At 42.4% G+C, this 144,179-nt stretch overlaps 2 protein-coding genes across 9 annotated transcripts; both read right to left on the bottom strand.

The window, feature by feature from the left end:
* Window positions 1-17,013: 17,013 nt before the first annotated feature.
* SDC1 (syndecan 1) lies at window positions 17,014-43,664 on the bottom strand. The gene is made up of 5 exons (XM_032104095.1): window positions 43,385-43,664; window positions 21,734-21,815; window positions 20,193-20,686; window positions 19,843-19,972; window positions 17,014-19,306 (listed from the first exon to the last, which is right to left on the bottom strand). Exons 1-5 carry the CDS (start codon window positions 43,439-43,441, stop codon window positions 19,140-19,142), a joined length of 930 nt encoding a protein of 309 aa, XP_031959986.1. The 5' UTR covers window positions 43,442-43,664; the 3' UTR covers window positions 17,014-19,139.
* Window positions 43,665-55,247: 11,583 nt separating this feature from the next.
* On the bottom strand, window positions 55,248-133,884 carry PUM2 (pumilio RNA binding family member 2). Of its 8 annotated transcripts, XM_032104067.1 has the most exons (22): window positions 133,779-133,867; window positions 110,816-110,949; window positions 107,146-107,214; window positions 101,094-101,199; window positions 100,613-100,800; window positions 99,805-99,977; window positions 96,522-96,792; window positions 96,135-96,228; window positions 94,140-94,265; window positions 92,829-92,968; window positions 90,991-91,129; window positions 78,424-78,567; window positions 77,115-77,396; window positions 72,122-72,358; window positions 65,604-65,871; window positions 64,940-65,069; window positions 63,223-63,357; window positions 62,831-62,968; window positions 61,036-61,161; window positions 60,372-60,493; window positions 58,908-59,100; window positions 57,899-58,185 (listed from the first exon to the last, which is right to left on the bottom strand). In XM_032104067.1, exons 2-22 carry the CDS (start codon window positions 110,825-110,827, stop codon window positions 58,054-58,056), a joined length of 3,225 nt encoding a protein of 1,074 aa, XP_031959958.1. In that variant the 5' UTR covers window positions 110,828-110,949; window positions 133,779-133,867; the 3' UTR covers window positions 57,899-58,053. The 8 variants fall into 8 exon arrangements, with proteins under 8 accessions (XP_031959952.1, XP_031959958.1, XP_031959959.1 ...); XM_032104061.1 differs by lacking the exons at window positions 110,816-110,949; window positions 133,779-133,867 and adding an exon at window positions 133,519-133,540 and having other exon boundaries at window positions 55,248-58,185; XM_032104068.1 differs by lacking the exon at window positions 110,816-110,949 and having other exon boundaries at window positions 133,779-133,884.
* Window positions 133,885-144,179: the final 10,295 nt, after the last annotated feature.

The following is a 144,179-nucleotide window of genomic DNA, read 5'->3' as shown; positions in this document are numbered from 1 at the left end:
CTTCCATTCATGAGTCACTCTGACACTACACTGCTTTTTAGCTCTGAAACAATACAAAAACTGAGCTCCTAGCTACAAATAAGGAAGGAATTTAGAACATAATGTTTTTTATCAATGAAACATATTGACACATGACTATACTGTTGTCAGTCGTACTTCCATTGAAGTTAAAAGGAATAAGAGCAAGCCGATATTTGATAATCATTTCACAAATGTACTGCATAATCTGTGAAGACCAAGTCCTAACAGATACTGAACACAAGTGATTCTACCAATTAGTGGCAACTATGGATTTGCAGCACCCTTAATAATATACCATGATAAAGCTTCCAACAAAAAATGTGTACACTAACATAATGAAACACATTTTAAAGGCAAGCATAGTGCGTATAGTATGTGAGAATGTAATATATACTTTATTAAAAATGTTTCACCATTATTTAAAGTTAGAAATAAAGCAGTCATATAATGCTCATTCATGTTACAGATTTAGTATTATTATAAACAATAAATACTTTATTAAAGTTGAGGCAACAAGGAAGCGTAACACATTAAACTGAGAATTAAACTGAAGCACATTTATATACTATAAGGCTGAAATGTGCATTTGGGAGTGGCAAGCTCCCATCATTGAGTTCCTACCCCAGTAGGCAGGCAGGAAAGTCTTTTTAAAAGATGTAGTTCAGATCCACAGTCCCGGGGTGTGAGACTTCTGGAGATAAACAAAACTATCCAAGAGTAGATTTGGTCTGAATTCAGAGTCTGATCTCTAGGTCTGAGACGTGGTGTTACCTGTGCTCCTGCAATAGATCCCAGCCTTTCCCTGGACTCTAAAGGGCAAGCAGGCACAGGCATCACAGGGCTCCTTCCACACCTGGACTCAGTACAGCTCTTCTTGGTGCATGATTCTTGGGAAAATACCTGCTTGATTTCAGGAAAACTTACCCAAGTAACCCTGGTTTCACAGAATGCTTAGGGATAGATGAAAATGGGGGTAATTTGGCTGGTAATTGTCTGTGTCAGTAAAAAAGTGACAAATCATGAAATTGCATTGCTTTGCCAAAGGGAAAGGTTTAGGATAAGACCATGAAAATTGTGCCTGGATGCTGTGGCCATAGGAGCACCCAAGCCTATTTTTTGCACCAGGAGAATTCACTTGAGCTTCCTTCCTAGTACCCAGGTGGGTCCTTGCATGCAACCTGCTGGGTTCCTCCTGCAGTTCCAGGTAGGCAATTTATTTATTACTTCCTCTCCTGAACTGCTGGGAGCCTGATTATACACTGCTGATGTTTGCTTTCTCGGTTCAGGGTTTGGCTGCATTTCCAAAAGAGGTGCTGTTTGTGAATGGTCAAAATGATTTCTGGTGTCGTCTCTATACACAGCTAGAAACAATGCAGTAGTGGGGTAGAGATTTCTTGATGTGAAAATGTGACGAGCTTGGGAGTCCTGCCTCAATCCTGCCTCCAAACATACCATAAAATGCAGTATCCTTCACATTCTGTTACACCATATATAAAATAATGTAGTCCATACACTGTCAGAACACTATTAATGATACACCTTGCACCTTTACTCTCTGAGGTCTTAAAAAACACCACTGTGCAGACCTATGCTAACTGAATATCACTGATCAAGTCCATCAGCAGCTGATTATCCCACTAACCCAGACAAACATCAGGTTAGCAATAAATAATAAATAATAAATAATAGGCTGTTATTTGCTCTTTGACAGCAGATGTAATTTCTGAGAGGAGTTCACCCCTTGCCATGCTCATGTGTTAGATGAAAGGAGGAGGAGGAGATGCATGACAGAGAAGCTCCCTGCTCTGCTTCCATTGCTAAGGCAAGGAGCCCTCCAGGGAACTGTGAGGCTTCTTCAGGCTGCAGGAATGTCTGGGCTATATATCAGCTCATAGGCCATGAAATTTTACGCATAGGGGGTGTGTGATTCACTTCTGGGTATTGTCATACCCTCAGTGAAATCTCACCAGTGACTGCAGAAGCAGCAGGCTCAGGGATGGAGATGAGCACTTCATAAAATCCCATGTGTGACACCACTCATGGATCAGTTCCAGAAGCCTTTTAAGGAAGCACTTGGGCTGCCTGGAGCCTGCTTACTTGCCTGTCTTCCCAAGCAGGTTTTGCAACTTCCTGGGAACAAAGTTCCGCCAAGGATGGATGGTTACTGACATCCACTCTGGGAGCCCTTTGGGCTGTGCTTTTGCAAACTGGCCTGGCTGCAGCACAAGCACCCCAGGGGTCTGAACCCCACTGGGATTAGACAAAGATTCATGATTTGGCACAGGAAATAGCACAAAATGTGATCTCAGGTCTGCCATCTCCCTCCTTTCTTCTGCATGGTGGTTTGGAATGCCCGGCTGGACAGATGTTCCTGTGTATTTGCATCCTTCTGTCCCAAATCCCACATGCAGCAACCCACAGGGCCCACTGCCTGCCCAAGCCTTCCTGTTGCTCACTCTTTGGACTATAGAAAGTCTGCTGGGGAAACAGCTCCTGCCCTGGGGCACCCCCATCTTCATGGCTGAGATCCCAGCATGAGGAGGGGTGGAGCAGTGATCCCAGAAATTTGGGGCATGCCTCAAACTGGTGCTGCAGAGATGGAATTAAAATCATAGAATGATCTGAGTTGAAAAGGATCCACAAGGATTATCTAGTCCAACTCCTGGCCCTGCACAGGGTCAACACGAGTCACACCATGTGCCTGAGAGAGTTGTCCAGAACACTTCCTGAACTCTGGCAGTTTAAATCCCTCTGAATTGTGGAGGGATGGAAGTGCATGAAAAAATGAATAAATTATTTTCTTTCCTCTTCACTGCCTTACTAAAAGTGCCTGGGCACTTTTCGTTTCACCCCACAGGCTTGCTGTCCCTCTTTTCTGAAGTTCTGAGCCTTCCCACCTGCTAGACATCCATCTATCTGCTGGCACATCACAGACTGAAGGCACATCTTTTTCTACTTGCTCATATTGGGGGGAAAAACTCAGTTTGTTGAAAGATGCTTAGTTGAAAGATGTTTAACTGAGTTTTGTGAAAGAAAAACCTCTTCCAAACAAAGCTGCTGGAAAGATGAGGCTTGCATTTCTTATGGAAGATACAAGGGCAGATAAGCAAGCCCAGCATGTGTTTTGCAGTCTGGCTGCTGTAGGAAGGTACAACTAAAAAGTTCCTCAACAGCCACCACAGAAGCCACTGCACTGCCATTTTTAAAAAGGAAAATCTGCCTTGCTTTAAAAATTCACTCAATGTTCCCTTGATCACTCTGGCCACGGGTAGCTGGCAATGCTCCTGAACTCCTGGGCCAAGATGGATGTGTCCTGGAAATATCCTGGCTCCCAGTGGAAAGAGGGGCAGTGGGGACTCCAGTGGGAAACTGTGCCACCATCCAGCTGCTGCCCTATCATCACAGCAAGGGACAGGACACTGCAGTGCTCCACAATCTGCTCTGCCAGGGTCTCACCTTTCATCAATCCAGGCATTAAATGAAAGGATGGCTCTGGAATTTTGTGTTCTCAACATTTATCCCGGCTATGCTTGTCCTCTGCCAAAAACATGGCACAAGTGTGCTCACCCCAGTCTCTTCATGATGTCTATAGGTCAGAAATAATTTACCCTTTGTATTTTTTAAATTCCCAATTTCACGTTATCCTAATTTTGACCAAGGCCATGGTGGGGGGGGGGAGGGGGTAGAGCCTGGAGCTGTGTGAGCGTGTCTGGACTGTTATTCTACACCACTCACATCTCTGTAGACCTATGGAATTCTCACTTTGAGGGGAAGGGAGATGGCTTGCAGTCAGGAAGGAAAAGGTGCACGCAGAGGGTCTGGGGGATAATTTTTATTCTTCTCTCAGGAGATGTGCAGCATGGGCTCAGGTCAGTGAGAATTTTTCTTGTGTGTAAGTCACCCTCTTTTTGTATACTTTTGTTATTAATTTTGTTGCTGGTGCTGTTACTGTTTTCTTATCCCATTGCTGTTTCCAGTAAATTGTCCTCATCTCAACTCAGGATTTCTACCTTTTGTCTCTCTCATAGAGAGAGAGGGGATGGGGGGAGGGGAGCAGCTCCGTATGGGTCAATTTCCAGCTTAAACCATGGCACACATTTATGAGTTACTTCAATTTTAAAATCACTTAACAGCGTGTATCCAGGTTTTGCTTCTCTCTTCAATCTTTATTAATAAATAAAATAGGCCAGGGACCATTTGCTTGCTCTGGGGCAAAGCAGCACATCACAGCTCCCATCCACATGGCTGAGCTCTGTTCCTGCCCCTATGCACTGTGGCTGAGGGAAAACCATCTGCAGGGAAGAATCATCATCCTGTGGTGCTCCCTGGCTGGGTCAGGGTGCTGTTGGAACAGTGCTAGGCAGTGCAAGCCAGCAGTGATGGGGTCCATGTTAACAACCGGACATGCTGGTCTTGTGTGCCTGTACCCCTCCTCCAGCCTCATTTTATGTACCAGTATAGATGTACCTGGGGAGAATTAATTCATCCCAGTTTAGTTCTCTAAATCCTCATGCATTCTAGATACTTGTAGCATATGCTCCTAAATAGCATGGATGGGAAAAAGTGGACAATTTTATTTAATTTATGTCACATTTTATCTCATCAATTTTCAACTCAGGAACTTCATGGCTATAGCCAAGCAGAGTATCAAACTGTGCAAACTTGGCCTGTAAAACTTTAAGAACTGCATCTGCAAAGTTGATAAAGACAGAAGAAAAACACAGGCAGATGGCTCAGGGAACAGAGCACACTCAGACTACAAGGTCTAGGAAAACCTGACCAAACAAAAATCATCCTGACATGTAACACCCAAACAGCCACTCATGCTGTCACCATACAGCATCATAGACAATTGTTTTTTAATTTTCCTAAGTGATCCTGTCAACATCCTGGAGAACAAGAAAGCTAATCTGCATCATCCAATGGTCAAGGACCACAAGGGTTTCTTTAACAGGGCTAGACAAACATGATACATTTTCAGGAAGAAATAAGGCCCACAAAGACCATTACTTTGCTACTTATTCTTCACTAGACACCTTCATGTCTCGGATAGCTTCAGCCATGGGGTGAATGGGGGTGTGGGCAGGTGGTTTTCCAGGCAGCTCCTGCATAGCCAAAGCCCAAGGGTAGGTTCTTATGGGGACGGAGCACTGTAAAGCTTTTTGCCTGACTCTTGGGAAGCACTTTCTAAAGAATGAAACACTGCTCTGCTTAAAACCTTTTCCACAGGATTTATTCACCTGTGGCCTGGCCAGCAATTAACCAGCTGCATTGCTCCTGAGGCAAGTGATAGGCACTTGAAGCCTTGAGTGTGTCTCTATTAGTTCTTAGTTGTAAACATTTTTAGGACTCAGGAATTACTAGGGCTGAAAGCTTGGAGCTGTATTATCTGTCATTACCTGCATAATTCTTTTTCACAAAAAAGATGGCCTTACTGAACTTACACAGTTATATTATGGATAGCATCCCACATAGCAAATGCATTGTACACTAATGGCAAAGCAGGTATTAATGTCGTTTATTTAATTTTCTAGCAAAAACAATGAAGAGTCAGATTACAGTTCATGTAATTCACAATGTATGCCATTGAATTCTGAGCCTGTCAGCCCTGTGCCAATGAAAAACATTAGCATCTCTAGCCTGGTCATAGTAGTTTGAACTGCAGGATGTCGAGATTGAGCCCCAGAATTCAACTTTAAACTTTACATATATTAGGTAAAATGGGACCTACCACATCTGCCAGAGGAGGTGAGAGGTGAGCTGCCCCTCTGTTTCCCATGTGGGTTCCCCAGGAATCGCATCCCCTGTCAAATTCCTGCTTTCCAGGCAGATGGACAAGAAATATCTGGAGACTTCAGGAGCTCCGTGTGCTGCCATATTCTGCCACAAACACATCACTTACCCGGCTCACTGGTGTCAGAGGCCATGTAACCTCCGGGCTGTGAAAGGGCAGGAATCACCTGGGACCGTGGGCATTGGGATTGCCGCTCTCCAGGTCTGCAGCAGAGCTGGGTCTGTTGCTGGAGCCAAACATGCCCGCAGGTTTTATCTGACCTTTACAAATCGCTCCTGCCACTCCGTGTTAGGAGTCTTCAGAGCACTGACAGGAAAAACAAGTCACCCTGTGAGCAGCGGGACTAATTGGTCGTTTCCTGTGCTTGAAGCATTCATTACAAAGCTCTTTCTCTCTTCATTCAGTTATCTAATATGGGCTGAACTCTGCAGCCTCTCCCTCACTCAGGCACTAATGGAGTCTGCTTTCTTTTCCTTTTTCTTCGAAACCCGTGGAAAATAAAAACCTTTGCAACTGCTTTCTACTATCCTAACTGTCCTGTGAATGCAGGGTTTTGTGTAGGTGTTCTACTTGACTCAGCTTGTCGACACTGGGTTATCATAAATGTCAGGGTCTCTTCCCTAGGACAGGAGTACTGCTTAATCATGTTAATTTAATCCATTTTACCGTACTTCAAATCTTGGTCAGTGTAGGAGGACCTCTCAAAGTGCTCCTGTACGTAACAAGCACACGCTGTTTTCATCCAGCAGCCAGGAGTGCATAGAAGAGCTGTACTAGAATCCTGAAATGGTTACAGATGTCCTGGAAATTATTGCTGCTGAAATTTGGCTGCGTGTCCACCTGTTTTGCACATAGAATCAAAGAATGGTTTGGGTTGGAAGGGACCTTAAAGACATCTAGTTACAGCTCCACTGTCATGGCCAGGGGCACCTTCCACAAGACCAGGTTGCTCAAAGCCCCTCCTAGCCTGGCCTTGAACACTTCCAGTGATGGGACATCTGCAACCTCTCTGGGCAACCTGTGCCAGGGCCTCACCACCCTCACAGGAAAGAATTTTTTCTTAATATCAAACCTAAACCTACCCTCTGCCAGCTCAAAGCCATTCCCCCATGTCCAATCACTCCACACCCTTGTTAAAGGTCTGTCTTCAGCTCTTTTGAAGCCGTTTTTGGTACTGGAAGGTGCTATAAAATCTCCCCAGAGCCTTCTCTTCACTGGTTATTTTGACATGCTTACAGTCAAGCTGACTTTCCCCCTGGACTTGCTTTCCATCAGGAAGTCAGGCACACATGAAACTCCATCAGCCAGATTTTGCCTCCCAAATTCTGTTCCCAGGGAAGCATACAAAGGCCCAGGTTTCAGCAATTAAGACATTCAGAGCTGGTGTTGTATTGCACCATGCTTCTTGCTCCTGAAGGAATTTGGGCAACCCTTTGGCCTTCCTCCCTTGCATAAGCAGAGCCATGCAAGAACAACAGGAACATGAGAACCTGCATAGGACAAACTCCTTCAATCTGAGCTCTCCAGACTTTAAAACCACACGATGCCATTGACCACAGGACGGACAGACAAACAGGAAACTCTACCAACCACAGTGTCTGCTGGCATGAGCCTGCACTCCTGCCCCCTCAGCAGATTCCTTCCTGCCTGTTTCTGATTCATCACCACCAGCTGCTCACATCTTCATGCACTGTCCTGCATGGTGGCCCTGGTAAGCTATTCCAGAGGAGGAGTTCCATCTTGAACTTCACTTTTGGGGTCTTTTTCTTTTAATCACTTTGTTTTACAGAGATTATTGTAAAACTACTTCATTTCTTAACAACAACGTCAACAAGTACTGGCAGATCCTGGTGGTATGTGATGTTTTCCAACGAGTGAGCGTTAGCTACACCTGCATGGGGTCAGACCTCACACCACAGGTGATGCTCAATGGGTACATGAAACAGCACAAGGCTTCAACCAAACAGGGCAAAGGAAAAGCACTGCAAGCAGAGTGTGAATGGTCTCAGGTGTTGCATTCCTTTCTCTTTGTTATGGCCCATCACAATTTCTCAAGAAAAGAAAATGGCATTTGGTTCAGGTTTAGTAAGTTACATGAAACTTTTGTCCTTAATCTGTTTATTTATAAGATCTTTCTTGTTATCTATGTGCCTCATGTAAGCACCAATCAGGGTTTAGCTGAACTTCTTTTTCAACATAAATGTGATTTTCAAGCCCCCTTACAAACTTTCACACTCTGAGGTCACACAGGATGGGGCACCCGAGAGATGCCTCATTCTGGTCAAAGCCACCCATCCCTAGAGATGACCAAGTACCTCGTCAGTGCTGTAGGCAGGAGGCAAGGCAGGAAGATAACTCCACCAAAACCCAGCTGTTGGTTTCACACTGACCACAGATGTGGGGCTGGTAACTGAAGAATAATCCTTGTAGGAGCAGGGACTCACTCCCATTTTTGCTTCAGCAGTGGTGCCAGTTGCTGAGACTGTATTTAGGATTGAGCACAGATTCTTTCAAACAAATTTCTTTTATCAATTATATGCATATATACAGACTTTTGCTGTAAGATGGTAAAAACTTTTCAACCCTCTCTACTAACTTTTCAATCATTACTGTAAGGCAGCATTTTTTTCCCTTGATAGAGAGAGATCTTAAAGCACAGATGATGACCTTGGTGGAGAACAGCATTACCACATACAAGATCCAAAATATGTTCGTTGTGTATCAGAGAATCACGGAATATCAGGTTGGGAAGGGCTTCAAGGTTCATCTGGTCCAACCTTTCTTGGCAAAAGCATGGTGTAGGCAAGACGGCCCTGTGCCCTGTTGAACTGAATCTCAGAAGTGTCCAGTGCTGAGGAATCCACCACTTCCCTGGGGCAATTATTCCAATGGCTGGCCTAGACTGTAACACATCTGCTTCTCTACAAGGAGGCTGTGGGAAACTGTATCAAAAGCCTCCAAGAAATCCAGGTAAACAATGTCCACTGCTTGCCCTACATCAACCAAGCAGATTACTTTATTGTAGAAGGCAATCAGGTTTGTCAAGCACAGTTTGCCTGTGGTGAATCTTCTGGCTTTTCCCAATAACATGTTTCATCTGACTTGTGATAGCCCCCAGGAGGATTCACTCCATAACTTTCCCAGGGATTGAAGTAAGACTGAAAGGCCTATAATTTCCTGGGTCCTTCTTTAAGACCTTTTTGAAGATGGGGGTGACATTAACCTTCTTCCAGTCTTCTGGGATGTCCTTCAACCTTCATGACTTCTCAAAGATTACAGAGAGCAGCCTCACAATGATGACAGCCAGTCCTCTTGACACCCTTGGGTGGATGTTGTCAGGGCCCATTGATGTGCAGAGGCCAAACTCCTGGAATAGTTCTTCCTTCACCAACTGTGGGTCTGTGTTTGCTTCAGCCTGGACTTTTGTTCCCAAGGCCTGAGGTCCAGCAGTGCTGGTAAAGACAGGAGTGAAGAAAGTGTTGAGAATCTCTGCCTTTCCAATGTTGTTGGTGACTAATTCACCTCTCCCGTTAGACAGCAGGCCAATATTTTCTTTCTGTTTTCACTTGTTGTTTACTTACCTGGAGAACCTTTTCTTGTAGGTTTTGACTACAGCTTCTCTTGCCCATGGGGAGCCTGTCCCCATGCTGCTAGTTGGGAGTGCAAAGAGCAGCCCAGCCCTTGGAACATGACCATACTCTTCCTCTTGCAGGGGTAAGAGGGGTCTGTGATTTAGAGACCCTCAGCTCTGCCACCATCTTCAGACTGCAGGGAAGAGCCTTCAGATGCCTTTCTCTCCTATGTAGAGCAAGAAATTCTGAAAACATTTATTTGTTCTCTGCAATAAACAGGAGAATATTTGGCTCCAATATCGTCATTAATACTACAGTGGATGAGGGAAGGTGAGGGGACAGGAAAAATTTAAACACTCATTCCTGAAACTTCAGCATACTTTTCAGCCCCCTTCAGTCCTTGTGCTTGAAGAAGAACCACAGCACAGAAGGCTGTGTGACTGCCTTTGGAGGGGAAATGCCAGCAGTGCCGTGTGAAGGTTGTACCATGCTGTTTCTCATTGCTCATACCTCATTTAACATGGATGAGTGCAACAGAAAGGAGATGGAGGATTGATGGGAAGACAAGCAAACTTCTCAAGAGGCAGTGTGGAAATAACACGCAAAGTGCTCTAACTGGCCAAAGGAGCTGTGTTGTGCAGTTTCCCATTTATCTTCCCATTTATGAAACTGGGAATCAGTGTAGGAGCCCTCTGCATGGAATAATTTCAGATCTCTTTTTTCTGTAAGGTGTTTCCTAGGTCAATAGTAATGCCTCCTTGCTCAAGGCAACACTGGAGTTTATGCTGCCTCATGCAGAGAAAACGCGAAGAGCTCCAGGTAACCTTCTATTACTGCAGGTAGGTAAGGGGAGGGATGGTCTGAAACACGCTGCTGGGGTAACAGGACAACAAGCTGGAGCAGGTATTAGAGTCAGTGGTGTTTGGTAAGGAGGGAAATGGGCTCAGTGCGTAGACTACACGCATTGTCTCAGAGCAATACAACTTCTCATGTTATGGTATTATGTAAGTTCCTACCCCAGCCTAAATTCCCTTTCCAGACAGGAGTTAGCGTGAGGACACGGCTTCAGAAAGCCTAAGGGAACTACAGAAGCTGGCTGAGGATTCCCAGCTTCAGTTCCCAAACACAGAGACATCACTTTCAGCAACACCAGGAAGCTGGACTGCCTTGTTCCCAGTGCCCAGTTCTCCTTGAAGTACTCAATAGGAGTCTAAAGGAACCTCAATTATTTATGTGAAAGAGACTTTCTTGGTTGCTGACTTGCAATGGCACATGTGACACTGGCCCAAAGCAAATCAGTAAATACAGAAATTTTCTCTTGAGAAGACAAGGGCGGGGCAGAGGTAATGGTAATTACATGTTCTCCATGAGTGATGCTTTTCTTCGTTTGCCCAAAGCAGCTTTGGAGAAAGCATTCCAAATTGTGTATTTCTCATTTGCATTGCCTTCTTTGTTCCCCTCAACAAATATTCCCATTAAGAAGGTTTGTCATTCTTTCCATGGAATCCGGCAGCAGTGGGGGGATAACAGAATCCATGGTTGGTGGATGATGATCTGGGATGCTCTCCTGTAAGCCTTGACTAGTGTACTGTGATGTCAGCAGTATTCAGAGGCCAAAGCTCAATGTAGAGTGTCCCTAACAAGTCACAGGTTCCGAGGGGGTAGGCTGCTGTCCTCTTTCTCCTTCTTCTCTAAGCTCTCCAGCTTTACTACCTCTGAGAAGATCTGGAAGGAGGACTTGGAAACTGAGTGCAGGATCTATACTTTGCTGAGAACTCTGCAGTATGGGACATGTTGGGAGAAGGACAACAGTGATGAATGGAATTTCCTGTTGAGCAAAAAGCAACGGAACTTGCCTCTGCATTTAGCTGCCAGATTGGCAATGAGCAAGGGTGTTCTAGCTCTTCACAGGCCTAAAGTTGTTAACTCTAAGTCATCTTTTGACATCACCTGCTTTGCCTCAGGTAGCACTGGAATCATGTGGCTAAACACTGGATCAGTGTGAGTACCCCTTTCCCTGCCAGGACCTGCTGGTTTAGAGACACTGGCTGACTCAGCTCTACCTGTAAGACTTCTATCCACCATGGTCCATGGAAGCGGAGAAGGTATTGGTGTACCAGAGGAAAAGCTGCAGTGCACCTCAACAGCAAAGTGAACATGCCAATGAAGAGTCTGTTGCACAATGCTGGAGCAAAATGGAACAGAAATCCACCTCTTTGGAAATGAGCAGCAGCCTCAAAAGCCTCGGTGTTTGGCTGTGATTTTCCCATAGACGTGTTTTTACAGCTGTGGTTAATGTGTGACTAATCCTCACTGTGCAATAACCACACAACCACTCCTTAGAGTGATGCGAGTGCACGGTGGGTTTGGGTTGGAAGTAGAGATGGTAACATCTGAAAAGAATACTTAAAACTGACAACACTTCTGAGCAGGATTCTAATCATTTATGTCATGCCTGAGAAACTTGCAGCCAGGTCCAGTGTATATATATGTATAATAAAAAAGACAAACCACCTCCCGAGAACAATAAACAGTTCAAAGGCTTGTGTTCCCAGGCGGCTGCTATCAAACATTAACAGCACTATTTGAGCAGGAAGAGCAGACTCAACCAGCACTTTCAAGAGCATATGCAATTTGTCTTTTCCTTTAGTAGTACACTAACAGCAATAATAATAATAAAGCCACATTTTCAGTCTGAATAAAAGGCAGGTAATGTTGCTCCGAAGCAGCCATATTTTCCTCTGTGCCACCCTGAGAAGAATAAAACTCCTGGAAGTTCTTGAACCATTGCTCTCTGTTATGAAGACTGAATACTCAACTGTTGTTTCAAGTTATTCATAAAGGCAACTTCAGGCCTGGATGTACTGAATGAGAAATGACATCATCAGGGCTGTGTGCTGCATGTAGCTGCACGTACAGTACTACTCAGTCTGCGTGATAGTCCCTGAAGAGCTGGCCAGGCCCTGGTGTCCATTCAGAGGTGGGCTTTGAAAGCCACTGATCATGACAGGGATGATTTTTGATTGCCAGCAAAGTCAGCTTTTCGGATCTTCTCCAGGTATGGACAGATAAACAATTAGATGGGCCATCTGCTCCCTTGCTTAGATGCATGCCAACTCTTTCTTTTTATGCAATATCTGCTTTATTTTGAGGGGTCCTAGTCTGAGGGGGTTGTTAAAATACAACAATGATCCTTTATGGCCTGTTGAAGTTGTTTCAGTCTTAATTCCAATTGGTTTGATTTTGTTCTGCACAGACATCCTAAGTTTCAACACTTTTAAGCTTTCCTCAGCCAAGGTTTTGTATAAGGCAGTCTGTGTCTGTCTGTTAGAGTAACAAGCCATGTGATTCCTTCTGGTCACACACTGGCACCCAGCTCATCACCTGAGCACAGCAAGAGGTTCAAGAGCAAGAGTGCTCAGGCTTAGGGAGCATCTCCAGAGGAGCAGCCCCTTTCTCTCAGCATATGCTACTTCCAAATCTGATGGGAGTCAGGTGCCAGAAAAGAGAGGTATCTCATTCAGAACCTGCATTTCTCAGCTCCTGCTGAGTTTCCCCAGGCACTCAAACCCTCTCCTTTCAGAAAGAGATGCAACCTGGTTTGCCACATGAAGGACCATTCTCCTAAGGCACGGGTTCCCAGGCTTTGTTTAGAGGGAGAAATGCACTGGTGGCATCAGCCTAAGTTTCTTCCAGGCCCCACTCTTTTCCTCAGTGTCCCTGCCCTCACCTCAACCACCTGCAGCAGCCCCAGCCCTGTATACAAGAGGAATCCAGCTGGCTCCTGCCTATGACTTCCAGAGGTAAGGCAGGTGAGATAGGTTTTGGTGGTGGATTTTTTGAGGCTTGGGGGTTTGTGATTGTTTTTCTCTGCATGCTATTTTTGAATGCATTGCACATCAGAGGGGTACCACAGTTTGGGGACCCCTGGCCTGGTGGCACATATTAAGCATACCACTCTCTCCTACACAGGTTTTCAGGGGCCAGGAATGCTTTGATGGTTGGCTCAGACAAGTAGGGGTTCATGCTGAGGACATTTTTATACAACAGAGTCATGTGGCTTTGGTTAAACTGGAACAGCTGCACTCTGGGGTCTAGGATCTATCCAAATCCTAATCTTTATTTTTAAATCACACCTACTTATCCTTTGCTCTATGCCATTTTGAGGTAGGATTTTCTACTTTTAAAAGCACTTAATATTTTCTGACTTTTTAAAATTTAGTGATTTAGTGATTGCACTTCCCTAGTTCCTGTTTTAATTTCTCATTGGCACATAGTTGTGTATCCATGCAAATGCATACACATAATTACATGTACGTATACACATGTGCACGTGCACAAAGCAGAGTATAAATCACCTTTTGTTATCATCTCAAAGACTGCTCCAGAAGGCTGCCCATCTGCCTTTCTATGCTAAAGGAGGAGAGTAATAAACTAGAGTAAATAAAAAAAAAAAAACAAAACAGCCAGGGTAAGAAAAAGGAAGGGTTTTTAATTGATCTCTCTGTTCTTTGCATAGACTCTCGGCTGAAGGACATCCCACTAGCTCAGGAACATTTTATACTGTAATCTTCCTGAGCATCCAGCTTTGTTTTCAATACATTTTGATCTTTTCTCCCTACCATTACTGGAACGATTCTCAAAGTTTTTAATTTTTTAAATGTTTATACTGGCTAATTCTTTTTTTTCTTGTTGCCATATTATTCTTTTGCCTAAATTGCTCATCCCCATCCTTGGTACTGTCCTGTACCATGACAAGCATGCAGAAAGCAACTGTGTGACCTGTCACTCTGTGTTTTCCTGAGCTGGACAAACCTAACACCATTAGTTTACTATGGGAAGAGACTCTGTTCTCCCACATAATTTAAATGTTTTTCCTCTGTTCCTTCCCAGCATGAGTTAACCCTGGACTGTGTAGGTGATGGTAAGCAAAGGGCTCACTAGTTCTTTGTCTAATGACACCCATGATGCCAACAATTCGCTCTACTTGCTGGAAATATTTGCTGGCTACTACATCCTGTATTGACTTATTTTTTCCTTTCTTACAGCTACAGCACACATAATTATTCTAAAATTGACTAATTCACCTACCCCTTTCTTCCCCTCTTATTCCCAGGTTAGAACAGAAATTCCATTTGTTATCCCCTTCAAGCTTGACCTTGACCTGTTGAAGTTCACCCTAAATGTTACTTGTCAGAATATTAACATATCCTTCATACTCTAAACTGTCAAGGGGGCCCAAATTCCAAACAGCAAATGTAATTCTGTGTACTTCCTTCCATGTCAGACAGTATTTAGAAAGATGTCCCCAAAATGAGGTCTCTTCTCCCTCCTAACTCTCTGCCTTGCTCCTTAGCTCACTCTTCACCACTTTACAATTCTTCCGCTAATCCCTAGTTTCCTCCTTTTGATTATTCATTTTCTGTGTGGCACTGATAACTTGCTTTAGTGAAGTTCAATTACAAAAGACTGCCTTTGTCTGAAAAAAAACCCTGCTATCAAAAAGCAAGATATCTGATGAGTCAGGCACAATCTACTTTTGGTGAATCTATTTTGTATTTTGTCCTGTATATCATCATCCTACCTTTTAATTTCTCTATCCATCAAATCCTTTTGTAAGACCCTGCATACTGCTGAGGCTGCTCCTTTTCCTCTCCTCTCTCCCTTAGTGAAGGCACTGCACTTCATTTTCTGCAGTAAAATTGCTGTCCTCTAACTTGACAAACTTATTAAAAATTCTGTCCATCAGGCTTCCAGTTTTATGAGTTAAACACCACCCCAGAATGCTAAGTAACTATTTGGTTTTGAGCCTCTACCTCAGCTCTCGCATATTTAAAAGGTTGGGTTTTGGTTTTTTTTAGTTTTGCAGCTATCTCAAATGGAGCGAATTTCACCCTGCATCTTTATTCCATTCCTACTCGTTTTCATCAATATACACACTAGTCCTGATGAAGACTCAGATAAGGCATTTATGAAATGCCTGACATAGTTTTTCTTCTCAGCACCCCTGTAGAGTGGCTCTCTTTATTTCCTGTTCTCTATTTCAATTACAAGATTATACAGCCTTTTAGGTTTGCTTTAGCTTCCTTTATAGGCTCTAATACAACCTGACAAAGTGAGAATTGTGAAAAGTCCTCCTTCTCTCATAGTTTGCCTTCTTTGACATTCAGTGCATTTACACCCTCCAGCTCGTTTTTCCAGAACAAAGAAGGGGTCAAATTTTTCTGCCAGCCACATTCTTTGCATCTCACTTGTGAACAAGAGCAAATGTGATAATTGCTCCAGCATGGATGAAGAAGGAAGTCAGGAAGCACAGTGAACAGAAATGTGACTCAGGAAAACCCAGGCCAACCTGTGTCAGAGTACAGAGGCAGACCAGCCCTCCTGTAGATAATTCTCTCTTGCTACAACAAAATTTCTCTCAAGAGCACACTGAGGATCAGACAGGTGTTGCACTTGCAAGGATTTTCACACAGGAATTTCCCACTTCCCTTAGCACTTCATTTTATTCCCTCCCTGCCACCTTAACTTCACACATTATCACTGACTAGAAAAGGGGAAGCAAAAGTCTTGGTAGCCCCTAAGGAAGGGAATTCATAGCTGGTGAGGCAATGCAAACCAGCCAACTCTGATCTTACACAAGTCTTTTACCAGTTAAAGGGGCTGCCAAAGTGGGCATGAAGTTAAAAAGCACTTTTCAGCTGTGTTTAGCTATGGAAACAAGTATTCTAAACTCAGTCCTTCAATCCTTTTGCCTGATCTCAAAACTTTCTGATTACCAAGATTCCTCCAAACGTTTTTTTTTTTTGGTAAGCATAGCCCCCATGGTTCCAATGTAAGCAAGAGGAGTTCATAAACTCAAAATACAGTGGCTGATTTACAGAACAAAAAATAAGTTTCTTGCTGTTCAAAACCTTACAAAAGAAAATAATTGTAAAGCTGCAGTAAGACCCACCCAGACAGACAGCAGCTCCTGACTTCCCCATTTTGTGAAGGACATTTTCCTCTACTTCTGTGTGCCCCATCTCCTCCTACACAAGCCATAGTGCCCCAGAGTAATTGATGTTGCACAGCAGAATACCAAGGACAGGCCTGCTCTATTCTCCCTCTGGGGGTACAGTCTCCAATTTGTCTTGGAAAGCAGGTTTTAACAGAAAGGCTTGGAGCTGCCCTCCTACAGCTCTCTCTGCTGTCAAACTCCTGAGGGCAGAAGACAGGGAGCAAGAGGAAGCCCTGCGGAAGATTGGCAGCTTTTATCACCATTTTAGGGATGGTGACACGCTGTACAACGACAGGTCCCAAAATCAGAACCAACATGAAATGTTGCAGGGCTCTAACAAAGCCATTTCATTCAAGTCTCCACCAGAGCCCATTTGTATCCCACACCAGTGCCTCCAGCACGAGCAGCCCACTGCAACCAGGTAACCCAAGGTAGGGTGGGAGGGAAGCAGGCCACACTCTTACCCTTTAAATGCTGAACTGAATCTCTGTCTTTAGCCCCAAAATTCACAGTTCTGTAACCCAGTTCCAGTTCTGTAACCAAATTCCTTAAAGACCTAGGCAGTCTTAAAAAGAACATCTGTTTTTTGAAGTATTATACCTATCAGTGTTCACAGATCAGACACATTCTTGCCAAAATGCCATTTATTGCAGTATACCTTTACATGGCATACAGATAACCCAATGTTGCATCTCCGGTCAGAACTCATTTCATTTGTACCACTTAAATAACACAGAATGTCATGTTTGTTTCACAAACTGTCAGTTAAGACTACCAAAATATACAGTTTTTTCCTTTCCCCCTAACAAGGCTGTGAGGTACAACTGAATTTTACTACTTTATCTTCCTGTGCTTTACAAGAACCTTTTCATAGATAGACCTATCAAACATTTCTACATTCCTATACAAAGCAAAGAATTACAGCTGAAATTAACACCATCTGGTCATTGCATTAACCTATAAAAATTCATTCAGTAAAAAAAAAAAAACAAACAAAAAACCAACTGAAAACAAAACAACCCTAACAAAAAACATAATGGTCTTTGCAGCTTTACTTAAAAAAAAACCAGCCAGCTACACATATGCACAGGTTCTCCATGTGCATAAAGAAGAGTTTGGAATCAAGACATTTTGGGGTTTTTTTTCTTTTGTTTGAAGAGAAGGCACCAATTTTAGCTGCATGGCAGCTCAGGAGTGTTTTATACTTCATTTAAATTACACAGGTTTTTGAGTGTTAACATGCAACATTTGTACCAACTGTTGCAATATTCTCCAACATACTCTGATCATTCCCTCTGGCTCAACAGTACAAATATTTACATCAGTTGTAAACACTCCTCCACCCACCCCATACCTTCTGCACTGACTGACAAGGAACTGAAGTGGCAAGAAGCTACCCGAAGGCAGAGCAGAAGTAAGGCTTGCACAGAACACCACACTTGTGTTTGCTCAGTTTGAGATACTCTGGAGCCCCAGTGAGGCCCCAGTGCCTGACATGTGACAGCACACTGACCACACACAGCTTCAGGCATCCAGACTTTGCTCAGGAGGTGCTTTTCAGCCCTTACTAGTCTGACATCCCTGGAGTGGCTTCTCTCCAAAGTGCAGGAACAGCATCCGAGGAGCCGCTCCGGAGTAGTGAGAGTCAAGCACACCAACTGTTATATCTGTTTAAGGCCACCTACACTCAGCCTTCCCCAGGCTCATTTCAGATGCTTCTCTACTCCTTAGCTGCAGTCATGACATGCTGCTTCCCACTTCCCACCCCTGTGTACCACGGCATCCTGTGGCACAGAGGGCAGACCATGTTCTGAGACAACCACGGTGAGCAGAGGTGCTACAACACGCCCCCGGTCACCTGGGACTGCACGGCAGCACGGGGTGAGATCATCTACAGCAGGACAGCCCAGCCTCGACTTGGCACCTAGGAAAGGGAATGTCTGAGATGAGGCTGCTTGGAAAAATCTACTTCTTACCTAAGTCTTGAAAGAGAGAGAGACGGTAGTGGGACAGTCCAACACTATGGGTAAAATTAACTCTCCGCTCAGTTTTGGGGTTCTTGGGGTTTGGTTTTTGCTAGTGTGTGCACCAGCTGCTTAGGAGCTGGTTCTGAGTATGGGATAATGCTTCCAAAATACAAGTTATTTTAAACCACGTGACAGTCATTTGTTTACCCTGCCCCTCACACCTCCTTTCGGTAGAGATCAAGTTCAGCTTGATGTTTCATAGGCATTAAGTGCTCCAAATACAGCTGTCAGAAAGAGCTAGAGGATTGCAGTGTGCCAAATGTCTGCCCAGCACAGCCACTTGTTACACTCAAAACACATCTATGAGTTAAATAGGAAGGATCCCTGCTATACAGAATCTGAGCACTGCTAATTGGTTATTCTTGCTAGCCCTTTCCCTAAATATCAAGAGTTTTATACATACAGTGCTCCCTTATCTTCTCCCCACCGCCTGTCCCAGCAGTCTTTAGATAAACCAAAGTGAGTTTAGGAACTTGCAGTCCCAATTCAGTTAAAAAAAAAAAAAAAAGAAAAAAAAAAGAAAAAAAGTTGTGCAAGGAAGCAGGGAATGTTCAATGAATCCAGATCTACTTTGTAGTTATAAAATTTCCAATGGTAAAGTGGTAAGGGCAAATAACCCAATGATCATATGGCTTAAGTTTAATGCAAAGCACACTAAGAGGTCCACGTGCAGGGAGAGAAGAGTCCAAGAAAGATGGAATAAGAAGTGTCCTGAAGATCAGTGTTTATGCATAGAATTCCTCTTGTTTGTGTGGTTTTTGGTATCCTCCATTAGACTGTTTTGGTTCATCCAGTGAATAGCTGCCTTCATCTTTCTTCTTCATTCTGTACAGCATAAATACAACTAGAAACACTGCAAACACCAAGCCTACAAGTCCTCCAGCAATAACACCTGGAAGGGAAGAAAAAAGACACAGATTACTCTAGATGCCATACTGGACAGTGCTACTATGATTTTAAGTTCCAGACTGTTTCCTACCTGTCCCTGACTTAATTTGTCCTTCTGCCCCCTTCCAAGCCAGTCCCCCTGCCATTACCAAGCACCTGCTCAAATACACCAGCCAGTCCTAGGGACATGGATCTCCCACTGGGCCATGCTGCAAAGCACACAAGGCCATGGTGTTCAAACCTGGTAATTTAATGACTGAGGCAGCAACAGAGAAATGTTACTGTAATTTTTCAGAGGAGTGAGGGAATGGGTTTAAACAAAGTTGCAGGTAAAGCAGTCACTGCAAGCTGCTATTAGCAGACTAATATCTGCCCTGTTAGAGCTCTGACAACACAGAATCATCACCCTCATTTAAGAGATCTAACATAAAAGGTTGGCTTCCATGCTCAGAGATGTATTTGCAGAACTGCAGTTTCGGCTGCCTGGAGACTCCTACAGGAATCTACTTTTACCAACTAGAAATCCAGAATATCTGGTACCTCCAAGAACTTCTTTTCTGTCCATAATTCCCGAGGCTCCTGCTGCTTTGGCATTCCTCTCAGAGTCAGCCAGTACTTCTGAGCTCTGGGTGGGGACCAAATCCTCTTCTTTAGTCAAGATGAAGTCTCCCTGTTGGGACATACAAGGCAGGTTATTCATGTTTCTCACCATGTCTGTTTCTGGAGACTTTCCACAGCTTTGTTTTGCCTCATCTAAAACCCTCCACCAACATAACCTATTAAACCCATCACTGTTTTTGACAAATTAACACCCTTTCCCACCAAACCAACTTATTACATCCTACTAAAGCCATCTCCCTGGAAAGGGTGTCAGAACTATTAGTCCTCACCGGATCTCCAGAGCCATCTTCAGAAACCTCCTCATGTGTAGGAACGACGTCCTTTGGAGCTGTCGCCGCGGGGGTGGCAGCAATGTCTCCCTCACGAGGGACAGTAGAGTGGGGCTCGGGCACGTCCTTGGTGACTGGCACATCAGAGCTGGGCATTTTAGGTTCGAGCTCATGGACCACAGCTGAGGCTTCTGAAGGAGTTACATGAACCACAGAAGGAAAGTGAGCAGTGGGGCTTCTCACAGTTGTTGTGACCACATGGCTTGTTGGTTTCCCATCAGGTGAGCCCAGGATGGACACTTCGTCCTTCACAGCTACAACTGGTTCCTCTGTCACTAGATTACTGGTTGCAGAAGGAGATATTACTTCCTTTTCAGTTCGGCTCTCAATCCCAGGAAATGGCTGTTCACTGAAATCCACCGGTGCTGCCAGTACTGAGGAATTAGTTGGTTCTCCTGGGATTCTCCAGGCACGAGACTGGTCAGTCAGGGGACCTGCAAAACAAACAAACAAACAAATATTATCCTTGGCCAGTTTAGAGACCTATTAATAGTATCTTCAGGACACTGGTCTATAAGGAGGATGCCTAACCTGCATAGCCAATTTTCATAGTAACAGCAGTTCAGTTTGTAATTCCTCATCCTTTTCAGTGGAATAAGGAAGGGACAGACCAATCTGCTATTCATCAATACTTTGTCAGTCATCTGGTTCTCCCTAAGGCAAAAGTACCCATCTGTTTGTGGTGAGGTTGACAAGGAAAATCTGCTTTCAGCACACTGGTTCCTCAGGGTGGTTATCTGAGTCTTTTTCCATAAACCATTTTATTTGATTCAGAGCAGTGACACCTTCAGTCTCTACCACATTTGGCACTGATTTCAGGGTCTTAATTTCTGCAGAGTTTAATCTAAAATACAAGCCTGTGGCTAGAAAGAAGCAGAAGGATACCATGCTTCAGCTTTCAATAGATTGCTCTTTTCTTACTAGCATCCCCTCGACTGCAGCACTGAACACCAAAGGTTTCTCTCATGCAGTTTAGCAATCATTTTTATACACTTTTTCCCCTACCCTAAATCCCCTTTATCACTTATAAAAAATTATGGCCCATGGGAACATGCACACCTGATAACACATAAAGTTTGCACTTCATACATGTTGGTAGACTGGGGTTTACACACCCTCAAATGTTATCTCCTACCTGCTCATAAAGGTCTTGTTAAGATCTCTCTTCCCCACGAGTAAAGAATCACTCGTTTCATAACATTCTTCATACAACATCTCCCATTAGCAGCCACATGGCGTCTACCTCTGCTTCTGCTCCCTTTCAAGTCTCCTACAGCTCATTTTCTACTAATTGTTAGCATCTCAAGGAATAAAAGATTAATAGATTAGGCCCTTTCTCTGCTCCTAGCTCTCATATTCTGGGGCGGGGGTGTGTGTTTGGATTCCTCCCTCCACCTCCCTTCACCTGGGTGCTCACTGAGATCTCAATTGCCACATCCTAGAAGGATCAAGCACTGACAGTGCAAGCGCTAATAACTCACCTGCACCTGAACCTGAGAACACGTCGTCTTCATCACCAGATGAATCAAGGTCTTCAGGGGGAAGGTTCAGATTTGTAGTTTGCTTTAAAAACAAGAGCAAACAGATGAGTCAGTGGTGAGATTAAAGTTATCATGTTGCTTGCACAGAGTCCTCTAGGGGCTCCTAGAAGTCACACAAACTTTCTTTGTTCAGATTGCTTTTTCATCTTCCCTCATTCCAGCTCCCCTCCCCAAAAGAGTAGTTCTGGTTAGTCTGTTTGGTGTTGGAAAGGTCAGTCTTGCCATCTTCCCTTCTCTGCCCTGCTTCCAGGCTGCAGCTGCTTTGGGAAAGAAGAAAGCAAGGAATCCATTCTGTGCTGCGTCCCGGTAGCAGGCAATGCTCAGTCCTTACCACCAGCCTGTTTCAGGTGCTGACTGCTCGTGTCTTCCCTATCTACCAATCACTCCATCTGCAAATCATTGCATTAATTCTAACGAGCAGAAGGGAAGGGGAGGCAAAGTAGCTTGTCTTTTCTCCCTTTCTGACTCAAATACTGTTCACATATCTGAAACTACAGCACCTAGCTGGAAGGAGAATCAAAGTCCCTTTTTATTAAGTGTGGGCACTCAAAATAAGCTCAGAGGTAGAAGCCAGCCTTCCCTGTCAGAGAATAACCCAGAGCTTTGTCCATTTGCACTCCAAGGAGTACGCTAACCAGCACAGAAATTGAGCTGCTGAAACAAGAGGCCAAACCCCTGTTGTATGGCACTTATTTGTCAGAGCATACAACATTCAAAGCTGTTCAGGATCTCCAAAGACAACAACACTCTTTTAGTGTTTACTAATTTACTAATTACAGAGTGATAACTTCATGTATCTTGTTGGCCTGTGCTGTATGCACTTACTGCTCCAATCAGAACAACGTGCCTGACTGTCAGCTCATGACTAGCCCCAGGTTTATTTCTGCAGGGCTACCATTACCTAACCAGTCATTTTCCCTTCTCACATTTCAAACCAAAGCCCTGTAAGTCACTTCTTCCAAATTTCATCTTTTTGACATCCAACTACATTCCCTGTTTTCACAAATTTTGACTTCTATCCCATCCTCAAGTCACCTTTGTCACCCCTTTCCAGCACTGCCATCCACAAGTTTAGATGCTGCATTGAATCATCCAAGCTGTGGGATCCCTATGATCCCAAGAAGTGAGAAGTCTCATCTTATTATGTAAAAAGAGGACATACAATCTTTCCAGCTGTGCAGCAAGGCCCACTGTATTTCTCTAGCTTGCATTAACACAGTGTCACTTAAAAATTAATATAACACTCATCTTCATTCCAGAGTTAGCCAGAACTAGTATGGGCTGCCAAAGCAATCCAACTCCATAGTTGTTGCTCTTTTGCCTACAATGGATGTGTTTATTGGTCCTATCTCCTTTTCACTCTTTTAAAGATACCAGGTTTATCCAGTTTTCTCTTCCATCCTTAAAACCTTATCCATTCCCCACATTTCCACAGAACAATTAGTTTCCAAGGTGGTTAACTAGCCCATTAGAGTCCACCTCTCTGAAGACAAGTATCCAAACTGCCTCCAACCTTTTCAGCCCCAAGATCTTACCCCTTCTAGGCAATTATTGTAGTTATATGATTTTTTTTTTTAATAACAAGAAAGTAGGAACAGAAACCCCTCATATGGACATAAATTTTTTAGCTACTTTCTTCCCTACTGAAAATAAACCCCCAAAGCACTATTCCTTAAGCTTCTGCAAGCGTATTTCTAGAGTGAATTGCCCTTCGATCTCTTGCTTAATCGCAAGTCATGAGGTAATTTGGATTTTTAGATTTGTCCCTGCTTGTTTGCACTGTGCTTTTGCACCCTTCCACGGAAAGTAGGTCAGATAAGTACTTCCCGTGTGTTTTCCTTCTTGTGTGGAAGGGCAGTGACTCACACAGGCTGATCTCACCACACTTCAAATATTAAAGAGTATGAACTGTCAGTGCATAAAGAATAAAGAAGGAACTGCCAGGCTGACCAAACTTGGCTCCCTCGTGTGCCCTTTCCAGTATGTTCAGAAGGTAAGTGAGGCTTTAGAAATTGCACCATTTTTGTTGATGGGGGTTGGGGACCATATTTCTCCCTCACTTCTCACACCAGCAGCAGCAAGCGCAGTGCTTTGTTCTTCCACTCAGCCTGGCTGAGTGCAAAAGGGGAACGTGTTGCTAAAGGTGGGGGTTGCATTCTCCTCCCAGTGGGAAGATTTCCTTGAAGCAGCTAGAAAAACTCTCTGGCTTTTTACTGAAGTAAGGGACTGCCAATACAACTTAAGATTCTATCACCATACACCTTCACCTAGGATCAAGGCTGCCTTCCCCCCAAATCTGAATATTCAAGGTAGCTCATACAGATTTCTAACAACACCTGGACAGACTGATCGTCTGCAGACCTCAACAACCCTCCTGAACGGATCACAGACCATCAAGAAATAAAATGGCAACTCTTGATCTCAACTATTGAGCCTGTACCCCTTCCCCTTGTGGGGTTAAATAGATGAGGCCTGTTCAGTCATGCCCCACTTCCTTTGTTCTTACCAGGTGTGTCCAGCTACCCTACCCTTACACCTCCCCTCACACCTGAGCTCCGAGCCCCTTCCCGGGCCCCTGCAAGCTCTGCCTCTCCATAGCCTTTGTTATGTACCTGTTTGATTCCTAGTTTGATTTCTGTATCTGGGCAGGGATAGTGAGGTCCTCAGAGGAGGAGGGAAGCCCCATGCAGCCCAGTCTAAACCCATGGAGACCCATGCTGTTCCAGTGCACAGCTGTCCAGCAGCTGCTCAGCACCCACCCTCCAAACACGAAGGCAGACTCGGACCAGTCTGGGTCCCCTGAGGTTGGCTGCTGCACTTAAGAGAATAATAGAAAACATGAATCAGGACCAGTAAAGTCTGCTTTCCACAGTTTTATATGAGAACTTAGTGATGTTACATGTCCCAAAGCGTCTTGTCCCCAGCTGCTCCTCTGGGCATCGTGGCACCTCCCTTTGACCAGGCAGTCTGAGGCTTGGGATCTGGGAGGGACTTTCTTTGGCCCAAATACTCAATGGACAGTATAGGATTTTGTACATGTGGACAGCAGTCAGAATACCCACAAAGTGCTGTAACTTCATGACATCATCTAATTCCATGACACACGAGCATTAAAGAACATTTGCCCAATTTATGTAACTGTATGGTTATATAAAGACTACATGTCTCACTCCATAAATTACAGCTTCAACGGGCATAAAAGACAGTGCCCTCCTTCACAAAATACAAGTACTTCAGAAAGGCCATGCTTCTATAATGATCTGCTACTGAAGGATTTCAGACACAGCAAGGTTAGAAAACAGTGACTCAGGACAGCATCGAAAGGGACTGAACTAATTTGGGTTTGCATCAGGAAGACAGACCGTGCTGGTCAAGGTTTTTCCATGACCTTTTATTGAAGCTGAGTTACACCAATGGGAAAGGTTTTGATTAGCCAAGAGGATTAGCAGCACTGAACACTGGGTTGTGCTATCATACAAAAGAGCTGAAAATAAATTCCAGCTTAAAACAAGCTTGCTCTACCTTTCAGACAGTGGATCCTTTGAAGGATCTCTGATGGTGTCTCATATACTCTAGTCAAAAAATCTTTAAATTCTTATCATGCACCTACAACATGTTGCTTTTTTACCACTTAACAAGCTTGTATGGTTTTGTTGGGGTTTTTTTAGCAGTTCAGACGACTGGTTGAAAATACTTGTCCAGTCCTTTTGATTTGCTGCCACTGAATTCAGTTGCATGTGAGGCATAAAATTTTTAACAGTATTTTTGATACGCCTTAACCAGTTCTCATTAACCAGTGGAAGACCCTCTTCCCCAAGGATCAAAGCAGCCTGTTTAGGGGAAACCCTGGGGTGACTTAGCTTCTGCTCTTGCTGAGCACTGCATTGTTGCAGAACAATAGTTATTCAGTTCTGCTGGGACAACCAGAAATCTGCTTAGTGGCATCTTCAATTTAATCAACAATGGGCCAGACTTTCACAACTCATTAGTAATATTATTGGATCCAGAAGTCTGACATAGTCCAGACTTTTTTCTTTTTTAAAGTATCATTTTTAACTATTCTTCAGTCTTCATCTTGGTCAGAGTATCAAAACATGAGTCCTTCTGTGCTTATCCCATGACCTGCCACAGAGCTCACTCCTGCTACGGAAGAGATCTGAAGGACTCTCTCATGATGAAGGGAAGATTTGTAGTTGTTTAGTTGATCTAACCCTGCCCAAACTGGGAACCACATTTATTTAATTTGATACACGCAAAAAGAAAGAGCTTTTCTCAAATTGCTCTTTGAGGTAAGCAAAACCACTGGCTCTGCCACAAGCTGCTACAAGCCCTTAACTAGATTAAGGATGATTTGTATCCCATTCTTATTAATCCTAGTTAGTGATCTGCAGTGTCAAAAACACTTGAAATCCTCCATTATCTGAATAAAGCTGTTAAATTTGCACATTTATTTCTCCTAATAAATCCTTCTTACTCAGCTGAAAAGGAATGAACTGTAATGAGCTCTCCCACCTCAAACACCTCCCTAACTATCCTGCAAGAGTATTCCAACTGCATGGGAAGGAAAACCAATGTTTTGCTCTTGTTTAAGAGATACGTAAGAGAGAGACAAGGATTTGCCCTGTAATTTGGCTACAATAGAGCATCTAAAAGAATACTTTCACAAGGATTTGAACAATTAATTCTTAAATAAATTCAAACAGAAAGGTTTGTTTTTCACCTTTTCCTACCCACTGAAGAGCAGAAATGCTATCTGAGGCAGACTGGCCTGAAGAGCTTCTAACCTCAAAGTAATATTGTTACTAGTGTGGGGGGAAGACAAAACCACCTGCTGAAGGAAACTTTAGCTTTGTTAAACCTTGATATTCTGCAGTTAATAGCCCATGCACCATTAACCCCAATCCCAGATGTCCATGGTCTGGAGACAGCTTAAATGGTTAAGGAGGGAAAAAAATTAAGAAAAAAACCATGCAACGACAAAACTATCCCCATACAAAAACCACCTCCTATCCTCACCTATCCCCCTTCTTTTACAGGCATACAGACTGCTGGAATTAAGTTGGCCATGCACACCTTCACTTTTAACAGGCAGCCATAAATTCTGGAATAGCTTTTATATGGCAGGTCAAGAGTGAAGTTTGCATGCAAGCCTGTTACATCAGAACTCAGCAGCAGTGTGGCACCACCTCACCTAAATTCTCTGGCAGTTGTTCCTCCTGCTACTCCACTGCTCCAAATAAGCCCTGGTGCTGCTTGGTGACCATGCAGGTTAATGAAGTATTTCTCTTCCTAGGGGAGCCAAAGATGCAAACAGCACAGGCCAAAGAGTGCAAAGACAGACCACCCCACAAACAGTCCAGGGGCTGGACAGACTAGATTTAAGCATTTTACATTTTAACCCTGGCTAGTGTTCCAATCAAGGACTGCCTTGATGTCAGGGTGGTTGGAACAAGGTGACCTTTATGGTTCCTTCCAACCTAAACCCTTTTATGAGTCTACAAACAAAGTCACCAGCACTTCTTACTTCCTTATGCCCTCCCTGTTTCAGATGGTGGTGTTCCCCTGTGCCCTGAACTTTTTATGTGTATCAACAAGCATCCCCACCCTTCCATCCATCAATCTGTGTCATCTGGAGCAAGGCTGGTTAGTGGCTCTCAGGGTGCTCCTTCCAAAGGGAAGCAAGTGGAAAGCAAAGGATGCTCTTTCACTCAGCAAGGCAAGAACCATTTTAGCAGAAAGGGGGTAAGCAAGCCAGTTAATCTGGCTGCTTGTCTATCAGATCATTATTAGTATAAAGAAATATGGAAAATCTTGGTTAATTGTATTTTACTGGCCTTCTCCAAGCCTGGTGACTTGAGAGAAGAACTATCTTTGAGAGAGAAGTCCTGGTTGTGTTTGAACTCCCTGATCATCACACAGTATCTTCCTCCGGGCACTCAGCTCTTAAAGGCAGAAAAATACCTTCCAACAGCTGCTCAAAATAGGATGAGAGCTCTTAGGATCTATTCCACCATGGGCAGAACAAAACAGACTGTAGACTGCTCACTGTCCACTAGGCGTTGATCCTCCTTTTCTTCAAGCTGTAGGAGCATACCCTGATCTTTTGCACAAGATGCAGTGGCCAAGGAAGAGCATCCAGCTACTCCACAGGCAGAGCAGCCGGTGTCCCAATGCTTCTAGAGGCTCCCCACTATTGCCCAATCAATTTTACATTTTCTCCTTAGTGTGACAGGGCAACTTTTTTAATTAAGTAGGGCAGAAGCACAGCAATCAACATGCCAAGAGCAAAAATGAACCAGCCTGTCACCATCAGGTTGAGTTTCACATTGTACAGCGTGTCCCTTTAAACTCCCGCCTCCCACAAGAGCATGTCACTTCATGCTTCCTGGACCATCCCCTGCATGTCTGCTTGTGCACTCTCACAGTGAACCAGATCACGGAACTGGTCTTGTTAAACAAAACAAAAGAAAAAAAAACCAAAAAAAAAAAAAAAAAGAGGATAAAATACCATGCAAAGAATTTTCCAGCAGGACCAGTTTCCCAATCCTACTCAGTGCATGAATGCACAAGTGTTTGTGTTGGCACAGGGCAGAGTGTGGCAGCCAGGGCTGCTTAAGCATTCACACAGACTCACAGCCTGCGTTCTGGGATGCTGACACTCATTCCCCAACCCGCCATGCATTATGGAAATGCACATCACCAGACTGCAGGCAACATGCAAATCAGAGGCTGACTCAGAGGTCCACACAGGTTCATACAAAAATGAGCAAGGACAGGGGCTGTAAGGAGAGTTCTTTTCTGCACTATCTGTTCACGATGGATGATGTTTGTTCCAAGGTCTGACAGCAGTGCTTTTGAGTCCTCCCAGTCCTCCTGGGGGCAGGAGTACACAGTAGCAAAGGCTAGACAGATGTCTTGTTCAAACGGGAGCAGTTCTACTTCCATCCTGGGCCACCTGAACTTTACAGGATGCCCAGTGCAATTGCTGTTTAGTCCTGGACAAAAAGTACATTTAACATCCTTCAGCAGAGAGGGCTGAGCAAAGCTGGAGTAGCTGGAGGTCCAGAGGGCTATGAATTCCACAGCAGGGGAAGCTCATGGCCACACACACAGCAGCAGGGACAGCACACCAGCTGTGCATGGGAGTCCTCTGTGCCAGGAGGGCACAGAGCACTGTGCCAGCTCTGATGCAGAAGAGCTCAGCTGCCTCTCAACTCCCTCTCAGCCAGCTCCACTAGAAGCCTGGTCAGTCCTTCAGCAATACAGAGGAGCAAGTCACAGCCTGTGCTCCTGCTTTTACACCTGGACAATATATCAGGCAAGTAAGTTACTACATGCTGCTTTTACTCACACCAATTTGCTCCTTCCAGTCAAGCAATGCAGCCCAGGCCAGAGACTGAATCTCACCGCAGGTCAATGCATCCAGAGAGGGCACACAACAAGCACACAACTTAACTCTGTATCAGCAACAGGCTGTCACAATACGGCCAAAAGTGGGGTCCCTTTTGTCTCCCACGTTCAAGGCAGCCTGTGCTTTGAAGATGCAGTCTAATGAGAAAGCTCATTTCCCTGCAGCTAATCTCATGAGAAGCAGCCAGTTCAGTTTTATGCTATAAACCACTTTTCTTTAAAGATCCTTCCCTGCAGCTCTTTAACATACTTGATAGTTCAGGCATTTGTTTCTTGAGCTAGCACAAGAAAGCCACAGCCAATGTATAAGCTCAAAGGGTTGTGCAAAGTAGGTGCAGCTCACTGAGGCCATTCATCCTGGGAAATTAATTTCAATCTACTTCAGCTGGCTTGAGAGATGAGCAGTGAGCTGCCTAAATCAAGACCAGGCAAACCTAGCTTGTTTTAAAACCCTCTGACTTAAAGACCCCAGCACTTCTTACTTCCTAGTGTAGCAAAACCAGCAGAGAAGATTCATTCTTACAGCAACGGCCACTTCATGCACTTGTTTAGAAAGGAACAGACCAAGAATTGCTTGGTTTCATCGAAGGCTAGAGGTGGGCCACCCATCCCTGAAACCTGACGAAGTAAGGCTAAAGAGAGGAGCATGCTGGCAGGCAGAAAATCTTCATGAAATGGAAACCTATCCAGCAGAGGACTCCAGCAGCCCAAACCCCATTATCCACACATACTGGTAACTACAGCACGGATAAATGTGACCCTTTTGCCGACAGAAAAAATTAGAAGTGACGGTACCTAAATCCCCGCTGCCTCTTCCTCCTGCACACATAGCCCCTGCTGTGAAGTTCAGGCAGGTGAGGAAGAGCAACTTGCCTCAGCAGCCACAGCCACTTTAAATAAGAGACTGGACTTTGCAGTGTTGCCTCCAGCACATATAGACACACTGAGCTTATGTCTTCAGCATCCTTTGCCAACTATTCCCAACCAGCTGACCTGTGGTGGAGGCAAATTCCTTTCCTTGCCCCATCTCTTGACACCCACTCACCCTGTTCAGGGATCAGCACTGAGGACTGCCATTGGAGTTAAACTTGCTACAGAAACAGAGTTTCTGACAAGTACAACAGTGGGCTTGAGATTGCCTGATTGCTCCTTAACAGCATGTGTGGGCTGGAGAAGCCAGTCTCCTCTCTCCATACACCTGAGAAACCACCCAACTCCCAGTGAAGCAGACCAGATGGCATTACAGCCCTGAGGCTGCTGAATGGAGTCCAAGGCTGGGTTTGAGGGAAGAGCCGCAAGCAGTGAGTGCCCCATTTGTTGCCTTTGGGACTGGCTTCTCCCAGCAGCCCTGTGAGCTCAGAACAGTCAGCGTGGGGCTTGGCCCTGCACACTCCTCCTGCCGAGGCCATGGCTGCAGGACAGAGCATGAGCCTGAAGCACATCAGTGTCAGGACACAGCAGAGGCAGCTCAGGGACTTGGGTCCCACAGGAGCACAACTTGCTCTCGTCATCTTCAGCCACTCAGCTCGGGAAGTCCCAGCTCAGCAAGCAGAGGTGGGGCTATAGGAAAACAAGATGTGGTCTGTGGCATCTCAAGTCTTCAAATTAGGCTGGTGACCCTGTGCATTGCTGATGCCTCTCAGCAGCACCAGGAGAACACATGTGCCCCTGGCCTAGGGAAGCCTGTTTCCTGGAGACAAATGCTGTGCAATTTGGCTAGTGGAACTACTACCCATTTCAAATGAGCTCTATGCCAGCTTTTATGTGATCAGCGAACTACCACAAGCAATGCTGCAGCAGCACAAGTGCTCTGACCTGAGCACACATGGTCCCAGAAGTCAAAAACTACCTCATCACTATGCTGCACAGTATTGTGAGGAAGAAAGAAGCTGTCCTGCTTCACCTGAGGAAGGGAAGCCAACATGCAGCCAAGAACAATTGTCAGATAAGTAAATGCAACAGCCTTCAGTGTCCAGACACACGGACAGGAAAAGACTCAGGTTCTTATCTCAAGAGTTTCTCTCTTCTCCACCCTGAACTCTGGCAATTACCTAACATGAGATATGCCAAGGAGCCAGGATACAAAGCTCTAAGATTTCTTGATGGATCATAGAGATATTTTCAGTCTATTATTGATACATAGATGTTTCTAATTTTAGCAAATTGCTCTCAGCGCTCTACTGAATTAGTGAAATCCAAGTTTCAGATGAAAATCCCTACTGTACCAAACTAAGAGCTTGTACTTAGGGCAGGACTTGTGGTTCCTAGCAGCTAGGATGTTGTTTAAACCTCAGCAGAAAGATGAACTTGCAACCCTGGAGCACCAAAGGCCTCAGCGAAAGCCATTGGTAAGCTGAAGTGAGACTACTTAAACTTACAAATACTTGGCCTTACAACAACAAAAAAGCTGACCAGGTGTTCAGTTAGTTACACAGAGTTACAGGGGAAGTGCCCAGACAATGTTTTATAAGAGGATATATCCTATGGCAACCGGATATGCACAAGACTACAGAAGTTACCTTCTATTTGCTTACAATTCAGTGACAGAAACACCTGCCAGCTGCAAGGCCTGCTGCTATCAAACTCTGCTCTATCTTCCCAGCTGATCTGCTCACAGTCTACCTTACAGAACTTACATCAGCTCCTTCATATCATGACAACAGCCCAAGCCTCAAAAACCCAAGACAAGGCCTTCTTGATTGCTTTTGTAAATTCCACATTTTCATCAGAGGGATGCACAATGAAGTCTCCAATGCTTGTGAAATTATTTTTTGCTAACAATCTGTATTTTCCATACACACATCCCAGACGTGTTCCCTTGGAATACTGTATTTCACTACAAATCTCACACTCAACTTCTCAGTTGCAGCATTGCCACCAGCCCTCTCAACCACAGTCCTCAATGAAGAGCTGATGGATTAGGGAACTGAAAGCACTCAGAAGGAGCTGCCTGGCTTGAACAGGCATCAGCCCAATGTCTCTCTCACATGTGCACATCAGATGGCAGGACCAGGGATATCCCACAACCTGATCCCTTGGTGCTGTTACTTGTCAGTCTGCTACAGAAGACCTTGACTACTTGCAAGGGAGCTACGGAAGTGAAACTCAGGCAGCAAAATGAGCCAAGAGTTGGCATTCCACAGCACCCGTCTGATTCAGTTATAGCTAAGCTCCAACCAGTTCTCAGGGACTCTGTTCTTGCACAGCAGGGCTCACAGCAGTCAGCACCAGTCTGTTAAGAAGGAACTCAGGAGTCTTAATCAACAGCTAGTGACTGGACTCACACAGACCATGCAGGCAGCTTTACACTTGGGGTTTGACCCAATGCAAGGCAGTTCCTGCATCTTGGCAGGTCTTACACCAGCACACATTGGACTCAGTGATCCTTGTGGAGGTTCAACTCTATATTCTACGATTCTTGGTATTCTTTTTATGTTTGTTTCTACAGATCACCATAGCCAACTTGCACGTGATGAAATCAAGTCTCTCCCTACATTATGAGGTATGCTATCACATCTGTTTTACCCACAGGATCTCAGTGTTGACTAAACCGAGGTTGTTTATAGTGCAGAAGTCATCCCTGCTAACAGACCACCACAACTAAGCCATTCACAAAAGGGCTGAAACATCACCACATGCAGGAGGCACGTCTCAGATCAGGAATACCCTGTTCTCCTATTCCAAGAGCCTTCTCAAAGAGGCATTTTTCAGCATCACCCCCTCCTTCTACAACAGTCCTAGCAGCTGCTGAAGGAAAGCAGCAGACAAGTGTTTTGGGTGCTACTGGTCTCCTTGGAATAAGCAGCAGTAGCTCAGATGGTCTGTGGGCACAGGCTGGACCACATTTCACTGAGTTATTCTAAGGTAGAACAGTTCAGACTGCATGAATTCCCTTTGAGAAATCTGTGTGCTCACAACCACTGGAGCACACAGCCAGTGATCTACCCATATAAAATGGCACAGATCAAGCTCAGTGCTTCCTCCTAGGACACTACTGGTCTCTGTGTTCAGGTTTGCAAAAGCACTGCTAATCCTGCACATACTACAAAGTTCTAACAGCAGTTGCCCCATTCACAGTTAAATTATGCAACACCTCAGTGAGATTATGGGAGCTGACTGGTGTACTTCCATGCTGAGTCACGAGGGTGTTGAAGTATCACTTAAGTGATGAAGCACCAAGTGAAATCCTCCCATCAGAAACAGTCTTAAAAAAACCTGCTGCTGCAATTGTGCTCCAGTCACCTATTGTTCCACTCATTTAATTAATGGACAGTAGGCATTTCTTGGCCAAACATCTACTGGCTTAAACTAACTCTGACCTAGTCACCCAGTTACACTGTTTCATACCACATCTGTACAGCAGAGCCCTGAATAAGGGACTGTTACAAAGAAAAGATAAATCAGAGCTTCCCTTTGATCTCAGCTGTTATCCAAGTCTCACTTCATGCCCTCATTTTTGGGCATACAACTTGCTCATCTGTCTTCCCCATGGCCTTCTTTCAGAGCAGTCACCAGTCAGGTGCAGGCGAGCTGAGTTTAGTGGAAGATGCTACGATGTTTGTGCACTATAGATGCTCTCCTGCCACATATGGGCAACTGTAATATTTTAAGTTGTGATTTGGACACCCTTGTGTTTTACACATCTATACTGTGAAGAGACAAGAGACACCACTAATGCCACCACTGATAGATTGACAGGCACAAAGTCAAGTCAATAAAACAGTGCTAAAATTGCAAGGCAAGGTGAGTGCTTTACTGCCAAGTTACTCCTAGCACAGCATGTCACTTAGGTCAGAGCAGTTTCTGTCAAGAATTACCAGCAGGATAGCCAAGATGCTACATAACAACAGATCAAACCTGTAAGACACCTGTTCAAACATCACTAAGTTGAAGATATTTCATATATATGAATAAACTTCTGGGTCTACTCACTGACTACCGACTCTAGCCAGCACATTATCCCACTAAATACAGCAGAGCACAAAATGCTGAAGGCCCACTTTATGGGCCAAGTCTAAAAGCACAGGCAGAACCACTGGCATGTACCAGCACCATCACAACAACACTGAATGCTGTCCCAGGTGTGTCGTATTCACCTCACATTCACCTCATGATTGATTGCACAGGATTTCTCACACAACTATACTTGCTCATCTCTCTGAAGTATCCAAAACAGGTTCAGTTTGCAACAGAAGAGTTGTGATCTTCTATTGTGAACTTTCACTTTCTTTTACTGGATACTGCAGTTTTCTCAACTTCATAGTATTCTGGGCCTGCAGCCAGAGACCCACCAGCTACATCATACTAGTAAATTAAATAATATCAGAGAACATCCCCAGGCACTAGAACACAACCAATACCATAATATTATTGGAATGATTTATGGCATAGTTTTGAGCCTTGCCAACCAGTATGCCCCCAAATAAGCACAGAAAGGTTCTCAGCAGGCAGTCTGGTGAGGAGGGTGCATTACAGAATAGGTCAGAAAATGAGATTTCCTACACAATTGTGACTCTAGCATTTAAGTTGGCCACAGGATACCTTGTGTCTAATGTGCTTTGCTGTACTGGGCTTGTGTGGCAAGATTTTGATAGCAGGGGGACTTACAAGGGTGGCTTCTCTAACAAAACACAACTCCCCCCATGCCCGACAGACCCAGCGCCAGCTGGCCAGGACAGACCCATTGCTGGCCAAGGCTGAGCCCATCAGTGACAGTGCCTCTGGGATAATGCAGTTAAGAAGGGGAAAGAAGTTATTGCAGGAAGGGAAGAGGAAGGGAAGAGGAAGGGAAGAGGAAGGGAAGAGGAAGGGAAGAGGAAGGGAAGAGGAAGGGAAGAGGAAGGGAAGAGGAAGGGAAGAGGAAGGGAAGAGGAAGGGAAGAGGAAGGGAAGAGGAAGGGAAGAGGAAGGGAAGAGGAAGGGAAGAGGAAGGGAAGAGGAAGGGAAGAGGAAGGGAAGAGGAAGGGAAGAGGAAGGGAAGAGGAAGGGAAGAGGAAGGGAAGAGGAAGGGAAGAGGAAGGGAAGAGGAAGGGAAGAGGAAGGGAAGAGGAAGGGAAGAGGAAGGGAAGAGGAAGGGAAGAGGAAGGGAAGAGGAAGGGAAGAGGAAGGGAAGAGGAAGGGAAGAGGAAGGGAAGAGGAAGGGAAGAGGAAGGGAAGAGGAAGGGAAGAGGAAGGGAAGAGGAAGGGAAGAGGAAGGGAAGAGGAAGGGAAGAGGAAGGGAAGAGGAAGGGAAGAGGAAGGGAAGAGGAAGGGAAGAGGAAGGGAAGAGGAAGGGAAGAGGAAGGGAAGAGGAAGGGAAGAGGAAGGGAAGAGGAAGGGAAGAGGAAGGGAAGAGGAAGGGAAGAGGAAGGGAAGAGGAAGGGAAGAGGAAGGGAAGAGGAAGGGAAGAGGAAGGGAAGAGGAAGGGAAGAGGAAGGGAAGAGGAAGGGAAGAGGAAGGGAAGAGGAAGGGAAGAGGAAGGGAAGAGGAAGGGAAGAGGAAGGGAAGAGGAAGGGAAGAGGAAGGGAAGAGGAAGGGAAGAGGAAGGGAGAACACGTGAGAGCAGCAACCCTACAGACACCCAGGTCAGTGAAGAAGGAGGGGAAGGAAGGGCTCCAGGCCCCCGAGCAGAGATCCCCCTGCAGCCCCTGGTGAGGCAGCTGTGCCCCTGCAGCCCATGGAGGAGCAGAGATCCACCTTCAGCCTGTGGAAGATCCCACAATACAGCAGGAGGATGCCCAAAGGAGGGTCTGATCCCATGGGAAGCCCGTGCTGGAGCAGGCCCCTGGCAGGACCTGTGCCCCCGTGGAGAGGAGCCCACACCAGACCAAGTTTGCTGACAGGACCCGTGACTGTGGGGGACCCATGCTGGAGCAGCCTGTCCCTAGAGGACTGCATCCCATGGAGGGATTCAGACTGGAGCAGTTTGTTTAGATCTGCAGCCAATGGGAAAGACTAAGCTGGGGAAGTTTGTGGAGACTGTCTCCTGTGGCAAGGACCCCGTGCTGAAGCAGGGGAAGACTGTGAGGAGTCGTCCCCCTGAGGAGAAGGAGCAGCAGAGATGACATGTGATGAACCGACCACAGCCCCCGTTCCCCATACCCTTGAACTCCTGGGGGGAAAAGTTGGAAAATTTGGATTAAAGTGAAAAATTGAGGGGAAAATGGGGACAAGGTATTTATAAGATTTGGGTTCACTTCTCATTATCCTACTCTGAGTTGATGGGTAATAAATTCGATTCATTTTCCCAAGCTGAGTCTGTTTTGCCCGTGACAGTCACTGGTGAGGGATCTCTCCCCGTCCTCATCTCGACCCACGAGCCTTTTTTTGCGTTTTCTATCCCTGCGCAGCTGAGGAGGGCAGTGACAGAGCAACTTCGGTGGGCACCTGGTGCCCTCCCAGGGTCAACTCACCACATTTACTTACAGGCACCAGTGTAGGAAGGTTTGGTGAATCTTTTTAACCCCTTGCATGCTACAAGGCTGCATGCTGGGTGGGGGGAGGGCACACTGAGCATTTAGCACTTTTGAGCTACTAGAGTAATAACTTCTAATTGTTCATAATCGTATCTTCCAGCTTGTGTAAAAAGAAGCTCACCAGTGTTTCACAGCTCAGTGCAACTACAGATGCAGACTGGGGAACTTTCTGCAGGTTAAACACACTTCAGAGGGAGCCGGTGCTGCTGGAGGATTAAGCCAGCAGCTCTCCTCTGCAGGCCATGAGTCAGTCGATGTGAGCGCATGATAGCAGAGCACTCCTTGCCACTGCCCAGACATGCCAGAGTCAGCCTCTTTTGTTCCATGCTTTGTTCTCTGATGGGAAAGTAGTCACGATCTAGATGATTCCTCTGTTAGGACAGAAAGAGATTTAGAAGTCAAAGCTGTCTAGCTGCAGGCTGTTCAGCAAGTTTCGATGCAAGCCTCACCACCACTTTTCCACTGCATGCTACTAGAGCCAGTGAGGTGGACAAATCTCATTTGTCCATCAAATCTGCTGGTGTGAGAGTCTCTATCACAGTTTCATAAGCAACAGAGCACAGCAAGCAAGTGAAGAATATCACATACATTGGCATATTAGCATCTGTGCTAGATACAAATTCAAGCAAGCTTTGTAGTTCCTCCAGTTTGGGCTTTTACCCATCAGCTTCTTGACTGAAGAGAGCCTGGACTCTGTCCCTAAAGAATCAGATCCCCATTAGCTGGTCAATGGGATAACAGGTTCTATCCTCTGCAGACGCTTTTACCAGAGACTGATGTTTTGGTAGATCAAGAGGCTGCTCTGAGCTCCTGTGGTTGTGCAGAGCACAGGCATCAAATCTCCCAGATCACAATCCTGGGGCCAGGGCACACAGCCTCCAAACTCTGCTGTCAGCTGGATAACAGTTAGCACATGACAGGCATAGATGTCTAGATGTCTCTCTCTATAAATATATACATATCTATATTTGTATTTCTCCACTCTATTGGTCTCAAAGCATAGAAAAAGGCTGCATGGGATCCTGTTCTGGGACAGGAAAGAGCCAGGTAGTCTCTTCCTATAGCACTGTAGCTGCCAGCTCTGATCCCCAGAGAACATACAAAGGCTTCCTACCAGCACAGCCACAGCAGTACCACTGCTATGACATGGAGCTTCACAAGAGCTCTCATCTGGAACTCGTTACATTAATCACTGCTTGCTCTCTAGAAGGCAGACTGGCTCCACTCACCCCTGCCCACCTCTGGCTTCAATCTACAGTCTGCTCCTCCAGTAATCCCTATATGCAAGGGGCTGGACCGGAGCTGCTGCCTGGCTCTGACCAGGATGTGTACAGCCACCAGCATTAGAAACTAATTAGCAAGAGCTTTCCTGTGTACAGCGCAGGACAGTCATGGTCTGCAGTGCTGCCCAGAAAGCATTCAGCACGTGTCCTTCCAAGTGGAATGGAGTTCAAGTTTCCTCACATTTAAAAGAGGCAATAAGCTCCTTATCACGTGGCAGAGGCAGACAAAGAGCAACCCCCAGTCTCCAGCTATGGCTTGTGTGTGCTCAGGTGATGGAGCCAGAGCACTCGGAGGAGTTATTGTGTGAACTGGCTGCACTTTGCAGAAGGTTGGCTGACAGGAGTGTGTGCCTGGGACTGCCCACAGCCAAAAATCAAGACTGTCAGCATTTGTTTCCACGACAAGCAAGACATTGACATAACTGCACAGGCAGTAATGTAAAGTTACACAGTGGAGTACAACAACACAGAGCCTCCATGCAAGGCAGGATACCCATGAGTATTTTAAGCTGGTTGGCAGGCAGTTTCCTACCTGTTATATCAGCATCCTTGAGTTCATTAGGATGCATTCTGCAAGAGCAATCCAGATGACCCTTCAGTTATTAGAAAAATCTGAACACTAAGACACAAAATGAGTGGGCATTAAAGAGAACCATGCTGCAAAAACACAGGCTATGGAGAAGATAGTTCTGCTAGAGAGCACAGCAGCAAGACACGGAGGTAAAGCAGCAAGAGTTCTTCAATACCCCAAGGAGCTTCTACCTAGAAGTCCAGCAGAGTAAGCCATGACTTAGAACACCTCCATGACTCAGTGGTAACTGCAGCTCCAGTGACTCAACGGGAAGTTCTATTGCTAACTCCATCCAAATCCCACTAACACACTGGTTCCCATCCAGCAAAGCAAGCCTCACTGGTGAGACTGGTCTCAGCAGCAAGATACAAGCATTACAGCTGAGCATGGCAAGGAGCCCAAGCTAACAGACTCCATTGGACCTGTGCCGGTTCCACAAGACCCAGAACGCCGACTGCAGCCAAGCACTGCCTGAGAAACAGCTTGGGAAACCACCACATTAGCAGATGTTGCCCCACAAGAGTTGCTTGTAGGAGGTCCGAATGTTATCTCACCTTGAGGTGAGGCTTCAGAGAACTGTAACTTTTCCATTAGCATCACCACAGCAGAAAGTGCACTGTCCTGGGTTTCTAGCCAGGCCAGATAAGGCTCGTTGCTGCGGTATACCAGTAGCCAGCAGAGCAGCAGTTCAAGAGAAGTACACTTGTCAGCCCTAACTTAGAGACCTGTTAACAAAGCTGACACTCAGCACTCCAAAGGAGGCACCACATGCTTTCTGCATTTAAGAGTATCTTCTCAGCTCAGAAGTGACCCTATAAGAAACACCAGAAATCCTTGTACTGTCAGCTAAAACAACCTCCTCACTGTAAATTCAGTGCCTATATCAAAGTCTAGGGATTAACAAAAGCTCCTCACGTCCAATCCACAAATAAACAGTGTCTTTAAACATTACAATGTTCTGATGCCTACTCAACAGCTCACAGCCATCCCCCCCAAATACATGCACTTATGTTTCTGCTCATATATATTCTGCTCACAACGCTGAGACAGGACCCAACTATAATCCCCAATTTCTTCCACAACCTTTAGCAGAGCAAGACTACAGTTGCACTAGAACAGGAGAGAGCTGCTGTTCTAGCCAACAGCTGATGTTTCCCACTACTTTGCTAGTTCTCTTAGCACAAACACCACCTGTCCAGTCTGTTTGTTTATGGAGTTATCATAAAAGTTCCATGATAAAAAGTCCATCACTTCGAGCTAAATAGCTCTCAGATAAAGGCACCAAAGTAAAGGTGTCTGTGCTCCTCTTATAGGCAACTTGAGATCTAGCCAACACAGCCCTGACAAAGCAACTCACCTTGGAGAAGACGTGCAGGGGCTGGTCAGATAATCACTCTCCTTGGCTCCACTGATTACATCGCCTTGACTCTAATGAGGGCTTAAGCACCCAGCACACACAGACACCTACATTTAGGTGCCTTAGCATCAGCTGAATGCTGTCCTGAGGGACTAGTGCCATTTGAACACAGCAAGCCCATCAATCTTCAGCTGTCATGGAGTGCTGTCTTAGATGTCTTCTACTCTTTATTATCTCAAAGCTATTAGGATGAAAACACTAACGCTGCAATGCTGAAGCACTGCAATTTTATAATTGGCAGCACCCACTCAGGAAAATGCCCGATCTTCTCTCTCCCAAGAAGCTTCCTCCTCCCTGTAAGGAGGCCCTAAAATCCCAGTTCCTCAGATGCCAGAAACAAGTGTGGAATGTCCCTCTCAGGGGTATTAGTAAGGTTCTTGGACATAGGAATCATTTCAAACAAGGTTAGGACAAAGTGCTAGTATACAGGCCACCTGGAGACATCTGAGTACAGGCAATGCAAAACACATTACTTAAAATGGACTGATTTTGCTGCTAAAACAGCAGCCTACATTTCAGGTTCGTGCACTAACTTAATTTTAGAAGGCTTACAGGTTTCTTGCACTTGCTGTAACTTGTCTTGGGTTGTTAGAGAGGATTGTTTGGTTTCCAGAAGTTTCAGAGTGCTGCCATTAAAAATGTTAGTTCTTCTCATCACTTGAAACTGAGAGAAACCTGGAACAAAGACTACAAAACTGCACCAGAGCCCCCCTACACCATGCAAACTCCAGCTCATCTGTCACTGCTCTACTCAGAGCAGTCACCACTTCACCGGGAGGTGGCCCCAGCAAGTGAGTGTTCAGATGGAGAAGCTCTGTTTATAGTGCTTGATGAATATTGTGACACTGCTCTGTACATACCATAGAAGAAAGTGTTTCCTCCTTATCCACTGCCTGCATGTTTAACAAGCAAGATGGACTACCTAATTTCTTCTAATTAGTTTACGTTCAGATAGGAATGACATCACCCTTGGAAAAAGGTTTGGCCTGCTCTGCTAAGCCTGTGTCAGCCACCAGCATGCACCTACACGAGACAAAACAATCAGAACCCTACTTCCCCTCACCATAGGGGCTGGATTGCCCACTGCCCTGCTGCAGCAGGATGTGCTCCTTGGCTCAGTTGGCTTAATGGCAGTGTTACACTGTGTAAAAGTTGCCATTTGAGAGAATAACAAGGTTAAACTGTTAAAATGTTAAGATGTATCAGCCTTCTTATTTCAAGGAAGTCCATGCCCCCATCATAACAACAGAGGGCAATTAATCTGATAAAGTGTGTTTTAAGCAATGAAGTGTCACCTTGAAGGAGACCAAGAACCTCCCCAGTCATTCCTGAAGGTAAGAGTACTCGGGAAGAAAACAACTATTGTTTGGCCACTTTCTTGCTCCTGTTTATTATTCCAATGACAATATGCATAGATGAGTCACATTACACAGCAAGAGCCAAGGGCCAAGCCACGTGCCAGCAGCAGTGGCAGCCATCCCAACAATCAGACCACCAAGAACTCAACACAACCGTGGCAATGCCCACAGTACTGTAGTCTGGCACATTCAAAGTACTGTGCAAGGTCACTGTGCTTCTGTGCCCAACAAGAGGTTTTCAGCCACTTGATGCAAAATCATAATTATTCCAGATGGGTGGGAAAGGCAGAGTAGTCCCTGTCACTGACGTTTTGACACGGCGGAAAAAAGCTACGTGACCACCAGAAGGGAAACAGCCTCAGTGCTGAAGCACCCTGGAGAGCCCCGAGGACTTCTGCTCCTCCATGTGCTCACCCTGGAAACCCCTCCATCTGCAGTGTCACCCAGGCCTGAGTGTCTCTTAGGCACAGGAGAACTTCACAAAAGCATTTATTTTATGTTCTTATCATTTCTAGGAAGGAATATTTATCACAGGGGAATTTTATCCAAATACAGTACAAAGGCTGCAAATTAACTGCAGTTTTCCCACTTCATTAAGCAGAAGCTTACTCAGAAGTTGAGAGCAGAGCCCTCCTCCCATGGAACAGCGCTGCCCACACTCACATGTTTGTAATTTTTAGCCATTTCATAACGACTCACTGCCATGTGGGCTAGGAGGGTCCGTGTCCAGAGCTACAGGCAAAGTTCACAGCCAGAAAGGTACAGCAAAACCAGAGGTATTTTGAGCAGCTCAGATCCCACTATGCACTTTGTTCTGCCACTCCTTATCTGACTTGTGCTGCAGTTCATCCCTAGGCAAGTTTTAAATCAATTGTTCCATTTCAAAAAGAAAAAAAACCCTCCAGTTTTTACTTTGATGGGCCTGCCTGCTCACACACTACAGCATGCTTCACTTTTTCCTCCTAACTCATCTCAAGGGGAAGACTCCATAACTGGTGCACGCTCAGGTCTGGTGGAGGGCACATGGGAAGCAGGGGGGTGCGTGTCCCTTATGTCAGAAGAAAGGGATGGGATTGCGGCTTTGAGCCCCCCGAGGGGCTTTGTGCCTTCCTGCCCCGCACCCTCCGACCGCAGACGGGGCTCGACGGCGCCCAGGCTGCCAGCACAGACCTGGAGCAGCAAGCACAGCACTTCACGGGGCTGCGCAGCCAGGTTTCCGCGGAAAGGCGCTCGCAGGCGGGGCGGGAGCAGGAGCAGAGTCATCCCCTGTCCAGGGATGACACCTGGCGGCTGCTGCTGGGGGACCAGCGCTCCCCAGAGCTCGGCTGCCCCGAGAGCTGCTCCCGGGACGCGGCAGTCGGGACAGGCCTCGCTTCCGCGGGGCCACCACGCTCCGGGGAGCGTAGCCAGATCCGAGCACCGGCACCGGGGCGGCCGTGAGCCCAGCCGGGCACCGGGACCTTTGTTTCAGTGGGCAGAAAGCAGAGTCCGAGCGTAGCCTGCACTGGGCTTGGGCTCTCAGGCACAAAGGCGGCGGGGAGCCGCCGGTCCGCCCTCCCCGGGGCTGTTCCGGCCCACGGCAGGAGCGCCCCCGCTTCAGGAGTCACCCGTGACTTCGGCCACAGCCGAACCACAAAGGGCCACATGCCTGCGCTCACCCGGACCCGCCGCTCACCGCCTCCGGGGCGCGACACGCCGGAGGGACGGCGGGAGCATCCTACCCCCCCGGCCCTCCCCGGGCGCACCGAGGGGTCCCGCGGCCGGCGGGGGGTGCGGGGAGAGCCGCCCGCGGCGCCCCGGGGCGGAGCCGCCGGCAGGTCGGGAGCCGCCGCGGCGGGTCTGGTTTGAATTAAGGCTGCCGGGGCAGCCGGGCTGGAGCCCGCCGCCAGCACAAAGGCCACCGCAGCCCTCCACCCGGGGCAGGGCTGGGCACCGCTGCGCTCCCCTGCGGGAACCCGTCGAAGCGGAGAGCCGGGCGGTCTCCCCAGCCCGGCCCGGCCCGGCCCACCCTGCCCCGCCGGCCCCGGCCCCGGCCCCGCACCGCGCCCGGGCCCCGCCACCCCACGTGCGCCGCGCCCGCCCCGCTCCGCTCGGCTCACCGGGACAGCAGCCTGGAAGCAAAGGGCCACCAGCCACACGGCCACCACGTTTATCATCCTTACTCCTCGCCGGGCCTCGGGAGCGCGCAGCTTGCCCCTGCTTCCCGCCGCCGCTCTTGCTCCTCTCCTCTTAGAATTGTTTTAAGTAGCTGCGGGTTTGTCCCCTTTTCTGGTTTCTTTTTTCTTTTCTTTTTTTTTTTTTTTTTTCCCTTCGCACGCAGCCGAACCAGCCTCCCAGCAGCGATCTGCGATGGCGAGGAGTTGAACTCTGTCTTTTAATGAACCCACTGCAACAACCTTCACCTTACGGCCACCCCCCGGCCGGCCCCGCCTCCGCTCCGCTCCCCTCCCCTCGGCTCGGCTCGGCTCTCCTCAGCCCGGCTCCCGGCCCCAGCCCGGCCCGACCGGCACGCCCTGCCCCGCCGCCCGCCCCCGCTTCCTGCCGCCGCGGTACCTGCGCCGGTGCCCCCTTCCCGGCCGCTCTCCCCCCTCCCCGGCCGGTCCTCCGGCACCCGCCGCTTCCCTTCCACTGCATTCCCAGATTTCCTCTCTGGCAGAGGCATTGCTCCCGCCGGGCTTCCTTCCCTCTCGCTAAAAATAATAATTCATAATAATAATAATACTAATAATAATGATGCTGTTAAAAGCCCTCCCTTCCCGTTCCACTGTGGGAAAAGCCCGGGGGCATTCGGCCGTCTCCCCCCGGCGCTGCTCCGGAGAGAGGAGCGGGAGCGCTCTCCGGTGGCCCCGCACCCGGGGCAGCCCTCCCAGCTCCCGGTCACCTCCAGCGGAGGCTTCTCCCCCAGAAAATACGTGTTTAGGGAAGCGAGGTGTCTTCCCTCCTGCCCACGGGTCCCCGGGGCCGGCCCCACAGCCTCTGCCCGTGCCTCAGCGCACACGGTTTTTCTGCCGCGCGGAACAGGATTTCTGGCCGTGTAAAACGCTGCGAGAGGTTTGCGGCAAAAAAATGCTGTTTTGAAAGAAGCGCCCTCCTGCAACTCGCCCCTTTTTTCTGGAGTTAAAAGCGACTTCAGTACTGCTGCGGCTTGGTCTTCGCACGTCCCGCCGAGGATGGCAAAAATGAGGCAACAACCATCCCGCAAAAACACACCGCGGGACGAATTGTATCACTGCCACAGGGTCAGGGCTGGAGTTCCTGTTCCAGTCCATTCATTCGCCTTGGTTTATTTTCTCTGTCTGTGCCAGCCCATGTTGAAATGTTTGCTATAAACAATGCAGCTGAATGTGCGTGCAAATATTATTGAAAAAAAAAAAAAAAAAAGAGGGAGTTTTTAGGAATTTTTACAGCTGCTGGGAACTGTAGCTGTGCAGCATGGCCATGGGGCAGCTGGATGGATGAGGGATGTGGTTTAGGCTGCAGCCATTGGGCCCTGCTGCCCTGGGGCTGCTTGGGGGAGGGGTAACCAAAAAAGAGCCATAACTGGTGTTTCTTGGCTGCTCTGGAGGCTCTTGGTGGGTGTTGGTCAATCTGCCAGAGCCAGGATCCCTTCCCACAGCTGTGGCCCAAAGGCTTTATAGACCTAATTGGATATTCAATGTGGCTAAAACTGTTGAGATTTTATCACGTCTTTAATTAGCTTGCTTTCTTTCCCTCTCTCTTAAATTACTCATGCAGCTCCTACCACCCTGCCTTTCCCTCAGATGAGCCATGGCCACCATGTTCTTCTCCCTGCCATGTCTTGAACCTCATGCAACCAGAACATTGGAGATGGGACTTGGCGCTGGGCCTGCAGAGGTGCTTGGTGCTGGGCCTGCAGAGCACGAGGCTGAAAACATCACCCAGAATTGGTGGGCAGGTGGCGACATCCAGCTGCATGGTCATCACTGGGAATCAGGAAATGTATGCTGGGCACGGTCAGTCTTCTCAGCAGAATTTGGAGGAGCAGGAGTCAGCTTGGCCAAGGCTACATCTGGCGGACCCTGGCAGCATAGAGGAGAGAGGGAATCCTTCCACAAAGCTGCTCCTGGGAGCAGTGCTGGGGTGCTGCTGGGGTTGAGTGGCGCATGGGTTTCATGCCAACGCGGGCGTGTGTGCATGTTCGATCAAATAGCACTGTGGTGCTTCTTGTTGGATTGGCCAGAAAATGTTTAGAGCTGGATTGGGATGTTCTGGTTGGGATCTGTGAATGGGGTAAGGGAAGAACAATGCTGCGTTTGGAAGCCAAGTATTTTCAGTGACATTCCCGTGCCCTCCGCTTGATCATTGAAGCATGTTAAGTATTGTGGTTTCAGTCAAAAGAGCTCCATGCTGAAAAGCCAGATGAGACTTGTATGGAGAGGAGTTTCTTGGCAGCCTGGAGCTCAGGGGATCATAGGAGCTGGTTGCCTCTGCCTGGTACTGTGGAGCAGTGGGGATTTCCCAGAATTGGATCAAGGGCTTCCAGCAGTGTAGCCCAATTGAACTCAGTCTCCCTGGGGAAAAGGAGCTGGTTTGAACTGTGTGCTGCCATGGGAAGAGGGGAAACAGAGCTGCAGGAGGAATCCAGCCCACTGCTTCCGCCACCACCAGAGGCGAGTGGGGGAGAGGGATGGCAACAGTTGCTTTTGGGCAACCACCAGTCTTCTGCACTGGGTTCTGGACCAGAAGCCATTGTCCTCTACACCTGATGAATGTGAGCATCACGCAGCAGCAGGAGCTGCCTGCCTGGCTTTCCAGGTGTCAGACCTGCCCACAGGAGCGTGTGAGGATGTGCCACCATCACTGCGTGTCCTCCCCTTGCAGCTGCCCACCAGCAGCAGTGCAGCCTGCAGAGCAGATGACCGATGACTCCTGAAGCCTGGTGCCACGTGTCCTTAAATGGTTTATTAATGGACTGTGACCAGGTGGGATAGGGTTAGAAAAAACTGATTCTGCTCGGAGTTCCTTAACAAGGGCTGGATTGTACCTGTGGCATCAAGCTGGACAGACTCACACATCACATCTCAATGTCTTAATCAGCTGACAAACTTTTTAAAGTATGTTACAGCCTGACATCCTGGGATGGAGAACAGAAGTGTATTTCCTAACGCACAGTGGGAGGTTAGAGTATGTGCAAATATTGTGATTTCTCTAAGTGTCCAGGCTGCCTGCCTAGTGGAGTTGACACTCACTGCTCACATGTGCTATTGGTGTTTTGCTTCAGGTAGTTGACTTCCCTGCTAATGATTGCCATTTTCTCCATTGTTGCTTTTGTGACGGAGAAAAAAGTCTGGTTTTCCCCCTGTGTGGTACCTCAGTTGACTAAAGGGAATTTGTAAGAACAGGAAACCCATAGCTTTCATGTGCTTCACTTCTCAGGTACAATGTGTAGGCAAGGCTTCGGGTGAAACCCTGAATTTGTGTGGTGATTGCTGAACAGGACAGAGAGGAAAGAGGGTGCCTCTGGACACATGGAGCAGTTACAGGATGTTAAACATATCTAGTTAAATGCATTCAGATTCAGTCTGCCCTAGAAACTTCTTGGAGTGAGGTAGGAGATGCACCCACAACAAGGGATTGTATCTGGGAGGGGCTTTAAGTACTGTCACTGACAGTCCCTTTGACGTCAGGGTTTTTCCCATGGATGGTGCCTCAGAATGATGAGCTGGCAACAAGAAGCTTTGATCAGTGGGCTAAAACCTGGAGATGGAAGAGGAAGGATTGTCCTGACAGGAGGAGGTTAGGACAGTGTGTCTGGTGGCCTGTTTGGAGACTGTGTAGACCAGGAAGATTTGCAAAGTTTAATTTGCTCCTAGCCTGAATCTTTTCTTCTTCTTCCCCTTTCAAGTTCCTCAGGCCAGTGCCTCTATTATCCATGGCTCACACCACATCCTTCTCTTTCTAACTCCATGCAGTAACAAAGGAGCAATCTGCCCACTCATTAAACCAATTTGAGCATTAAGAACAAGTCTGCAGAGGAAGCAGGCTGGACCTTCAGCCTCGGATTACCAAGGGCTTGTCTGCCAGCAAGCAACATTTGTCATCCAGTCATTGTGCTACCCATCTTCTGGGTCCCCAGGCACAGGGCTCCCCTATTCACAAGGCCACTTCTCTTTTTTCCGGCTGGTGGCACCAAATACACTTAACTCTTCCCAACTCCTTGCATGCCTTGGCAAATCCTGTGCAGTTTGGTTTGGATATCCTTTCCCACTGATGTAGAAATAATTGATTCTGACCCTTTCACATGCAGCTGTGACTTGCAGCAGGATCACCTGAACACACCCAGTTTGGTTGCACAGTGATATCTGATTTTGCTTGTTCTGTCCAGCTGCCTTTGCAGTGAGTCAGACATCTCTGAGCAACTCCATCTGCCTCCTGGCTTTCACTCCCAGGAAGTGGAGACCTAAGGAGACTCCCCTGTGGCCCACCCTAAGGTGTGGAGTGTGAAGTTAGCCCGAGGCGATGTCTGCTCTCATCTCCTTTCTTCTCCCCAGTGTAATGCTCGGATGGAAAGGATGACCTTGCTTATTTGGACAGGAATGAGCCTTTCTTGCTAAAAGTCTGAGGTTGGATTTTTTTCAGTTTAAACAATGCAAAGTGTAATGGTCCAAGTGTCAGGGTAGCTGCAGTGTTGGCTTTATAGTTACCAACTGAATCCACTCGGCTGCCTCCCCCAAGAGTTTGGTGACCTTTTTCTTTCTCCTCTATCCCCTTTCCCTGCTAATGAGAACTTCTGTGTGGACACTGAAAACTATATCTAAATGTGTCTGTGCCACTAACCAAATAATTCTTGACCTAATTAAGCAGAGCTTCCTTTGGCAAAAGCCCAACTGGCAGTGGCATGCCACTTTTGGGATAGTTTTCATAAACAGCTGTAATAAAAGCAGCTGCATTGCTTTGATGCTCTGTGTGAGGGCCTGGTAGAATCCTGCATGCTCATTACAGAGAGCCTCAGAGCTGGATTTCAGGGGCTGGTGCATGAAAATCTACGGAGAGGTTTCCCATTTGCCTGAAGTTACACGGGTGCTGCCCACAAGAAAAGACTGACTTGCTCTCTCTTAACGAGGCCTTTTCCTGTAATACTGGCTGCTGCTTTCACTGTTCAACAATTTTGGCCCACCACTTTCAGAGCTTGTGGGCTGGGCAGGTACTCCTGAAAGCACTCACCTGAACAACCACTTTTTTGTTGTTCTTTCTCTTGCCCAGGGAGACGCTCTGCTGCCTTTCTGTGATGCACTTACCCCTGTGGTCAGCTCAGGGCAGCTCACTCACGGTGACTCATGCTGGCTTGCAGTTCGTGATCCCTCGACCTCCATGACCCTAAACAATCTGAGCACAGAATGGGGTTTACCCTGGCATGAAAATGAGCATGGAGAGAAGGGTATCACGACTCCCAGGAACATATGGGCAGGCGGCTGCTGGGAGCTTTGGAGAAAAAGCAAGCAGTGCAGGGAGGACAGAGCCACCCTGTTTCCACAGCACCCCTGGCTTGGTAGCTGCTGACTTTCCCCCTGGCAGCTGCCCAGCTTCTCCATGGGAGATGTCCCTGTGGTCTCCCTAGGCACAGGAGCTTTCTTCAGTGCATTCAGTGGGGAAATGCTGAGAAGAAGTTTCGCACGTTGGATGTCTGAGTTGCAAACTCTCTGACCACGAGAGAAGCTGGACCCTGTGCAGCTGCCTGCTACCCTGCAAAATAGGAACTGTGATACTTAGTGCCTTTATATACCTCAGTAAGTGCTATGATAATAAAATGTGTATTTTTAATCCTACAGCTGCCTCTGGCAGTGTCACAGAGACCCATTATTTGCCTGGGAGAGATGGGGACTCCCGGTCAAATTAGGTATATTCTCTTGTCAAAGGACTCCTGTATATTCTCTGTATTCCATTATTGTCCTGATTTGTGATAGGGGCTTACGTTCTGTCTTATGATAGGTTATACTTGAACAACTTGCACAAAACTTTAATAAAGGTTTTCCTTGTGGAATGTGGTCCCTGTTCCTCTCTGACCATACCCGATATACAATGTACTCCTGAAGTTAGTTATCAGTTTTTGCACAAACTAGAGCTGTACTGCTGGTAAAAAAGTTCCAGATGAAGCAGAAAATGAAAGAGTTTTAAGCAAAATACAGAAATATTCACTCCACATGAAACCTGTTAACTACTAGTTTCAAGACTGTCACTTTTAAACAGCCGAGTGTCTTGGGTTAGGTGTTTCTGCTACATGGAGAATTTGAGTAAGCACTTCTAACGCCAGGAATTCTGCCAAAGCAGGTTTAATACTCCTACGTATGCAAAAAAACTGTGGTCTTGGGAGAAACAGATGCTGCAGCAGAGCAGTTGTGAGAGCAGGGCTAGGCTGCATCACAGATTTCAGTTCCATTTCGGTAACAGCTGCTTAGAAAAGATATTTGGAACATCGTAAAAAATGCTGTTGGTTTTTTATGTATTCGTCAAGCTGATGTGATCTGGACCCCAGACTGGCTGAGGGTCTTTGAGGAATGATGGCTCTGGGGCCAGCCACAGGTTTTACCATTTCCTCCTGCTACCAAGAGTGACTATGCTGTGAAATTGATACGATGTAACATACAGGTTTTCTTCCTGATTAACCAAATGGATGCATCTTGCTGCAATTATCATCCTTCATTTAGCATTTCAAGGCCACTTACCCCTTTCCGCAGGCACCGACTGTCTGAGGGCTGAGTGCAGTCACTCCTGGCCGTACCCTCCAGGCAGTGACAGTGCCTCCCAGCCCTGCCTGTCAGAGCGCTGATTCACTCACCGATCCCACCCATCCTGTCTCACCCCTCACCCTGGCCCTTCTCATGCATTCATGAGGAGAATGCCTTTCCCCGGGTCCTGGGAGTGGGGTTGGGGTAGCCCCTACCCCGGGTAGGTTGGTGCTTGTGTGCTGCAGGGATGGAGCTGGTGCAAGGCTGAAGCAGAGACCAAGCTGTGCTCGAATGTCTACCTGTCAGCACCTTCCTGGTGGTGAAGCACCTCCATGGGAGCATCTGCCCGGGTGGGAGGCAGGCATAGGGCCAGGGAGGAGGGCAGGGGCACAATGGGGCACATACATGGGTGAGGAGCTGGAGGAAAGGAGGGGAGCAAGGGCTGTAACCCTGGTTGGGCAGTGGGGCGATTCCTGCAGCGCTGACCTACATGTCTGTGGCGAAGAGAAAGCTGTGGGTTTACCACGGGTTTAAGCTCAGCGTGGCATGTGTTCCTGCCCCACTCTGACAGCACTGACTTTGGCAGGGTGAACACAGATATTTTAATTACTTCATATTTTATGCTCTTTTGTTTCCTTTTTTTTAGTTTGGTTTCTTTTTAGGTGACTGTGAAATTAGCTATACTTCATAGGGAAGCCTGGAATGAAGGTTTTGCAAAGCATAAAGTGTCTTTTTACTATTATTACTATGTTATGTACTTTTTAAAGACACCATTTGGTTTTCAAGGTGCTCCTTCTGCCTTCCCCCTCCCCTTCTCCCATTATTTGTAATCCAAAAGGTCCTTATGGTTGTTTACTACACTGTGGTTACAGTAGCTTTGTGCGTGTGTGTGGATGTAGAGGCTTTGTTTGTCCACCTCTCATCCCATTACATTCTTCAGTATAAAGTTGTTCTCACTCCCACCCCAGCAAACCCTTTGGGCCTAATCCTGCCTTCTCTTCCCTCCCTCCCTCCCTCCCTCCCTCCCCTTTTAACCACTGATTTATAAAATGTTGGTTATTGGTTTCTGGTACATGCTAGGTGAAGAGACCCACTGTGTATATTAGGGTGTCCAGTGCCATCTAAGATGTTCTGCTGGAACAGAAGGTTTGGCTGAGGCAAGCTCCTAGGGAATTGTTCCCCTGCCCTGCCCAGGTGTCTTGGATGCTCAAGGATCCCTCCAATGGCACCAGATGCCTCAGTATGCAACAGGATTTGTTCCCAGCATATGAGTCTACATGAAGTGTCCACACCTAAACAGAGGTGGTTTTAAACCGGGGTGGTGTGTCCCCCATAGCCTTGCTGGTGGGGTGTACCTGTGTGGCCCTTGTGGGGGTATCCCTTCTCCAAGGGGCCAGTGGGGGCCATGCAACACTTCACAGAAATGTGGGGTGGGTCACCTTGAACACCCTCATCAGACCTCTGGACTTTTGGTTCCCTGCATGTGGCAGGGGTGGCACGTGGGGTAGGGCTGCACGACAGACCCTTTTCCAGCAGAATGTGAACTTGTATGACTCCCAAACTGGGATGAATAATCAAACTCTTAGTTCTCATGAGACACATGATGTTTCAAGGAAACAGGAGACATCATGTGAATTTTGGAGTACTTAAAATGGTGAGATTTTATACAAAAAGGCTTTTCAAGAGCCAAATGGCCCAGTTGAAAGAGATCAGTGTATAGCTTGGACCTCTGATAGGGGTGAACTCTGCTCCATTCATCCCATCCCTCCATGCAGGGGGTTGGAATTGACTCTGTGATTTGCATTGAGTTTTCCCATCCTCAGCTCCTCAGCCGAGCTTCAGCCCTCTGTAATTCTTGCTTATTGAGCAAGTGCTCTGATTGTTGTACCAGCCTCTGGATCCAGTTCACACACAGATGTGGAGCAAGGAAAGCATCTAGGCAGACCCTCCAGACCCGAGCCCAGGCAACTGGGCTGAATCCTTCTCCAAGATCCCAGCCTGTATGAACAGATGGCCTCCCAAAATCTCTCCTCCTGAACTGATGCTGTGGGGGGAGAAATGGAAATACTTTCTGATGCTGCATTTCAGATGTCTTAGAGAAAGGGAGATAAGGATTATACTGGGGAGGAAAGAGAGATCTTCATTCCCACCAGGGAACCTCTAATTTTGATCCTTCAGTTTAGACAAGGAATAGGGTCCCTATATTTGGGAGAAGAGAATATAGCTATGAATATAGCTGCGAAATGTGCTGTCATCCTCTCCCTTGCTGGCCAGGCTGGCTAGTGCTTTCTGCCACTACCTGTGTGTGTTCCCTTGCCATAACACTTCCCTTCTTACAGTTTCCATTAGCCCTCAGTAAGCAGTTGTATGTCTTTGGGGATCTTACTTTACTTTGGGACCTGACACCTGCAACTGTTCTGCTTCCCTGACACTGAGGAAAGCTCTTTGACAGGAGCAGACAGTGGCCTTGCAGCCTGAGAAGGCACAGCCAACGTCACCTGTAAGGAGAGGGACCTCAGCAGGCTTGGCCAATTCCTCACCAGTCCCCACCAGTGACATTCCTCTGCAGCAGTCAGGCACTGGGGCAGCTCTGTGCTGCTGTGGGTACGATCTGCAGGCAGTACCTGGAGCGAGTGTTTGTGAAACCGAAGCGTGTGAACCTGCCCTGTGAACAGCAGACAAGCAGGCTGCCTTCCCCGCCGCCTCCCCTGCCTGAGCACTGCTGTGCTGGGGAAGGGCTGCCTCCCTCCCCGAGGCTGGGCTGGGAAGAGATCCAGCAGCCAGGCTGAGGAAGGGCTGTGGTGCTGTGCGGCTGCCAGGAAATCTGAACCCTCCAGGCAGGTCTGAAGCTCGAACGAAGCTCGTTAGGGCTCAGCTATGTAAGGGGTTTCTCCCCGTCCGATGGTCTCGTACACCACCTGGGTCACTTGCAATGTGCCCCAGCTCTTGTTTGCAGATCTAGGGAGTTTAGGGTTGGGTAGCAAGCAGAGGAGGAAGAAACAGAGTGTGCCCTGAGTACTGATGCTGGTGAGAGGGTGAACGTTTTATTCCAGTGTTTGTTCTTACTAATAAAAGGAAGAGGGTCTTCCTGCATTTTTATAAAGCCTCTGGAAAGTTTCCAGTCTGATAATGATGGGGGAATGCTGCTCCCAAGATACATTTTGCATTAAGTGAGTCTGGGAGAATAGAAGTGGAGACAAGGATCTCAGGCACAGAACCTACCCACTCCCACCTGCGTGCTTTAGGAGTCATGCTCCATCTTGTGCTCTTTGTGACGCAATGAATGGTTCAAGCTGTGCTAAAAGCCCAGCCCAAATTCAGGAGTAGAAAGTGAACCCGCCCAGCTCCTTGTGGTTAGGAAAATGCCTGTGAAGTGAGGGAGGTAGGTTCAAAACCCTGAGGCTGGTAAAGGAAACTAATTCAAGCATCTCGTTTGCTGGGCAAGCTCCCTAACCACATAGCGAGCCTGCAGAGGGAGCAGGCTCTGTCCAACAGAGAAAACGCTCCTGCACCACCTCACTGAGGAGCACCAACAGTTCTGTTAAATCCCTGAGCTTGGTCTTCCCTACCACTACCTGCCTGGATGCAGGGTGGTCACTCCCCCACACCACAGCCTCTGTGTTCTGCCACCTAATGTGTGATGTTGGGATCTGGTTCATTCTCCTGACTAAAGCAGTCACCTCCTTTCCTGCACCAGCTTGGGAAAGCCCATGTCCTGTACCGGCTCTGGAGGGCTGTCAACACTGGACGGACGTCCTTCCCTCCTTTTAACATGCGACTCTTTCTGTGACAAGTGCTGGTTTTTAACCCCTTCTGATGACGGAGCTGGGGAGGCCTGGGCTGCTCTGCTGCACAGGAGAGCCAACACCCCAGGCTCACTCTGCAGCATCTCACAGATTGTCTCTTCCTGGGTGGCAGGATCTACACTTGCCAAGTTCTCCCACACCTCCAACACCAGGAACCAAGCACAGCCCCAAGAAGGATACATCCCTAACAGGAACCAAGCTTCCTCATTCCCAAGCCACGAGGTGCTTGAATCAGCATCCTTTGGGCACAGATAGTGCTTGTGTATCTGAAACTCTTTGGGCAGAGTAAAGCACTGCCTGTAGCTCATCACAGCATCAGTGCTGCCCACAGACTATTGAGACTTCAGGTGGTACCAGCAGCTTGGTACAATGTGAGCCACCACGTTAGCAAACCAACAGCCACTGCTGCCCTGCCGTGGGCTGCGACAGCTCAGATCAGCCAGCTCATGTGTTCCCCTTTCCTTACTCAACAGAGAACTGTGTCACCACAAGGGCAGGATCTGCTGCTCTCAGGACACGCGGTGCCCAGCCGCTGCTCCACACAGAATTTCGCACCAGAGCGCTGCGGCTGCCCTGACTGCAGGGGCAAAGTGCTGCTCTGTAGTTTACCCTGGGTTTCCCCCTAGGCGCATGACTTACATTTAATCTGCACTTTTAATGACCAGTCACTAGATCTTAAAATGCTTTTGCAATCATTGTCTCAGCTTTACTTCCCCAAATGACATAGTGGAAGTTGTCACCCCAATGTTAAACCGTTTTCCGAGTTACTGGAATGCTGAGCATCATTCTCATGGAGCCCAACCCCACTGCTGTGTTACTACACATGAGCCATGAGCATCTCTTCAAATGCCTGTTCCTTACAGCAGAGGGAACAGTGCTAAATCGGTTTCTGAATTTCCATCAGCACTTTCAAACATCTAGGCACCATGACCCCAGAACCTCAATTTTCTCCATGTTCTGATGGAAAAGTCAGGGATGGAGGGATGGGCATTATGACTGTTCTGTCCACAGGTGCCCCCTTAGGTATTTCCCACCAGGCTTGCTTCCTGTGCCGGAAGTCCACTCCACACCTTCAGCTAAAAATGGTCTTTTGAAAAAACTAGGCAGTAACAGAAATGAGTGTGGATCCAGGGATGACACAGAGCTAACAATTTCTTGTCTCATTTGAAAGCTAACCCTCTCAAATGCTCCAGAACTCATCCTGGATCCAGGGATGTATGAAGAAACTGTCACAAGGCTGTAGCCTTAACTAGACATCAGTAAAACCTTTTTATAAAACAGGAAGGTTTAGCTGCTCAGAGCCACCCTCTGGAAATTTAATGATCTAATCCAGGGTTCTTCAGTAATTGCCCAATTCCCATCAGATCAAATGAGTGAGCACCTTCCCAAAGCTGAGATTCACAGATACAGGTAAGTCAGATAACTGAGAATATGGCTGGTTTCCTACAGGAAAAACGCAAGACCAGATGTATTTCACACAGTGTTATTCACACATTTTCATTTTGATTTTTACAGTATATACATGTGAACATTACATTATTCAATACGAGCCACCTGGAGTCAAACCTAAACAAACTGGTCCGTAAACAATCTATATCAAAAAGCAATACTTGAGCAAAAAGTCTAGTGGTTCTACCCAAACCCTAAAATAGTTGAAAGGAAATCCAGTGATTTTCATGTTCCTGGATAGAATTTGTGCACAAATGATCTCAGGAGAGCAAGTGAAAGATTATACTCAAGATATTGAAAGCACCAAAGATGACAGTTACAGGACTGCTTAAATTCAACCATGGCATGAGTGCTGCAGGGACAAAGTACTGGGACATTATCAGATTCTGCCTGGACATCCCCGAAAGCCTGACGTACTGTCTTACGTGTTGAAGGAATGTCGGCTCTGTGGATTATAACACACGGCACAGGTACACAGGGTAAAGATAGTCACTGAGGAGAATTGATGTGTCCAAGGAAGTGGCTCAGAAGTCATCCTTTGGGCGACTATGGGAAAGCTCTGGCTCCAATGACAGGGTTGGTACCTCTGCAGAGGAATTTTGTGAACTGCCATGCAAAAACTACTTGGCAATTAGAATTGTGCTTACTCAAAATAACAAGGCCTACTACCTCACTTCATGCAGGCATTGGAAGTAGGCCAGAAGAAACTTTCCCATTTGCCTATTAATGAGTTATCACTACCATTAGAAACGCAGCACCTCAGATGTCTGCTTTAGTAACAGTTATGTAACCCTGGTATCAACAGTAACATGACAGAATTCCTCACACAAGTTTATACCACTACTGTTTTCTTTCTCATGATCACACCCCTACCAAAACAGCCTTTTATTTGATCAATGCTCAAGATGTTGTTTCCAAACTATCATGTTGATCAAAACTTTAGGTTAAGCCATCCAAATGAACATTTTACACAAAATACTTACTTCAACAACATACAAAGCACTTTCTTTATCTTTCAGAAACTGAATATACAAAGTAAGCTTTTTCCAAAATATTTCCATAGGCAAAGGATTAAAAAGGATTTTAATTATACACATATGGTCACAATTCTGCCTTAAAAAGATCATTGGGAAATGTACATAAGGCCGCTTGTATATGTACATCATCTTTATGTTACTGTTACAATGTCATATGTCCAGAGAAAAAAATCGACAGTTATCATACATATTTGCTTTACGCTGGGAGAAGGCTATTCAAAAATACAGTACTCTTCTGTACAAAAAAATCATGCCACATTTATTAAGATGGAAGAAGCATTGGTTTCTGTGATAACCAAATATTTCAGTCCACTTCTTACTATGCTTATTTATCCTGATTTAAAATTTGAACAGATTGATTTCCCAAAGTGTCCATATGAACAGAATCAACAGCTATGTTATAAACAAAACATAATGTTTCTCACAATAGATAAAAAGAAAGCCGGTTCATATTTTTGAAACCATATAAAGATAGAATTTTAAAAAAATCACTCTTGATTTGCTGAAATAAATTTACATTATACAACACTATATGCCAGGGGGAAAGAAGGGAATGGGGATATGAATATACACTAAAATGCAAATTTTTGTCCCAAAAAGGAGTAAAACAAATTACATTTACAGCATGAAGGTTTACAAATGTACATCTGTACAACCAAGGTAAGCATCACTACTAAATTAGCAAGGCTTTGTAATAAACATCGAAACGAGAGATTTGTTTTCAAACTGTAAACTTACACCTATTAACTACACGTATACAATGCATATATTTATAGGAAGCAAAAAGCTATCTGAATAGTTAATCAACCATGCTTAAATGTTGAGCTATCAAGTTTACTTTTCAGTGGCCCCTTCTCTTTATCATTACCTATTTTTCGCATCTACAGTGAGAAAGCAAAATAAATGCTCAACACTTTCAAATCCTTACAATTCTATATGCAAAATAAAAAAATACAAATCTCTACTCTTCCTGCGTTGTAAAACTGACTGTAAAGTTAATACAGGCTTTACTCCTTTTCCAACAGAGTACTTTGCTGAATGGAAGTACCACCATCATTTTAATCCTTCTACCTTGTACAACAATTACATATATAAGTATATACAGCACTTTATTTTTAATACATTGCTAGAGAAAACCTTAGGGCATGATTTAAAAAAACCTGTATCCACAGCAAGTGCCAAAACCTAGTATTTTAAAGTTTCCATTGTTTTGTTCTTCCCTACGTTAATTTGCTGTGCCCTTTTTGTTATTTGGATAGGATGTTGTGAACCACCAAAATACAACTTAACTTTTCAACATGTTAAATAATGTTTATGCAGCTGATCAATTTTAATCTGGTATAAAAGACTTCACACAAAGGGGAAAAATAAGGATTAATTCTATATACAACTCTATAAACCTGTTGTGCTATGATGCTGGGTAGACCTACCAGATTGCAAGCCAGTGTATTAAAAGAATACTGTACTTTTTCCCTTTAAAAACTATTTCAGTGACTTTACAAGGTAAAAATTTACAAAATATGTGACAGCTATTTTGATACAATTACATCATATACAGGCATTCTGTGCTTTGCCAGCCATCCAATCTGATAGGTCTCCGGATCAGGGCTGGAGATATTTTTTCTTTGTTTTCTAACAATTCACTCCCCAAAAATATACACAAGAATAAAAATTTTACAAATGGATGAACAAAGTCAATAAATAGATTTAAAAAAATCAGAACATTTAGAGTTAAGTTGTAGGTTTTGATAATTCACAATTTAATTTTTCTTCCATTTCTCTTTGTCTTTTACAGCATCCCATTTGGTGGTCCACCAATTGGCCCCAGATCAGCACTGTTCTTCAGGTAATACTTTTCCAGCTTGGCCAGAATGTGTTTGCCATAGGTGTATTTACGCAGAGTCGTGATGTGGGGTCGAATCTGTAATAAGAAACGTTTGGTTTTGTTAACATCCACAACACTTTCAAGTAGAAGTAACTACACTTTGAAAGAATTATGCAAAAAGATGCCAGAAGACAGAAGTATTTCAAAGTTTGGAAGTTTCTGGAAATATGCAAAACTGGTGATTTTGGCTCATCAAATAACTGATGTTCCTGCTGCAGGAAAAGGGAGGTAGTACTTTTGTGGGAGAGCCCTGTTGGTGACTGGGGGAAGCAGAGCTCCTGCAGGAATATCCTGGGCCCTGTGTTAAATAGCCTTGGGCCATTATGGCAACAACACTTTTCTCCATGTCTGGATATTCTTAAGTAGAAATGTGCTTCTATGCTAGGAAGCGTAGGAATCTCTTTAGGGGGAACTGCAGAATGGATTTATACCCACAACCAGAAAATAAAAAGAGAAACCTGTGTTTCTTCTGTTATATTAACAGTGATGACAGATACATTTTTCTGTTGAAAGTGTTTTCACATAAAAGCTGGCACAAAGACAGGAGATGAAATCCAACTTTTGAAACTTTCCTTTTTTAGCTCAGTGCTCAGAGATCTGAACGTTTTCTGCTTTGCCAAGCTCCACTGAATGCCACGGTTATACATCAAGTTCTAGATTATAGAAGCAGTGAGTCTTACACCTGCAGGGAAAGGTGCTCTGGCAGAAAAGCTCGCACAGATGGTATTTTTGCACCACCACAGCATGCACACACATACCTTGTGCATTATGATCTTCCTCTGGGCGGGCTCGGCCATGTCGATCATCTTCTGCACGACGTAGTTGGCGTACTGGTCCTTCATCATGGTGTATAAGGCACTGTGAGGGCCGTCGTTCTGGCAGCACACCTCGTCGATCAGCAGGGCGCGCTCGGCACGGGACGCGTGGGTCACGCATTTTTCTACCACGTTGCTGAAAAATAAGGCAAGTCCATGATGGGACTGGAGGTGTAACATTCTTTCAGGTAACCATTTTAAACCTATCTGGAAGTTTATCAGTTCTTCAGGGTTCTTAATGCCAGTAAAAAGTGTATTGCAAATGCATCAATTCCTCATTTCCAAATCTCCAGTCCGATGACTGAGGAAGTTACAAGATTATATATCCCTATTATTTCACCCATGTGAAAAGGTTATTTTCTGATACTTATTATTTTGTAGGAGAGACCTTTTCCACTGGACCTACATAGGTATACTGGACTTAAGGCTGCAGATGTGTTCTAGCACATCTATTTCGGTTGTGGGCCCTTTGAAAACACAACAGAGAAAGCCAAATATGTAGATTCCTGCTTTTTGAATAAATGCACTTTGCAGGAGCATGCCGACATCAGAGATTCCATCAAATATTCTTTTGTAGAGCAAGTCCCTAACCTTCCAGAAACTGGAAAGGCCATCAGCAAAATGATCCTGGTCCTAAATTTGTGCTTTAGAAATTAAACAAATTAGAGGATTATGAAGAGTTCTATTCAGGAAAAGAAAAATAAAATCCAGATAAACTAGTTTGCTAGCAATTTTTAAAACAAATGCCCCCATAATGTCACAAGGGATTTCCACTTCATTTTGGTGACAAGGCTAGTCTCACTAAATCACCCAGAATGAATTCTGAGGTCTATTTTTCCTTAGCAAAAGGCACATAATCCTTTCAGCAAAAATATTTCAGCAAAAAGCACGGAAGGATAAGTTTTGGGTTCTAAAGTCAGCATAGTTCAGGCCTCCTACAGCAGACTTTCAGACTAAGGCAGAAAATCCTTGTTAGACTGAACTACCACTTTTTAAAGCGAGCCTTGTTATACTTGCAAACTGCTAGACTGGATTGAGAGTCAGCAAGTCCCAACTTATCATCATCAGCACATCACCCAAGTTCCAGCAGAGCTTTTCACCTGGCTCTGGGCATCCTCACATGAAGGCTTGAAACCTGTTCCCTGCGCTTGCACGAAGTGAACAAAAGCCATATCCCATAAAGCCACAGAACCTCCTTTGTTTTGTTACAGAACATTTGCCTCTTCCCTTCCCCAAACCTAGTATAAAAATATCACTACCATTCATCTCTATAAAAGTACGAAATTATCAGGATGAAAGATACACAATAGAAAAAAAAAAATATTGCATCCCTTTTGTAACATATGAAACAAATCCAATACATTTACAAGGTTAATGAATCTTTAACATATGAAAGTTGTCCAGTACCTGGCAAATTTGTGCTGACTCAGAGCTAGAACTTTTCCTCTTATTTCTGAAACAATTTTGCTTTTGTCTTCAGGACGACCATGCTCCAGTACATGTTGAATAACGTAATTTCCATACTGATCCTGAAAATAAGATGACTTCAATTTTTTTTTGTGTTCATACCAAGTAATAAATACAGACAGCTTTTGTACATGAGCATTAAGTATGAAATTACTAATTGCATGAATATAAGGAAAATACAATAATGTCAACATTACAGTAGCAAAGTGATGCAAAACATACTTCATCAAGAATTACTTAATGGGCCACAAATTTTACATGAAAAATGTAAATAATCTGTAAAACCAGTGTTTTGCTAGAGTATCTTTTACGCTCTTAAAGAAAGAAGTCCTTAAATTTAAGATCATACTTTTTTAACAGCTGTAACATTCCCCTGAACACCAAGCTACAGTCAAAAGTGTAAGAAAAAGGCTTTTTATATCTTCTTTGCCTCCCAACTTCCAAATTCATTTTCATTAAAACTATGGAAGGAAAGAAAAACAAAAAATCAATGTCTACAAAACCAAAAAGAGAGGCAAACGCATTTAAACTAGGATACAGGAGTAAATTATGATAACAACAAAAAACTCTACAGTGCATTACAAACGAGTGTACGCGCACCAACCTGCACTAGCTGCTCTGTGTGTTGATGCAGTTCTTCTAAGATTGGCAAAGTCTGCTCAGCAGTGCAGTGCTCCAGAATACGCTGAATTACTCTACAACCATATGGATGAGTTGAAAGTACAAATACCTTGAAAATAGGATTGCAAACTGAAGTTAAACCAACCGAAGCTCACATCTATTGCAATTACTGTGTTCAAACTGGAACTGAACATACCAACTACTATTAAAAAAGTTTTGTCTGCCAAGACCAGAATTCCGTTTCCAGCAAAAGTCAGGAAAAGATGAAAAAGCAGGTTTTTGTGTGTCAAGGACTCCAGAAACCATGTAACTAAGAACCCAACTGTTCATTACAATGTTTCTAGCCTACACAGCTGCAAAGGAAAGCCTGGAAGCACCACCCTTAGTTAAGTGCTGTTCAACTTTCAGGCTTTCCTTTTTACTTAATTTTCAAATTTTAAGACTTTGACACTTATAAAAAGGAATTTGATAATGGTGGCTGATTTTCACCAATTTCATGTTCCAGCATACACAACAGGCTCCCAGTTACAAAGTTTGCAAATAACTACTCAAAACGTACAGCCAAATCTTGCTTATTCCTTCTGCTTGCTTCTCTAGAAGCTAGGTTTGTGGTTTGGGGATTAATTCCAAGAATTTCAGTGTTGGTCAGGACTGAACACAGAATCTTGTATGATTAGGCATCAATTCAAATGATGCAGGCAGGAGAAAATGGTAAGTAGTATCACATAAATGTATCATTTTTCATTTGCCATTTCATATTAGCTAATATTTTCTATATATAATTACTTGGCGCTCAGGATGGATGTTCAGTAAATAAACACACTCTCACTTTAGTCAAGGAGCTCTATTTACAGTTTAAAAAATGCATCTCATGTACCTCATACACACTTTTTGGTGTAAAAAGACACAACCGTAGAAACCTTGGTATGCAATTTAGTACTATGTACAACTATAATTCTGGTATTGCTGTTGTGTAAAATGAGAAAGATATTGTAGATTTTATGAGAAAATACACTTGGCCATCCATTAAAGTAAAATTTAGTTATATAGCCAAGTTAGTAAGATTTTTACAATTCTTCTCAAGACTATAAAAGTACACGCTTGTCTCAGAGGATTAAAATGTTATTTAGCTGCAGCATATTCACTAGCCTGCAGCACAATATCAATCTTATAGTAATAACTTTTTTTGGAAACAAAACAAAAACCCCAATCTGAAGTAAACAAATATGACACCCCCTTCACTCCACACTAGCCCATATGCAGGGAACAGATTAGTGTATTTCATCACTGCAGTTCCTTAAGGACTGACATTCATTGGGAAACACTGAAAGACACACGTGTAACACAAGCAACAGGAGAGGAAAATGTCATTTCTAACAAAAAATATATGCTAGAGAGCACATACTTTATTACTATATGAAAAATGGCCCTGACAAGAGTTGTGAAGGAAATGTGAAATGGTGTTATTACAAAACAGAAACACAAAGCCTGGGCACACGAGGTCCTTTGTATGTATTTATATGACACCCACTGTGTGTATTCATAATACATCCAAACAAGTCTTTCTAGAGCCTCCTCTCCCAACAAATTAATCTTTTTACAGCATGTTAACTGTCTCTCCAACAGCTTTTCCATGTCATCATCCCCTTTTTCATTCTACTTAAAATAACAAAGTGCCAAACACTATCTTGTACATGCAAATGATGGACAAAGACCTGCAAATCATCTTCTGTGAAATCTAAGCATCCTGCAAAGAGGAAATGAACCATTGACACTACCTGTCCTTTGAATGCATCAATGATGAACTGGAGTGACTGGGGCTGAACACACTCAATGCATTTTTGTACAACATGGTTTCCGTTTTGATCTTTCACGCATTTCAGAACATGGCCATCCAGCTCTTTCACCATTTCATTCTGGAAAAACAAAGATTATCCTTGTCTTTACGATGATATTTCCCCCCACTTAAACAAGGAAAAAGTTAATTTCATCCTGACTCCAATCTTCATATTCACTGGTGTTAACTGTGAACCTCAGTATTTTCATTTAAACAACTATTTTAGCCCATAGGATATTTCATGATGAAGGGAATAATAAACAATTTAATCAAGTAAAAAGATAGATACAATAAAAATAAATAAAATAAAATCAAATCATTGCTCTAACTTACAATTACCTGCTGGTCAGGTGAGATTGACTCGAGTGCTTTCTGGATAACACGACAGCCATACATCTGGAGGGCCAATGGCAGAACATGACCTCGGATGCGTGTTGCCAGGGCTAACTTTTGATCCAGACTTCCAAACTAAAAGAAAATAAATATGCTGTTAACAAATGAAGACATATTGCAGCATGCTGGAATTTACATGTCAGAGTAAGTATTTTCAAGATGTACGTGATTGTAATATTTGAATCATTTTTCACTTCGTTTTTTTGGTGGGTATAATTAGCAGAAGCTTTTCTTTTCTAAATGCAACATTTTGTAATATTCCATATCCAGTCACATACCTGCTATCAAATGCATGACCTTGAAAGACAACAGAAGAAATCTATGTAGTTTTCATTTGTCTGTCTGTAGGAATATTTAAGTGCAATGAGCCACTTCTTAAAATAAATTATACCAGGCACATGGATCACAGGTCATTATTAGGTATGAGTCCAAATCAGACTTTTCCTGCTATCTCAAAACTTGTACTGTCAGTGTATCTCACATCTTGTAAGAGAGGACACTGAAGTGACCACTGGGACAATCAGCTGCAGGCACAGTAATACTCCTGCAGCACTGCTGAGAACTGTCAAACTTCACACCTGTAGTCAGCTCTGAAGAAAGCGCGACCAACATCACCTGCCTACTTAAACATTGAACCGAGGTCCCCTTCTACAGGTAAGGCCATGCACGCTTTTTTCTGGACAGCTGTTCTGCAGAATTAAGATGAAAACACTCAACTGACAATGATTAACTGAGTATTCATCCAACTTAACATTATGAAAAAAACAGCAAATAATGACCCTTGAGCAAAATCAAGATCTTCCATATCATCATATGTCAGTGACACTTTTCAGAAGATATTTTGATTGGTTAACAAAAAAAAGTTAAAAAGTGAGCACATTGTTTCATAGATTACTCACTAAAAATGACATTCTTGTTTACAGCAAGTATCTTATTCCTTACTGGACATTTTCCAGCTTCACCTTCTCTCCGCCACTCTTTGATGTGGCCCTTGATTTAAAGTACACTATACTAGATACCCTTTCTACATATAACTTTTCCCAGGACACAGGTATTACTTTTTTCTTCTCTCTGCAAGCCAAATCTTGTAATTTTTTGATAAAGCCTTTTTTTACCACATATTTTTAAACAGAAAACAAATCTGTTTTAAATACTAGTTGTAGCAATATTGGCTGTATGTTATGATAGATACCCCTTACTCAAAATTCTTCTGCCTCAATATATTTTATGGGAGTTTCCTCATACAGTGCACTGGATAAAGTTCACACAGCTGTTTGAGTGCAAGGGTGTTTTCCAGACCCATTCTGTACCATGATCCAGTAACCAATAAAAAGCATCTTTCAAATATTTAAGTCCCCTGTCATCTCCTGAAAGTCTCTCTAAGTTCTGCTAAAAGGCTTGTGAAGCCTCAATGTGCAGCCTGTGCATTCACCAGTGTTCACCAATACATGCACCACCAGTGTAAGGAGAAACTGTGTCCATTATGACAAAAAGCACTGGATACAGAACAGAAAACATGTATGCAGAGTTACACACTTGGGCTCTGTGGAAGTCATGTAGAATTCTGCTATGGTGTTAAGAAAAAGACCAGTTAAATTTAATCAGATTTACAGCACTTCATTTGCATGTCCATCCATAGACTTAGTGCTATGCTTACCTCAAAGAACTTCTGTATTACATAGTTTCCAAACACATCAGTCATCAATTGATAGGCTGCTTGCAGGATCTCATTAAATACCATCTGGCGCTCAGCTGGAGTAGCTCGCTCCAGCTTCTGCTGTATAAATCTAAGGGCAAAAAAAGGTACATTATGCTTTGCATCAACAACAGGAAAACCTCTCAAACACTGTTTCAATGAGACACCTCAACACTCTAAAGAAAGCATTTATAAAATTTATTAAAATGAAAGTAGTGCCTTTGCATATAAAAGGATACATTTTTGTAAAATTGACTTAAAAACTTTCATTTGAAAAGCATTAAAGATGAAAAGAATAACAGTAACTAAGTACCTGATGATGTACTGACAAAAAAGTTTTACATTCCAGATGTCACATATTTTGTTTTCTTAATCAACGCCTTTTTTTGATACCTAAATACTAGAGTTTAAAAGTCTAATTATGAGGCTATTTCTACACTGAGAACTTCTACAGGCAGCTAAATTAGTACTACTTTTACAATGAAATTTTCTAGAGAAGGTCAGTGTGTGCTCCAATTAATGGCGTGCTTTGAATTAAGATGACAAGCACCTCATTCAAATGTTTGATGTTAATAAAGCAATATCAAAGCAGTGAAGTATTATTAACTAGTCTTATAAGAATTACCTAGAACCATGCTGGTCTTGGGAAAATTCAACAATATGTCCAAGAAGGTCCCTTAGCTGAAGATTAGGGAAACGATTGTTTCTGAAATCCTCTAGCAATCGGCTGCGTCCAGAAGGCATAATGTCAGACCTACTGTAGCGGAGGCGCGAAGGAGGGAAGAGCTGGCTGGTGGAGCTAAAGAGGCTGGAGGTGCTCGCCGCACTGCGATACTTGGCTTCGGCTCCGGGGGCTGCAGAAATATAGCGACCACTACCATTTGTCAGTCCTCCTACAAGGAAGCAGCTCTGTCAGCAACGGCCGTGAGGAAAACGAGCAACAGCAAAACAGCAAGTGCACTAAAACTACAGATACACCCTGGAGCCAAAGAAAACAACAGTGTTGTCTTGCTATTTACATTTACCTCATTATGGTTGCAGGAGTTAGATAGCTTTATCTTGCAATAAATAAAACCATTCTCCTCCTCATTTTTATTTTATGTGAGGGCACCAGGAAAAGAAATGTCATTAGAAGAATATATCAAGGCAGGTAAAGTGAGCACCCACTCAGCCTTACAGAAACTTTACAATTGAGTGGGCCTTAAGCTTAGTGGGCAGATTTCCACTTCATGAGTCATACTGGCTTATACCCTTGTTAGTAGTCTTGAAGTTAGCCAATTGTGTCAAAATAGACCATGAAATCTGAACTACCCTTCAGTCCCTACTGAGATACCTTTCCAACTTACAGCGTGTTAAGGGCATTTTTGGGGAGGCACGTGTGGTGCCTCTTGTCATGCTGTACCTGTCCTGCAGGTTATTTGATGACTTCAGCATCCCGAGCTTTCAATCTGGTACCTCTTCTAAGCACTAAATACGTCAAATTTCAAACCAGGTAACAAAAATACTCTACTTAATTCTCAAACAACCACAGATATATAAAATTGAAGCTCCTTTCAGAAACATGAAGTCCTTTCCTCGCTGCACAAACACTCATCACTCTCACTAACACTTCATCCTTCCTTACTTTTTAAGAACTGAATTGCCTTCCTATGTCAAGGGTCTACTCCTTTTCACTAGTGATTCCACCTACAGCTCTTGTCACCCCCCAGTCCTATGCATTTCTCCTCACACCCGGCACTCTGATCAGTTTGTGTCACTCTGAACTCCTCCAGCAGGCCTCTCCCCTCCACTTTACAACAGGCAGCAATTATCATAAAAAGCATCCAAAGCATCTTTCCCAACTGCTGTATTTTTTTAGAGGGATACCCTTACTATACTACAAGCAGAAATATTCAAAGACAATTCCCACACAAAAACCTCAATTCTACTACTAAAACCAAACTAAGCAAAGAAAAAACCAAACATTCCCTGAAAGTATTGACTATGAATTGGAAAAGGAAAGCATTTTGTTTCCCTGTCTAGAAAGTGACATTGTAATTAAAGCCCCTTCAAAATCAACAGAATAAATACCTACATTTGAATTTAAAACAAATTGCAGTATGTGCTGTTTGAATGGTGCTCTATTACAAACTTAATTAAAAAAAAAAGGCAAAAAAAGAAGAAAAAAAAAGAAAAAAAGAAAAAGAAAAAAGGTGACTGTGCCCCAGCCAAGCCTTCTCTTGGTTCCAAGTATTTATAAGGCCAGGCAACAACACTGTTACAGTGGACTGGCAATGTATTAATGGTAAAGTTATCTTTCTCAAAAGGTCAAATTCCAGTACCAGAACCTGAGATGTTAGTGCTCTGCAAGACACATCAAGCATCACATTGATTGCACTGTATGGTATTATGCCCTAAAATAGAAGTAATTAATATTTATTTTATAATTAGTCTTCAAAATTCGGTGACAAGCATCAATAAATACTTTATGCCCCACAATATCTTTTAAAAACCACTAGGTTTTCTTTTAAATTAAAGCCTCTTAATTCTTTACAGACAGGAAAATCAAGTTTTTGTAACTATCAGTTTTAGTTTCCATTGACAAACACTATTTTCAGAAAAGAACTGGCAGCAACATGGTACTAACAAACAAAAGAATAAAAAACCCCCAACATTCTGCAGGTGAAGCAGTATGCAGAGTGATGCTCTGCTGTAATTTCTCCTCTAGGAATGGCCTTCTAAAGAACAAAAAAAGTTATGCAGCTGAAATGATGGCATTTCTCATCTGGACTATGTAAACATATGAGTGCAATCCTGGCTTCCCTGTATCAGCTGTGCAGTAACACTATTTAATATCACGAGAGGGCACCAGAGCCCATCTGAAAGGAAGTTATAGGCTACTCTCCTGTTGCAGCATCTCTATTGCTCCACTGATCGCATGCTCAATTCTGTGCCAGAAACTAACAGGGCAGTTTTGATCATATGCTCACAGTCAACATATACAGTCACAGAATTGCACATGTGAATCAGGAATTGTTTCAGCTTGGTTTTTTTTAACTGAGCCTTCATCTCTAGAAATTAAATGCAACAATTTATCCAGAAACTAAAATAGAAATTAAGAAACATGGTAGCTTTTAACAAAAATGCTATATATGTGTAATATACATTTCCTGCTTAGAATTATCAAGCCTTTTTTCAGTCTAATTTGGGAACCATCACTTTTTAAGACTTGTAAGACAACTATGCTGCAACTGGGAGGCTCCTGTCTAGCCTGTGAAACTATTTCAGACAGTCACGTTAAGCAGGACAGTAACACAGGAAGGCTGTATTAAGAAAGCACATCCATTGTGCCTGTGATCTCAGAAGCACACAGAAAGCAGAACCTTGTAAAACACTGGACAATATTATAAAAAAGAGTCATTTAATAAGTAATTATCTTTTATTCTCTTTTAATCTTTAATTACAGAAATGTTACGGCTCAGTGGCAACCCTGAGATTTGAAAAATAGTAAAACTCCCAAAATATAAGCATATTGTCTTAGGTACTTATTACATGCAGACATAATTGTGAGTACAATGGCCTATTTTCTACTCCAAACTAGGAAAGTAACAGCCTAGGTCTTGTAAGTTATTTGGGGAACATACCCTACTGAATAAGGCACTGAAAAATTAAAACACTTATTAGACATTAGTATAGCCACATAGTTCCAAACTCTTGGGGAAAGAAGTGTGCATTTCATTCTTCAAATATCAATTAGCTATCACTTCTGATCTCATAAAACAAAGATCTCCAAAGCACTCAGTAGTATGAAGTTGTTCTACAATTTAATTGAACCTAAATCCCTGTGACTAATCCACAGGGAGGAAAAGGCATAGAGATATAAAGGGGATATAGATAATCTAAAACAAAGCCTAAGTTTCAAGGACACAAAGCATGTTAAATTACTGACTCCTTAACATAGGTAGCATATTATTATATGCTACAGAGAACATGAAAAAACATTAAAAACTAGATCTAGGCATATTTATTTTGACAGCATTAGTCTGTATTTATCAAAGCATCTTTTTGATTACTTTTAATAAAGACAGAAAATGTATCTACTGCATAGTAACTTATTTACATGTGTCAGCAGTATTTTCTAGTAAAACACTCGTGTATATAAATGTTTTGAACTTAATTTCTACAGAGTATTTTTTCATCTGTAAAAAAGGAGCTTCATCTCATCCTCAGATAAAAGTTTCATCTTCATATGGAAAATAGAATTATACATATCTATGTATATTTTAGGAATCATTGCAAGTGTTTATTATACCTGGTTTACTGAAGCCCTACAGAGGAGGGACACAGCAGAGGCAATGCAAAGCTCCCCATACTGCCTTGCCAAGGCGCCTTCCTTTACTCTTACCCAGAATGACCATCTCTGAAGGTAAAACATCAATCTGAACTGCTAACAAGCTTGGCTCACAACACACAGAAAATAATTACCTCCGAAAGCCCAGATTTTAGAAATCCTACCCTACACCAAAACTCTACTCTTAAAATGCTGCAATGTACCATCAAACAGGGTAAGGATTACCAATCTAAAAGGATTTTTTATGACAATGGAAAAACACTTCCTCCTGCAGTTCCTTGTACTTGGGAGTGAAAGGGTAGTTCAAATTCATGACCTTACTGCTCCAACTGATTACAGTAAAGAAGCAGTTACAGACAACTGACAAATCCCTTCAAATACAGGAAAACTGACACTAGCACAAAGTCATTAGCACATTGCTATTTTAGGATGTTGGAAAAAAGGTGGTGAGAAGAGATAAAAACAGTAAAATATCACAAATTTCTTGTAAAAGGGAAATCGTTCTTTTAAGCTACAAATTGCAGCAGTGTCTGACAAAGGGGTTATAAAACCATGCACCCTTTCCCAGTGTTGTGCTGTAGATTCTGGTGGCTGAAACAGGAGCAACCGAGTTTGATGCCCATTTTAAAACAGGAGTTAAACTTAGCTGAACCTGTTGATACAAGCAGGCAGGACAAGTTTGGAAGGTGGAGGGAGAGCTGCATTTGACAGGCATTATCAAAATACCAATGGAAACTGCATGCAGACATGAACTTACAATGTTCTACTCTGAAAAGTGACTGCATGATAAACATACCCTTCTTAAAATACACTCCCTGTTGATATCAGGTATAACTTCTCATTTGGTGAGAAAGCTTTTATTTTTTATTTTTTGTATCTGAGAACAAAACATGCTTCCAAGAGCAGCTGATGAACACACCAGAATAAATATAACAAGACTGACAACTGCAGAAATGGTCTTAAACTCTGAGATGGTGCACTTTGAATGTAACTGTGCAAAAATAAAGCACAGGGCAGAAAGGCTAAAAAAACACTGCATTTTTCTGCATTTTTTGTAAAAGCAAATATCCAGAAGATCTCACTTTCCCAATTTCAGGCTGATTTTGCAATGTAGCAAAACGTTTATCAGTAATCAAGGTCCACTTCACTTGGAAGACAAAGAGGACACAATGGAAGCCAACAAGCTTGTGTCAATTTTCAGAGTACAACTGTATATTCTGGCAGTTACACACTGATCTAGTACATGATTTTAACAAGCTATTAAGCTTAGTTCACACTGCCAAACAGTTCAAAATGGGTCAAAGTCAGTATTTAACAATTTCTGCTGATAGAGGCAATCCTCTATACTGATCACAGTCTATTTTCTTGTAACTGAAAAAAAAAAATCTTTTAACATTTATCAAACATGAAACAAACAAAACTTTGAATGTTTTAAATTTTAGATAATGCCTTCCAAAATTTGATTTAAGAATAGTTTTCAGCAATATGAAAACTATGGTGAGAGTACTTCGAAAAGAAAGAAAGAAAAAGATTTCCATGATAACCCCATTGTCAGATGTTCAGAACTTTCTCAAAAGCCTCCATTTGGGCTGAAACTTTCCATGCTTGGTCTCAGCCCAAAGGTGAACTTTGTAGACCTGAAAAAGGAAAAAAGGTAAGTAAAAAAAATAAAACGTGCTGAAACATCCCCTTGCCCAGTTTTACTTCGGGTATTCAGCACTTAACCTTGAAGGGGATACTGTACTGCAAATGTAATATATTTTAATTATTTAACCTTGTTATACAAATCACTCACACATTTCTCACTTAAGGTGTATTCTGGTAGGCATTTTAATTTTTTTTTTTTTCCTGTTTTATTTGCACTAAGAGAAGTATAGGGGATTAGGCTGCCTATTGCAAGCATGGGACTGTGCACTGAATAGTTACTGGAGCAACAGGCAACTCAATCTTGAATTACATCCAGTTTCACTGCATGACTTTAGCATCCAAATTAAGTGACTGCAAATATTTGCAGCAGGAAAGAAAAATTTTATTAGGTAACCTCAGGTTAGAGGCATTATCTTCTAAATACACTGTATACTGTGGTGGGGGTTCTTTAGATTTTTTATTTTAATTTTTTATTTAAAGAAAGGTTGAGCTCCCATGTCATCTAACTAGCCAAAAAAATTTAAGAAATTATTTTCAGCATTCCTTAAACAATACATCTGATAACAGAGAGCCACCACTGACAATGCCTTTGCTACTTCTTTGACAAATGCCTTTTTTTTTGTTTTTCCCTTCCACCAGCCTGGTGATAAACTACTGCCTTCCTGGCAAAGTATCTGGGCCATGAGGTTGACTGACTCAAAAATCACCTTTCGGTACGTTTTGCATTGTGAGCACTGCTCACTTTTCTACTTTATCATTAATGAAAGTCACTTCACTGTTGAACACATCACCTAAAATGTCCTTAAAGTGGTAACACAGTGGAGGAGAAACAAAAATAATGCACCTTCTTCGCTTGTCATACTGTGGAAATGTAATAGATAAAGGACCAATAATTCTTACTGGGCGCTCTACTGGGCTTCTGCAAGGGAAGAAAAATCAGTTGTTGGCCCGATACTGCCAAAAGGTGAGTGCCCTCCACTGTCAAATCAATGAGCATCTGAACATGCTCTTCACCTTTCAGGAATAGTCCCTCTTCATTACAAAACTGTTTAACAGCAAAGGTAATGTGACATCTCTTATGCAACATATATTTTACACATAGAAATACATACACACATACAAACAAAAAGTGTTTTTTTGGTTTTTTGTTTTTGTTTTTTTTTTACCTAAATGCAAACTGGATGAGGATCCATGTGATGAAAGTGATGGCGGTGGCGTAAGTGAATGTCCTGGCGTTTGGCTTGGCAGAGGCATGCCTATTGGACTTGGAGAGGAGGAAAATCCCAGACTATTGTAAAATGGCTGCCCTATGGGTGCTAGGCTGCTACTAGATCTTTTGTACAAGTCAGAGCTAGTAGATAGAGAATCTCTCCTTGTGGCACTACTACTTGCAGAACTGCCAACTGAAGAAGAAATAAAAAGACCCTAATTACACAGTGTCAACTGAATAAAACCTATCCCCAACTACAGCTGGGCAACAACAGATGTGATCACAATAATTACAGCAATCGTTATGACAAAGACAATTACTGTGATAACCACACATGCTTTCAAGTAAATCTAAGTGGGTATAAACATACCACTGGCAAGTAATTTCACCAATGTCTTTCAACATTTCACACTAGACTTCTCACAGTAATATTGCAGTACTCTTTTAAATGCCTGGCTTCAGGCTTTGGGACAAATATGGAATTTACAAGATTAGATTACACTGTCACTTTAAAGAATATATGATTCTAAAAATATCTCCACTAAATTATTTGATAAATTTTTTTCCACCAAAAATTATTAGTCAGACAGTGACACTCATTTCAGGAAAAGTCTAGAGGCAATTAGTTGTTGTTTAAGGGTTCACAAAATAATTTATATTGCTGTTCAGCTGTTTCTGAACTTCCTCGCTTGTGAATCCCTCACCTGTAGGAAAAAAATGACTACTTAAAATTCCCTATGAGAATTATGGCTCTCAAAGAAGTGAGAAGTGTTTTGAAAAGATATTATAAAGAGGAAATAGGCCAAGAAGAAGATGAGAAGCAGAGCAGAGATAGGAAAATTAGACGAGAAATTAAAAACGTCAGTTTACTGCTATCAGTGTTTCTGAAAGTCAAATTAGACTAGAGGCTTTGGATAACAGTGTATTAGTGAAGGACTGGTTATCCTGCACAGCATCATTCAGCAAGGCGATGAGTGGTCTAGGACAAATTAGGAGAACAATTAAAAGTTTTTAGAAATGTTAAATTCTGGTATCTGCTGCATACTAGTGAAATATTAAACTAGAATGCCTGTTTTAAACACTGGAACATTATTATACTCATGAACCAAACCAAGATTATGGATATTTTAATAACAAGTATCTTTATTAAGCTGAATTTGAAAAATTGATTATTACTATTGACTACTTCAACTTAAAAAGGAAAGGTCAGAATTTGTACTTCCATAACCTTTATCCTTTTCAAGTACCTTCCTATGAAAGCTAGCAGCATGGCCCAATATAAAGATCACCTAGAACTTCCCATTTTAAGACACTAATTTGTTTTCTCATTAACAACTTGGCTAATATTTTTCATGGCAGGAACTTGCTTGGACAAAATTTTTAATAGAACTTCTGTCTAAACACTGCCATTTCAGAAATACTGGCAAAGAAAGGTGCTTTATCCTTACCAAAACAATCTAGCTACCTCTTTGAGAAGTTAATGCTTTCACGTACTCAGACTAAATATGCCAGCAAAAGGAGACCTTCATTTCACTTTTGGATTGAACTAAAAATCTTTGCAAAATCACAGTTCATCCAAGTTCAGCACAGATCTGCTACAGACTCACAGCTGAAAACTTAAGCTCCTGACCATACACGGCACATCTGAGATGGCTGATTAAGGTTATGCCTGCAACTGAACTTCAGTGTGCTATGTCAAAAAAGACTCTGAAACTGCTGTCCAAGATTCCACCTTGTGTTGGAAAGGCCCGCGAGGCAATGTGGAAAGGAAGTTTTCTATTTCCAGTGCAGGGGAGACAAAAGCCAAACACAAGCAGTAGACTAGGGAAGGGGGAAAGAGAAAGGAAATCAGGAGGTAGAGAGAAAGGTCAGACAAAGCAGCCAAGAAAGAGACTGCAAGAGAAACTGGCAAGCACTTTCAGTGGGACTGAGGATGAGAAGAAAGCAGATCTGAAGAAAAGTTAGGCTGTAGAAGGTGTATGTGACTGTGGGGCAAAAAGGCTGGAATAAGTAAGCTGATGATGGGAACATCACACAGTACAAGTAGAAACAGAAACATACTTAGGAGAGGGAGGGAAGCAGGAGATAAATGTTGCCTGGAAACTGGGAAGGAAGACATACAAGAGGAGAAGCCAGAAGGAAAAGACACTGGACTAACTAGGCAAGGAGATTGAGAATAAGAAACCAGAAGAGCAAATTAAGGCAACAGTTGAAAGAAATCTCAAGCTTTGAGACCAGCTCTACAGGCTCTGGCTCAGTGAACTATATAAATGTTAATACAATGCTACACGATGGATTGTTTTTTCCATCTTTCAGGGTTTCTTACTCAGCTAACTTACTGCAGCTTAACAAGTTACCATGAACCAGCTGAACTGCATTTTCACACACAAGCCAAGCTCACAAACCCCAGAAGATAATTTGTGTTAGCTTACTCCTCTTTCCCCCACTTTAAGATAATCCAATTCCCTTACAGTTGTTACAAGACAGAAAGAAGGCATCTGGAAAGCTGCCATAGTTGATCTAATTCTTGGCTACCTGTTAAGCTGCAGTAACTTATCACCATGTACCTAAACCTTTAAAATGGAGTATGAATAACTTTATTATAAAAGAACAGAGACTGTAAGTACATACAGTCATTTATATGGTATGTTCGCTGCTTTCAGTTGTTACTTTGTTCAGGCATTCAAGCTAGAACATGCTCACCTTTGCATTTTTGCAGCTATTTTTGTTCCCTGCAAAAACTGAAAATATAAGGGCAAAATGTGTCCTGCCATCTATCAGTCTTCATGGCTATATTTTAACTGAAATTCAACCTTTTCAACATACTGACGGGAGTTACAAAGAAGCTGAAGCCTTGGCACATAAAAAATTAAACTTGTTTTCAATTTGCCTCGATATGCATGAATACCATTTGTTTAAGTGCTTATCTGTGTAATTCAATTCATATATACATAGAGGTCAGAACTCTAAAAAAATAAATAAATAACCAGGAGGAATTTTTTAAGTGGCTATTAGGGCAAGTACAATTCATACTTAGCAGAAGGGCACTTTCAATATACTTTTATTCTAATAATACTAAAAATAGTTCAGGTTTAGATAGCACCTTTCACCAGCACTTCTCAAACTGCAAAAGCATAGGGGTTCCTGCTTCCCTGTGCAAACCACCATGCTAATTAAATCACCCTGGATACTGCTGCAAGACTTCAGCATGTGCTCTCTGTGCTGAGGGCTTTGGACAAAGCTCTGGAACTGACCTTTGCTACAAGAAAAAGGCTTAATCTCCTGTGCCAGAAAAAGCTATGCTGATTTTTCTTAAGCAGATATGCAACTAAAATTTGTGTTCTATGGAGGTTCTTCAGATAATGCAGGATAAAAACTTTTATGACTTAAATCTATTCTATCTAGAGACCTTAAATAGTTCCACTGTATTAAATATATGTCTTTATTATCACTATCTACCAGTGTAACGAAATTGTACCTAGAGTGAAACACAGCTGCTAAGGATACACTGACACCCTACAAGTAGCTCAGGACAAGTTATATTACATAAGACACACTTAGCACATTTTGTAAATAATATTTACTTGCTGTGGCATTAAGGAAAATTAAGAAAACCTACACTACTGAGTAGCCTCAATTTTAATTTTTTTTTTTAATTAAACATGGGATGTTTTGAGTCTTCTCTTTAAAATCAAATATTGGACAGGATCTGTGCAAAATCCTGATTTTGGACTTCCTAGCATTAGTTTTGTTAAAGTAAACAATTTTTCCGATTATTTTATGAAAAACAACACTGAGAAAAACTCTGTGTTGGTATGCAGTATATTTGATGTCACTAGTCACACTTAGTTACCAAATAACAACTACCGTGTCTGAACACTGAAGGGTGTGTTTTTCCTTCTGTTTTTTCTCCCAAATATATTAAGCCATCTTGTAATAATTTTTTTAAAAAATTACTTTCCTTAGGGCTAATTTTCCTAAGTTTTGAAAAGAATACTGTTAGAGTACATACAATTCCCCCAATTTCTACCCATCTGCAAGATACACAAGATTAAACATGCTCCACTGATTTAATTAAAATACTATTAGTAATAAGATGCAATTCAGTGCTGTAAACGTAGAGATTAATAGTAAATGGAAATATCCTTCAAAAAGAATATTTCTCTTGCCTTACTAAAACTGAATCTGAAATACAAGAAAACCTATGTTGCACGTTTAAAAACTATGTGAATAGTTTTTATATATGTGAATATATGAATATATATGTGAATATGAAATTTCTGCTTTAGAGCAGAAACATGAAAAAATATTTTAAATATAAACAAGTCAATAATATTTAGGAGCATCTGTTGAAATAATTAAAGGCCCCAAACATGCACAGACCTATTTAGGCTTAACTATATCTAAGAATAAACATGCTAGAGTTAACAAGGACTATTCTTGGGTATTAAGACTTTTTGTTTTGTAAATCCTTTAAAAATGTTACAGAAACAAGCACTTCAATATTAGATCAAATTTAGAAAGTCATATGCTATTTAATTTGTTTGAAAAAAAATTAGGAATTTTTCTGATATGATAATTACAACAAAATAATGCATATCTTCAATATCATCAACTGTTATTTTAACCACAGAATGAAGACTTCCTTGAAAACAAAAGCAGCTTACTGAAAAACAGTAACAAACTTCTGGGGCAGAGTACAGTGATCAGTATGGAAAATTTGGAGATACCTGTGACTACAGGATATTGTTCAAAAATGCATCTTGTACACAGAACCCAAGTGAATATTAAAAACCTTTTTTATTCCCCTAAAATTTGTTTAAAACTTCAATAACCTATTTTTCCATTCTTTTTAGAAATGTATGTGTATATATGATGCCTGATACAGATACAATTTTTTGCTTAACACAAAAGTCTCACAGAATGTCCTCACTATATTAACAACCTACCTGATGAGCCAAATCCACCAAGTGCAGAGCCGATAGCTGCTCCTAAAGAGCTGCTACTTCCAAAGCCAAGAGATGTGCTTCCTGGTTGGCCAGGACCATGTGAAAAAAGGGAACTGCTCTGGGAGTTATTGGTCAAAGAGTTACTGCCATAAAATGAATTGGATTGTAGGCTACTATTTGTTTGCTGTTGCTGTTGTTGTGGCTGGGCACCAAGTGGCCGAAAAAGACCGTTCGTGGCTCCCGCGAGATTGTTTGCTGTTCCTCCAGCTGAAGCAGCTGCAGCTGTAAAACACATGTTTTCAATCATAATTACTCTCTCAAACATTTCTGACTGAAAATGGATTATTCAGAACTAAATTGTATTTTCTTGAAGCCCTCTTAAAACAAGCAGAAATTCACATATTAAAGAACAAAGAGACTTAATAGTATTACATAATCTTAATTACTCAAGGAAAAAAGGTGAAGACAGCACATGTTTTAGGCTAATCAAAGCTCCAGGACTGTTAATGTAATTGAGGGAGTTTTCAGTGTAAACATATAAGACATTACTGTTTACTGAACTTCTTATATCCAAAGTTGCAGTAGCAGAGTTGCAGCTAAGAGTCATTCAAAGACATCTTCAGCTACTGTCAGTAACAAGTTCTGACTAAAGAAAGAAGCTGATAGATTAACTTAAAATCTAATTTTCTGAACAAATTAAGTTAATTAATCCAGGGTTAATATTCTGGATTTTAATTTAACATGCAATAAATGGTTCAGTAATATTAGATCTTACAACTGGTAAAAAAGAAGAAGAAACTAGAGACTTTTGATATAACTAATTCTCCTCTTTTGCTTTCCATTCTATACACAGCTTTTTCCTTGTCACACTCTTCAGGAGAAAATACTTTCATGAGAAAAGCATAGCAAGGCTCTAGAGCAATCCATCTTCTGCCAGGCCGAAGCAATGAAATGATGCTTCCTAGAGGACACCATTTAGGGGACTGATGAGAAATGCATGTTATAATGCATGGGGAGAGGAAGGAGAAAATGTTCCTATCTGACAAGTAACATTTGCAGAAACATGCTTGTGTATGTATGGGAAGAGGACTGTAAATTCCAATTAAATATTGAAAACCCATCTCTGAGAAACAGCATTCTCAGAGAACAGGAGGAGAGTGAATAATAAAGCAAGCATGCACAGTATATCCTTCAAAACTAGAAAACTTCACAGATGCATAGAAAACAGTAATATCAAATACTAATCAACATTACTGTTAAGGCTCAGTAGAGAAGTGAAAGAAACCTCTGTACAGGGCAAAATATTTACCTGCTTGTGCTGCTGCAGAACTGATTAGAACAGGAGTTGAGGCAACCAATCTGACTGGTGCGCCAAGGCCAGTTCTCGCTCCAGGGCCTACTACTAAGGCACCAGTCTGATCATAATAGGCAGTGGGAGCCAGCACTTGGTAGCCTACACAACACAGGAGACAAGGATTAGTAGTACAGATAGTCTCATACAGTCAGCATTTCCTCTCTCCTTGAAATACTCTTAACCACAAACTACAAACCAGCATTTCTGCCACACTGTCTTTGAACATCAACTGGACGACAAAGAAAAAGCAGTAAACATCATAAAACACTGGAACAAAATCAGATGTAGAAAAGCTTCAAGAGATTTTTTACAACTAAAATAACTACTAAAATTAGTTGTCTTAAGTTGAACTTACGGTCAAGGTTAAAGTTTCTAATACCATAGGAGAAGGTACAGGTACAATCCAACTGACTGTATTAGGATCATTAACAAATCAATTTCTTTCAGCAGTTTAAAATACTTTACATTTCTCTTGTACTCATTTGTACATGGAAAAGCTATTGAAATGTGCACAATTAAAGAGCTGAGCTAAACGCAAGTCTGGCAATTCCATACATTACCTAGCCACACTTAAAAGACCATCTGCAAAAACACATTAGGAAATGAATGCTGTGTGTGCAGGAATACCTTGGAGCAGTCAGTTATACAGGAATAAAAGACTGTAATCCAAGCATAACATTTCATTCCGTTGACATTGAAGAATCGGAATTGATGAAGAAAAGGAGGAGGAGTTGAAAAAGGAGAAAAGCAAGCAGTAGGAAGGAGTACAGGATACAATATATGAATGAAGAAAAGCAAGAGAGACAAAAGAAAGCCAAGCAAAAAACCTTTATTTAGGACAAGAGCAAGAGAGTTAATTTTAAAGCTCTTGACACTTAGATGAATTGGAGTAAGAATCCCTAAAATCTGGAAGACAAGCTACAATAATCTAAGAAAAAAAAATCTAAAAAGACATTTAAAATACAACAGTTTCTAATTGTTAGGTTGACATTCTTATAAAGCAATAAACCAAAACTCAACGGAATTTCAATATTCCTCCCATGTTCAAATATACACTAGCACTATCAAGAAAAAAGTCAAGATTGCAAAAGTCGTGCGTCTGGTTTTGTACATGTAAGAACAAAGATTCTGCATTCCATTTTAAGTAAGCTGTTCACATCAGTTGCCTTGTACACTCAGAACTAGGTCTAGCAGAGCTCTTTCTGAAATACATAATGACCTAAACATACCTCATTTCAGGTAAGTACCACAATCACCAGCCTTCTAAGTCATATTTTCTCCTCCTCAATTTTTAAAACATCTCTGTAATCTCTTCTGCCTAGACATGCTCCAAAAAAAAGGAGCTGGAAACATCTGCCTTCTGGCCTGGTGCTTACAGTGCTCTGCAGGAAAGCTGGATACACAGGTCCAAATTCTCACACATTAAGAAAATCTGAAGATATGAAGAAGACTCAGGTAGTACTGAACAGGAGAGGAGCAATGAAAATCCAGATCTTTAGGTTCAATTCACAGTTCTGGAGGTGAATGCATTATACTGGTTACGAAAAATTGTCATTGCTATCATTCTATACCTGTTTGTTCTCACTGCTCACTAGTTGCTTTGCATTTCAGGCACATCTACCTCCTCTTTCCCACCAACAGTGCAAGAAGACAGTTGTCCTCCACATTGTTTGTTTGAAAATTTGGCTAGTTAAAGCCAACCAAAACAGGTTCTTACATCTGAACTGGTTAAAAAACCTTTGCTAGAGGTGCCGTTGCCTCTTCCACCTACAAAAATCTGCCCTGCTGCTCTACCGCTTCACCACCAAGAAAGGTTTCCCAAGGTAGGGAAAGGTGAGAAACTGTTGTCTGTTTTACCGTAGTTCTGTAGAGAACACAAAATATTAGTGACAGAATAGGAAAACTCTTTATAAAGACGTGTTCCTGCACACATCAGCAATGTTTAATTACTAGTACCTACATAATCTCTGCCTTTACTCACAGCAGGTTCAACTGATAATACCATGTTGGTTCTGCTCTTTCTGCTGTATCATAAAACCACTTTTTCAGAACTCAGAATTGGCTAATACTTATCAGTATTTACTCTGTCCACCCACCCTCTTCAAATGCACAAACCCATGGATAATGCTGTAACTGTGTAACTGTATAAAAAACCCACTGCTTTTATGTTTACACCCTTCCGCTCATCTGAAACTAATATACAGCTTTTTATATGACTTCAGACCCACGACATAAAGAAGCTTATTTTCCAATACAAAATACTTGGAAGGGGGGCAGGGGAGATAACTTACACTTTGCATAAATTAAAGTTCCTGAAATTAATACTAATGCAGTTTAATACATTAATACTAGATTTTCTAAAATAATTTACTTGTATGACTGGTAAATGAAAAAATGGAAGCAACCTGCCCATGCTCTTTACACTACAAGATGCCCAAGCCCTCCTGATACTTCCCTGATATTATCTGAACCTGTAATCCACCCACAGACAGTACATTTAAAATACATAATGACAAGCTAGGTCAATAGCATCCAGATATTGTCTGTCACAGAAGGTTAAAGTATGAGAACTGATGGGTTCATCTCTGTTTCCAGTCTCTGAAACACATTCGGAACCAAAACAGGCCTCAGCTTTCTACTTAATTCTACTACAACAAAGCAACATAGGACTATTTGTGAAACTGCTAAAACCTTGCTAAGCGCATCTGCAGCCTCAAAGGTATAACATTTTTTGCTTTGATGTCAAAAATAAAATTTCAGGGAGACCATCTCAGATCAGATTAAATAACTGAAAAACAGCTCTCACAGCAAAACTTAGATCTTCTCCTTTCCCTTCCTTTGCACTATTCCAAAAACTGTGCCTCATCCCAGAAAAGTGAACACAAAGCTGGAAGCTTCCCCCGCCTTCTCTCTTATCAAAGATAAGGTGGTGAGTTGGCAGATCTCTCTAATTCCCTCTCCTCCAGTTTCAGTTTTTATTACCTTTTTCACATCATCTTCTCTCCCTGTAGCTGTGCAATTTCCCCTCCAAATTAACAATTATCAAAGCTCACTTCAGTGCCTTCACATTCAAGTTCACTGTGGTGTTCCCATGCAGTCAGAAAACTAAAACATACTGTTTCCTAATCAGTTCCTGATCACACCTTTTATTTTAGAGTTCAATTGCTCTATCTACATTTACTGTCTCTGTATCAGCAGGGAATGTGAAAGCAAACAATCTAGTTTATCAGTGTGGTGTTTTGCTGAAATGATTTCTAAATAGCTCCAGAAACTGGACTCTGAAAAGCTTTCTGATTCTTATCACACAAACCTTGAATATACGTAAATAACAAGAGGAAATCTGTTCTCTTGGCTTATGCAGCTCATCCTTAGTGTTGCCCTTATCCACCCAGTAATGCAACTTCCCTCAGTGATGACATCTAAATGTATGTCAGTTTGTCACTTCTCTCTACACAATGTAAGTTAGCAGATGTTACACTTCTTACTGCCAACACTATTATCTGCCCTTTTAAAAATGCCATCCTCTCCCCTCCCCAACTCTCCTTCTCTAAAACCTGAACCCCTATAAGCTTTTGCTTGTTCTGATGAAGACATGCACAGCCTTATCTCTGCACATACTCTCACAAATCAAATACAGAACTTACTATCCAGCCAGTAAAATATTTATACTTTCTATAACCACTGTAACTTTGCCTATACTGTAACTCCCTGTATACCTGCCATAATGAAATTTTGACTTCTGTTTCATACTACCCACTGCAATGTCACACTTCAAATTCCTGTCGGTAATAAAACCAAAAAACGCTATGCCAGTGGATAGAAATTGATGATTTTAATGCTTTATACATGGGGATTTTTTTCCAGACTACTCATTTTACATGCTCACCTTCAAGCCAGATGAACCATGACAGCTTTACCGTGTCAGCTCCATAAAACTAAATTGTATCTGACCTAGTCAGTGCAGTCAATGGCATCTCTGGAGGGATTTGGCTGACCAGCTGTTACAGACATCTCTTTCAGGGTAAGCTGAGCAGCTCTGCAGCCTCTGTACAGCAACTGCACAAGGGAGATCTCCACTGAGCACAGTGACTCCTTAGACAGCTGAGGTCACAAGTACATTCCTGACTTTGGATGATTCAGCCAAGTCCAGATGTTGCCTGTGATGAGGACTGGTTTTACTCTTAAGCAGTTTATTAATACTCAATGTATACTGATTGTACTATGAAATTGGGAATACCCTCTGACTCTCTCTTACACATATATTCAAGCAGAAACACTCTGTTTTTAAAGAATCTTTATTATTGAATGACTTGCTCAATTAGGACAGGAACAATTTTAAATGGAATTGCATAACTCCAATACAAAACGGATTTCACATTTAATGCTTTTTAAAAAGATCCTGAAGTTTTACCTTTTATCAGCCTTCCAGTACCCAGAGGGGCCTACAGGAAGGCTGGAGACTTTTTACAACAGCATGAAGTGATAGAACAAGGGGGAATGGCTTTCAACTGAAAGAGTGTACCTTTGCATTGGATATGAGGAACAAATTCTTTACTGTGAGGGTGGTGGGGAACAGGTTGCCCAGAGAGGTTGTTGACACCTCACCCCTGGAGGTGTTCAAGACCAGGGTGGATGAGGCTCTGAGAAACCTGGTCTAGTGGAAGGCTCCCCATCCATGGCAAGGGGTTGGAATGAGATGATCTTTACGGCCCCTTCCAACCCAAACCATTCTATCACTCTATGATTTTCTGAAAGGAGACTTAACAGCAACATTATGTGAAAAGTAACCTAGATTTCAGACACTTTCTGCACGTAGAATGAAAAAAGTATCTTAAGTGATACAGGAACACACCTTCCTAAATAATTACTAAAAAGCACTTGAAATATCAAATTTGAAAAAAAAAATCAGATAATTTGGATAACATGAATTTCATCCAACACGAAGGCTGTGACAAGGAGAAAGCAGCTCAAATAATTTAAGGACAGCAGCATGGACAAGCTTAACAATATACTCTCACTTACTAGCTCACAGTGAAGCCAAAGTACAACTGTTCTCTCTGTAAAGAATATTCAAAAGCTTGAAACTCAATTTGGACCTTCACTTTCTTGTAAAACATCTCAGTGCACTGAAACACTTCTTAATCTTGCTTATGACATTGCATGTGTTGCTCAGGGGTTACTATCTGGGATTCACTGAATCACATTTTGGTAACTAGATATTATTCACTCATCTTGACTCAATTTTATAGTAAGGTAATAGAAAAAGGTATCTCTGGAGCAAAACTCACTTTATCCTAAATCAGGAAACTAAAACAGAGGCAGACAAATCAAGAGTAAAAGTTCCTATTTCTCTTTGCTTGCTATAAGTGCAAGCGCCTCTCTCAAATACAGACACCAAACCCAGTAACAAGATTCTCACATAAAAAGGCTTGTATTCATTTCCTCATCCTATATCCTTCTTACCCTAAAAAGAGGAATCACCAGCACTGCCTATGACTCACTACGAACCCATCTGATGATGACTGAAAAAATAAATGTCTTTGTTTATATTTTGAGCTCTATTCCCTGTAACAGTGTGGTTGGTAAGGCTGAAGTCAGTTGCACACAATTCCTATTATAGAACAGTCCGAAATATATTCACAAGAATAAAGTTCTAATCTGGCCATCCAGGCTTGCAGCATCAGATGGGATAAGGCAGCAACCTACAATGGAAACTGAATAAAAAGGCTCCTACCCTCACAGAAAACCTTTTGGAGCTCGTGGAAGAGGAAAAAAGGTCTTCAAGTACCTTCTTCAAAGGACAGGCTCTTGCACTACTGCGATTAACTATTTGACCACTCAGTATTACTTTCAATCATCCACCTGGAGTGGGGGCCTTTTTATGGGTTCTAAGAGCTACTCCTGAGTTAAGATACCACTCCAGATCCAAAGTAAAAACTAAAAAGTAATTATGAACAAACATACACCCTACCCCCTCTCAAAAAAAAAAGAGTTACAGCTAAGCCTTTGAGGCTTGTGCAAAGATGCTTCTAATATCTCTCACATGCCTCATTGTTTGCAGGCCTTATCCACTGCTTTGGTGAAGTGCAGAGGTACCACTTGGCAGGTGCTAGGACAGCACTTTGCTGATTCCTCATTTTAGGGGAAAGATGCTAAAAGCTGAAGATAACTACTACATGAGAAGAAATAGAAATTGCACTTCTAGAAGAAAATAGATGAGAAAAACACAATAGCCACTCAGTTCTGCAGCTGGAATATAAAATGTGCTCATGGGAGGCCAAGTGCACAGTGCAGCCCCAGAGCAGGCAGCAAACCACTCTTGACTTCTCCAGGCTACAGGACATCTCAGAGTGGTGCCATCCAAGTAGAGAACCTTGGTTCTTGGTACACATCAAAGGAATGCATCAACATTATCTAACTTAACTATGTAAAAACCTTAGCTTTCATACTGAAGAATAGCCAAGTACACTGAAATTGCTCTTGCTCAGGTAACTGTACCAAACACTTAGAATTGATGCTGAACTTCAAGCTAACCACTCCCCAACACATGAACCATTCCTTAGGAAGTCAGAAGCCATGAACACTAAAAGGATCTGAGGCTACACCCTTTGGAGTGTTCCCAAGTGTTTTGTGATCTTTAGATAAGATCAAGCAATAATTTTCTTTTAAATTTCTTAATTTTGAATTTTGAATTTTAGATATTATTATTATGTCCCAAATAAAAGTTCTAGCAAAACTTAATACCTCCTGTTGCAGAGGAACCAGAGAACACATGACTTTTTAAGACAGCATATAGTTGCTTCATTATATATGAAATTATCTTGCAAAAATCTAAGATATTCCTTGTGCACACATTTGTAACAGCAAACATAAAGAAAATGCTTCAAATAACAAATGCTAGAGGAGTTTCTTGTGCTCTAAAAATACTGTGCCAGTATTTTAAACCAACTGAAAACCATAAAACTGTAAAATTCAATTCATAAGTATAACAGGACTTTGTTAATATGTTACCTAGTAACACCAATATCACAGAATCACAGAGTGAACTAGGTTGGAAAAGACCTTTAAGATCATCTAGTCCAACCTATGACCTAACACCTCCTCATCAACTAAACCATGGCACTGAGTGCTATGTCCAGTCTTTTTTTAAAGACATCCAGGGACGGTGACTCCACCACCTCCCTGGGCAGACGATTCCAGTGCACAATCACTCTTTCAATGAAGAATTTTTTTCTAACGTCTAACCTTGGTACAGCTTATGACTGTATCCTCTTGTTCTGTCAGTTGTTGCCTGGGAGAAGAGACGGACCCCATCTGACTACAATCACCTTTCAGGAAGTTTTAGAGAGTGATAAGGTCACCCCTGAGTCTCCTTTTTTCCAGGCTAAACACCCCCAGCTCCCTCAGCTGTTCCTCATAAGGCTTGTGTTCCAAGCCCTTCACCAGCCTTGTTGCCCTTCTCTGGACATGTTCAAGCATCTCAATCTCCTTCCTGAACTGAGGGGCCCAGAGCTGGACACAGTACTCACGCTGGTGAGTACGGCCTCACCGGTGCCGAGTACAGGGGAAGAATGACTTCCCTGGTCCTGCTGGCCACACTATTCCTGATACAGGCCAGGATGCCATTGGCCTTTTTGGCCACCTGGGCACACTGCTGGCTCATTTTCAGTCAGCTGTCAACCAGTACCCCCAGGTCCCTTTCTATCTGGGCACTGTCCAGCCACTCTGTCCCCAGCCTGTAGCACTGTGGGGGGTTATTGTGGCCAAAATGCAGGACTTGGCACTTGGAACTCGTTAAACTTCATCTTATTGGACTCTGCCCATCTATCCAACCATTCCAGGTCTCTCTGAAGAGCCCTCCTACCTTCCAACAGATGGACACACGCTTCCAGCTTAGTGCCATCTGCAAATTTACTGATGGTGGACTCAATCCCCTCATCCAGGTCATCAATGAAGGTATTAAACAGGACTGGCCCCAGCACAGATCCCTGAGGGACACCACTACTGACTGGCCGCCAACTGGATGCAGCACCGTTCACCAGCACTGTCTGGGCCCGGCCATCCAGCCAGTTCTTACCCCAGCAAAGAGTGCACCTGTCCAAGCTGTGGGCTGACAGCTTTTCCAGGAGTTTACTGTGGACAGTATTAAAGGCCTTGCTGAAGTCCAAATAGCCAACATCCACAGCCTTTCCCGCATTCGCCAGGTGGGTCACCTGGTTATAAAAGGAGATGAGGTTGGTCAAGCAAGGACCTACCCCTTCTAAACCCGTGCTGGCTGGGTCTGATACCCTGGCGATCCTGTAGGTGCCATGTGACGGCACTCAAGATGATCTGTTCCATAACGTTGCCAGGTACCGCAGGCAGGCTGACTGGCCTGGAGTTTCCTGGATCCTACTTCTGGCCTTTCTTGTGGATGGGCATCACATTGGCCAGCTTCCAGTCATCTGGAACCTCCCCAGTGAGCCAGGACTGATGATAATGACGGAGAGCAGCTTCACACGCTCATCTGCCAGCTCCCTCATCACCCTGGGATGGATCCCTTCTGATACCATAAATTTATGAGCATCTAAGTGGCTCAGCAGGTCTTTGACTGCTTATCTGAGGCAGAATGACTGGAGAAGAGCGGTGTGTTGGTTTAACACAGCCTGGTTTTTGGTGGGGGTGGGAGAAAAGCTGCTCGAAACTTCTACGTCCGGCACAGAGCCAATCACTGTAGGCTCTGACAATGGGCAGGTTACTAGCCCAATTAGACAAGTACGTAACACCTCTGTGATGACATATTTAAGAAAGGAAAAACTGCGGGAAGCCCTCTCTTCTCTTCTCCTGAGGGATGGTGAGGCAGCTGCCATGACCTATCCCCGTGGGGGCCGCCGGGGCCCATCCCAGCGGGGGCTGCCAGGGGCCATACAGCCGGGGCTGTCCTGAGGCTGGGACTGCCCACGTGGTGCTGGTGAAGACCATGCAGTCGGGGCCAGCTGGGCAGTGCCGGCAGGGACCACGTGGCCAGCAGCGAGAGACATGGCGAGCAATTCCCCGATGTGGGGCCCAGAGGAGATCAAGCTCTCAACTGCAACTTACAGACACCAACTTTCTTCCAAGTCAGAGGAAAAGGAAAAGTGAGGATACGTGAGAAAAACCAACATGGCGGCACCAAGGTCAGTGAAAAAAAGGAGAAGGAGGAAGTGCTCCAAACACCGGAGCTGAGATTCTCCTGCAAGCTGCGGTGAGGACTCTAATACAACAAACTGTTTCCCTATAATTCATGAGGTGCATGGGGGGATGCAGAGACCCACACGCAGCCCGTGAAGAAGAGTACTCATGCTGGAGCATGTGGATGCTGAAAAGCTGTAATCTAGTGAGGAACTCAAACATACAGATGACCCTTGCTTTTAAGAGATAGAAGAAGAAAGCCTTCACTTCCAAACTAGAACAGCTCATCCTTAAAAGACTAAAATGACCCACACTAGGCAGTTGTGGGAAGACTGCTTGGCCCATGGGAGGGACTCACATTGCAGCAGGTTCAGGCAGGACTGCTGCTTGTGGAAGTTAAAACCATGCCAGAAAAGTTCGCAGAGAACTATCTCCCGTGGGAAGGATCCCATGGTACAGCAGAAGAAACTCTTTTCCTTAAGCATACTGAAGAAAGATTTTTAAGAAATGAAATACTGACCAAAACCTCATGTTTTGTTTCCTTGCGCAGTCGGTGGAAAGAGGGAGGGACTGGGAAAGAAAGGTGTTCTGAAGGTTTGCTGTCATTACCCTTTTTACTTTTAATTCTGTTAATAATAAATGCTCTTCATACTGCTTAAGTTTTGAACCTGTTTTGCCTTGAAGTTTTCAATTCCCCCTCCTCTGTTCAGCTATAGCAGAGGAAAATAAGTAGATGGTGTTTTTTTGTGAGTGCCTGGCATTAAGACAGCGTCAAACCACAACAGCAGGTGACTGGCCTGTTGGAATGAAAAATATCGGAAATACATATTGGTTTAGTGCTGTTATACTGTCTCTCTTTCAGTTGTCAGAACTCTGAAGGCTGTTCCTTGGGTACTCCCTCCCACAGAATGTGCTTGAAAGTTGGCGTCGTCACATTGGAAAAAGAAATACTGTGTTCATGCAAGAATTTCAGTGTCTGTTTGCATTAATGCTGGGGAGAGGGTTTAAGTTCGTAGACCCTTCTGCAGCACTGAAACTCTTGAAGGACATGTTTAGAACTGCTAAACAACCACAGCAAGACGTGAGTGAATTTACACACAAACTACTGGACTGGCTGGAGGATGCATTCCAGTTCACTGTGAATGCCATGAGCTTTGGGGACTAATTCGAAAACCCAATGGTGCAGTTCTTCCACAGGACCTTCCTGACTGAGGGTGTCCATGAGGGCAACACTTTTTCCAAGATTGAGACCTGTTGGGGTTTTAGGAGTTCTCCTTTTGTTTTTTGGGTTTTTTTACTTCTTTTTCCTCTTCAGGAATTTTCCCCTATATGTGTAGCTATGAGACAGTAACGACTGGATACTTAAGGGAGACAGAAGATACAGCCACAGCTCAGGGGAGGGGTCCAGCTGGCCATTCTCTTTTACCTGGGGTTTTCTCATGTAGGGCAGAGATGCCTCGAAATTTGGACTGGGAAAAGGGGGTTGGGTGAAGTCCCTAGCCCTCTTGTTCTCTTGGCATTCAGAGGGGAGAGAGGCTGCGGTCTCTGTGGGGAAAATTCATCACCACTGCAGGGTTCTGCCTCCTGCTGCCTTTCTGCCACCATGAGTGGAGCTCTGCTCGGGGGGAGCGGTCATTGCACTGGGACCTTATTAACACCCTACCTCACTAAAAGAGGGACTTTTCACCATCTGCTGGGGTGCCTCAAGGGAAAAACCCCGGGACCCTGAGCCCGCTTTGCCCTGCTGGGAGCCAGGGCGTGGCTGCCCTGCTCCTGCTGTTCCTTTGCCACTGCTCTGAGCCTTTGCTACACTGTAGCTCCACACACCCTGCCTACCAAGACCTCCTGGGGTTCCCGCTGCAGCTGTGGAGTTTGATGTATCTCCTACACTTTCCTGCTGTTCCAGCTTGCTGCTTCCAAGATTGGCTGAGATACCTGGACTGGCTCCCCAGGGGGTTTGCGAAGCTTTTCTTCCATCCCTTCCCGGGATCCCAGGGCACCAGTGCCGCGTGCTCCCCGAGCTCGCTCCGGAGCGCCCCCTGCAGCCGCGGGGGAACCATCGCACCTGCCCTGCTCACCGGGAGCCGCCAGCGCCCCTGCCGGCTGCAAGCGGAACTGCACCCGAGGGGAAAGGGCCTGACAGCCGAGAAGGCTGGCACTGGGTTTGTGATTGTTTGCTGTTACTGCCATAGTTATTGCTGTTTGTTTGACTTGTTTTATATATATACACACATATATATATGTAAAAAACTGTTACTCCTATTTCTCATATCTTTGCCTGAAAGTCCCCTTAATTCCAAAATTATAATTTGGAGGAAAGGGGGTTACATTTTCCATTCCAAAGGAGGCTTCTGCCTTCCTTAGCAGACACCTGTCTTTCAAACCAAGACAGACCTTTGCTCAGTATCCCCTTCAGGTAAATGGTTACCAGAACTTGAATGAGTGCTTAGAAGGAGCCATGGTGGAGGGAGAGATGGATGAAGCAACAGAATCTCTCAGTCAGTGAAATACGGACACAAGCACTGGTTTACAAAACTCCCACCAGTTTTGATCTTTGAACTCTCCCGATTTAAGTTCAATCAGTCACTAGGACAACCAGAGAAAATTCACACCAAGCTAGAGTTTCCCCAGACTATATATATGGACAGGTACCGCTACTGCAATAAAGATCTTTTTCAGACGAAAAGAGAGGAAATTAAGAGATTGAAGGAGAAAATGGTGACTCTGCAATAGGAACTGGAAAGGTACATGGAATATGGCTCTGGCCCAGCCAGCTTTCCAGTGCCTGACATGCTGCAGTACATGCTCGAGTTCATTGCTACAAAGCCAGCTGTGGCTGTTTCCTCTGCTCAGAGCTCTCAAACAACACTCCTGCACTCCCAAGCCAAGCCTCATGTTTTGGACGTGCTTTCACAGCCAAACGGCATACAAGAAAGGACCGATACTAGGATTGAAGATGAAGCATTCTTTGTGGCAAATTCTTCGCAGCAGCAAAACTCCAGTATGGAGGTCCAGCCTCCTGTTTCACCAGCAGAACTGTCTGAACGTCCAGCTCCTCACGTGGTCTCCGACGAAGAGCTGAACCTGGTTCAGATGTGTCTGCAGTGATGGAGAAATGAGATTGAACAAGACATGCAAGATCTGAAGGGAGTCTATTGCCAGAATCAACCTGTCCATCGAACAAATGTACTGTGACCCTCTCCTCCAACAGGTTCCCTATCGCTTGCACGCAGTCCCGGTCCATGAAGGGCAAGCAAATGCCAGGCACTACTGGGCCTTCATATATGACCAGCCTCGGAAAAAGATGGCTCAAGTACAAATACAATATTGTTACCTTCAGTGAGTCTTGTAATCCACTCATAACATACATACCTGGCATGCCTGTAGCAAGACCCTGACCAAAAGCCAAAGCTGGATTTGCTGCTGCAGCTGCTGCAAGTGACTCTGCCTGCTGCCCTTGCTGCCCCTGGTTGGGAGTGAGCGGGCGCTGAGTTGCTCCAGCTCGCAGGACCTGCAAAAGGCCGACACAACACCCCTTCCTTAAAAGGTAAGGAAGCCAATCTATTATGTGCTAACAAAGGTCTAGAACAGTTGCTTTGAGTATTTGATGCCTCATAGCCCCGATTTTCATTTCGGGAATACTACACCTTGTTGGTTTCAAGGATATACACATACAAAGAATAAAAGGTATATACTATTTTGCTGACAAACGTGACCATAAAGTACCTGCCCTGCTCTGGACAGCAGGACTCCTTTGTTCCATCAATGGTAATGAGTATAAAGGAAGGAAGAAAATCTGTAAGAGTGATACATTTTACAACCTGCATTATTTATTAACTGAACACCTGACCTTCCTTGATAAACACATTTGCTTACATTACTTCCAGGCAGCTGAATTATGTAAATCTGAGTGTTTCAGCACTTGTAGTAACTTGCCTAAATAACTAACACTCCACTGCCAACAGTGCTGTAAATAATGCACCCACTAAGTTTTAAACATTCACATAACACTCCATCACCATGCAACAGAGGCATATTTTACTATGTTCTGAGAACGAATCTCCGGGAATCTGATTGAAAAGCAATCTAAATTCTTGCAACTACTCTATTTCTCTTGGTTAAAATCAACTTTATCAGGTCCAAAATAAGGAAGAAATACAATTCACAATATACTCCCACATAGAATTGCGTATGTAATCTGCATAAATCGGATATTAATTTTATAGAGAAAACAAAAAGACACTGCAGAGACGATATACATTCAGTTACCAATGCAGGTCACTGATAAAAACAATCAGTAGGAAGAAATATCCACCGGAATATAAAAACAGTGATGAAACCTCTGGACTTACATGGTAACTCAGACTTTTTGTATTACATTTCTAAGAATGGCATTGAAACTAACCATATTGCTGGTAAAAGATTTGAAATATTTACATTAATTCAAGTGTAAAGTTATTGTAAAATTTGGTGTTTTCCTTTGTCAAAATTGCCATTTACTTATACTGAAAGATCATAAAATAGTTTAAAAATGCATCCAGAGTAACAATAGAAAATTATCATTTTTTTAAAATTACTTAAAGAAATGGAAATTTCAACAAGTTCTTGTAACAATTGCTCACTCTTGCTTTACCAAAGCAAAAATACCATATGGCACATGGTGATGCGGCAATACAATTAATGTCACAGAAAAATAAACTGGGCAATCCTTCCTCCCTATGAAGCAACAAAACTACTGATAATAGCTTTATTTCCTTACTTTTTTTCCCTAATTTTTGAAGAGATAAAAATGTGTAACATTCAATTTTCCAGCTAATTTATAAAAACACAATCAATTTCTTCCCAAGCTTAAAAGAAACAGTATCCTCCTAAAACTACCAATTATCTTTTCATTCCCATATGTCAGTTTTCTAGATTAAACTTTACAATAATTTAGTACACAGGAAGCATTACCTACACACACACACAACAGCACAGCAACCTGAATGAAAGGAACCATTTTTAATGCTTATTGCTTTAAGAAACGAGACTGTAAAATAACTTTAACATGGTGTAAGACAGTGTCAATCACTAAGAAAATTGAGAGTTTTTAATATTCATTTATTATATGATAAAATGCAACATCTAAATGACGTAAAATTTTCTAGCAGCTGACCCTTACACACTGAAATGTTAAGGTAAGGCACCTCTGCTTTTCATGCTGTACGTACCGGTTGCTGTCCCTGCTGTGCCTGGGAAGCTGCTTGCTGATTTGCTGTGGTATTTGCTGCTGCAGCTTGCTGCTGGAATAAATTGGCTGGATACACTCCCCATGGAACACCATAATACTGAGGAGGAACCACAGCAGGACCTAAAACCAGAAAGCATGATTATTCCATCTAGTGCAGCTGCTTAAAATACTGTTTGCAGCATCCCTCATTGATCCATCTTCTCAGTGTCAGAAGAGAAATCAGTTAAAAAGAAAGAATTCCCATACTAGCTAAAATGAAACATGAATACATACAGGTTAATTTTAAAAATTCACACCAAGTCATATCTCCTCTATGAAAAAATGAGTACCCTTGTGAGACTCAGATGACAAAGAAAAACCATAAAGCATTTCAGAGTCTGTGTACCAAAGAACACTCAAAATCAGTTTTCATGGCTGGAAGAAAAGATAATTTCAGAACATCACAGAATGAACAAAATTTATCCTCCTGATAGTGATGTACTGAGACTTCGATCATCTGTGATTCCTCCTTTCTGTATGATGCCCTTGCTTAATAAACACAACTATTGCCTTTGCCTCCCTGCACATACATGACGCCCTTCAAAGTGGGTGCACTTAGCTCTTCCAGTCTATTGATGAAGAACCTGTAGAAGAATAATCTCTCTGTATCATGGCATTGCACCTCTAACACATTAGGTGCATGTCTTTTAGTTTTTTCTACTGCCTTCCCCGTGAAACCAAGAGGTGGAAACAAAAGGGTTTTTTTAAAATGTTATGCTCAAGTCTGAGCACTAGCTGGGACTTGAATACTCAGTCATGTTTTTTCAGTGATATCTAAGAGCTTTTTAAAGAGTTTTTACTGGGCTTGGAGTTTCTCTGTTGGCTGGGCCTTTTAGCATGCTGGAGACCATCTTTATTCTCATGCCCACTGGGAATGAGAAAACCTGGAATTAGAAAATTAATGCACTGAATAAAAAACATACAAGGAAAGGTTAGCTGTCTCATCTTTCAAAAATAATACATACTATCAATGTCAGGTGCACCTTTTCAAGGATAAACACTTTTAGAACAGAAAAAAAGCTCTAATTTTTGTATATGAAAGTCCAGTAGCAACAGAAACTCAGAATCCATATATAACAAACTGAAATTCTTTCTATTTTAGTAAAAACTTTCAAAATGGCAATATTCATTTTCCCGCCAGTCTCTCCTTACTAGAACTACATTTGCAGAGAATAAACAGGACAGATTTAACTTTTTTTCTCTTTTCATTCAGTTGAATTATCAAGACAGACACTTTCTAGTGTCCAGTTACCTGCTAGGGTAGCTGCTGCAGCTAATCCAGCTGCGGTGTACGGGTCAGTCCCTGGAGGAGCAGCGCTGATAATATATGGGTTTGGCACAAAAGCAGCTGGGGCCAAGCCTGCGGAGAATACGCCTGCTGCAGTAACAAACAGAGTTTCATTACAGCCAACATTCTTAGCAAGCACCATCATATTCACACCACCCAAATCTCATAGCCTATCTGTTAAAATCAGAACTGCTTGTACTTTGGAAGCTTTTAACAGTAGGTGCATAATTACAGAAACAAACACTTCTATGTCTTCTCACCAGTTCTTTCTTAGTAATCCCAAGGCCTAACAGCTTTGTTTTGTTGGATTTACAGACTCCAAGGAGATTTATCTCGTATGTGTCTATCCATCCTTATAAAGAAGGGATTATTCAAAGTGGAATTTAACTTGCCCAACTCCTAACTATCTGAAAGTTACACTAATCTTGCAACAACATCTGCAGCAGACAAGTCATCCAGTGTCTGAAGTGAATCAGCCAGATGAAATGAACCACCTGCTAGAGACAAAAGCCTCTCTTCACTGACAATTAAGAAAAAATTCAACCAGCTAGTTTAAGTCTGATACCTAGCTTTTAAAAAGCCACTTATGAGATACTAATTTTACTTCCAAGAATCCTAATTTGATAGAGGAATTGTAATGGAAAGAGCCAACTGCAGAAACTCAGGCAAACAAAGCATCGCTATCCAGAGTTTCCCCCATCAGTCGGGTTCACTTACTTTATCCAACACTGAGTCAGCAACTGCTGCAGCAAGCAATGCACATCAAACTATATCCCTCCTTCCAAATATTTCTTGATAAATTTCTATTAATATGCACATCAGAAGAGTCTGCATTTTAAAGAGGAAAAATTCAGCTGACTACTCAGTCAGCACTTCACACGAAGTAGGGGCTTCTCTGCAGTTTAGAAGTCAAAGACAGGACCTGTGGACTCACACAAACAGCTCTCAGCCTGTACTCATCAGCTACGTAACAGTGATGAGCTCCCACTTTTCAGTCCCAGCTACAGGTTGCTGATCCCTGTCTGAGCAGCCCTGATGACCTACCTAAACAAGCTGGTGGGAAAACTTATTAGCAGGAGAGCACGGACACAAGCCACTGGAGATGCTTCCGACTTCTGCCTGCCCTTCTGATCCTGAGAACCCTTTTTTTCTCACAGAGGAAAGAGATTAGTGCACACATGTCAATAGCCCAGTGGAACTGGAGAGGGTGGAAATCTTTAAACCCTGACTATCTCCCTTCCTTAAACAAGGAATTGCTTCCATGTGTGTTCCAACCTCCCTCCCCTAAACACCGATAGCTTCCCCACAGTGGAAGATAAACTTGTTGTCACGAAATAAAGCCTCCTTGTTGAGTTGCAGCACACGAGGAACTTTATTCATTTAACTAACTCATTGAACTAAACGGACTGAAAAAATGCCTGCTAAAGAATTAGCTCTATCACAAAGGTACCTGCAAGAAGAAAGAGCTGCTTAAATGGTGCCATTAACAAGGAAAAATTAAAACTTAATCAACACAACAGTATGATTTCAAAATTCTACTCTACAGTGGTTTTTAACTGGATTACTAAAAATACTAAACTGCAATAGAATCTTAGAATTGCATATTGGTTTTTAGTATATAAAGCTAGTGTTTCTATTACTGCTTATAGCAGTAAACATTTTTAACTTTTACTCCCATCAAAATTCAACTACTATGCTACAGAAGCAAATATAAGTTTTATTTCTTTGTATAAAAGAAATGAAACTGCTCAAAGGGGAAAATTTACAACAGAAAACCTCCTCTAAGGACAGTACAGTCATAGGCAGCCTTTCTGAGCAGTTTTCATGAGAACCACTACAACGGGCCAAGTGATCAGTACCTATTTGAGTGAGAAGACTGTGGGTAAATGGATAGGATTCTATCAAAGCAACACACCCCCTTTTGCCAGGGACACTTGCTGTACTGTACAGAAACCTCACCTATGTGCGGCTGCTGAGCTGCAGCCAGCGCATATTGCTGCTGCTGGGCTGCTGTCAACTGCTGAACAGTCAGAGCATTAGTCCTCTGGAAAAGCTGTTGGAAAAAAAACCCAAAAACAAAGGCATTTCAGTTTTCAAAAGTCAGGGCTATAATATACTTGGATTTGTTTACCAAAAAAAAAAAAAATTCAAACCAAGCTTCTGTAATAGCAAGTTACTAAACTAGAAAATTATGCAACGATATTCTTCTAGATTAATTATACAGTTATTTGCCCTTGACTAAGTCACAGACAAAATAATATTCAATGCACTGTATGTTGAAATGACTGATTATCAAAAGGATAATCAACAACTTAAAGGATCAGTTTGCCACAGTCCATTACTAACCTGCTGCTGAGAATTGTAGTCAAAAAGTCCTACAGTAGCTCCTGAAGAGTCCATTTGTACCTGATTGCCAGGATAGTCAAACTGTAGAGAATCAAGACCAACTTGTTCCATGGCATCTAGATTCTGATTTTCTGGATTTGAAAATTCTTCTACCAAAGGCTTGTGGGCTGTAGGATTGGGAAGTGGACCTAACCCTTCTGTGGTGCTGGGATTGGGGCCCAGGCGTTCAGCTACTTCTGTTGGAGAGGCTTGTCGACTTCCAGGGGTACGACTGTTGAAAACAAATTCAACATACACTCTTCAGTCTTAAATAAAGCTGTCCATGGACAGAGTACAGCATTTCTACTTTAAAAGCAGCTCTGAACTCAAGCGACTTTACAAAGGGAAGTGACAGACTCATTTTAACATTTTCAACCAGCATGCATTGATGGCTCAAGGAAAAGGATGCATTTAACTCTAAAGCTTTTTTTTTTTTTTTTTTAACGTTTAAGACTGACTATGCAGCTCTTCAAATCACTTGTGAGAAAAACAAACTCATCTGTGAGGCTGTTTTGAGTCAAACGGAGTGAATTGTGGTCACCTGTGAATTCTGGGATGTCTATTGTATTTTGGGAGTGATGTGAAACGTACTGAAGAGAAATTAAAAAAAAAAAAAAGAAATGGCTAAGGACATTTCATGCCAAAGAACAGAAAGACACAGCAAAATTTCAACTGGAAAGGACAAACATACAATATAGTAACCATTTTTCACATCTGAAAAGCAAACAATATATTTTTACCTTGAGTAAAATGAACTAATAACCGCCTCGTTTAGCACGTGAGTAAAACATTTAATTTCCTACACAACTCATTTAATAGACTATACTACAGTGATGATTGGTGGGGAAAAAAGTGTTTCTCATATAATCCTGAATAGAATATACAATATCATAGAGACATTATTACATATAAAAGCTGAATTGCTCTCTCATCTGACTGGCAGTATTAACCATATTCCCACTGAATACAGGGGACTTTTTGTGCACCTATGAACACCTACAGGCAAACACATGAAGTCAGATATCAACAGTGTCACATCCTAAAGAGATTCCCAACACTGTATTTGGTTAGATTTAGGTTACCTTAATTTGGTGTGGTACCCCACCTTCTGTGGGAGGCCATACTGTTTAGGCTATTGAGTTTTACTGGCAAAAATGTAAGTTAATTACTAGGAAAGAGTTGTGTGAGAAAATCTACAATCCTCTAACATTATTGTGTTGGCAGAACTTTATGATTATATATTGTTTATCAGGAAATGTAAAACTTCTAATTAAGTTTGCTTTACTTGTGAAAACTGGGCTCAAATACCAACGGAAGAACCTTATGTTTATTCCAGCAGTACAGTGCCAGACCAGTTCACTGTAATTCTACGTCAGAGACACAGACTCAGTACTACCTGTTCTCCTTCCTCTTCGGGGCTCCAAAGCCAAAGTATCTGTTCCTCACTGAAGCACACGACTAATGCAAAGAAATCTACTAGTACTTACGTAATGGCTGATACCAACACTTAGGTCTGTACAGCTAGAAATCAGCCTTTTAGGGAGTTTATTGCAGCAACACTGTATGATTTATTACTCTGGACAAAATATTTCAAAGAAAGTAGGAGTTTTTTGACTAGAGGTTTTTTTAATGTAACAAGCAACCTCATGACAATTGTCTGTAACATACTAGCTTACCATCTAAGCATCCTAGCAAGCAAACATGTCTTGCTCCAAAACTTGAGTTTAAAGCCAGTTAATATTTCCTATTTTTCCCAAGTTAAATACAGCATCAACAAAGTGAAGAACAAAAGGAAAAAAGGCAGTTATTTCAGTACATACTTTAGTTTAAAAACGCTACAAGTACAATAAAAATACAAGGAGGAGGACAGGATGAAGTTTGTTTGTTAATACTTATGATTAACTAATACAGGTTGCTCCTTATACTGGTGCTGTTCTGTTGCTATAGTTAAAGTTGTGTCAATACTTCAATTATAAACCTCTGTTTGGAGGGATCTATACCACCACTTTATATGGCCTATTTCATTTAGAAGGCCTTATTTTTTTTTTTTGAGAGGTTTACTGGCTTTGGATGCTTTTTTGCATTTGTGTATTTTTTAGTAACTTCTCTCTTTAAATAATACAGAAGGTACTTTACAAACGCCTATTTCAAAATTGAAATAGATACTGGTGAAGAAAAGCAGGACACAAGTTATTCTGTACTTTTGATGTGTAACATTGAAGGGAACTCAGTTTATTGTGTGCATTGCAGCAATCATCTGAAAGGAGCCAATGTGAGCTCTCTGGTATGCTTGGTATTACATTATTTTCAATGATACCTCTTGAAAAACAGACTTGAAGAATCCCTCCTTACCCTCAGGTAAATACATTTTTTAAAGGGTAGGAAACACTTGCGTATGGGATTCAAACATGCATTTTAATATACTTGTTCAATAATGAACTAAGGAAACCACAACTATCTGGTCATGTTTATCACATTAATACAAATTTATGAGCAGCACTCTAGTTCTCTATGTTTTTAATTCTTCTATATGACATTTACAAATGCATCACAGTTATTCAAAAAAGAAAGATTAGCCCTTAAAAAATACCCAATTTAAAATGCAGTTTAGTATTAAAAAAAAAAAAACCAGATTGGCTGTGCTGTCATGTTAGAGTTCACTGTTCAAAAGCTTGAGCTTGGTCCAGTCTTTTTATCCCTACGACACACAACCAAACCACAACACCATTCCATAGGTGACATTTAACTATATGAACAGGAAAATACATTGTTCCACCTTAGTCAAAGATATGGTTTCTATAAAGACTTATGGGGAAATGATTAGTTGTGTTAGGCTGTGGCATCCACTAGCAAACTCCGAAGGAAAAGTTAAAATTCTGTAGGACTTACTCTCTACAAGAACACTCAGATGCAAAAGTTAGAGTATTAAAAAGAAGCGGAGAGAGAAAGAAATTTAGTGTGACATAAAAAGGGTTAAAGTTTTCATCCCTCTTTAATTCACAACATTCAGAAGGCACCCGTTTACTTTTAATAATTAGTATGTTCAGATGAATTTGTCTCATGAGAAGTGACACACACAATAATGACATCCTAAGAAACATGTGGCACGGTGGGAAAGGGAGGACTTGAGGGGGGAAGAATCAGTCTGCTGCTGGGTAATGTTTAAAGCTGACACACAAACCAGAATTGTAATAATGCCCTTAAGAGACATGCTCGTCTTCTTGAGAAACAGTTAAAAGCTTACTTAAAATCTTTGCAATCGGCATCCATTCCATTTGGCAAACCTCTGCCATTTATTTTAGTAACATCCTCATCATCTCCTTGTTTAAGATCTCTGTTTTTGTCCTCCTCAAATGGAGAAGCCTTGCCTTTCTGATCTCCTTTCTCAGGTCCATCTGTTTCAGCATCTCTAGTGCCCTGAGGAAAAAGAATCTGTTTGATTCTGAATATTGAACAGAACACAATAGGAGCACCACAAGGTGACCTAATTCTACACTACAGTGCACATAAACAATACAAACGGTTTGTTGTCAATGAAATTGCATTTGGTGGGTAACTTGGTCATCAAGTTTCAACCACATGCAATTAATAACTGCCAAAATGTGAAAAGGAATGCCAAGATTTATAATGGAAGAGCTAACTCAACCTTAACTATAGCGGTGCTGTTAAAGCAGTAACACTTTGAGTTAGACAGAAGTTTATTTTATACAGTTAAAACATCCACTTACAAAACAAACCCGCATGAAAACATAGAACAGGAAGATCTAGAATAAATCTCATCACACATTTTAAATTAAGCCATTTGCAGTCTTTTTCCTACCTTTATTTAAAGTTTTTAGGAAAGCACTTTAAGACACCTATATATAGTTACGATTCCCAAACCACTTCCCTCTTCCACCCCCTTGAACCAAGGAAGACAGATAGAAACTAGACACTTCCTTCTAAAAAAAAAGTGTTAAAAAAGAAAAACAGACAAAGAGAATAGAAAATACAACCATGTTACCACGACCACAGGAGGTAACTAGACAAGCTTAACACACTGCATTACTTACAAAAGCTCCTTTCCTAAACCGGGAATCCAATTTATCAGCTGGAGAGGAACTTAACACATATTCTACCATGCTCACTCCAAGGCCACCACTTTCTGATCGCGGAGACAATACAGCATTTACTTCACTGTTTCCATGAAAACCCTGTCCAGGCTTTCTCTGAACCATAATAGGTTGGGACATAGAATGGTCTGTTAAAAACAAATAAGTAAATAAAACTATTGTATTTTATTAAATACAACTTGTAATGTTTTTGCATTTCATTACAACAGCAATATGAAGACAAAAAATTAAATTAAATAAAAAAATCCAAATCACAGTCTCAAAAAGTGTTATTGAAACACAATCAGCATGCAGGATACATTTTCACAACTAAAAGGAAAATAAAATTTAATACACAGTTACATTTTGGATAATAATTTGCTTTGAAATAACATTGAGTAATTACGACTGATTTTTCACTACATATAAAACAGTCACTTACGAGGAGTTCCCCATGCAGTCTCTCTCCACTCATCACCAAGGAATATCCCTTTTTGTCCATCTTTTGCTGAATCATCAGGTTCCCAAAACTTTTTGGCAGGTAAAAGCTGTTAAGAAGAGAAGATGGTTTTATTTAAATATGCTTGTAAATGGGAAAAACCAGCAATACTATTAAGAGGATGATCAAGTAATTAGCCTTAGATCATGGAATCATAGAATGATTTGGGTTGAAAGGGATCTTATCATCTAATTCCAAGTCTCCTGCCATGGGCAGGATTGCCACTTTTTGAGCAGGTTCCTCAGGGCCCCATCCAACCTGGTCTTGAACACTTCCACGGATGGGACAGCCACAGCTTTTCTGTACAACCTGTTCCAGTGCCCCACCACCCCATACAGTAAAGAATTTCTTCCTTATATCTAATCAGAAATCTCTCCTCTTTTAATTTAAAACCACTCCCCCTCATTCTACCACTATCTGCCCTTTTAAAAATTTGCTCTGCCTCCTTTTTTGTAAGTTCCTTTCAAGTATTGTAAGGCTGCAATGAGCTTTCCTGGGAGCCTTCTCTTCTCCAAGCTGAACCACCCCAGCTCTCTCAGCCTGCCTCCATAGCAGCAGCAGAGGTGTTCCAGCCCTCTGACCTTTGTGGCCTCCTCTGGACCCACTCTAACAAGTCCATGTCTTTCCTGTGCTGAGGACTGATATAAAAGTCAGCTTTCACTAAAGCAATACATATTGCTGAGGAAATCCTAACACTTGAAATCTACTTCCCATTACTGAAGCTAATGCTGTAAAAAAGGAATTCCTAAAATGACCCCAACAGGATTGAGATTCTGAAGTTACAAGGAAGAAATAGAGAATATAGAAGCAGTTGTGAAAAAAAGCAAATCAAATTAATCCCTGTGTTAAATCAAGACAATCCTCTCAGAAGCTTTAACTAACAGTGACTTCTTTCTAAAGACTCAGAAGCTTGGCTGTTAACTAATACTGTGATAATCAGAAAGAGCAGCAGTTCATTGTGACGTTCTCTTCACTTGGAAATGCATCATGTTCCAAATTTTAGAAAGTGACTAATACACATGGTACCAAGTCAGCTCCTTTAGACCACAGGGCTGTTAAGAATCTGTGACATTCATATGTGAAGTTCCACATACCAGCACTGTCATTTAGATGTATGGGTTTTTTCATTCCTACTTGTAAAACAGAAAGTGTCATGTTAGATCAGGATCATTTCTTGTACTGTCTTCAAGGACAGAAGGACTTAGCGTGACATGACAGAAGCACCACACAAACAAGATATCTCAAATATTAGCATCCTTTTCGCTTTGATTTTACTACTTTATTCCTCTACCTTTTCCCATCAGTAACAGTACAACTGCCAAACTCTACATGTCATATTTTCTCTACATGTAATTAAAAAACTGTATTCTCAGACTACATATTAGGCACTTTACAAGGTACATCAACAGAGACAAAAATGAAAGCAACTTGCAAAAATTACAGGGAACAAGAAAGCTGCACAATCCATCACATTCACCAGATTCTGTACAATGTAATGCTGTATTTAGAATTTTAAATTTTGTGAAATTAGAAAAAAACCAAATGTAATCTTATGAAACTGTTTGCAACACACAAGTACGTTCTGGAAATTTGCTTCTCCTGCAACTTAAGTGACTAAAAAAAAAACCCTTCTGAACTTCACAGCTGCTTAGTATGAGTCTTGATGAAATTAACAGAGTTAGGATATAATATAGGTATTTCTTAGTGTAACACTGAAAGCACTTGTGAAAACAGCTTCAAGAAGAGGTGGATAAGATTGCCACTTGCAGGCCCCAGTATTAACACTGCAACAGAGGTGACAAGCACTCCTCTGGACTAACTTAAGGATTGATGTTTTTCTGTGCTGTCCAGAGCTCTTACCAGAAATGAAGGAGTTTGACTAGTTAACCTCAAATCCCTGGACTCCTTACAGAAATTCATTGACACAGAAGGATTCGGGTAGGACGATGATAAACTGCTAAAGCTCAACAAAACTACAAGAGAGTGTTACACTTATTAGAGGTGCTATACTGTCGTGATCTGCCCTGACAGAGATGCCCACTCTCAAATGCATTATAGAATCACCATCAGATGTCAACCAAACATACTTTGTGAGCAGCAAGATACTAAGTTTACCCCAAATTTAAGGGATGAAATTAGCCATCAGATGAAAGAGAAATAGATTAATGGAATCTTATGACTGCTTTTCAACTAAAAGCAGATGATTAGAAAATCCAGATCTGCCTGTGGGATCTACACATTGTTTTTAGCTTTATATTTGTAACAGGTTTGCAATACTACTTAATTTTCATTTTGTAGGAGAGTAGTAGAACAGAAAGCAAGCATTTAATGTTACCTACACAACCTTGGTTTTGGGAATCACATTTTATTTTAAATGCAGTCTAAGCCAATTTCAAGTATGTGTCCAGCTGAGAGCTTTGAAACACATAAGAGAAGGTATCACCACCTAACACAACCTTGTCAGAATAAAACAGATCTAGTATTATCTTGGATGCCATAAAATAAGAATTACCTGAAGTATGCTTACCCTTGAATTAGTAATTTCTACTATCAGACAGACAGGTATGTTCAGACAACTCAGTGTAAGAACAATAAACAAATTTAGATCAGAACATACTGAAATACTGGTTTTGATATCAGCACTCATTCATAGGATTTGGATCAGAGGGAAAACACAGAAAGAAGCAATAATCTTCACTGCAAAAGTACAGGTTGTTTCAGGGGGGATTTTGCTGCTGTTGAGAGGATTTTTTTAGGGTTGTTTTTTTTTTTTTTTTCTTTTTGAGGTTTGCCTTTTTTTTTTTTAACTACTTACTCCCAAATTCCAAACAGATAAATTCAACTGCTTTCAGTCTTCATGTACTTTGGTACACAAAGAATATAAAGTATCTTTACCACAAAACATAATACATCATCCATACTGAGAGGCTAAATTTAAACTACTAAAGATTAAACAGATTTACAGAATTGATTTTCATTAAAATTTCTACACAACAAAGAAGTCCCTCAAATATTTAAATAAATGCAATCTTACAAAGTTAACAATACTGCAACTCCCTGAGAGCCACTGATTTAGATTTATTGACGGATATGACATACACTGCGCTCTTTTTAAATGGATGCTTTAGCTATTGGATTGTCAAATAAGCAGCCTTAGCAGTTGTCAATTATTTTAATTGTGGAATTAAAACAAAAGAAGTACTTTTCAAAAAAAACAAGTGTATTCCTCTTCGACAAGAGGAAAATGTCTTGATTAGTTCTGCTGAAAAAGACTTAATCTAGAAGTTATCACAAATGAATACAGGCAGTTAAAATCATTGTGCTTTACTCTTTGATAGCATGTGTTTTCCTCAACATTTTATGCATTTAGTGCAATAAAACACACATTTTATGAAGATATATCAAATTCTAAGTAAAAATAATGGAGAAGGTTGTTTCTATTTCTTTCTAAACTCTCCCAAAAGTACAGTAAATATGTCTTTTTCAGTATCAGCACTGATCCCTGTTAGGTGTCTCTCAGCTGAACAATGCCCTTTACCACACACAAATAATAATAACCAGTTATGCTAAAGCTGCCTCTTAACCAGCTCTCTGATATGAAACTGCACAGTCTCCATTACCGTCTCTTGCATTAAGGATTTTCAATATTTTTTAAAATTTATTTTTAAGATCAGAAGCTATTCCTACAGAGCTGAATGAACACCTCAGCTGAATTTCTCTGAATGAAGTTTTGACAATAGAAATGAATACTTTGGTCCTAAAATGAACTGTGTGTGCTTCCACCCTGTAAGTTAAACCAACAGACATTATCAAAAGATGATTTATTTTTCTGTTCTGTTTGGCAGTGAGTTTTGTGTGTGCCTGTAGTGGGTCACACTAAAGGTCCTGAAGCCCACTCTGCTTGCCCTGATAGAGCAAACAGATGCCTAGAGAGAAACAGCACCATGTGTTCTTATTTCTTCAGAATACTAACACGATCTTACAGGTCACCATAGATTTTGAGAGCTGAAGCCAGAAGCATCATCTGTGTATAACCAATCTAACATTTTAACCAAGCTAAAATTTTAAGAGACATTCAGAAAAGATGTCTGCAAAACAGACTTCACAGCCTCCTAATGCCAAGTATTGATACCCAGTTGTGCAAAAAAGTATCAATGAGGATTAGAATTATAAAAAAGAAATTAATTTCAGTTCAGAGAAAAATCTTGGCAAACAGAGAAAATGAGGAGGAACATAACTTTCCAATAGCTAGAAACAGTTCAGTTGACATGACCTTTCATACGCTTCAAAGCATATGGAAGATAGCATGTAGAAGCCTACAACTACCAATTCTAGTTTACTTTATAAGGACATTTCCTTTAATATTTTACAAGGTTATAATCAAAAAACAAGATTAAAACAGCCACGGAATCTATCCCAGAACTACTTTATTGTTGTGCAATACCTTAAGAAAATTACTGAGTAAGTCAACCTAGCTACGTGAGCCTGTATTACCTTAAGATACCTGGAAGACACCAATGAAATGGAAGACAGAACAACCTGGTAAGTGCAGGATCACAATATAGTACCAGTTTCTGACGCTGTAGTACTGTATCAAAACTCTGACTCTTTATGTGTGTTTTTTTTAAACATCTTAACAGATCCACTGAATGTCATGAAAACAAACCAACAGAATCCTAATCATGCAGAAATACATCCCTCCATCTGAGATAACCTAAAATGAAGATTCGCATGAACAGTCATATATACTGTAATTTAATTCCCAGGCATTTGTGCCATCCTGCACTTTCGCTGCTTTCAATCTTTTTAGGGTACTCTGTGGGTGTCAAAAGACCAACCACCACCACGAATTTTACCCATCCACTTTACCACACTGCTGGTACTATCAAAGATACTTCACTGACACTTTTACTTCTCAAAAGCAGTTTTAAGAACTGGGAGGGGAGCAGTGTGGCTAGTCAGGTGTCTAAAGAACAGGGCTTCATCTACCATTGATTTTTCAAATGGGAGATGGTTCAAAGTCAGCACTGGATGATGCAAAAATTGCTGAAAAGCCAAGTGATTGCTTAAATGCTTCATTAAAATTAAAAAAATCAAGTAGGAATGGCCATGTGTCAGCTCAGAAACATTCAGCAACTAGAACACAGCACTTATTTTTCATCATTAAGTTATGGTTTCACAAAGACTTCTATCATCATTTTAAGAAAGTTGGGCTGCAATGTTGTCACTTGTTCAATTATCAACTGAATTAGGTAAATATCCAGCAAGACAAAAGGATCTGTATTTGAAATCTTAGTTCAACACGAAAATTTCTTTACCATGTCCTGTCAGGGCAAATAACCCTAACACTTGTCAATTACTTTCTAAACAGTTCAGGCAACTGCTTTTGAAGGAGCCAAGTGATCCTCCATGTTCTTAAATTCCTTCCTCCAACCCCAAAGTACACTGACTTAAAAAAACCCAAACAAATCAAATCAGTCAAAAGAAATAGTCCTTCTTCCCTCCAGCTAAGAATTACCTAACAGCACTCTTCAGTCTGGTTAAAATCTTTTAAGGAGTAATTACCAGTGAAAAAGTAGTAAATTATCACACACTTCTGCTGGGTATGCCAGTTTACTTTTTCTGGAGCCAAACCTTTTTTTTCAAATCCCAGTCTCCTTGGCTTCTCTGGAGCAGAAAGAAATTGTTCCACTAGCTTAGATACAGTGAGACTGAAAACATGCCTCCTTTCATAGAACGGTACACTCTTACAAAATACTACCCTTTCACTTCCCTAAAACTACCCATCCTCTAACAAGAATGGCACAGACACAGCAGAACCAGTCAACAACCATCCCAAAGTTCTTTTAGAGTACGTCGTTTCTCTTCACCTTACAGAGAAATAATCAACTTGCTCTTAAGAGAAGCTCTTTGCTTCATGCTGTATTATCTAGACTTCTTAAACTGTATTAGTATTTCCAAACCACCAACTGGATTTTCAGCACGCAATAATTACCTCTCCCATTCCCCGAGATTCTAGGGCAAGAGCTTGAAACTCATGATTCATCTCATCCACAGATCGAACCTGTAGAGGGAAAACCAAAAGAAAAATCCATTAGTCAAATATCATTTCAAAATTAAGAGTTTTCAATACTCCAGAAGATTTCTGAGTATTTAAAGCACACACAAAATATGCTTCCCAATTTAGTCTGAACATGAGTCTAGACTTCATGAACAGATACAGTTAGCAGCCAATTTAATGTACCCTGCTAATATAATAACATACAAGAAATTCCAAGAGACTTTAACAGTTTAATCTCCACATATCTGTACAGATATTGCTCACTATAGAAACTGTGGCCAACATTACATTTGCAATGAATGTGAAAAAAAAAGTGAAATTAAATATTTGGGCATATAAAATCCTTTAGAAAGGGGAGGAGCTGTTGCACACTGTGTTACTCAGTACACCTGGCAGCAAACAAAGAAAACCTCACAAGGCAGGTCACAAAATCTACTAGTAAAAGTGTTGCTTTCTACATCTAGTAACTGACTGCATTATCACAACTCCTCCTGTTTTCTTCCAGGAAATAGCATTTTTCTTTCTCTGCAGGTTGTTCTTTTTTCTGTTTGCTGTAAATATGAAAGGTATTTTACTAAAGTAAGAGTTGCTGCTGCAACAAACCACCACCTTTCTCCATTGCACAGACAAGGCACTGGGCTGATTCTTTTCTGAAAAAATGGTTTCCATAAAGACTTTTCAAAGCCAGGATAAGCTTAGAAAAAAAAAATAAATAAAAAAAGGAAATTCAGAGTTGTTTCTTTCCCTTTCCTTCTCTCCCAGCAGCGACATGTACCAGATAACATTATTCAAGTTCAAAGTAAAATTAGTTTCCCTCCCAACACCAGTCTCTCTTGACGAGTTACTTTCACCAGTAAATCCATCTGTTTACACCAGCCAATAAACCAAACTGAAATTACTCCACACAGCTGATAACACATTACTAACACTTTTCAATAGATCCTCAAATACTAGGCAAAGAAACAATCTGGTGCTTTCAACATTCTGGCGCAAACAACTCTTTCTTAGCATTGCAGAAGTGGCCAACAGATGCTCCATTCTCAAAATTCTACTCCCCAACTATTGTTATTGCCTCAATCACTCTAAGCCATTAACTTCTGAGGTTGAGTGTCTCTGTGCTTTTCACAAAGAAATTTCACAGCTCAAAGAAATAGTCCCTCAAGAAGATCGGTATTTTAATTAAGATGGAGTCTGAAACCACTTCCCAACAATTTCAGTGAGATACTGAAGGGCAAATTTAGTTTCAGACTGAACTATGGGGTAGGCGCATCAGCACACTGGCCTTATTCCAGTAATGCTGACACTTAAGTTAATGAGGTTGATTTTATTCTTTCAAAAACTGAAAGCAGATTTTAACACATCCTTAGAAAAACTAAAGACATTTTTCTTCCAATGAATCAAAAAACAGATTCATGTTTTATGCAAAACTTTTATTAGCGCCAAGGGATAATCAAATATTTGTGCATGCTCATAGAAAATAAAACTGTAGAAGAGCAATTACTTAAAAAGAAAAATCAGAAACTCAAACCTTGAGGACTTCTGAATTTGAATATTACAGTTTCTGAAAACATAATTTCTTCTACAGATTGCTGAGAGAGTCAATTATCTTACCTTGGCCACTGCTCATGCTGAGGTCATGCACTTCAGTTTCAGTTACAAACCAAGATTAATTTAGGTACTTCTGTCTCAATATGTAGGTTTTGATCTAATGATCTCTAAGCAAAATTTGCAGGTAGAGCTGGCCAAACTATATTTACCATAAACACTACCCAAATCACTGTTAGATAACAAGCAACCAAGCTTGAAAGACACATACTTTTTTTTGGTTGTGATGGTTTTTGGGGGGGTTGTTTGGGTTTGTTGTTTGTTTTTTTGTTGGTTTTGTTTTGTTTTAACTTTCAGTGGTGGTGGTTTTATTTGTTTGTGTTTTTTGGTGTTGCAAGACCCTAATACTAAATGCTCATTTTTCACAATTCAGCAAAGTCCAAAACCATGGCCACACACCCTTCCATGTCTCTAAGAAATGACAATCCAAGAATCAGGGTAAGAGCACAGCTAACTCCTTTCTTCTTCTAAGCAGTTCAGAGACCTTATAAGAAACTGAAGTTTTATAAAACTGTAAATATATTTTAGCACACTGAACATTAATTTTGCTCACTGGCTTCTTTCTTAAAAAATATAAACTTTAAGTTAGAGTTATCTATTGCTACCAGCAGCAAGAGAAAAAATAGTCCTTTTGCCCATCAAAAACAACAGCCCACAAGATCCTGTCCCATATCATAAATTCGTGTTTCACAGATCGTTTACAAATTGGAGAAAACACAGGCAGTACCAGTATCTCACGCCTTTCTTCAACACTAACCCAGTCCTATCATTATAACAACAGAAGGAAACATCCAGAATGATACCCAGCTGCATCTCCTAAATATAAAGACACACCCTTTCCCCAAAGGAGAAACTTTGGTTGGGATTATCCATATTACCAACAAGTTTTATTTTCTCTAATTCAATACCAGCATTAACCTAATTCATAGGTTCCAAAAATAAATATTTTAACACTTTTTTAAACACAAATTCAGAACATAAACAAAATCCCCTTTTGCTATTTTTATTCATACCCTGTCATCCAGAATAATTCATAAGTCAAAAAGAGGCCTATGGAACATACTGCTCAACATTCACAAGGTTTTTTCTGGTTTTGTTTGATTACATCACTGCCTCATCCCTGGAACTGCTCAAGGCCAGGCTGGATGGGGCTCTGAGCAACCCGGTCTAATGGAGGGTGTCCCTGCCTATGGCAGGGGGTTGGACAATGGTTTCAAACTTCTAATACACATCAGATCATTCCACAGGGGCCCCAAATAATGCACAAAGAGATATTACACACCAGAGCCGTCTGTAGGCAAAACAGTTCCTCACATGATGCTGTTAAATAGACAGAATGTCTTAAGCATATTCATGATTTTTTCCCCCTTAACACACCAACAGAAAATTCTCATCTTCTTCCCCTTCCACAGTCTCTAGATACAACATACCAGCATGTTTTAGTCCATTTTTCATCGCAGCATTAGGAATGAGATTTTAACACAAAATTTCCATTTAAAAGCAAAATTATGTTTTAGTAGACTCTTTCTTCCTAAAGTTTACACTTTCTCTCTCTCCATGAAATTTAAAAATAATTTATTAAAAATCTCGAGGCCTACGCAAAACCCTTCCTTTACTCTGTTGAGACTCTCCAGTCCTGCCACCCTTCACCCAAGAGCTTTTACCACTCCACTTGAATGAGCTTCGTAACCATAGAGGTAACATTTGATTCAGAAGGGTTTTTTTTGTTCCTGTTCCGTGCATGCATGAGAATTTCACCAGATCACCCAGGTGAACTGGCTGAAATGCCACAGGGACAAGCCCACGACATTTGACTTAGGGAGAGCAAGAAGGAGAACCTGGTGCGGAGCAAGGTGGGATAGGAGTATCCACTCAGTGCTGGCTACATGGCAACTCAACTGGTAACATGAAGCCCTGTCCTTGGTAACTCAAGGCAAAATTCAGAAATCAGACTCTTGACTGGAAGTCATCTAGGATTACCACAAGAAACACTGCTTACAGAAACATCCATTTCTGGAATCCAGGCATCCAGATCTTGGGACAACTACTCTCTCAACCCTGAATCTTGCCAGAAATAAGCTTGTAATCATTTTCTTGCAAAAGCGAAGAACAGCCACTTCTTGGAAAAAAGGCCTGTGGAAAATAGTAACAAAAAAATACAGTATCAAAGGATATGACTTTATTTTCTATATCAAAAGTGGTTAAACCAGCTGACCAGAAAGTAGGAAAACCACTTTTTCTGCATCAAGAAATTCCAAATTCCACCCCTCCCCTCTCAGGTGAATACCCTAATCACTATGACAAAGACATGAAGACACAGCAGCTGTACCTGTGTCCTAGGCCAGAAATTCAACACAAAACACCCAGTAATTACAGCACTGGGACTGGAAAGAAAGAGAAGCTGCTGTTTACATGGCAAACGCTTCTACTTTTTTCTTAATTTTACTGAATTACTTCAATGCAAAATACCCTTCCAGCTGCTTTCCACAGGGATGGCTCTTCTGTAGCATTTATCTTATGTAAGATACATCCTTATGGAAGAGACTTAATACTATGAGCCACTTAAACTATTTTGAAAACCCAATACATAGCAATTATGCCAGTCCTCCATGAAGTTAAACACTGTAAGTCATGTCAGACACTTGACTAGACATTTAAAAAACTCCCAAAAAGACAACCCACCAAAAACCTTTCAGATAGGTGGCCAACTTGAAATTACTAAATAAAAATAATATTTTTAACAAAAATATTAGACAGAAATCTGGAAGAGATTCATAACAAAGGACAAGAAAGGAAAACAACCAGCCTAAAGTGCACATCTCCTAACCTGTTACTGCAGTAAAGGGCTGTATATAGAGATTTCTACTACATAATATTTTTGCCAAAATTACCTAGAGGCCAACCCACAATGCATCCAGATAACAAGAGCTGTTGAGCAGCTGAACAGGCAACTACTAGAAGCACAACTGAACTGTTTTGTACACTAAACACCAACTATTTTCTGTAACATTAAAGAAAACAAGACATTTGTTTGATTCAGCAAAGTCCAAAACCATGACTTTTTAGCAGATATATCTTCTCATACCTCTTTGAAGCATCAGGGAACCAAGGGTTCACTTACTACCAAACTGGCTAATGAAAGTTGCTGCTCCCAAGTAATTCAAAGTCAACAGGTGCCATGTTTTGATAAGAGGCAACATCTTCTGAGGGCCACATGGAACAGTAACACAACTGAAAACTTCACTAAATACTCCAAAATGTCCAGGCTCCTTAAGCAGTCCAAATAAAAGAGGTGTTTGGCACTGTTAGGTACTTCTGACAAAAGACTTAGGGAACCAATTTTAAGTTCTAACAAATAGTTCTATGGTTACAAGCCCAGAAGTATAACGTCTTCCTCCAGTAAGCACTTAACAATTTTAATTTTCACTGTGTTAAAATAGTGTTCTAAAATCAACTACAACTTTTGCAGGCAAGTGAATAATTCTTCAATTGCAGTATTTTTGGCTTCTTAACTCATTCTCAAGACTTAGTTGTACTATACTTCTGCACTCTATGACCCTTAGTACATCCAAATAGTCTAACAAAACCAAATTTCTCAATTTAGTTGGCTTGGCTCAGCAATCACTCTGGATCTTAATGTTCTTGTGCTTTATGTCCTTGTGAACTTTGTATTGTAGTTTGAGAAGCAATCCTAGCAGCACTGAGAACGTTGACAATGACAGAAATGAAAAGAGCAAATTTTCAGGTGGGGTTTTCTGCAGCCCATTAAAGGGGCAAAGGAATATACTCAGCAAGAGCACAGTCTAGCCTGCTGAAAAAGCCAACTCACAAAGCAGCAAGGTGATCCAAAGAGCCGACCAAATTCTTTGCTTGTTTTCAATAGGAGTATCAAGAATCTCGAAGCCTACACAGAGGAGAAATAAATTACCTAGATTTTTATCAACAGCATGTATAAATATGCATATATATGTATATGTTATATCTATGTCAAAGTATGCTGGACAGTATCTCAAAAGTCACCATCAAGTCTGGAAAATACTGATTTACTAGCATAGTCTTCTGCCAACAGACGATACAGAGAAATTATTATTATATCATCACTATCCACCAAGAAAAGCACAAGAAAATGATGGACATCTTGCCCCCTGTTTCAGAACTACACGATGGTTCATTGGCCTAAAAAGCCAGCTGTGGACTCCAAGAAGTTGCTCCCTCTAAAAATGAACTCTTCTATCATGTAAGAAACTTGCCTCTTCATTGCACAGGCTTTCGTGATTCTCTTTCCCACTCAACGAGTTCAATCTTTGCCCTAAGACCAGCAGAATGGTTTCTACAGGTTTTCCTAAACTACTGCCAAACGTCCTCAAGCTCAGGATTTTAATCTGTGCAACCAAATACTGGCAGAGCTACCAGGCTCACATAAATTAATAATGTGTCTGTATCAAAACCTGATTTCATAACTATTTATAACAGTTACACAGTTTGCTCCATTTGAAAAGCTGAAGTCATATATTCCTACATAAATAGGGCATATAGTTTATACTAAATAACCTTAGCAGGTTTCTCAGTTTTTTAATTGTGTAAGAAATTATCCATTCAAAATAGTTTCTAAGAAATGTACAGCATAGGAGGGAAGGTAACAGACGTTTGCAAAACAAAAATCTAGAAACATGGTAAAAAGTATATAATTTTACAAAATGGAAGAAAAAAATCCCATAAAAACTTGTCCAGTAAAAGCTTCTGTAAACAGGAAATTATTTACAAAATTTAATTAGAACAATTGATTAAAATAATATTTCCCATACACTGCTTAGCTTATTATTTAAATGAGCTACAAGAAAAAGTAATTCTTTAAAAAAAGGGAGCTGACTGGTCCTTTACTGCTCGGAAATCAAACCGAAGAATTATTTTTATACAAGAAAACGTATAGGTTTAATCTTCAATATGAAATAGTTTAGGTATAAATCCCATGTAGTTTGGTGAGACTCTTCACACCTTCCTCTGCTGCACACATTATTCTGCGACTCTCACTCCAATGTTCCTTCATAAATACACCAGAAACAAAAAAAGAAGGCACTAAATATATCCAGAAGTTTGAAAACGAAGCTGCGAAATGAAATTTGAGTTGCAGTTTCTGTCTAAACATGCTTAATTTAATTGGTGCTGATTACTTATATGCACATGACTAAACTCTTCTTTTCCAAATTTTTAAAATCTACACTTCTTGTTAAGCTGGTTAGTCAGCATCACCTTTCTGGTAGCAGTAGAAAGTGCTAGAGGTGGTGTAACAGAAGTTTAGAAGCATTTACGAGCCAAATTTCTAACCACTATTATTCTGTTCCGACAGAAAGGCTCTGCCAGTGAGTAATAACTGCACAGTTACTTCTATACCGAAGCATGACATTAATTTGATGTGCTGCTGCTTTGAGACGTCACCCTTCATTACTTCATCATTTGCTCTCATTCAAAAGCTTTATTTAGCAAATTTAAAAACTTTTAAAAATCTTCAAGTGCTCTCTAAGCAATATGCTACAAAAAAAGGCTTAAAACTTTGCCTTTTCTGAAGGCAAATCTGAAGATGAAAACTCTGTATAAACCCTAAAGATATCTACACACAAGCAGGAACTAGGGACAGTTTATCTCAATGTATTTTGTAATGATTAATGAAACATAACTTTCATTCTAATAGAGTCAACAAGCTTTTCTTAAAAGTGTTAACAAGAACTGGAAGACTGGAATCCACAGGCCTTGAATCAAGTAAAAATTTCCATAAATTCATTTTCTATATTGTAATCAATACTCTCTTTGCTGATATGCTTTCTTTAGAAATCTCAACTATCTTCACTTTTCTGTTTACTACCAAGGAATCTGAAACAGAACATCTCCCCCACACAAATGTCTGAAAAGTAAAAAAAAAAAAAAAACCCCAACTTTAATTTCTGTTTGATGATGGGGCTTTAACACCACCTTAAAAAGAACGTGATCTTAAGGAATCCCATGGAGCATAGTACATTTATACACAATATAGTTTATATGAAGAAAAACATTTTGTATGTACGTATATACACACGGACCCCACCCCCATTAAGAGTGGGGCTGAGGAAATTCCAGAAGTCACTCTGACAGCATTTCCAGGAAACAGTTTTATTTTGTTATTGTACAGCTGATATCACAAGCACTCCTCCCACCCCCTGTTGGGGTCCCTCCCCCCTGTCATGTGGCCCTGGGAGAGGGGCCCTGGGGGGAGACACGGCATTTCCCTGCCCCTGCTCAGCCTCGTTCCTCATTGGTTGCTTTGTGTTCCCCTGCGCGGGCAAGGACCCTCGGGTCCCGGGATTGAGCAGTTCCTCGGCAGAGCCCTGGCCACGCGGCTGGAGAAATAAACATCTCTGAAACATCTATCAAGAATCAGTCCATATATATTTCCTTTCCACGGGCCTCATTGTCTGATACATCGTGTTACAGTATCCCCACTGTAACAAATGGTAGAGAATTGCGGGCAAGACACCGATCCCTAAGGACAGAAAATTCGTGAGTAAAAACCACTCTAGATCTCTCTCTTCTCACCTTGGTTTGGATATTCTCTCTGGACTATGGAAGAATTGTGGGAAATGTAGCTCTCTGAACCACAGAAAGAAATGTATCTAGAAGTTAAAGGAATCCTTGAACAACAAAACAGGAAAGTACTTGTTCCAGGAGATCTAGAACAATTTTTTAAATGGTTTTTCAAAAATTTCTTTTATATTTCTCTAGACTTACTTTTTGATATTGAACCTCCTGGAACTATTTACGGGTGTTTTTGGTACAAGATCTGGGATGAGATAAAGGATCAAACAGAGCATGCACTAGTGATAGAACCTCTCTGTGCATCCCTTGTAATCAGCAAAGCTCTTGAGGAGCATTTGTACGGTCCCATTACCCCTAGAGCAGAGGATGGCTGTAATCTCGTGGCCGAGACTGCGCGTCAGCCATCCCAGGAGCACGGGACTGCAGCCATGCCAGCAGAAGTGCCTGTGCTGGATGCGCCCGGCCCCCTCAAGAGCGCGCGCCTCATTGCGGACCCCATCCCTGTCTCGGGGTCCCCTGCCGCACGACTGCGAGTGGGGGAGCGACGCCGCGGGTGCCATGGGCCACGTGCAGCAGAGAGGCGGCCCCCACGAGCAGCCAGGAACTGGGGGTTGGCGTGGAAACCCGCTCTGAGCACATGGCTCAGAGAGCCCTGTAGAGCCAGAAGCAGCGGCTTCCATAGCGACACGAGAAGCCACGCAGCGCCGAGCTGAAACGAGGCCGCTCTCAAAGCAGCGTGGAGCTGGCAGAGCGGAACTGCTCGCAGGGCGCGGGGCTGGCGGCGGTGGCAGCGCGGGGCAGCGCAGAGCCCAGACACGCGCCGGAGCAGCGCCGCTCGGAGGGCGCGGAGCAGCCGCAACGCGGGGGCCCGGCGGAGACATCGGTGAGGCAGCAGCAACGAGGGACAAGCAGCCACAACAAACACGCAAGCACGTGATAGGAGAAGTTGTAGCAACAAAAATCACAGGAACTGTGAAATGGTACAATGTCAAAAACAACTATGCATTTATAACACGAGATGATACAGGGGAAGATTCATCCACAGAACTACCATTAAAAGCAATAATCCTAAAAATTACCTGGAAAGTGCAGGAGATGGGGAAGTTATACAATTTGATATAGTGCAAGGAAAGAAGGGTTTACAAGCAGCAAATGTTACTGGGCCTGGAGGTATTCCAGCCAAAGGCAGCCGTTATGCACAAAATTATAAACAATATCCATCCCAGCAGTTTCCCTGCCCACAGCCTACTTTCCCCTTTTACCCTATACCCAATATGAACCTTTTCCTAAGTTTACCCCATCCCCAATTTACCCCTAATCCATTTTTCACCCCATGGCTTCCCTATACAATTCCCTTTCCCTGCAACTCCTCTCCGATGCCGAGGGGGGGATGAAGAGGGGGAGGGAAGAAATTAACTATTTTTGTTTAGCGTTCCAACAGGTACAAATGGAAGAAACCCTCTCCTGCCTCAGTTTCCCCACAAAGCATGCTCAGAGAGTCCTGTCTCCCTTCTGTCAGCCTTAAGATGTTCCAGAGAATCTGTTTGGACATTTAAAGACTCAGGAGGGTGGCTTGTTTTGTTTCGAAACTGTTCTTGTTATGTTTATCCAGTTGTTTTCAATGTTAAGTTCTAAATACCTTTTTTTAAAAAATAAAGTGGTGAAATGTTGGGGTCCCTCCCCCCTGTCATGTGGTCCTGGGAGAGGGGCCCTGGTGGGAGGCACGGCGTTTCCCTGCCCCTGGTCAGCCTCGTTCCCCATTGGTTGTTTTGTGTTCCCCTGCGCGGGCAAGGACCCTCGGGTCCCGTGATTGAGCAGTTCCTCGGCAGAGCCCCGGCCATGTGGCTGGAGAAATAAACATCTCTGAAACATCTATCAGGAATCAGTCCTTACATTTCTTTTCCACGAGCCTCACTGATTGATACACATGTTGCAACATCCCCCTTGGAACAACCCCCAACAACTGATCCATAACAATCCCCTTCTTCAGAGCATTTACTTCCATTTTGTTCACTCCTGAATACAGCAGACACCATACAAAATATTAGTTTCTCAAGGATACATGTTGCAGTGGGGATCCTGCAACACGCATATATCAAACCAGGAGTCCCGTGGAAAGGAAATATATATGGACAGACAGATTCTTGATAGCTGTTTCAGAGATGTTTATTTCTCCAGCCACATGGCCGGGGCTCAGCCCAGGAACTGTCCCAGTCACGGGACCAAGGGTCCTTCTGCCCGCGCAGGGAACACAAACCAACCAATGGGAACGAGGCTGAGCAGGGGCAGGGAAACCCCGTGTCTGTGCCCTCAGGGCCCCTCTCCCAGGGCTCCATGGCAGGGGAGGGACCCCAACACCTCACCCGTTTTATTTTAATAAAAGGAGAATGAAAACAACTGGATAAACATAACAAGAACAGTTTCAAAACAAAACAAGCCACCCTCCTGAGTCTTTAAATGTCCAATCAGATTCTCTGGAACATCTTAGGGCTGACAGAAGGGAGACAGAATTCTCTGAGCATGCTTTGTGGGGAAACTGAGGCAGGAGAGGGTTTAACTTCTTCCCTCCCCCTTTTCATCCCCCATTCGGCATTGGAAAGGGATTTTTGGGGAAACAATTGGCAAAAGCATGGTTTTGTGAGGGAAACCATGGATGAAAAAACGGATTGGGAATACACCGGGGGTAATAGGACATAGGGTAAAAGGGAAAGGTGGGATTAGGAAAGGGAAACTGTAGGGGGGGCTTACAATGGAGATATTGTCTAACATGACTACGATTTTTTGCATATATACTGCCTTTTACAGGAACACCATCAGGCCCAGTGACCTGCGATGCTTGTAACCCTTTTCTACCTCGTATAATTTTGAATTCCACTACCTCTCCATCTCCCAAGCTTGGGATGCATTTTTCAGGGTTATTCTTTTTAATAGCAGTTCTATGCACGAATATGTCTTGCTGGTTGTCACACCTTGTTATAAAACCATAATTTTGCTTAACATTATACCATTTTACTATCCCTAAGGTCTTAGTTACTATGATCTTTTTCCGAGTGGCTGCTGTTTTTTGTCTCGCTGCGTCTTTGCTCTCTCCTTCGGTCGCTCCCGTGTTGGAATTGTCGGGGCTGCTCGTGCCTGCGCGCTCTTCCCGGGGTCGCGTTCGGGGCTGCGTGGGCCGGGCCGGGCCGCGCCGCTCAGTTCTCCGTGCGCCGCCTCCTCTGGTCGCAGCTTCGCTGCCGATGCCGGGCGCTGCATCCACGTCTCGGCCGGGCCCCCGAGCGACGACCCCCCCACGCCCTGCTCCAGCGCGTGTTTCGGTTCGGCGCGGCTCCGTTCCACCGCCGCTGCCGCCCGCCGCTGCCCGCGCGCCGCCCCTCTCGGTCGGGCGTTCACGGGGCTCGCTCCACCACACGCTGCGCAGGGCCGGGCGGGCACCGCCGGGTCCCGCCGCTCCTCGCTCCGCCACCGACACTGCGGCTCGCGTGGCTCCGCCCGCACGCGGGAACTGCCTCGCTGCTGCTCGCAGAGCGCTCGGTGCACGTGGCCTGGGCCGCACGGTCCCTGCGCCAGGCTTCCCTTCGCCAGGACACAGCTGACACTGCTCAACAGTCTCAGTAACTAAATAATATTCACGAAAATATTCTTCCATCGGCATATATTTTGACTCCAGTATTAACTGTGTCCAAACGGTTTTCCAAAAGCCCTTGGTAAGAATTAAATCCCAAGAAACATAGAAAAAGTTCTTAAACAACCATGCCAGGAAGTGTTTCAGTTCTTTCTGAGCTTGAATCAAGCTAAAATTTACAAATCGTTGTTCAAGAATCGTTTTAAGTTTAAGATAAATGTCCATATGCGGCTCTGAGAGCCAAGAGTCTTCCCACGGTTCCTCCATAGTTTAGATACGGAATAGCAAAGCAAAACCAAGAAGAGGAATCCAAAGTTTCCAGGGTTTACTCACACAAATCAGTCGCTTAGGGATCGGGGATCGTTCTGCTCTCAATTCTCCAACATTTGTTGCAGTGGGGATCCTGCAACACGCATATATCAAACCAGGAGTCCCGTGGAAAGGAAATATATATGGACAGACAGATTCTTGATAGCTGTTTCAGAGATGTTTATTTCTCCAGCCGCATGGCCGGGGCTCTGCCGAGGAACTGTTCCAGTCACGGGACCAAGGGTCCTTCTGCCCGCGCAGGGAACACAAACCAACCAATGGGAACGAGGCTGAGCAGGGACAGGGAAGCCCCGTGTCTGTGCCCTCAGGGCCCCTCTCCCAGGGCTACATGGCAGGGGAGGGACCCCAACAGATACAGTTTTCAGTAACACTACATGGAAAAACTAAAGTTCTCCCAGTAATTCTCCTGCTCAGAAGTTTCTAGCATCATGAATTATTCTCCCTCATGATCCAGTACCATTTGAGAAAGCTCTACTGGCCTTTTGGTTTTGCTTCCCCCCCAGCCCCAGCAGGCAAGAAGAAACTAGGGAATACCAACACAGTCTGATCTCCTCAAAGTGGGTGCTACAACCAGAGATGATGTCATGAAACTAACTAGTTCTTATGCAATGAATTGAACAGCAGATAGTGTATATATATATATATATAAAAAGAAAAAAAAAAGAAAACCCACAACCAAAAAAAAACCAACCAACCAACAACCCCAGAATTTTTAGACTCCTCATTTCATTATGAATAAGCAGCTTTTGCAAAGAAAGGTACTGACATAACTTCTCTGTATCCCCAGCATAAAATAACAGTGAAAAACCCCAAGGTTTCAAATATATGTCAGTCTGCTTCAAAATCCACCTTGAATTTTTTTGAGCCTTTGAACTCTGCATAACCTCAAGGAGAGCCAAGGAATGGTTAAATGTGTTTCTTTTAGCATATTTTTTTAGTGCCTCCCTTGCTATAGGGAAGTATGTATGTTTTCTACTTATCTGTATATAGCAGGTGAACGGACATTTAAAGAAACTGCTGTTATCAATTATTTCAGCTGTTTTCTAAGGATGTTCTCTTTGGACAACATGTATTTAAACTACCATAGATTTCCACAATTGCCCAAAAGCTGAAAAGATCCAACTGTAGAAAAAACAACTAGAGACTCCTCCTAATTCAGTAAGCCTCACTTCTAATTCAATAAGAGCTGCAGCCTACCTTTGGACATTAATATCTCATTAAATGCTGGCTAGCACAGTCCTTCAAAGGAAGTAAAAGAGTCTGAAATAACACCAAAGACTTTATACCAATGTCAGTAAACAAAAATAAAAAATAAAATCAGGTAGGCTATTTAGAATTCAAATTGAAGTGACAAAAGCTTTGTAACAAAAATTAGTTCAAAGATTGGTATTGATACACCTGTGCTTCGATGGATTTAAAGCCAAATAGTTCAACTTTTTAATTTAAGAAGCCAAAAATTTAAGAGCAGTTATTTATAAAAGCTGCTATCAGCACACAAACAGGCACAGTCTGTAGGGCACAGTATGTAGGGCAAGCAACAGCAGTAATTGTAGATAAAAACAAACCACATTTGAATGATCATCTAACAAAATATCACATGGCGATTTTATAAGCAAAATCTCTGGTTAGGTGTCTAAATTCCAGGTTATTCATCCTCACACAAAATAAAGTATTCCCTGAAATCATTTACCCAACTACATGATTCTCACCTGCTCCTCTCCTCTATTTATCCACTTTGCTTCTCCCTTTGTCTTTACACTGAAGAGAAAAAAGCTTTCACATAATTCTTCAGTAAGACACACAAGGGTCTTCTTCACCCTGACTTTAATGTAATTGGTGCCAAATCAAGGTAGTTCAGAAAGCTAAATGCAGCTCCTCCATGCAATACAGAAGTGTCATATTTTCAAAACCACCAATTTTGAATCACATAAAAAAAGGGAAAACATCATTCTAAACCCACAGATAAGAACTTAGATTAAGCAAAAGAACTAACACTAACCCATATTTTTATTTTCTTGACACCATGAATAATGTAAGGAAATAAATAAGAACGTATCAAGAAATTTGCTGCAAATGAAAAAGCTTGAATGCCTATATGCAGTCATTTTTAGCCAAGTTTACTGGCTCCCACCACCTGGATGTCATGCAGAACTCTCTCAGAATGCCTAAAACAAGTTTTAACTTTAGGACAAAACTCCACAACCACACAATAACCATGTTTAGAACAAGGCCTCACTCACAATCTCACCTAAAACCTGGAGCACATAGGAATGAATGCAAAAAACCTTCAGCTGGCTTCATATGCCACCAGCTCAGGTCTCTGGTTCCCACTCTTGTGCTCCAAGGCTGCTCCCAGCCCACATTCCCTCTGGAAGCAGCACTGCTGTTCCGGTTTATGCTGCTGTCAGTAATTCCTCACAGACCTGAATCGATTCTGTGCAGAGCCACTGCTGCACAAGCACACAGCATAGTTTATCTATATGTAAATCCAAGACAATGCACAGTTGACTACACGCCGTTTGTTTGCTGTAATATCAAACCAGGCTCTCCCTAGTCTAATTACTGAATAAGCACTAAAGTATGAAGGACTCTGCTTTAAAGAACTCTAATTGTAAGACATATTACAAAGACTGATACAACAAGAAACCAAATTGGTAAAGTGAGAATAAAGCAGTCATTCACTTGAAGACGTTCAACAATGCATGCCAAGTATTTGGAGACATCAGGGTGGTGTAAATACAAAAGAGTGTGTTGGAAAGCACAGGGACACTTGTGAAGATACTTAATAAAGATACAAGTAAGACTAAGTCCATGTGCAGGAGGTAGCAGTTCACCATGTGACACTACACAAGACAATATGCAGTGGGTGCGAACTGGTCAAGTTCACCAGCCGAAACCACCACCTGCAGTTTGAAATGTCGGTGAAAAGGTCAGAAACTGTGCAGATGGCACAGAAATAGCAAATGGGATTGGAAGGAGTAATTAAGAAAAAAGTCTCTAAAGAATAGAAGTCACACAGAACAAACTTGTTTTCACAGTCAGGTGACTGCAATTACTCTTCCTGCCCTGATGACAGTTCACATTTAGCTGTGAAAATACTAAAAATACAAACCAAGTACCTGCAAAATTCAACGTTGTAATTTTCTTCCCCCTAGCTAGGGAAGTACTTTAAAGTATATCACAAAATTTCTCCATGCTTTTTTTTCAGTTCAATTACACGAAACCACACTGCAATACATCACAAAATACTCCTTTTTTTAGCTACTTCAAATCAAAGAGAGGGGAAAGACAGACACCTCCTCTTTCCAGCTATGTCTGCTATCAGAACTGAGAGTCACAAGTGAACAACAAGGCAATATCTCACTATGCAGGTTGCAAGACATTTAACTTTTTTTAACAGAAAGAAAGGCCCAACCTTATAATTCACTCAAAAAACTTTCAGTATTTGCCCCATATCATACAGCACTAGTATGACAGAAAAATCTCACCAGGAACTTATTAAACAAGATACTTTAACAAGGCATAAATTTTCCCAAACAGGAATCAAATGCCCCTCCCCTTTGCTCCTCTCTAACCATGATGCAAAATCCCTTCAGTCTAAGATTTCTTTTCCTAGTTTGTGATGCTTGAAAAGTTTCACTTATTTGCAAATTTGAGAACCATAATCTGGGTTTCTTGTTTGGTGGAGCTAAATGCTACTGGAACTAATGATGACAATGGCAAACTCTAAATTAAACCAGAGCAAACCTAAGCACAGAAAGATAATACAAAAAAGTTGTTAGAGAACCTGTTGCTTGCACAAACAGAAATTAATGATCTTCAGAACAGCTTCAGAGGGATGTTAACTTTACAGGGACAACAGCCCGTCAATCAGCTAAGATAAAACTTGAGCTTTTACAATGAAAAACTAGCAATTATTTATACGTTGCACAGTTGATTAACACTTGGAAAAGTTTTAAACAATCTGTTTATGAAAATTATTCTGAAATCACTTTAAAATAGTTATTTTTCACAATTATACTTCACTCAAACTCAAGTAAAAGTTGCAAACAGAGTAGGAAATTAAAAAAATGGACTGCAAGCATATTTAGATTTCTAGGGACAATTTTAAGTAAAATCTATAAAAGGAAGAACTAATGATTGAGGAAATGCAATTCCCACTGTAAGGTCAGGAAACAGATTATGTTGTTCTCAATTTGAATGAAGAGATTATGTTCATTGTTTCAAGGGGTGGCTACATGACTGTGAGGTCTCATATGGAAAAATGATTTCCCAATTTCTATTGCACAAACATATTAGTCTTATTTGAACAACAAACAAAATAATCATATTAAAACCAAGGCAAAATTTTTGCTAATTGTCGTCCGTTTCGTCCTGGTAAGTATTTGCACATTTTATTAGTTTAATAGCATCTATACATTTTCTCATGGCTATTATTAGCTCTAGTAGACCCCCACGGAAGTCATGATGGATACTTGCAAAAACCGGTACGTACAGCTTCTCCTCCAGACCACAAAAGTGTTGAAAAGCTCTTGAACTCAGTAAGACTCTTCCCTTTGTTCTCTCCTCTTCCCCTCCAAGGAAGGGTTTTTCTTTGTTACAGCAGCTACTCACAAAACTTCGAGATGTTTGTCAATTCTAACACAAATGATTTGCTGCAACTGCAGCTCAACTGAAACTTTGTGTAAAGACACAATTTACATTCTTTTGTTTATAGCACCACTACCCTTTGTATTTTTGGAAAAGACTGCTACAGCCAAAGCTTTTCTCTGTCAGTCTTGTTTCTCAACTCTTGCTTGTTCAAAACCAAGAAAAAAAGACACACACAGGTCATGTTAAAATTCACAACCCTAAGTATTTTGATTAAATTAATGAAGTGTTTAACTACCTTCAACATCACGGAGGAAAGTAGATGGAGCTGAACAAGGAAAAGACAGGACAAGTAGCTTGGGCAGCACCACGCTGCTGTAGCTCTTTGCTTCACTATGTGGGAAGAACATCCGCAAGTAGTCCGACATCCTAGAAAAAAATATATCCTGAAAAGCTTCCTCTCTGTAACTCCAAATATTACATACTGATTGATGATCTCCAAGCCTTTGTATCCTAGACAATTCTTCATTTCTGAAATCATGTGAATTAATGACAAACAGATCACTACCCTATCTGCAGCTCCATGAGGATGTGAGCAAAAGGATGATGCCACAGCACACAGTGGTTTCCCTCAAATACTCTGCTGGTAAAGAGACTGAAATGTTTTCTTGGTCTTGAGGGAAAGAAAAAAAGTCAAAACCTCAAGTGAAATAGTTTTTATACTTAGTTCATTATCCTTTATATCTCTTTTCACTATTAAATATTTTAAAGAAAGACTAGTGGAAGTCAGAGATGATTATCTCTAGATTAAGGAGTTTATACTTAACTTTGTCAGTGACTGGATGGTCACTACTGTTTTGATATGGAAGGTGACAGTGGTGGTGTCCTGACTCAAATTAACAGTTCTGGCTTTGACATCTTGCACTGAGGGGTTGTGCATGTGTCCATTGAGCCGAGTGTCCAAAAATTTTTGGCTATCACCTCTTATGCAAATGCATGCTGCTCTAGCCTCTGCCCTCTTCTATGCTGCCAATTATTGCATAGAGCGTCCCTCTCTGCCTGCAAAGTAGTTCAAGTCTCTGAAGGGTTGGCCATTAGTAACTCTTGTCCACCACTTCAATTTTTGTTGCTACAGCTGAAGCAGCCATGAAAGAACGCAACAGACTGAAAATGTTTACAATATGCATGTTTCTGTGCCTCTTACACCGAAATATTTTCTAAGACAATGATGTTAGTTCCGAGTCAGTGGTTGGTTAATGTGGACATCAATGTGTACACTTAGCAAAAGGAATTTTCCATTTCAACCAAGTCTTGAATCCCATTCGACAGAGGTGTGTTTTGAGTTTCCCGCTCTTCTCTTAAATGTGTGTGCCACCTGGAGTTCTTCCATTAATCTTGAAAATTTCCAAATCAGCATGCATTAAACCTCAACACTGCCATGGATCTCCACGATAACCCACTTGATCTTTCCCTGTGCTATCAAAGGCCTCTAATGCTACTGTGCATCAACACAGAATATTTCAGCTGGAAGGAATCTTCTAATCCAACTACGTGATCACTTGATCACTGACCAAAAGTTCAAGTATCTTGTTAATGGCACAAACTGCCTTCCAACTATTGACACTTCAGTGATAATTCACATAGTTCACTCCTCAATAACCCCTTACAAGGGACACTGACAAGCAATTACTCAGTCTTTCAAACACAGTAAAAATTAAATATCCCACTAATCAAATAATTATCTTTACAAAAAGATATTGTCTTGCCTTGTATTCACTTCTTTTGAAGATATTTCAGATGGCTTTCAGAAGACCAAGATAATGTTTCCCTAGTCTTCCCAGAAATCATTTCTTGCAATTAATGAAGTACATTTATCAACTTCTTATTCTCTTACTGAGCTTCTTTAGCACTTTAACTAATTTGAAGATTCTTCACAATCCATCAGTGACTCCAGCCAAGCTGATCTGTTCGCCTTACTGCTCGCAACAACCACTCTTTCAATTTGCTTCTATGTATCACCCAGTATCAGTCAAAAAGTATCATCCTGGTATGAAAGTGGGTACAAGGTTCTTCCACATTCTGTATTTACTTTAATCCACAAGTTAAGGCCTCAGGTTCATGCGACTTACTTGACAGAAGGCTATTCCTAGAAGACTGGATCAAGCACAGTGCTGGGGAGAAGTTCTTGGGGTTTTGCTGGAGAGCTGGGGTTGTTCAGCCTGGAGAAGAGAAGGCTCCCAGAAGACCTTAGTGAACCTTCCAGTACTGAGAGGTTACAGGAAAGCTGAACCAAAGCATGGAGGGATTGGGCAAGGATAAATGGGGTAAATGGTTTTAAACTGACCGAGGGCAGGTTTACAGCAGGTATTTGGAAGAAATTCTTTACCGTGAGGTTGGTGAGGCATGGCATAGGCTTCCCAGAGAAGCTGTGGATACCCTATCCTGAGAAGTGTTCAAGGCCAGGCTGGACGGGGCTTTGAGCAACCTGATCCAGGGGAAGCTGTCCCTGCCCATGGCGGGGGTGCTTGGAACTGGATGATCTTTAAGGTCACTTCCAACCCAGACCATTCAGTGATTCTTTGAACATTAGACATTACAAGATGTTTATCTACTATATTTGCTTCTACTAGTTTTCTTTCAGTTTTTGGGGTTTTTTTTGAATGCATAAAAAAATTCTACCTTTAATATTTTAACCTACACAGTCTGTAGCAGACACAGAACATAATCCCAGTTAAACTCCTTCCACTGTTCGCATAAATACAGATTTTAGAAAACACACTTCTTTAGTACTTCTAACTTACAGTTTTCTGTTCTTCAAAAAACAAACAAAAAATCCCCAAACAAAATCCAATACACCCCCAACAAAACAGCAACTTCTATCTTAACTAAATCCCAAACAACACCGGTACACAGAACTCAAATCAAAGAACTGAAATGGAGAAGTCCCCATACCTGTCCTTGATTTCTGCCAGTTTATATTGCTAAGGAAGAATGAGAGCAAATGAGTCAAAAAATGGCACAACAATAAGGATGATGATTACAGTAAGCTGGAAACTACTATTCCCACATGGATAATGCACAGCAAAGAGTAGTTTCCCCCTCACCAAACCTTCATTCTGCACAGAACCACTGAAGCACTTCAAAATTTAAGAGTAGTTCCTCTGCATTCCCCATTCAAGTGACCAGAAAACACATATGAGGTTCATGACATTCATCTGCAAGAGGAATCCAGAAGTATTTGGATGGACCTAACTGAACAAAACAAAGCTGCTGATAAAGGCACAGCTCTGATCACTGGGGATGGAAAGCAGATGGCAGAAGGGAGAAGCAACTGTTATTCAGCATTTACTGATCTGTGAATAATTTTACCTACCCAACATATCAGCCTTGAGAAATGCTAGTGAAAATCAGCACCATTACCTGTGCAGCTTCCACTAGCAAGGAAAAACTCATCATTTTCATTCTCAGCAAGTGTATCCAAATGGACAAATAGAATATTGTAGAATTTTAGATTTACAAAACTGCTTTATGGTTTCTGTACAAGTAATAAAGAATGTGATACAGCATGAAGCAGGATGTCAGGTAAAAGGTTTTTTATTTTGCTATGTCAGTATAAGAGGAAGGAAATAGTAAAAGGCTAAAGCCAGAAACAAAATGACAAAAGAAATTAAAGAGTGAAAGAACACATGAAGAAAAAGATTAATCCACAATAAGCATTCCTGCTTGTAAGGTCAGCAAATTTTGTTTATTTACATTTGCTCCTATACTTACTACATTTTTTTGAATACAATTCATAAGTCCTTGGGCTTGGGAAGGTGCAAAAAGTTCCTTGTGGACTTAAACTGCGGCACACTACAAGAATCCTGGGGGAGAAAGTAATTTCTACCTTCAAATCCAAACAAAGTTTTTAAAAGAAACTTAGGAAGCTGTATCAATCAAATATTTGAGGGCAAAAGGCTTAAAAATGGCATTTTTTTTTTCTTCTGGAGAGTTACATTTTAATCTACACTTAATTCTACTTCTATTTCACCTGAATAAAACATTTTTATCTCTAAGTGTAACAACTAAGACTCAGTACTAAATACATATTACTTCTCATAAAACCTATGCGGAGTGTGTACGTACCTTTTCAAACTGAACCAACTGCTTTGCATAAATTCAAAACTAATTATTTTACCATATTCTGATAAAAAACAGGTACTGAGAGAAATACGAAATGCTCATGCAAGTTAAACAAATGGTTTCAACTGAACATTTCAAAATTATTTTATGCAGTTTCACTTATAACTGCTTTAACAAAATTAACCACAAGTTTTAGAGTTTAGATTATTACAGCCTTGAAAAAGCAGCTTAATTCACACATACTGTTCTTAAAGATGTGGATTTGACACACAACACCAGCAACTGTTCCAATGAAAAACAAATCCACGACCTACTGCATGACCTACATGAATGCCAACTCCTGTGGGCCAGCAGTGTTTGCTGGACACACAGCTGTCCTCCAGCCTGCTGCTGGAAGAAATTCCAACTGTGGCATGGAGAACATCCACTGAGGGGTACCTGGATACTGGAAGCATCTGACACCACAGTTACAAGGATGGTGTGAGGAGTGTTTCCACCGGAACTGGGCCCTGAGGTTACTGCAGCTACTGTTCCAGCTGGGGCAACCCCTATTCCAACCCCACTGGCTTCCTGACCAAGGTTCACATGCATCATTCCTCTGATCTTCTGCCAGGACACTTCATTCATGACTAGGAGGACACAAGGAATGCTCATTCCTCATAGAAAGAGGAATTCCTCATAAAAAGAAAAACTCTTGATAACATAAAAGGTTTTCCTACATATCTTTAAATAAGTAGCTCTTATAATTAGGATTGGGGAAAAAAAAAAGTCTAAGCAATACAAGAACAATATTTACCAGTAAGTATGTTTACTGACTTAAACCTTAAATACCACTGCTAAACTAAGACTCTAAAAGAAAAAAAGTACCACAGAGTGTTTTACAAAACAATATATTAAAGTGGTAATGCTTCATACATTATAAATGCTTGCCCACGTATTTCCTTGCTAAAACAATCAAAATATAATTTTTGATCACAAAGGCAGCAGTTTCTTTTACATTATTACTCAGCATGATGTGTAAAACCACTAATTCTGTTCTACTGCAATGTCTGATTCTATAATTAGTAATGTAACAAAATAGCACAGAAAACTAACTTCTCTATCTGAACTACATCTCACTCTTACACCCCAGCCTCAGTTGTTCTTTCAAATGTGTTGAGTCACATAACATTCTAACACAGTAATTGATATTAAACATCTCTAACCCAAACAACAGTACATTTGGGGGTCTTCACAAAATAAAGATTTCAGACTCAGATTAAAATTAAATTTGTCAGCTCACTTGTGAAACATTTAAGACTTGGCTTAAAACAACTATAAATGACAACAGCAAAACACTCTGGTATCGACAAAATCCTCTCAGGAAAAAAAATGTCCCTGCCTGAAATGAACACCCACACTTAATGACCTCCACACATTCTTAATCCACCATAACTGATATATTATCAACTTTTTAGTATGTGAATGGACATAAATAAAACCCAAAACACCACCTACAATCTAAAACAAGTACCTTAGAAAAAAATTTCAAGTCCAAGAAATGTCTTATTTTTCATGCTAAAGGAAAGCATTAAGTCCAATTAAAATCTAACATATGTGGATAGATATTTAATCAGAATACAAGTTAGATCTCAAATATAGACAAAATAAGCCAGTCCTTTAATCCCTCTACACAATTCTACCTTATTCACTGAGTCTTACAGATCACCAAATGTCACATCTTTAAGGAAATATGCAATATATAGACAGTTACATGGTGGCAGTATTTTTTTATAATCTTGAACAATGTTGGTTTTGTGAGTAATGCAAGATCTAAAGCTACTTGGTCTTATCAGTACTTTTACAGTAGATATTTGCTTATTGTCAAAATACTGTAGTAAAATGAGTTCTGCAACTTCTTCAGACTACATTATTAAGTCATCATTGTACCATGTCAGAACTTAAATTTAAGCAAGATATATCATAATGGAGATAAACAGAAAATACTTGAAAAATATGAGTCAAGCCTTATTTTTAGGTCAACTACACAAAGTCATTTCCAGCAAGTCTAGCTTTGTGTTTAATCAATACACACACGTGAAGAGTTATGGAACTTAATGCAGCTTTTAAAAACTCACTTCCTCTTTGAAGAGATTTATGACCAAATTCTACATGAAACTTCATATCAGTCATGCGAAATGTATATGACTAGATCAATCCATCACACAAAATTCTTCCTGAGAAAACATGGATGAAATCTAAGAGCAAAGTTATGAGCATAGGTCTGACACAACTCCACTTATTTCCACTAGGATTTACATACTGAAAGCATTATATGGAGAGACAGACAACCAGACATATTACTTGTAACTGAGACCTTTGCCAATACCTTAATGAAGCAAGAGGTAACCTATCCTGGCATTGTATGAAAAATTGAAGTAATCATAACTAGAAACCATACACCAGATTACTTAGACCAATGTACATAAATATTTGTTGTCAAAAAATAAGCCTGCCTAGAAAGGCTGTAGATGTGTTTTTAGCACAGCCTGCAGAGGACAGAGGATCATATCACCACTCTAGCTTAGTGCAAATAGATGCATATGCAGAGCTGGCAAAGAAGTCAAATGTAGATTATTACTGAGATACTTTTGCTACAAAGTTCTGCATTTCCTTCTCAACTCCTAAGATGGTCGTCATAACCTCCTCAGATGTATTTCCTCACATACCTACAACTGCTCTTAAATAACCATGTTTAGAAAAAAAAAATCTGTCAAGCAATAATGAAATATAATCTTCAGAGATAAATAGTCTTTATTTGTAAGCTAAACATTTCACATACCAGCTCTTGCCTACTATTCTAAAAGCCACAGCAGGTATTCTGAGTGAGATCCAAACTAAATCTTGCTTTAAAGTTTCCGCATGCAAGATATAAATTTTATACAACTTGTTTGAAATGACACTGAAGCAGCTAGAACCGAATCCTTTACAGGTTTTCATGTAATTTAAAATGCTTTTCCACTATATGACTGTGAAGTGCCTCCAACTTTATTACTAACAACACTACAAAATTGGTATTATTTGTTATAGGAGCTTTCAAACAAAAGATTTCTTGCCCTGTTTCCAAGACAAATGCCTGGGCACTGGCTTTATGGCAACACTAGAATTGTTGCATTATGAGGAACAAGCAAGACAACAGTTATGTTATGGGTGGGGAAATCCCAATTAAGTGAGGCAAACATCTGCACCTGAATTATTTGAAGAGAAAGAAGATTGATAACTCTCTTACATACCTACACTTTTGACACAATGAAGCATTTATACATCATGTCTACTATCTTATGTTGGTTCCTCTGTAGAGTTTCTATCAAACTTTAAAGAAAATACAATGCATTAATGCTTGTTTTACAGGAAATTCTCAACACAGAATTTAACATTCAGGAGAATTTAGGTTTCTTTTTAGAACAATATACAGTTAATTTTTATATATTCCACATTCAAAAAAAAAGCAGGAAGACATACAAGCAGGAATTCAAACCCTCTACTGGCTTACTTGCTTCTGTGTATAAAAACTTGGTCTAATAATTTTAGGGTTTTGGAAACCACTGTACAAAGAAAAAGATGAAATTATCAAGGAGAATGCTTCTACACATGTTGATTATTCAGTGCACACTCACATATTAAATCAAGGGGAGGGGCAATACCTAAAAGTGAACTAGAAAGGGCTGTTTAAAAATCAGATCTAGTTCACAGGATTCAGCAAGCTGATGTTTTGTTCATGTACTTGCCCTACACATCTGCAACATCTGGCCCACCAAGAACATTGCAGAGAAACACCCAAGGAAAACAGCTACATAAAGCCTTCCGTGTACTTCACAATCCAGTGTAACACTTAATATATACTGTCATAACAAGAGGCATCTTTTCATAAAAAGACAGGCAAGCCCAGCTCTTAGAGCCAACTGCTTGCACTATTAGCTCAGTTATGATACCAGATACAATTACAATTGCCTCAGCAGTGTGCCAACACCCTTAACACAGAAGAAAAAGATTCAGTACAGAGTGATACTACATGGAAAAAAAACCCAAACAAACCATTCTTACTAATGCACAGAAAATACTATTCAAATAACATGGCCTTTCCTATGTGCAGCAATCACATAATAAACTGCAGAATGTGCATTATCAAGCAGTTTCTCACATGCGTTTGCCTATTAACCATTCTGCTGGGCCAAATTCCAAATTTTCAACTCTTTGAACACTTCAGAAAACTGTCAGGTGATTTGCTGTCATTTCCACACATATAACCCAAACTACACCACCACTAAATTAGCATTTCCCTTTTTATTCGAGTTTCCTTCTCCCACTTCCCTAGAGTATTTATATTCGCATTGACACAGAGTTGTTGAGCAAAGTAGGCAACATTTCCCTCAGCTTCCCAACAAAACTGCGACTGTTGTTAACATCTGGTTTTAAACCTAGACGTGACTAAATGTAACAAAATGCTATGCAAAACTATGCTTTACATGTAAAAATGGTAACGTGGCATAGTAATTATATTTCGAATGCATTCGTATCCCACATACCTGAAGAGCAACACCATCAGCTTACTGCAACTACGAAGGCCTGATCTCTCAGTGGAGATGCAACAAAGAGAAAGTAAAATGAACCTCAAAGTACTTTGCTAACATGTGGAGTATAAGTGAATATTAGGCGATTTAAGAAGTTTTACCGATTCTAATTGCTCAGAAAAAATCATCCCGAAATCAGGTGGTAAGAACCTCTTTATCACATCTCAAACACGCTGCACATTTTGGTATTAAGCCATCTTGCTACAAACTGTAAACCAGAAGAATAGAAACCGTCCCAAATATATTAATTTTTTCTCAAGGAAATAGGAGTCTGACCTTAGGAAATACACGAAAGAAAACAATGCCAAAACAAAACCCAAAAATCTTTGCACAATAACTGCCACGGAGATTAACCCCAAACTGTTCGCTGTACGCACGACCCACTCAGGACAGGAGGCATTTTCCTCAACTTTTTGTTATTGTGGTCTGCACAGGCACGTTTGAAGCAGAATCAAACCCTACCGCTTCATTGTGTGCTACCAGCTACCGAAGGCATTTGGCCTTCTCGCTGCACTCTCAGGAAGCGGTTATTATCTTTAAGAGCACTAAAAAAAATAACACAAGTTTTTCGTACGTTCGAACAAAGCCCGTGTGATCCCAGCCACGCAATGGCCCGTGGGGTCCGAGCGCCGCCCCCGTCTCCGCTCCCCGCGAGCCGGAGCCCATTGTAGCCCCAGCGCTGCGTCCGCCCCCGTCTGCCCCGGGCCCCCGGCGCTCTCCCGGGCACCAACCCGGCCCCGCACACGCCGCCGGGCCGGGGGCGGCTCCCCCCGAGCCCCTCCGAGAGCACAATGCCGCCCCTCCCTCCCTCCCTCGCTCCCCCGGCGCCGCCGCCCCTCACGGCGCTCGCTCCGTCCCCACCTCGGCGCCGCTCCCGGGCGGACACAAAGGCGGCGAGGCCGCCGCGCAGGCCCCGCGCCGCCCGGTGACCTGCCACAACATGGCCCCCTCCCTCCTCCTCCTCCTTCTCCTCCTCCTCCCTCTCCCTCCCTCCCCCTCCCCTCCCTCGGCGCGCAGCCGAGCCCGCAGACAAAAGGGGGCTGGAAGAAGGGGGGCCCGCCCGCCCGCTCCGTCCGCCCGCGGCCTTCCCAGTGCGGCGCCGGCCCCCCAGGGGTACTCACGGGCTGGCTGGCGGCGATGGAGCCGGAGCGGCCGCTGGGACACGCCTGCTCGCCCGCCGGCCCCTTCCTCCTCCTGCCGCTCCCGCTGGGCGCCGCTCCTTCCTGCCTCCCCTCCCGCCCGCCCGGGGCTCACAACAACATGGCGCGGAGGGACAGGGACAGCGAGAGCGCGGCTGAACCTCCCCGGCCGCTCCCCCCGGCCGCCGCCGCCGCCGCTCGGCCCCGCCGCCCCTGCCCGCCCCGGCCCCGCCGCGCCTGCGCGCCCCGGCCCGGCCCGCGGGGAGGCGGAGGGAGGAGGCGGCGGCCCCCGGCCCCTTCCGCCGCGCATGCGCCGCCCGCCGCCCCTCAGCGCGGGCACCGCTGGAAGGCGATGTCCTCGTCCGTGTGCATGTCCTTCCCACCGCGAGACGGGGCTAGCGTTTGTCTGTGTGTGTTTGTGCTCACTTTCATTTGCTGTGTCCAGTTCTGGGCTCCTCAGTGCAAGAAAGACACTGGAGAGGGTCCAGCAGAGGCCACAAAGATGATGTGGGGTCGGGAGCATCACCTGTATGAGAGGACACTGCAGGAGCTGGGCCTGTTCAGTCAAGGGAAAACAGAGAGGGGATCTCATTAATGCATATAAGAATCTCAAAGGCAGGTGCCAAGAGGATCACAGAATCATAGAATATGCTGAGTCGGAAGGGACCCATCAGAGTCATCAAGTCCAACTCCTGGCGCTGTACAGGACATCCCAAGAGTCACACCATGTGCCTTAAAACATTGTCCAAATGCTTCTTGTACTCTCTTAGGCTTGGTGCTGTGACCACTGCCCTGGGGAGCCTGTTCCAGTGCCCAACCAACCTCTGGGCAAAAAACCTTTTCCTGAGGTGTAATCTAAACATCCCCCAACTCAGCTTCAAGCCATTCCCTTGGATCCTGTCACTGGTCACCAGAGAGAAGAGACTTGCCCCTCCACTTCCCCTCATGAGGATGTTGAAGACTGAAATGAGATGTCCCCTCAGTCTCCTCCAGCCTGAAGTGCCTGGCACCTGGATGGTACCAGACTTTTAAGGGGTGCCCAGTGACAGGAGCAGTGGCCATGAACTAAAACACAAGAAGCTCCAGCTCAGCACGAGGAAGAACTTTACATTGAGGGTGGCAGAACACTGGAAAAGGCTGCCCAGGGAGGTCGTAGAATCCTCCTCTCCGGAGACATTCAAAACCCACCTGGATACGTTCCTGTGACCCTGCCTTGGCAGGGGCTGGACTAGATGATCGGCAGAAGTCCCTTCCAACTCTAACAATTCTGTGATTCTGTGATTTTAGGCCTTTCAGGTGTGGTGATGGGAGGCAGTGCCCACCTGAAGGCTGGGGAGACAAAGGGAAGGCGAGGCTTGTTTGAGCGTTCCCCAGTGGTCCCTGGTGGCTCCAGAGGTCCCCACACACAGCACCACCTGTGGGATGTGTGTTTGCATGTGTGTGTTACATTAAACAAAAACGCATCTCAGCAGTTACTAATTTATTAGTTAACTGCTGTGCTGATAGTTGCTGTGTGGTGATTTTGGGCAAAGAGCCAATTATTCCTTTCCCATGAGAGAATTAAAGATGGGATTGCTGGTACGGCGGGGCAGTGCTGTCTGTAAATATGGTTCTGTGCTGGTAGACACTGCTAGTGATGGGTCTTGATAATGTTACTCAGTATGAGCATCAATTCTGCATATTCAGCAGCCCCTAAAAATTAGAGGGATCTCTGCGTGTCAGTGACATTTTAAAATACGCATTTCACAAGAAAATCCCCTATTTTGCTTTTTTACCCATTCTTCAAGAGCCTGGTTAGAGAGTGCTCCATTGCAGGAAACAGTGACAGATGCCATCCACAGATCAAACCTTCAGACAAAACCTGTGGGCACTGCACAGTCGCTGCTGCCGACCCCTTGTTGTGTAGGCAGGGAGGAGTCAGGCCCTGCCTGTCGCAGTGGCTCCAGGCGAGCTGGGCTGCAGGAATAGCACCTGTACTGGTGCTACTGCTGGCGCAGCAGTTGTGTGGATGAGACGTCTGTGACTACCAACTGTGTTCTTAAAAATAGAGATGTCTCAAAGGAGAAAATCCTCACTGTTTTCAGTATTTATAGACATGGATAAGAACATAAAAGTTCCCAGCTCCTGATAAAGATAGAAACATTCCTGCAAGAAATGAAAATGATTTCTTGCGCCTAATACTAGTCAGCTAAATACCCAGATGTCTGCAGCCTGCTGCCACTCGCATGGCTAATCTCTGTGATCCCCAGTGTCCTGTCCCACTGCCACCTGGGGCTGTCTCTAGGGAGGCTGCAGGGCTGAAAAACCAATTCCTGTGTTTACTGAGGAGGGGAGGCCTCTAAGTCACAGCCTCCAAGCCAGCTCTTCCCTTCATGCAGACCAGCTGGGACTGAAGGAAACCCTGTTATGCTCTTGGCATCCTGAACACTTACAGCAGCTGGTCTACATTACACCAGCTCTCCAGCTCTGACCCTTCTGGGGACCCTGTTTGTCCTCAATAATTCTAATCAGTGTTTGTATAAAGCACCAAATCTTCACAAAGAGCTCAACATGCATTCGATAAGCATAATGATTGAATGATCTGAATGATTCCCACATCAGTGTGCTTCTCAGTACCGAAAAACCCAACCTGATCATGAAACAGAAAAATGTTTAAGTGCAATCAGTTTGGGATTTGATCTGATTATTTGGTTATTTTCTGAAGTATTTTTCAAAAAAAAAAGAATAAAACAAAACGATTCCACCACCACGCACCTCACAATTTAATAATGGCACTAAATTTTTTGACTCATGCTAAAATATTAAATGCCCTTCTCTCTTACCTTTGTTCCAAGTGGAAACTTTAAAAGTTCTTAATACTTTAGATCGTTTTACTTGATATCACTCCATTACAAAATGCTTTTCCTAGCTATTCCTCTTTTAAAGGATGTGTTAACAGCTGGCTGGGCTCTGCTTACACTCCAGACATTTCAGATTAACTCCTTTAACACAGTTATGCATTGTTTTTTCTGTGAATAAGTATCCTCAATGAAAACTACTAAACAAATACACAGTCTACAGTTTAAGAAAGTAGCCAAGGATACGGAAAGCCTGGATGCCTTTGCCTTCCTCCACAGTCTTCCTCTGAGACCTTGGGTAAGGCACTTAACTGAGGAGCACCCACAGAAACTGAAAGCTGCAGCCCTAACCACCCCCACTCAGCTGCCTAATCATGAAGAGGCCTACATTTTCTAAAGCCACAAACTTCAGGACCTAAACCCCTGTACATGAATAGAATTTATCCTGCTGTGCCATGACTTTCACGTCCCCCAGCAGTTTTGACAACCTGTTAGATCTAGCAGGGTAGCAAATAATTAACCTGTATTGATTAAAAGTAAGGTATTCCTCCATGAAAATGAAACAACTAGATGTGGTAGACACTCTCAAACCATCTCCACAAAAAAACGCAAGTCCCTACAAAAGCTTGCATCCTTTTAAAAGAAAGTGTGCAACATCCTTCACTCCCAGGACTGGGGAGCACCCAGATTTGATTCCTTTGCTCAAGATTTGCAGGCATGGCTTTCTTGGAGAGAGTCCCCAAAATCAGCAGCCTACTTCGGCTGCCCTCTGCTGCAGCTGGGCTGTTCTGCAGGGAAGAAGTCAATACCTTGTCTCAAATCTTCTGCTTAATGGCCTTGCTGGCCTTTCAGTCAGAGAAGCATAGAGTTGTTTGGGTTGGAAGGGATTTAATGACCCTCTTGTCCAAACGCCAAGCCTAACCATCCCCGGTCTAATCCCCAGCCTAGCTGTCATCCTACAGTTTAAGAGGGGCAGTCATGGATCTGTGAGCCTCTGAGTTCTCTGAAACAACAGCTGCAGTTAACTACCTACACCCTCACTGAAGGACAGCCCTGCCGCTCGGAAACCATTGGACCTATCTGTCCATGTTTCAGAGTAGGGCCATGGAATGCTGGTTTATATCCTTAGCATGTCCCTTGTGAGCTGTATCTTGGTAAAATATGCTGATCTGGATGCACATTTCATGCATTTGCAGGAGCAGATCCCATTCTGAAGTTAACTTTCCCACATCATACCATCACTGCATACCAAATCTAGGCACCCAAAGCATTGGGTTCTGCATTCCATTTTGTTAGCAGACATACAATTAATTAATAAAAATCAATGAGTCTGAAATGCTACAATCACTAGACATGCTGCTAGATGCATTGCTGTAGGAATTTGTTTGTATTTCATGTTTTAGACCAACAGTGACCATAATACAGAGGAGGGTTTACTGTGATAAGAACTCTGTCCCAGTGAGCCAAGCCTCCCCATTGGGTCATCTGTTCCCAGAGCCTCAGAGAAACAGGCTTAGCAGCCGAAGACTCTTTGCAGAGCGGGATTTTCCCATTCATGCATCCTTTTACCCCACCATTGCTTCACAAGCACAGCCTTTCCCTGCTGCAGCCATTCATGTGCTAAGTCAGGGCTGATCTTCTGTCCTATTGCATTTGACCACTTAACCTGTTCATTAACTCAGCCTCTGCTGCTTCTTGTGGTACTGGTACTGTTGTCTGAATTCCTGTCTGATTTCCATCAATCTTCACAGCCTCTACTGCTTCTTGTGGTACTGATACTGTCTGAATTCCTGTCTGAATTCCATCAATCTTCACATCCTCTTTCTGTCTGCACCCTCTCTTCTGATATGGAAACATTTGACCCACGTTATGCAACTGCATCCAGTTTTAATGTTTAAAACTACGTGTTTTAAGCATTTTATCCCATGTGTGGGAAGAACTCTTCTGAGTTAGTTATCATCCTTCAAATTTCCCATTTAACACAAAAACTGGTGCAAAAAGGCCTTCTCCTAGTATTATTCCCATAAACCCATTTGACAACAGCCAGGCTCACAGTATGCTGAAAAGGCCAGTCTGCTCTATTTCTCAAACTTGTGGTATTATTTATGTTTATTTCCCCCTACCTGTATGTGCAACTGTAAGTTTCTTCAAGGAAGGCCATGTATTCTGAGTTTTTTAGGGACTAGATAGTAACTGGCAAAACATACTGAGCTAGTGCACATGAGAACACTTCAGTTTAGCACCAACAGAAAATTCACAGTTGTATTATAGTAAATTTTGTCACTAATCCCATTTTTTGAATGACTCATTACTATATACTGTTCTAAAATGCTGACTTGCCATTCAGTTACACATGTGGTCATTGCTGCTGTAGACATTATCAGCCAGATAATAAGTCTGTGAGGACAAGAAAAAGAGGTTTAAAGGAGATGCATGAGAGGAGGTGTCAGTGAGCGGAGTGTGCAGCCCTGCAGCACAGATTACCATGAACTTGTCCCAAGAAATAAATATCTCTCTTGGAAATGCTTTGCTAAGTAAGTCTATGCTATAATGGCTGAGGAGGTGTCAGCTGAAGACTCGTTTCTCCTGCAGAACAGCTTTGGTCCTCGAGTAGTTCACCCCCTCATAATTGGCTGAGGTCTGAACAAACTTCATATACATACCTCAGAGTCACAGCCACCAGAGACTGCCATTGTAACACAACAAGAGTCACTAATGGCATCACCTCACGTACATGAATGAATGTGAATAGCTGTGGAGTGGCAAAGCCAGAGATAACGTCTGCTGGTTTTCATACTCACATTCACTTCATTCACAACAGACTGGCATCAATGCTTATCTTAAAAAAAAAGCTTCCGTGTCTCAATAGAAGTATATTTTTCTTTCCAGTGGAGAATTAAGTTCCAGGAACTCTTCATGATAGAGGTAGACTGTGGCTTTTAGAGCTGAAGATCACATATGATATTCAGTATAAAGAATGAAACCTCAGAGTTGAGCATCAAATTAATTGTCACTCATTTCATATATTAAGCAGTAATGACTAAACATTCTAATTTCTAAAAAGGGGAAGAAAGTTCAAAGAAATATCCAAGGCAATGGAAGCAAGCACAAGAGTTCTGAATAATGGGGAGCATTTTTTTTGCACACCTAGGATGACATAATTCAGCCATATCAGAACAAGGAAGAGAGGGAAGAATGCATTTTTTTTTATCTCCTGGGGAAATACATTATAAGAACTCTAAGAGCATATCCAGAAATTTTGATTTTTTTGCATAAAGTTTCACCAACTTAACTTGCATGAACTAGAACTTCTCTGTATCTTCAAAAACGAGAAGCCATAGAGCAAAGGATAAACTAGAAGAAAGATCTGCAACAGTGCTTTGACTTACATAATTTCATGTCTTTTGTTCATTAACATCCTTCTACCTCTTGCCATATCATATACTGATCCTCCCAACTCCCAAAGGTTCTTCTGACAGGGCTCTGAACCAGCAGCCTGACACCAAGAGGACTTTGCTTAGGGTAACATTTGGACATTTGCAGTCATCTCTGCTCTTTTGGTGTAATCACTAGGCTATAATTTTTTTGTAATCTTAACTGCACCTGAAGCTCCCCAGAATTTCCTGTTCTTATAGAGTGTCAAGGGGGCCCAACCGCAAGCAACAAGAGGAATGGACACATCATTTAAATACCAAAATGGAGCACAGGTGTATTAGCTCAGAGGTAGTTCAGACCTCTGTTCTGACTCATCATATAGCATGAAGACTTGCCCACTGGCCCCCATTTCCATGCAGAGAACCCAAACCTTATTGTGTGCCAAACATGCCTTCAGAGCAGCAAGGCACAGCACAGTGAATACAGAATGCCAGACACAGACTGAGGAAGGGAAATTCCATCTTGCTTCCTGAGCATAAACGAAGTGGTTGAGCACTGTAATACTGAAAAGTAGGTGCCAATGTTATGCACATATTACATAAATAATAGCAGCAGTGTATTCATAACTCAGTGGGCTTACCTTTAATTATATCTGCAGGTTTTACAGACTTCCAAGTACCTCTCTTGTTTCTGATGCATCCCTCTTCCTAGGCAGTTAGTCAAACACAGAACAAAACAAGAAATTCATTGAGCTGAAACAATGCGTTTTTAAATATGGCAAAATTCAAGCTCTTTTTGTGAGTCAGCTCTTCCTCTCTTGCAGGACAGAACCCTTGTCTTCAGCTAATCTGCTATCAGGCCCCAACAGCCGTTTGTGCATCCGCACCCCCACTGCTGGGGTGGGGATCCAAGGGTGAGCCGGCATCTGGAGCAGAAAATGGAAAGGGCAGGGTGAGAGGGAAGAGAAGCACTTTGTTTTCCTGAGGGAGCTTTTGGGGGGAGGAAACCACCACCCAGCCAGCTATACCTTTTCTGTCTCTGTGACATAGGGAGCAAAGAGCTTTGCAAGTGGGAAGTAGAGATTAGCTCTTCAAATGGGAATAATCAATTCCCATTTCCTTGGCACAGGAAAAGTAGGCACGAGACCACACCCTGCAGCCTGTGGCTTGCTTTGCCTACTGGCTTGAGCTGGCTCCAGACAGAAATCCAGTTTGGCTGGAAAACTTTGTCCCTCGTAATACATTCTGTTAGTGGATTGCAAATCAGGAAGTTTATACGTGTAAATAAGAGTGCCTTTCCACTCATTTTGGCTGAGGGCTAAGAATTAGAGGACAATATCTGTAGATGCGTCCAATTTTCATTCAAGAGAACAATACTACTTAAGAGCGATTCCTGTACATCCATGTTACATCATGCTGACTGCATCACTGACAAGGGCAATTAGGGACCTATGATCTCGAGACCAGAAAGAGTCCTCCAAACCTTTAAGCACAGTTCTTTTCTTCATACAATCTCAAATGCAAATTTACCAAATGGAATTAAAACCTGATCCCTATCTCCCACACATACTTCTCCTGGAAGGCCAAGAAAAGATTCTTAATCCATTTCATCCTTCCTTTTATTCATATCTATTTTTAGCTTTAACCAAAGCATATGGATGGGAGGAATTACAGTCTCAACACATCACTCTCTTTCCAAGATCATTAGTTTTTCTGTTGGTAAAAATGCACAAAATGAAGCATTAGCTGGAAAATACGTTCGTTGCAACTTCATAAAGCACCAGCCGGAGATGTAGAAGAGTGTCATAACTTATGTAACTTTTCCAGGCAAACATTGGTTTTTCCTTTATATTTGACAGAGTCTAAGTGATGTTATAATTAAACAGCATTAAAATTAACCCCTTGTCTTAGCTCTTTGAGAAGCTAGGTAGTAACTGGCATGGAGACTGGCTGAGCCCCCTTGACCCTGGCTAGGCTTATTCCAGGAGATCAACTTCACAGGGCTGGGAGCATGGCCCAGAGCCCATCGTACAGCTTATAGCCACTCTACAAGTGAAATGTTTTGGGCACATAGGGGCAAACCCTGCCCTCACTCTGGCCCTGACTGCGAGCTGAAGCACATCCCACCCCTGCGTGGGGGGAGAGCAGTGGAAGGGTGATCTGCCTCACACATGTTGGCAGCAGCAGTGCCAGGCAAGGATAAGACACCCGGCCCCACCCTGTGCTCCCGACTGTGGCCCAGGGAAAGCAAACAGGTGGAGGCAGCTCACAAAACTTTCACCAGCTGCTGCAAGCAACATTACCATGTTTTCCTTCCTGGGTGATGTTTACCATGTGCTTTTCCTAGTCCCCTAGTAGTGGGGCAGGTCCTCTGCTGTGCCACACTACCAAAGCTGGTGCTTCCCCCACTTTTGTGATTAAGGAGAAGAAAAGAGGCAGGGGGCAAACAGCCCTTCAGTCCTAGGGGTTATTGGGGCAGCAGTGGGGCAGGCTGGGGAAGAGAGCTGCCTTCTGTGGGCCTGAAATGTCACTTCTGGTACAGGGTTTTATTCAAAATAGGGAACAGTTTTCATGAATTTTTTAGGAATTCAGTTTAGTACCTGAAGTTACTATGTCCCCTTTTCACCTAAGAAAAACTTGAATTATTTGGGTCAATGTTATTATATTTCTGACAGGAATTGTACAGAGAAAACTATTTTATTGTAGAATGCTACTTAACAGAGTGAATATAGATTTACAGGTAAAGCTCTAAGTGTGTGTTGTAAAAGTTTGTTTTAAAAATAATAAAACTATTTTGTGTTAGTGATAGAATTTTGGCATGTTTAAATTCTATTTTTAATCTTGTTTGGTAGAAAGTTTTCATGAAAATGTTTATTTGTATTCTGGTAATGACAACATTCATTTGATTATGATTCTGAAAACCAGACTTTGTACAGGACAAGATAATATAATCTTGAATTAAACTTAATAAATAAATGAAAACTTAATTCCAACAATTAAAAGGAGTTCTTAAGAGTACAAGCAAATGCAAATAAATCATTAAGGCTAATATAAGGTATTGCTAGGAAAAGAAAACAGGACAGATTGTGTGTGTGTATATATAGATATTACATATATTTATATATACACACATACACACACACACATTGTATACATATATAGCTATAAATCCAGGAAATACAGAATGAAGGAAGAAATTAGTATAATTTCCCTCAGTTGGTGAAAGAAAAAGTAGCAATAGCACTTGATAAAGTAACTTGAGCTGTGCATGCAGTGGTGGGATCAGTACTTTTGCAAGTTGTAATTATTTCTTTTCAGCTGTGGTTCTCATTTCATCAGTGTTTCAGCTTATTCCATCAGTATCTTCTAGAGCAGCTAGTATCATAGAATCATTAAGGTTGGACCTCCAAGACCATCAAGTCCAACCTTTGACCAAATACCACCATGCCAACTAAGCCCTAGCACTAAGTGCCACAACCAGTCGTTTCTTAAACACCACCAGGGACGGTGACTCGGCCACTTCCCTCTCCAGCCTATTCTAATCCTTAACCACCTTTTCAAAAAAAGGGTGAAAAAATTCTTCCTGATGTCCAACTTGAACCTCCCCTAATGCAGCTTGAGGCCATTTCCTCTCATCCTCAACCCTCTTCATTATCTTTCACAGTAGTGGCTAGATTGAGTTCTAGATGAGCTTTCACCTTTCTAATTTTCTCTCTACATGACCTAATGACATCCTTGTATTCTTCCTGAGTTGCCTGCCCCTTCTTTTTTTTTTTTTTTTTTTTTCTCTGAGTTCCAGCAAAACCTCCCTATTCAGTCAGGCTGGCTTTCTTTCCCACTGACTAATCTTTTGGCATATAGGCACAGCCTGCTCCTGAGACTTTGAGATTTCCTTCTACCTGGACCCCTTTGTTTTTAACTGGTGCAGTATGACACTAGCAGCTTCCTTTTGAACACAGTAAGATAACTAGACAAAATATTCAGTGTTTGATTGGGAACATGGGATAACAAATACACTTTAATAAAGAATGTCTGTAAAACAGAAGCAAGTCTTCAAAAGTTTAATAGTTGTGGAACCAGAATATGCTGAGCCCTTGCTGAGCAGGAACACGGAGGCTCAAGCTCAGCTGCAGGCTGTCTGCAGACCCAGACACGGAGCACTAGCTCAGCTC

This window comes from Corvus moneduloides, chromosome 3, assembly GCF_009650955.1.
Source record: "Corvus moneduloides isolate bCorMon1 chromosome 3, bCorMon1.pri, whole genome shotgun sequence".
Lineage (NCBI taxonomy): Eukaryota > Metazoa > Chordata > Aves > Passeriformes > Corvidae > Corvus > Corvus moneduloides.
The sequence above is the reverse complement of the archived record's forward strand: the minus strand, read 5'-3'. Positions and strand labels throughout refer to the sequence as shown.

What these genes read in the sequence shown, in the direction of transcription:
- SDC1 (XM_032104095.1), bottom strand. Translation starts at nt 43,441, where the DNA reads ATGATAAACGTGGTGGCCGTGTGGCTGGTGGCCCTTTGCTTCCAGGCT. An exon ending in AAGATGGCTCTGGAGATCCG is followed by an intron (nt 19,973 to 20,192) that starts GTGAGGACTAAT and finishes ATGTCCCAACAG; the next exon opens with GGAGACTTCATCTTGACTAA. An exon ending in CAGAAAAGAAGTTCTTGGAG is followed by an intron (nt 19,307 to 19,842) that starts GTACCAGATATT and finishes CTTCCCTTCCAG; the next exon opens with GTGTTATTGCTGGAGGACTT.
- PUM2 (XM_032104067.1), bottom strand. An exon ending in CACAGCAGGGACAGCAACCG is followed by an intron (nt 91,130 to 92,828) that starts GTACGTACAGCA and finishes GGCCTTTTGCAG; the next exon opens with GTCCTGCGAGCTGGAGCAAC. An exon ending in GGAAGATCATAATGCACAAG is followed by an intron (nt 58,186 to 58,907) that starts GTATGTGTGTGC and finishes TTCTTATTACAG; the next exon opens with ATTCGACCCCACATCACGAC.